This window comes from Antedon mediterranea, chromosome 5 (genome assembly GCF_964355755.1).
Source record: "Antedon mediterranea chromosome 5, ecAntMedi1.1, whole genome shotgun sequence".
In the NCBI taxonomy this organism is placed as follows: Eukaryota; Metazoa; Echinodermata; class Crinoidea; order Comatulida; family Antedonidae; genus Antedon; species Antedon mediterranea.
Window position 1 is genome coordinate 10526560 of NC_092674.1, and position 116801 is coordinate 10643360.

General features: G+C 33.4%; 5 protein-coding genes across 8 annotated transcripts; 2 read left to right on the plus strand and 3 right to left on the minus strand.

The window, feature by feature from the left end:
* Nucleotides 1-19593: 19593 nt before the first annotated feature.
* LOC140049674 (uncharacterized) lies at nt 19594-20280 on the minus strand. The gene has a single exon (XM_072094622.1). The coding sequence runs from the start codon at nt 20278-20280 to the stop codon at nt 19594-19596; it is 687 nt and encodes a 228-aa protein (XP_071950723.1).
* Nucleotides 20281-42847: 22567 nt separating this feature from the next.
* Nucleotides 42848-79336, minus strand: LOC140049675 (uncharacterized). The gene is made up of 10 exons (XM_072094623.1): nt 78879-79336; nt 72988-74033; nt 69701-70969; nt 69012-69330; nt 58945-60182; nt 55146-55856; nt 53286-53448; nt 49827-51022; nt 44441-45013; nt 42848-43057 (listed from the first exon to the last, which is right to left on the minus strand). Exons 2-10 carry the CDS (start codon nt 73999-74001, stop codon nt 42902-42904), a joined length of 6639 nt encoding a protein of 2212 aa, XP_071950724.1. The 5' UTR covers nt 74002-74033; nt 78879-79336; the 3' UTR covers nt 42848-42901.
* A 2831-nt stretch (nt 79337-82167) lies between these two features.
* LOC140049994 (uncharacterized) lies at nt 82168-94949 on the minus strand. The gene is made up of 5 exons (XM_072094973.1): nt 94839-94949; nt 86482-86637; nt 86100-86228; nt 85308-85445; nt 82168-84349 (listed from the first exon to the last, which is right to left on the minus strand). The coding sequence occupies exons 1-5, from the start codon at nt 94845-94847 to the stop codon at nt 84260-84262; spliced, it is 522 nt and encodes a 173-aa protein (XP_071951074.1). The 5' UTR covers nt 94848-94949; the 3' UTR covers nt 82168-84259.
* Nucleotides 87758-101062, plus strand: LOC140049993 (sterol-4-alpha-carboxylate 3-dehydrogenase, decarboxylating-like). 2 transcript variants are annotated; one of them, XM_072094970.1, is made up of 8 exons: nt 87758-88408; nt 96225-96380; nt 96714-96787; nt 97972-98044; nt 98757-98885; nt 99562-99704; nt 99922-100024; nt 100411-101062. In XM_072094970.1, the coding sequence occupies exons 1-8, from the start codon at nt 88328-88330 to the stop codon at nt 100744-100746; spliced, it is 1095 nt and encodes a 364-aa protein (XP_071951071.1). In that variant the 5' UTR covers nt 87758-88327; the 3' UTR covers nt 100747-101062. The 2 variants fall into 2 exon arrangements, with proteins under 2 accessions (XP_071951071.1, XP_071951073.1); XM_072094972.1 differs by lacking the exon at nt 87758-88408 and adding an exon at nt 95306-95392.
* Nucleotides 101063-103834: 2772 nt separating this feature from the next.
* Nucleotides 103835-116600, plus strand: LOC140048716 (fibroblast growth factor 20-like). Of its 3 annotated transcripts, none has more exons than XM_072093489.1 (4): nt 103835-103895; nt 104733-104894; nt 113832-113935; nt 114673-116600. In XM_072093489.1, exons 2-4 carry the CDS (start codon nt 104771-104773, stop codon nt 114859-114861), a joined length of 417 nt encoding a protein of 138 aa, XP_071949590.1. In that variant the 5' UTR covers nt 103835-103895; nt 104733-104770; the 3' UTR covers nt 114862-116600. The 3 variants fall into 3 exon arrangements, with proteins under 3 accessions (XP_071949590.1, XP_071949589.1, XP_071949591.1); XM_072093488.1 differs by having other exon boundaries at nt 103843-103891; XM_072093490.1 differs by lacking the exon at nt 103835-103895 and adding an exon at nt 104195-104409.
* The last annotated feature ends 201 nt before the right edge of the window (nt 116601-116801 follow it).

A 116801-nucleotide genomic window follows, 5' to 3' on the forward strand; every position in this document is an offset into this window, starting at 1 on the left:
GTGCGTTTTAAAATTGCCCCTTACTTTAAATTTCTTACCACAGTGCTGACATGGGACTTACATTTTATAATGTGTCCCTCCTGTGTGTACTTTCAAGTGCGTTTTCAAATGGCTAATCCGTTTAAATTAAATAAAGTGCTTCTTCAAATTCCCTCTTTCTTTAAATTTCTTCCCGCAATGTTCACATTCATATTGTGTCTCTCTTGTGTGTACTTTCAAATGTCTTTTGAAATTCTCATTTCGTTTAAATTTCTTCCCACAATGTTCACATTCATAAGGTGTCTCTTCTGTGTGTACTTTCAAGTGCTTTTTCAAATGCCCACTCTGTTTGAATTTCTTCCCACAATGTTCACATTCATAAGGTGTCTCTCCTGTGTGTATTCTAAAGTGCCTTTTCAAACTCCCATTTTGTTTAAATTTCTTTCCACAATGTTCACATTCATAAGGTTTCTCTCCTGTGTCTATTCTCAAATGATCTTTCAAATGCCCACTTGTCTCTCCTGTGGGTGTTTTCAAATTCTTCCCGCAATGTTCATTTTCGTTTGTTGGGTCTTCTTCTTTGTCTATTCTCACTACATTTGTTTTAAAATCATCTTCACATAATCTTGTCTCGTTGTAGTTTTCACACTCTTTTGTATGTATTCCTAAATGCACCTTCAAATAAATTATCTCAAATTTATCTCCACAATGTTCACATTTGTATTCCATGATGTTTTTCGTTCAATCTTGTAAAAACGTATAACTGCATTTAACAGTATCTTTATTATTAATTTTGTGTGAAGAGCTGCTCACAGTTATATATACTGCTGTATACAGTTCTACTGCTGCTGGCTGTAAAGGCGGTAATCCTCCCGGGTCCGCAAAATACAATCACTTAGCGGACGTGCGCATGCATTCCTTTGTATTCATTTGGGGAGCGGAAAATTATAGTGTAACTACCTCTTTTTGACGGATATATTGCGGCGTTCTGAAAATGGATTTCAAAAAGGAATATTATTTTCTTTTCCCAATTTTTGCCCTATAATCCATGCCTCGGTCTTTTTTAAGGAGTCCTTGTATACTTGAAAAAGTAATGTAGGGGATAGATAGGTTGATTGTAAAATACAGTACTTCCTTGGTTGTTTGATAGGTTGGCCTAGAATAAAAATATTCTAGTCCCATTGACAACGCAAAGTTGTATTTTTGTTTGAAGTTTAATCAAAAAGACTGAATATGTCATTATTCTACTTTTGTAAAAAGACAAAATATACCGTTAAATTCAACTTTTTGCTTTAAATTATATTTTTCAGGTACTATAAGTTTTTTCAGCTCAATCTCTCTTAACGACCACACCTCTCGTAAGTGACGACCTCTTTTAAAAGAGCCACCATCTCTATTAAAGGATCGCTTCTCATAATCGACCATCTCCCGTCACAATGACCTCTCGAAAATGACCACCTTTAATCATCGTCTCTGTTAATGGACCGCTTCTCATCATTAACCACATCACGTAAGCGACCTCCTCTCTTAACGACCACACCTCTCGTCAATGACGACTCTTTTAAAGGACCGCTTCTCTTAACGACCAGTTTAAGTTTCAGATTTATTTCACACATAAATATAACACAATAGATACATTTTTTTTTTCTCTCTTCTTTTAAAAAAAAATATAAATGATTAAAAAATGTGTGTGGAGATTGCATTAAGCCAATTCGTATTTAGGTCTGTGTACTTTCAAGTACCTTTTCAAACTCCCACTTGTTTGAAATTTCTTTCCGCACAATTCACATTCATAAGGTGTCTCTCCTGTATGTATTCTCAAATGCCTCTTTAAACTCCCATTGTGTTTAAATTTCTTTCCGCACAATTCACATTCATAAGGTGTCTCTCCTGTGTGTACTCTCAAATGCATCTTTAAATTCCCATTGTGTTTAAATTTCTTTCCGCACTGTTCACATTCATAAGGTGTCTCTCCTGTGTGTACTCTCAAATGCATCTTCAAATTCCCATTGTGTTTAAATTTCTTTCCGCACAATTCACATTCATAAGGTGTCTCTCCTGTATGTACTCTAAAATGCATCTTTAAATTCCCATTGTGTTTAAATTTCTTTCCACACTGTTCACATTCATCACTGTTAATCATGAAATCTTACTGCATAAATTATCAAACTATGGAATTAGAGGGGTGGCTCAAAAATGGTTTAGAAGTTACCTTTCTGATAGGCAACAATTTGTATCATTAAATAATTTGGAATCAAGCTGCAGACCTGTTACAAGTGGTGTCCCCAAGGGTTCGATTCTGAGCCCACTTCTCTTCATAATTTATGCAAATGATTTCAATAATATATCTAATGTCATGTCGTCAATACTGTTTGCGGATGATTCAAGTCTGTTTTATTCACATGATGATCCAGATAGTCTCTGTGACATCGTTAATCAAGAACTAAAAAAGGTTACTACTTGGATACATGCAAACAAGCTATCACTAAATATGCTAAAAACCAATTTTATGTTGTTTAGTAACAAATATAGTATGTTACCAAAAGATATTATTTTCAACAATGTTCCTATTAATCAAATAACCAACACAAAATTTCTTGGTATATTTATTGACGACAGACTTGACTGGAAAGCCCATGTTAATTACCTTTGCAAATTATTATCAAAAAATGTTGGCATGATGTATAAATTGAAATCAATATTTCCTCAAAAAGTATTAAATATTTTATATTCTACTCTTATTTTATCGTACTTAAATTATGGTGTTCTTGCTTGGGGAAATGCTTCAAAATCAATTATTACTAAAATTTTATTAATCCAGAAACGAGCTGTCAGAATTATCTCTGGGGTAACTTTTCGTGCTCACACCCAATATCTCTTTCAAAAAAATTAAATATTAAAAATTGAGGATCTCTATAGATTTAATGTTGGTGTCATCATGTTTCAATTAACCGCCGGACACTTACCACCTATAATATCCAGTAAATTCACTCAAAATAAACAATACCACACTCACCAAACAATACAAAAAGATCAGTATCACCTGCCATTTACTCGAACTAGACTTAAAATGAATACCCTTGTATATACTGGACCTAAACTCTGGAATTCTCTTCCTTTATCTCTTAAAAAATCTCATAACTGTGCTTTATTTAAACGTCAATTTAAACTATTATTGGCTGAAAGTTCTTTGTAAATTCTTTTATTATTGATATATTTGATATTTCTTAAATAATTTATATAATCTATTTTTTACTTGTTTTTTTAGTTTTAAACGTGTTAAACTTATGTGTTAGAGAAAAGATATTAGTTTAATTGTTGTTTTTTTGGAGTTTCTAATTGTGTTAGTATATTATTTATATTTTATTTGTTTTGTTTTGAGGAGCCAATTCACCACAAGCTTTGCTTTCTTTTAGGCTCCTCCACTTTATATTTATATATTTGTAAAGTGAAATAAATAAATGAAATGAATAAGGTGTCTCTCCTGTATGTACTCTCAAATGCATCTTCAAATTCCCATTTTGTTTAATTTTTTTTCCACAATGTTCACATTCATAAGTTTTCTCTCCTGTGTGTATTCTCAAATGACCTTTCAAATGTCCACTTGTCTCTCCTGTGAGTGTTTTCAAATTCTTCCCGCAATGTTTATTTTTGTTTGTTGAGTCTCCTTCTTTGTCTATTCTCACTAAATTTGTTTTTAAATTTTAAAATCATCTTCACATAATCTTGTCTCGTTATAGTTTTCACACTCTTTTGTATGTATTCCTAAATGCACCTTCAAATAAATTAACTCAAATTTATCTCCACAATGTTCACATTTGTATTCCATGAAATATTATTTTCTTTTCCCCATTGTGCCTAATAACCCATGCCTCGGTCTTTTTAAAGAAGTCCTTGTATAAGGTTATTAAAAGACTTTGAATAGGTCATTATTCTACTTTCGTAGAAAAAAATAACTGTTAGAAATCAATTTGTGGACTATAAAAAGACAAAAAAAACCCGTTAAATTCAACCAAAACTCATCAATATGAGTATTTTTTGCTATAAGTTTTTTTAGCTAAAATTGTTGGTCAAAGTAAATCCACTATTATGTGACAGTAAAATGGCATAGGACCTATTATAAAAAAAAGTATAAAACATTATTTTTCAGGGGGGCGGGGGAAAATATATCTTTAATATCAAAACCACTTATTGAATAAACTATTATTGTTGAAGGTTTATTTTATTAAAATAAACTTGTAGTGGCAGCAAAAGCTGAATTGTAACAATATTTATCAAATATATAAAATGAATTAAAATATTAAAAGTTACAACAAACATCAAAAACATACTTAAACATAAAAAATAACAACAATTAAAAGCTGGTTTTCATTAGAACGTACAGTCAGCCTATTGCACGCAAGTTGTATAACATGAATGGAACATAAAAACGGTAACAAGAACATCATAGACATTGTATTCCTAAAAAAAGTGATTTAAAAGGTAGACGAGAAAGTACTATGACTCTTATATTGTATTGCACACTAATTATGTCTCATTAATTAAGTAACGGATAGGACTGTCTCTCAATTTGTTGGTCCTGTATTTATTTTTCAGATAGGTTACATTTTCCTCATATTACACAAGCTTTCATGCTACAAGGTAAGTAAGAAATAATGGCATGGGGTAAAGGGTTATAAGTCATAGCATTATCTTTGGCCGTCGTTAAGTCAGGGACATTGTCTCTTGGTAATTGAAAATACACTATGTGCCAGTGGTGCTAAAACCTTGACCGCTGGACTTATTGTAGTTTACCAAGGAATATACAATGTTGGGGATTCTCAACATATCGTCATTCACGTGAAGTTGTGCAACTAATTTTTATGACGTTTACAATTGCGCAACGTGACTCTTAAACCTTAAAAGAATCGGGTATATTCGACTTTACTTCCAGAGAGGACAAAACAAGTTAGACGCATTGGATTGAAACTATTATTATTACTATTAATAATACTTACTATTATTCTGTATAGGAAACTTACTAGCATATTATTAAATAAAACCAATAGTAACTATTACTTAATATCTATAACATATCATACATACTACGGTAACTAGTGAAAACAAGAACCATTACTTCTGCAAAAAGAAAGCATATACATGTTGGTTTGATAAATGTGTACAGTACAGTATTCTAAATCTCTTCTGTGTGTACTCTCAAGTGCCTTTTCAAAATGCTATTCTGATTAAATTTCTTTCCACAATGTTCACATTCAAAATGTGTTTCTTCTGTGTGTACTCTCAAATGCCTCTTCAAATTCCCACTTTCTTTAAATTTCTTCCCACAATGTTCACATTCATATGGTGTCTCTCCTGTGTGTACTCTCAAATGCGTCTTCAAACTCCCATTTTGTTTAAATTTCTTCCCACAATGTTCGCATTCATATGGTGTCTCTCGTGTGTGTATTCTCAAATGCATCTTCAAATTCCCATTTAGTTTAAATTTCTTCCCACAATGTTCGCATTCATATGGTGTCTCTCGTGTGTGTATTCTCAAATGCATCTTCAAATTTCCATTTTGTTTAAATTTCTTTCCACAATGTTCACATTCATAAAGTGTCTCTCTTGTGTCTATTCTCAAATGATCTTTCAAATGTCCACTTGTCTCTCCTTTGGGTGTTTTCAAATTCTTCCCGCAATGTTCATTTTCGTTTGTTGGGTCTTCTTCTTTGTCTATTCTCACTAAATTTGTTTTAAAATCATCTTCACATAATCTTGTCTCGTTGTAGTTTTCACACTCTTTTGTATGTATTCCTAAATGCACCTTCAAATAAATTAACTCAAATTTATCTCCACAATGTTCACATTTGTATTCCATGATGTTTTTCGTTCTTGTAAAAACGTATAACTGCATTAACAGTATCTTTATTATTTTGTGTGAAGAGCTCAGTTATATACTGCAGTTTAACTGCTGGCTGGTTGTAAAGGCGGTAATCCTCCCGGGTCCGCAAAATGCGATCCACTTCGCGAACGTGCGCATTCCTTTGTATTTTTGGGGAGCGGAAAATTATAGTGTAACTACCTCTTTATGACGGATAATTCGCGGCGTTCTAAAAATGGACCTCAAAAAGGAATATTATTTTCATTTCCCAATTGTGCACAATAGGCCTAATCCATGCCTCGGTCTTTCTTAAGGAGTACTTGTATACTTGAAAAAGTAATGTAGGAGATAGATAGGCTGATTGTAATCAATAAAAAATACTCTAGTCCGATTGACAACGCAAAGTTGTATTTTTGTTTGAAGGTTAATAAAAAAGACTTTGAATATGTCAATATTCTACTTTCGTAGAAAAAAACTGTTTAAAAATCAATTTGTGACTTATAAAAAGACAAAATAAACCGTTAAATTCAACCAAAACCCATCAATTTGAGTATTTTTTGCTTTAAATTTCAAGGTACTTTAAGTGTTTTCAGCTCAAATTGTTGGTCAAAGTGAATCCATTATTATGTGACATTAAAATTATTATAAAAAAGAGGGACAATATATCTTTAATATCAAAAATACATTATTATTATTTAAATTTATTTATTAAAACAAACTTGTAGTGGCAGTAAAAGCTAAATTGTTACAATATTTATACAAAATATAAAATGAATTAAAAGTTATAACAAACATATTTAAACATCAAGAATAAAAAAAAAATAAAAGCTGGTTTTCATTAGAACGTACAGTCAGCCTATTGCACGCAAATTGTATAACATGAATGGAACATAAAAAAGGTAACAAGAACATCATAGACATTCTTTAAAAAAAAGGTAGACGAGAAAGTACTATGACTCTTATATTGTATTGCACACTAATTATGTCCCATTAATTAAGTAACGGATTTGACAGTCTCAATCCGGGTATTTATTTTTCAGCTGGGTTACATTTTCCTCATATTACACAACCTTTCATGCGGCGGGGTTGGTAAGAGATAATGACATGGTGCCAACGGGTTATTTAATTTACTTGCAAAGTGTCATAGCATTAGTAAGGAGTAATTATTACCCCATGATTGGTGTGATAGAAATTGCCTGAACATAAATGGCCATAGATAAAAATTGTCATAGAATACTAACACCGACATGGTGTAAGCGAAAGCCAACCAAAGACTGTACATTTTTTATATAAAAATTAACTGTGTTACTTTGATTAAATATTAGGAGGCAAACATACATTAGGCAGTGATGCTAAAACCTTTGACCACTGGACTTATTGTAGTTTACCAAGGAATATATCGTGGGCTTAGAGTCAGAACTGTCTATGTCCAAAATTGACGTTTTGAGAAAAAGAGGTTTTAAAGTTTGATCATGTCTTACAAATCAAAAAATCTAGGCTAAACAATAATACTCAAGCAATATGTTACTAATACTCAGTCAAAGTTGATGTTTGGACCTCATACTCGTTCTTCACTTGGGTGGGCCAAAAATCATAAAAAATGGACATAACCAGTTCTGGTCGGAAAAAAAAATAACACAATGGACATAATCAAAGTCAGACATAGTACTATTTTGGTTCAATTATCAACAATGTATTTTATTAAAGTAACACAGGGGCAGCATTGACTCGAATGCATTATCCCTACAAGACCATGTTGTGATTCCAACCTTCTGATTGGTCACGTGGGATTTAATTATTCGTTTCATTGAAGAAAAAAAGTACTATTGCACGGCTGACGTCACTTTCCGTTTATTGTTTTCATTTCGCAATGCAATAGTGTTTTCTGTTAAAAGAACTGAGAAACGTGCCTGACACGTACATGTTGATGACAGAAGAACACTAGCTTAAACAAGTTAAACAACATACATGTTTCTATTGTACAATTTTCATATAGCAGATAAACACCTAAATTTTTAAAAACTTTTTTTGCTAACACTTTAGACAATGACATCATCATCGTCGTCTTCTCCAGAATCTTCTACCGCTGGTTCTGGTAAGCAGTCTTTGGCTCGGTTACATGTATCCAATGTTTTATACCAGCCGTGGAACTCTTCCGGAATGGCTAGCTGGGTGCACAGTTTGACCAGGTCATTCTTCTTCAACACACTGATGGCATGTCTGTTCTTATAGGCTTGTGGTAGAACATCAGTTGGAACAACATTTCGGCCACGCCCATAAACACATAACCGCTTGAAATCATCTGTGTAATTGTATCTATAAAAAATAATTCCTGGCTCATCCTTCTTGTATCTGAAGCTCTTGACAAGAAGCCAGTTGACGACATTGCCATCCTCATCACGTCGTTTGTTTTTCACAAGCTGTTGTGCAATTTTCTGGAGGTCATAGAAGTCATGATGTTTTAAGTTTACCACGTTGTATGGACGTCGGCGTCTAGCTCGGCGGAAGGTAGAGAGCCAGTCGTGCATAGTAAAGATGTCAACGTGTTTCTGTTCACTTTCAATCGCTGAGTGCATACTGTCACATTCCATATGGGAATGTCCACTCTCCAGGAAATTGTGTGTGATAATCTGAAGATGTGTATTCTTCACAGCATACAAAAACATTGCTGCGACATTCTGGTTTCGATTCTGACCTCCGCATGTATCTGAGAATAAGGATACCTCAGTTATTACTTCTGGCAATTGGCTTATCCATTTATAAAGGCATGTTCCAATGTCATTGCTTCCACGTTTGCCCTCGACCTCTGACCAGCAGTAACAGCATGCATCATTAGGTGGGGCATGACTGTAAACACAAAGGTTAAACACGCATATTTTACGGCTGTAATACATTAAGGAGTGTGCACTTTTTGGAAGCTGCAGAACACTTTGAAGGTCAAAAGAGGCGGTTGCAAAATTGTCTTCAGCAACTGCTCTGGCTTTGTCAACCTTTTTTGCCTCCTGAGCCTCTTTTTTTCTTTTAAGGTGGCCATCATACTCCTCTTGGAATTTCAATTTATCTTCTCCTGACATCTGTTTGTATTTGATACATTGTCCACACTGGTCTTTTTTGGGATGAAAGAAAGACAGGTTGTATTCCTCACAAAATATCTTGCGATATATGCCTTGTTTGACAGGAATGACAGGAGGAACAGCCATCTCACACTGTTCATTGTACAAGCTGTACATTTTTGAAATGTTCAACGTTTGATTCAGATAAAGTCGGCGTGTGTTACTTCGCGTGTAATGCGATTCAATTACCGGAAAGCTCTCGATGTGTCTTCTAACTATTGATGCGGCTTCACCAGTAGTTTTGTTGATGGGAACATGTTTACCACGCTTGTCCTCACCAATAAAGGTCCCAGCATCTCCTAGATCCTGAAAAGCAGAGTGCAGCGGGCCATGGCTAATATGAAGAGTTTTAAGAAAAAAACATTTGCAGACGCGTGTCTGGTCACCATTTTTCAAGAAAGAGTATGTATAGGTTTTACTCTTCCTTACACGTCTACGTTCTGCTCTAGGACGTTTACGCTGTATGTCGTGCCCTTTTATGTTTGACAACAAGAAATCCCTCTGACGTGTGTAGTCACCTAGCTGCCAATATTCCTTGCATATGGCCAACCTGTCTATCTCAGCAAAGTTATCTGAACACTTGAACTTACAGTTCGCACAATCCACTGGCTGTGGACTCTTTGCCGATTTCTGTCGTCCTCTTGTGTCGGTATAGGCATGACCATTGATGCGTGCCTGTTTTCTGATGTTTTTAACCCAAGAATCTGGGTCAGACTTTCTCTTTCTTGTACCTCTTTCAACTGGAACGTGTGGTAGTTCCGCCTCTTGACCTTCTTCATGAATTACAGGCTGTCGCTGCTCCTCATTGACTGGATGTCTGTCTTCTGGTGGTGGTGGTGGTGGTAGTGGCTCCTCTTCAGGAGTAACTTCTTTTTTTTGAGATTGGCGCCGGAATATAATCCGGGTCATTATCCGAGTCTTCAATTTCCTCATCACTGTCATCAATGTCTAACATTGCTATGACCTGAGACGCATTGTAGGCATTATCTGAAACGAAAAATATATGTGTATTATAGCTACAATAATATGCCTACTTAGAGTAGGGCACATTCATTTGAGTGAATCAATTATTTTAAAATAATAATAATGGGTCTTCTTCTTTGTCTTTTCTCACTAAATTTGTTTTAAAATCATCTTCACATAATCTTGTCTCGTTGTAGTTTTCACACTCTTTTGTATGTATTCCTAAATGCACCTTCAAATAAATTAACTAAAATTTATCTCCACAATGTTCACATTTGTATTCCATGATGTTTTTCGTTCTTGTAAAAACGTATAACTGCATTAACAGTATCTTTGTTATTTTGTGTGAAGAGCTCAGTTATATACTGCAGTTTAACTGCTGGCTGGTTGTAAAGGCGGTAATCCTCCCGGGTCCGCAAAATGCGATCCACTTCGCGGACGTGCGCATTCCCTTGTATTTTTGTGGAGCGGAAAATTATAGTGTAACTACCTCTTTATGACGGATAATTCGCGGCGTTCTAAAAATGGACCTCAAAAAGAATATTATTTTCATTTCCCAATTGTGCACAATAGGCCTAATCCATGCCTCGGTCTTTCTTAAGGAGTACTTGTATACTTGAAAAAGTAATGTAGGAGATAGATAGGCTGATTGTAATCAATAAAAAATACTCTAGTCCGATTGACAACGCAAAGTTGTATTTTTGTTTGAAGGTTAATAAAAAAGACTTTGAATATGTCATTATTCTACTTTCGTAGAAAAAAACTGTTTAAAAATCAATTTGTGACTTATAAAAAGACAAAATAAACCGTTAAATTCAACCAAAACCCATCAATTTGAGTATTTTTTGCTTTAAATTTCAAGGTACTATAAGTGTTTTCAGCTCAAATTGTTGGTCAAAGTGAATCCATTATTATGTGACATTAAAATTATTATAAAAAAGAGGGACAATATATCTTTAATATCAAAAATACATTATTATTATTTAAATTTATTTATTAAAACAAACTTGCAGTAAAAGCTAAATTGTTACAATATTTATACAAAATATAAAATGAATTAAAAGTTATAACAAACATATTTAAACATCAAGAATAAAAAAAAATTAAAAGCAGGTTTTCATTTGAACGTACAGTCAGCCTATTGCACGCAAGTTGTATAACATGAATGGAACATAAAAAAGGTAACAAGAACATCATAGTCATTGTATTCATACAAAAGTGACGGTAGTTCGCGGTTCAGCTGGGTTACATTTTCCTCATATTACACAACCTTTCATGCGGCAGGGTAAGTAAGATATAATGACATGGTGCCAACGGGTTATTTAATTTACTTGCAAAGTGTCATAGCATTAGTAATATATTGAAAAGACACTAATTCCCTCAAATAGTTAAATTTGCTGATGACATTCACACAAGTGTCATAGGCACAATCCCTAACAATTATGAGAGCACTTACAGGATTGACAATCACAATTTAATTAATTGGTACGGTGCAAGGAGTAATTATTACCTCATGATTGGTGTGATAGAAATTGTCTGAACATAAATGGCCATAGATAAAAATTGTCATAGAATACTAACACCGACATGGTGTATGCGAAAGCCAACCAAAGACTGTACATTTTTTATATACAAATTAACTGTGTAACTTTTATTAAATATTAGGAGGCAAACATACATTAGGCAGTGATGCTAAAACCTTTGACCACTGGACTTAATGTAGTTTACCAAGGAATATATGATGTTGAGGATTCTCAACATATCGTCATTCACGTGAAGTTGTGCAACTAATTTCCATGACGTTTACAATTGCGCAACGTGACTCTTATTAAACTGTTAAACCTTAAATGAATCGGGTATATTCTACTTTACTTCCAGAGAGGACAAACAAGTGAGATGTATTGGATAAGTTAAACAAAAGTTAAATAAAACCAAGAGTAACTATTACTTAATATCTAAAACATATCCGATGTAAAACTAATTACAATAGTGAAACAGTAACAATTACTTCTGCAAAAAGAAATCATATACATGTTTGTTTGATAAAGGGGGTCTTAAGGTTTGATTTTAAAAAGAATTTGCAGATTTAAGTTTAGAAGTTGGTTACAAAAAATTGAACAGCAAGCATATTATGTGAGGTACAAGTAATGGTATGTAGAGGCTCAGCTGTATTCTAAATGTATGTACACAGTTTTAATGAAAGTACATTATTATAAATGAAAATACAGTATTTCTAGTGCAAGTAATGTACAGTGTTCTAAATGTATGCATAGTACTGTATTCTAAATGTATTTACAGTACAGTATTCGAAATTTCTTTAAATTCTTTCCCACAATGTTCACAATGCTTACATTTTCATAAGGTCTCTCCCGTGTGTATTCTCAAACGATTTTCAAATTGTTATTCGGTTAAATTTCTTTCCACAATGTTCACATTCAACTAAAGGTGTCTCTCCTGTATGTATTTTTAAGTGCATCTTTAAACTCTCACTTTGGTTAAATTTCTTCCCGCAATGTTCACATTCATTATGGTGTCTCTCCAGTGTGTATTCTCAAATGCATCTTTAAATTCTCTCTTTCTTTAAATTTCTTTCCACACTCATATGGTGTCTCTCCTGTGTGTACTCTCAAGTGCATCTTCAAACTCCCACTTGTTCTGAATTTCTTTCCACAATGTTCACATTGTCTCTCCTGTGTGTATTCTCAAGTGCGCTTTCAAATGGCTATTCTGATTAAATGTCATCTCACAATGTTCACATTCATAAGGTGTCTCTCCTGTATGTACTCTTAAGTGCGTTTTCAAATGGCTATTCTGATTAAATTTCTTTCCACAATGTTCACATTCATAAGGTGTCTCTCCTGTGTGTACTCTTAAGTGCGTTTTCAAATGGCTATTCTGATTAAATTTCTTTCCACAATGTTCACATTCAAAAGGTGTTTCTCCTGTATGTATTCTCAAATGCATTTTCAAACTCCCACCTTGATTAAATTTCTTTCCACAATGTTCACATTCAAAAGGTGTCTCTACTGTGTGTACTCTTATGTGCGTTTTCAAATGGCTATTCTTATAAAATTTCTTTCCACAATGTTCACATTCAAAAGGTGTTTCTCCTGTATGTATTCTCAAATGCATTTTCAAATTCCCATTTCGTTTAAATGTCTTTCTACAATGTTCACATTCATAAGGTTTCTCTCCTGTATGTATTCTCAAATGATCTTTCAAATGCCCACTTGTCTCTCCTGTGGGTGTTTTCAATTTCTTCCCGCAATGTTCATTTTCGTTTGTTGGGTCTTCTTCTTTGTCTATTCTCACTACATTTGTTTTAAAATCATCTTCACATAATCTTGTCTCGTTGTAGTTTTCACACTCTTTTGTATGTATTCCTAAATGCACCTTCAAATAAACTAACTCAAATTTATCTCCACAATGTTCACATTTGTATTCCATGATGTTTTTTGTTCAATCTTGTAAAAATGTATAACTGAATTAACAGTATCTTTATTATTTTGTATGAAGAGCTCAGTTATATATACTGCAGTTCTACTGCACCGGTAATCCTCCCGGGTCCGCAAAATGCAATCACTTAGCGGACGTGCGGCATTCCTTTGTATTTTTGGGGAGCGGAAAATTATAGTGTAACTACCTCTTTATGACGGATAATTCGCGGCGTTCTAAAAATGGATTTCAAAAAGGAATATTATTTTCTTTTCCCAATTCTTCCCAATAATCCATGCCTCGGTCTTTTTTAAGGAGTCCTTGTATACTCGAAAAAGTAATGTAGGGGATAGATATTGTAGGTAGGTAGGTATTGTAATCAATAAAAATTCTTTAGTCCGATTGACAACGCAAAGTTGTATTTTTGTTTGAAGGTTAATAAAAAAGACTTTGAATAGGTCACTATTCTACTTTCGTAAAAACAAAATGTAAAAAATCAATTTGTGACTTATAACAAAAACAAATAAACCGTTACATTCAACCAAAAACCCAAGCCCATCAATTTGAGTATTTTTTTGCTTTAAATTATAGTTTTTTTTCAGGTACTATAAGTTTTTTCAGCTCAAATTTTTGGTCAAAGTGAATCCACTATTATGTGACATTAAAAGGGCATACGCCCTATTAAATATAAAAAAAAGTATAGGCTAAAACATTATTTTTAAGGACAATATATCTTTAATACAAAAAATACAATATTATTATTGAAAGTTCATTTATTAAAACAAACTTGTAGTGGCAGCAAAAGCTAAATTGTTACAATATTTATAAAATATATAAAATGAATTAAAAATATTAAAAGTTATAACAAACATCAAAAACATATTTAAACATTAAGAATAACAAAAATTAAAAGCTGGTTTTCATTAGAACGTACAGTCAGCCTATTGCACGCAAGTTGTATAACATGAATGGAACATCAAAAAGGAAACAAGAACATCATAGACATTGTATTCCTACAAAAGTGACGGTAGTTCGCGGTGCAGCTGGGTTACATTTTCCTCATATTACACAACCTTTCATGCGGCGGGGTTGGTAAGAGATAATGACATGGGGTCAACGGGTTATTTAATTTACTTGCAAAGTGTCATAGCATTAGTAATATATTGAAAAGACACTAATTCCCTCAAATAGTTAAATTTGCTGATGACATTCACACAAGTGTCATAGGCACAATCCCTAACAATTATGAGAGCACTTACAGGATTGACAATCACAATTTAATTAATTGGTACGGTGCAAGGAGTAATTATTACCCCATGATTGGTGTGATAGAAATTGTCTGAACATAAATGGCCATAGATAAAAATTGTCATAGAATACTAACACCGACATGGTGTATGCGAAAGCCAACCAAAGACTGTACATTTTTTATATACAAATTAACTGTGTAACTTTTATTAAATATTAGGAGGCAAACATACATTAGGCAGTGATGCTAAAACCTTTGACCACTGGACTTAATGTAGTTTACCAAGGAATATATGATGTTGAGGATTCTCAACATATCGTCATTCACGTGAAGTTGTGCAACTAATTTCCATGACGTTTACAATTGCGCAACGTGACTCTTATTAAACTGTTAAACCTTAAATGAATCGGGTATATTCTACTTTACTTCCAGAGAGGACAAACAAGTGAGATGTATTGGATAAGTTAAACAAAAGTTAAATAAAACCAAGAGTAACTATTACTTAATATCTAAAACATATCCGATGTAAAACTAATTACAATAGTGAAACAGTAACAATTACTTCTGCAAAAAGAAATCATATACATGTTTGTTTGATAAAGGGGGTCTTAAGGTTTGATTTTAAAAAGAATTTGCAGATTTAAGTTTAGAAGTTGGTTACAAAAAATTGAACAGCAAGCATATTATGTGAGGTACAAGTAATGGTATGTAGAGGCTCAGCTGTATTCTAAATGTATGTACACAGTTTTAATGAAAGTACATTATTATAAATGAAAATACAGTATTTCTAGTGCAAGTAATGTACAGTGTTCTAAATGTATGCATAGTACTGTATTCTAAATGTATTTACAGTACAGTATTCGAAATTTCTTTAAATTCTTTCCCACAATGTTCACAATGCTTACATTTTCATAAGGTCTCTCCCGTGTGTATTCTCAAACGATTTTCAAATTGTTATTCGGTTAAATTTCTTTCCACAATGTTCACATTCAACTAAAGGTGTCTCTCCTGTATGTATTTTTAAGTGCATCTTTAAACTCTCACTTTGGTTAAATTTCTTCCCGCAATGTTCACATTCATTATGGTGTCTCTCCAGTGTGTATTCTCAAATGCATCTTTAAATTCTCTCTTTCTTTAAATTTCTTTCCACACTCATATGGTGTCTCTCCTGTGTGTACTCTCAAGTGCATCTTCAAACTCCCACTTGTTCTGAATTTCTTTCCACAATGTTCACATTGTCTCTCCTGTGTGTATTCTCAAGTGCGCTTTCAAATGGCTATTCTGATTAAATGTCATCTCACAATGTTCACATTCATAAGGTGTCTCTCCTGTATGTACTCTTAAGTGCGTTTTCAAATGGCTATTCTGATTAAATTTCTTTCCACAATGTTCACATTCATAAGGTGTCTCTCCTGTGTGTACTCTTAAGTGCGTTTTCAAATGGCTATTCTGATTAAATTTCTTTCCACAATGTTCACATTCAAAAGGTGTTTCTCCTGTATGTATTCTCAAATGCATTTTCAAACTCCCACCTTGATTAAATTTCTTTCCACAATGTTCACATTCAAAAGGTGTCTCTACTGTGTGTACTCTTATGTGCGTTTTCAAATGGCTATTCTTATAAAATTTCTTTCCACAATGTTCACATTCAAAAGGTGTTTCTCCTGTATGTATTCTCAAATGCATTTTCAAATTCCCATTTCGTTTAAATGTCTTTCTACAATGTTCACATTCATAAGGTTTCTCTCCTGTATGTATTCTCAAATGATCTTTCAAATGCCCACTTGTCTCTCCTGTGGGTGTTTTCAATTTCTTCCCGCAATGTTCATTTTCGTTTGTTGGGTCTTCTTCTTTGTCTATTCTCACTACATTTGTTTTAAAATCATCTTCACATAATCTTGTCTCGTTGTAGTTTTCACACTCTTTTGTATGTATTCCTAAATGCACCTTCAAATAAACTAACTCAAATTTATCTCCACAATGTTCACATTTGTATTCCATGATGTTTTTTGTTCAATCTTGTAAAAATGTATAACTGAATTAACAGTATCTTTATTATTTTGTATGAAGAGCTCAGTTATATATACTGCAGTTCTACTGCACCGGTAATCCTCCCGGGTCCGCAAAATGCAATCACTTAGCGGACGTGCGGCATTCCTTTGTATTTTTGGGGAGCGGAAAATTATAGTGTAACTACCTCTTTATGACGGATAATTCGCGGCGTTCTAAAAATGGATTTCAAAAAGGAATATTATTTTCTTTTCCCAATTCTTCCCAATAATCCATGCCTCGGTCTTTTTTAAGGAGTCCTTGTATACTCGAAAAAGTAATGTAGGGGATAGATATTGTAGGTAGGTAGGTATTGTAATCAATAAAAATTCTTTAGTCCGATTGACAACGCAAAGTTGTATTTTTGTTTGAAGGTTAATAAAAAAGACTTTGAATAGGTCACTATTCTACTTTCGTAAAAACAAAATGTAAAAAATCAATTTGTGACTTATAACAAAAACAAATAAACCGTTACATTCAACCAAAAACCCAAGCCCATCAATTTGAGTATTTTTTTGCTTTAAATTATAGTTTTTTTTCAGGTACTATAAGTTTTTTCAGCTCAAATTTTTGGTCAAAGTGAATCCACTATTATGTGACATTAAAAGGGCATACGCCCTATTAAATATAAAAAAAAGTATAGGCTAAAACATTATTTTTAAGGACAATATATCTTTAATACAAAAAATACAATATTATTATTGAAAGTTCATTTATTAAAACAAACTTGTAGTGGCAGCAAAAGCTAAATTGTTACAATATTTATAAAATATATAAAATGAATTAAAAATATTAAAAGTTATAACAAACATCAAAAACATATTTAAACATTAAGAATAACAAAAATTAAAAGCTGGTTTTCATTAGAACGTACAGTCAGCCTATTGCACGCAAGTTGTATAACATGAATGGAACATCAAAAAGGAAACAAGAACATCATAGACATTGTATTCCTACAAAAGTGACGGTAGTTCGCGGTGCAGCTGGGTTACATTTTCCTCATATTACACAACCTTTCATGCGGCGGGGTTGGTAAGAGATAATGACATGGGGTCAACGGGTTATTTAATTTACTTGCAAAGTGTCATAGCATTAGTAATATATTGAAAAGACACTAATTCCCTCAAATAGTTAAATTTGCTGATGACATTCACACAAGTGTCATAGGCACAATCCCTAACAATTATGAGAGCACTTACAGGATTGACAATCACAATTTAATTAATTGGTACGGTGCAAGGAGTAATTATTACCCCATGATTGGTGTGATAGAAATTGTCTGAACATAAATGGCCATAGATAAAAATTGTCATAGAATACTAACACCGACATGGTGTATGCGAAAGCCAACCAAAGACTGTACATTTTTTATATACAAATTAACTGTGTAACTTTTATTAAATATTAGGAGGCAAACATACATTAGGCAGTGATGCTAAAACCTTTGACCACTGGACTTAATGTAGTTTACCAAGGAATATATGATGTTGAGGATTCTCAACATATCGTCATTCACGTGAAGTTGTGCAACTAATTTCCATGACGTTTACAATTGCGCAACGTGACTCTTATTAAACTGTTAAACCTTAAATGAATCGGGTATATTCTACTTTACTTCCAGAGAGGACAAACAAGTGAGATGTATTGGATAAGTTAAACAAAAGTTAAATAAAACCAAGAGTAACTATTACTTAATATCTAAAACATATCCGATGTAAAACTAATTACAATAGTGAAACAGTAACAATTACTTCTGCAAAAAGAAATCATATACATGTTTGTTTGATAAAGGGGGTCTTAAGGTTTGATTTTAAAAAGAATTTGCAGATTTAAGTTTAGAAGTTGGTTACAAAAAATTGAACAGCAAGCATATTATGTGAGGTACAAGTAATGGTATGTAGAGGCTCAGCTGTATTCTAAATGTATGTACACAGTTTTAATGAAAGTACATTATTATAAATGAAAATACAGTATTTCTAGTGCAAGTAATGTACAGTGTTCTAAATGTATGCATAGTACTGTATTCTAAATGTATTTACAGTACAGTATTCGAAATTTCTTTAAATTCTTTCCCACAATGTTCACAATGCTTACATTTTCATAAGGTCTCTCCCGTGTGTATTCTCAAACGATTTTCAAATTGTTATTCGGTTAAATTTCTTTCCACAATGTTCACATTCAACTAAAGGTGTCTCTCCTGTATGTATTTTTAAGTGCATCTTTAAACTCTCACTTTGGTTAAATTTCTTCCCGCAATGTTCACATTCATTATGGTGTCTCTCCAGTGTGTATTCTCAAATGCATCTTTAAATTCTCTCTTTCTTTAAATTTCTTTCCACACTCATATGGTGTCTCTCCTGTGTGTACTCTCAAGTGCATCTACAATAAAAATATTCTAGTCCCATTGACAACGCAAAGTTGTATTTTTGTTTGAAGTTTAATCAAAAAGACTGAATATGTCATTATTCTACTTTTGTAAAAAGACAAAATATACAGTTAAATTCAACTTTTTGCTTTAAATTATATTTTTTCAGGTACTATAAGTTTTTTCAGCTCAATCTCTCTTAACGACCACACCTCTCGTAAGTGACGACCTCTTTTAAAAGAGCCACCATCTCTATTAAAGGATCGCTTCTCATAATCGACCATCTCCCGTCACAATGACCTCTCGAAAATGACCACCTTTAACGATCATCGTCTCTGTTAATGGACCGCTTCTCATCATTAACCACATCACGTAAGCGACCTCCTCTCTTAACGACCACACCTCTCGTCAATGACGACTCTTTTAAAGGACCGCTTCTCTTAACGACCAGTTTAAGTTTTAGATTTATTTCACACATAAATATAACACAATAGATACATTTTTCTTTTCTCTCTTCTTTAAAAAAAATATATAAATGATTAAAAAATGTGTGTGGAGATTGCATTAAGCCAATTTGGATTTAGGTCTGTGTACTTTTCAAACTCCCACTAGTTTGAAATTTCTTTCCGCACAATTCACATTCATAAGGTGTCTCTCCTGTATGTATTCTCAAATGCCTCTTTAAATTCCCATTGTGTTTAAATTTCTTTCCGCACAATTCACATTCATAAGGTGTCTCTCCTGTATGTACTCTCAAATGCATCTTTAAATTCCCATTGTGTTTAAATTTCTTTCCGCACTGTTCACATTCATAAGGTGTCTCTCCTGTATGTACTCTCAAATGCATCTTTAAATTCCAATTGTGTTTAAATTTCTTTCCGCACTGTTCACATTCATAAGGTGTCTCTCCTGTATGTACTCTCAAATGCATCGTTAAATTCCCATTGTGTTTAAATTTCTTTCCGCACTGTTCACATTCATAAGGTGTCTCTCCTGTATGTACTCTCAAATGCATCTTTAAATTCCCATTGTGTTTAAATTTCTTTCCGCACTGTTCACATTCATAAGGTGTCTCTCCTGTATGTACTCTCAAATGCATCTTTAAATTCCCATTGTGTTTAAATTTCTTTCCGCACTGTTCACATTCATAAGGTGTCTCTCCTGTATGTACTCTCAAATGCATCTTCAAATTCCCATTTTGTTTAAATTTCTTTCCGCACAATTCACATTCATAAGGTGTCTCTCCTGTATGTACTCTCAAATGCATCTTCAAATTCCCATTTTGTTTAATTTTTTTTCCACAATGTTCACATTCATAAGTTTTCTCTCCTGTGAGTAGAGAGCATGTTAGTCTAGTCAGTCGTGATTATAACAATGGTTAACAATGGGGGTAGTATAATACAATAGAGTATATCATTTCACTAGAATTGTTATATAGATTTGTTATATATTAATATACATTGTAATATAAAACTAGAAAGCCACTCCGAGAGGGCATACCTCCGCCTACTGTAAAATTCTCCTACATAAGATTTCTCCGGTAAAAAAAAAAATATATATATATTTGTGTGTGTCTTAATGCTGTTTGTGATTTAGGCTAATTTCATTACAAGCATGTGTATGCGAGTTTGGTGTAATGGTTAAGTAACAAGCCTTTCAATTAACAATATAGCTTCAGTTGACTAACAATAGAACAGCAACGCGAAAATCAAACGAGTGAATTTGAAAAGAAATAGGTTTTTTAAACTACTAGCATAAAAAAACGTGCACATTAAATCAAATTATGTTTTAAAATTACAAATCACAAATTATAACTCTTGCCTCTTGTTAAAAAATGAAGTGATCGAGGAGTGTCTTGAAGCTGTACCGATTTGCGGCGCCTCTGCCTTAACCCATGTAGTAATATATCAATTTACCTGAAAATCAATAGGCATGTTCTGTAAGTATATACCTGATGAAATAAGGAAGGACACACGCTGGTGCTAACAAAACTACTTATCAACTTACAATAGTTTAATTTGAATAACAATAGAACAGCAACGCCAAAAACAAACGGGTGAATTTGAAAAGAAATAGGTTTTTTTAAACTACTCGTATAAAAAAGCTGCTACACTGAATCAACTTTTGTTTTAAAATTAAAAATCACAATTTATAACTCTTGCCTCTTGTACAAAAATGATGTTTTTTGGACAAGTAGTTCTCGAGAAAATGCAATTTCAGTACACTTGTTACTTTAAGACTGCTCGCCGGCTTTTGAAAATTGTCTCCTATCTTTTAACACTAGCCGGTCTGAAAATAATATCATTTTTGTTATTTGTGAAGTTATTAATAAACCAATTTTGTTGATTTTCAATAGGCATGGTCTGACAATATATTCCTATCTACACCCAAAAATTCAGAACGATAACTTGAAAACTGTAGGCGCTATCGTGCTAACAAACAAACAAACAAACATACAAACATACAAACATACATACAAACAAAGTGAATACTATACTTGGCAAAATTCTTTTTGCCAAGTAACAAACTAGCCTTCGCGCATAGCGCGATACTTGGCCAAATCAAAATTGGCCTCCCGACATTGACCCAATTTTCACCAAAAGTGTGTGTCTTATGCTGTGTGTGATTTACGCTAATTTCACTACAATCATGTGTATACGAGTTTGGTGTACAGGTTATGTAACCAGCCTTTCAACGAACAATAGCTTCAGTCGGCTAACAATAGAACAGCAACGCGAAAAACACACGGGTGAATTTGAAAAGAAATAGGTTTTGTAAACTACTCGCATCAAAAAACCTCTATATTAAATCTAATTCAGTTTTAAAATTACAAATCACAAATTATAACTCTTGCCTCTTGTACAAAAATGAAGTTTTTTGGACAAGTAGTTCCCGAGAAAATGCAATTTAAGTTTACTTGTTAATTTAAGACTGCTCACCGGCTTTTGATAATTCTGTCCTATCTTTTAACACTAGCAGGTCTGAAAATAATTTTTAAAAGTGGTCCAGAATTGGGACCGTGGTCCGGATTTTAACCAAAATTCGACAGTGTCGTCCTTGCCCCAGGTGACATGTATGGTAGTAATTTGGAGTCATTCGAATCAAAATTGTGAGCGCTAGAGTGATGACAAACAAACAAACTAGCCTTCGCGCATAGCGCGATACTTGGCCAAATCAAAATTGGCCTCCTAAACAAACTTGACCTTGACCGATTTTAACCCGATCAAAGTTCAGTATATGTCATAAACCTCCCATGTAACATGAAAATAGAGACATAATTTCTCTAGATTTACTTATAAATCAGCCGTATAATTTATATACTAAGAAATATACTTGAACAAACAATAAAAAAAAAATCTGATTTCGTTTCATTTCCCAAGGTGAGACTCGATCTCGGTAACTTAAATGCTGTAGACACCAGCACAGACCACCGAGCTATACACAACTGACTAACATTTGAAGAAAGATTCCTATGTGTATTTACCATTGTGAGCGATAGAGCGATGACAAACACACACAAACCGAACCGAACAATAGAACAGCACGCGGGAGAAACACACGGGTGAATTTGAAAAGAAATAGGTTTTGTAAACTACTCGCATCAAAAAACCTGTATATTAAATCAATTTATGTTTTAAAATTACAAATCACCAATTATAACTCTTGGCTCTTGTACAAAAATGAAGTTTTTTGGACAAGTAGTTCTCGAGAAAATGCAATTTTAGTTTACTTGTTAATTTAAGACTGCTCACCGGCTTTTTATAATTCTGTCCTATCTTTTAACACTAGCAGGTCTGAACATAATTTTTAAAAGTGGCCCAGAATTGGAACCGTGGTCCGGATTTTAACCAAAATTGGGCGGTGTCTTCCTTGCACCAGGTGACATGTCTGGTAGTAATTTGGAGTCATTCGAATCAAAACTGTGAGCGCTAGAGTGATGACAAACAAACAAACAAACAAACAAACAGTTAAAAAATGTCCATGGTTAATGTTCACTGCGGAGTTAGAAGATATAATCAATTGTGAGTTTTTAATAAATAAAGAAAAGGCAAAAAAAATGTGGTCAGATATGGACCGTAACAATTTAGCAAGGTATAAAATTAACGTTTATAAAATTGATATTTAGGTAAAGTAAAATATAACTTGCCTGAAAGAGATAAAAAGAGTTATAAAATTAAGAATTCTGTGGTAAATTATACGTACATTGTTAAGGATTGAAAAACGTGTAAAGAGTGTATAACATAGAGGAATTTTTTTGTACTGAAAGTTAGTTAATGTCAATTATATTGTATTGTATCATTACATTACTCATGTGCTCAATGTACTCATTGTAAACGAACATTTTATTGATGAAGAAATAAAAGTGGGTCGATCCTACATAAGACAAAAAAAACAAACAAACAGATCAACATACTTGGCCAATTTTCAATTTGGCCAAGTAACAAACACACACACACAATCAACACGCTACCGATTACATATACCTCCTTGGCGGAGGTAAATTATTAAATAATAAATACAAAATATTTGGTGATGATTTAGTCGTTTGTGATGAGAACAAATGGTTTACAATGGTTGAAGTCAATAGGTGTTATGTTTCGGATATAATAATACAATGGTTAAGGAAGTAAAAGATTGTTGTAAGATTTGAATTAGTCATGTAGTTGGCGGTATTTTTAAAAAGGGGTACAATAAAAGATGCACCTGGTTTAATTAAAACAACGTAACAACATAAGTTATTTGATCCGGATATTATAACAATGACTAAAACAAAAAGATTAGAATGAATGAAGTTAAATAATAAGTATGTCTTGATTGAACTATACCAACAGCTACCATCTCCAGGCGGTCTAGCCCGGTGAGGGTGCTCGAGGAAGTGACGTCAAATAACGGGTATTTTTTCTCCGGATATTATAAAAATGACAAATACAAAAAGATAAAAATGAATGAAGTGAAATTGGACGCTTCTGATGTCATGCATAAATAAATTTGTTATGTTTAAATATCGGGGGGGGGGGGGGGGTATTATTTGAAATTCTATGTCAGTGTTATCAATTACATCGAAGTCACTCAAACTCTATAGTAGAGCAGTTAACGCCATAAAAATAGCCAAGTTGTGCACTTTATTACCAAAGCATGAAACTTTCCACAAAGTTTCTTTGATGTATATAGATTAAAAATATCGGGGGGTGCCAAGTGTCCAACGTCCGGTATGGCGGCCATCTTGATTTCAAAATGGCCACCATAAAAACAAAAAGTGTTCATATCTTGGCAACTATAAACAGTGGAGACTTGATTCTGGTGTTAAATTGTTCACAAACCACATATTTCTATTTGTTCTAATGTAAAGTTTCGTCCAAAAAATGACCGGAAATGACGTTTCTTCCAGTTTGACCTTTGACCTCTTATTTGTATATCTCAATAACTACTAATCATTTTCAATCGATTTTGGTGTCATTTTGTTCAGAGAGACATTTATATTTGTAGTAATGAAACATTTTAACATAAAATGACTGGAAATACAATTTATAACCTTTGACATATATAATTATGTGAACATACTGTATGTGGTTTACATTGGTATAAATGCACCTAATTTTTATACCGAAATAAATGACACATAACGCAAAAATGACCAGGAATTATTATTCTGAATTTTTGACGTTTGATGTGATAGGATAGGCATAAAGTATGACAGATCACTGAGCTCATCTATGCCGACTTGTTTGATGTGTCAATCGTTAGATAACAGTTTTGGTCCTCTCTCCTTTATCTTTTCTTTTCTTTTTTTTAAATGTATTATACCATATGTTGAATTGAATTGTTAGATGCCATTTGGAAAACTTTTGATGTAAAGTAGCATTCTTTCGTTGGCCTCTTTGATGTTGCATATGAGACAAGTTCGGAAAGTTCTCATTTTCGTGAGTTAAGAGAAGAGAACACCATCTTTCAAAGTACTTACTACAAACTTATCCTGCATTTGTGCAGTAGACCTACTTTCATTAGTCAAAAACTCAGATAATTCTTGTTCATTTTCGTTGCATCTAAAAAAATGTACTCCATTTTTATGGTATTGCTGTAAACCTTTCATCTGAATCATTTTCTCTAGTCATTGATTTTTTAGCAAAATCCGAACCAAATCAATTCGTAAAAGACATCTCATTATAATTATTCAAATAATCCTCAAATTAGTGACATGGACCTACAATATACTGTTCTGTACAAGACCTTTTTAGGCATCCACCTGTGGACTTTCACTTTGAAGGTCTTGGTCTCCTATCATACAAGAAACAATGTCTGATTTAATCAATCAAAGCAGTGGGTCCAGACAAAGAAGGGGGTGTAAGACCATCCACATACAAAGAAGGGGGTGTAAGACCATCCATATACAAAGGAGTGGGTATAAGACCATCCACAGACAAAGAAGGGGATATAAGACCATCCACAGACAAACAAAGAAGGGGTGTAAGACCATCCACAGACAAAGAAGGGGGTATAAGACCATCCACAGACAAAGAAAGGGGTATAAGGCCATCTACAGACAAAGAAGGGGTGTAGGACCGTCCACAGACAAAGAAGGGGTTGTAAGACCATCCACTGACAAAGAAAGGGTATAGGACCATCCACAGACAAAGAAGGGGGTGTAGGACCGTCCACAGACAAAGAAAGGGGTGTAAGACCATCCACTGACAAAGAAATGTGTATAGGACTACTTACAGACAAAGAAGGGGGTATAAGACCATCCACAGACAAAGAAGGGGTGTAGGACCATTCACAGACAAGGAAGGAGGTGTAGGACCATCCACAGACAAAGAAGGGGGTATAAGACCATCCACAGACAAAGAAGGGGGTGTAAGACCATCCACAGACAAAGAAGGGGGTGTAGGACCATCCATAGACAAAGAAGGGGTGTAGGACCATTCACAGACAAGGAAGGAGGTGTAGGACCATCCACAGACAAAGAAGGGGTATAAGACCATCCACAGACAAAGAAGGGGGTGTAAGACCATCCACAGACAAAGAAGGGGTGTAGGACCATTCACAGACAAGGAAGGAGGTGTAGGACCATCCACAAACAAAGAAGGGGGTGTAAGACCATCCACAGACAAAGAAGGGGGTGTAAGACCATCCACAGACAAAGAAGGGGTGTAGGACCATTCACAGACAAGGAAGGAGGTGTAGGACCATCCACAAACAAAGAAGGGGGTATAAGACCATCCACAGACAAAGAAGGGGGTGTAAGACCATCCACAGACAAAGAAGGGGGTGTAGGACCGTCCACAGACAAAGAAGGGGTGTAAGACCATCCACTGACAAAGAAATGTGTATAGGACTACTTACAGACAAAGAAGGGGGTATAAGACCATCCACAGACAAAGAAGGGGGTGTAGGACCATCCACAGACAAAGAAGGGGTGTCGGACCATCTACAAACAAAGAAAGGGATGTAAGACCACCCACAGACAAAGAAGGGGTACAAGACCATCCACACACAAAGAAGGGATTATAAGACCACCAATAGACAAAGAAGGGGTGTAAGACCATCCACTGACAAAGAAAGTGGTATAGGACCACTTACAGATCAAGAAGAGGGTATAAGACCATCCACAGACAAAGAAGGGGGTGTAGGACCATCCACAGACAAAGAAGGGGTGTCGGACCATCTACAAACAAAGAAAGGGATGTAAGACCACCCACAGACAAAGAAGGGGTACAAGACCATCCACACACAAAGAAGGGATTATAAGACCACCAACAGACAAAGAAGGGGGTGTAGGACCATCGACAGACAAAGAAGGGGGTATAGGACCATCGACAGATAAAGAAGGGGTGTTAGACCATCTACAAACAAAGAAGGGGGTGTAGGACCATCGACAGACAAAGAAGGGGGTGTAGGACCACCCACAGACAAAGAAGGGGGTGTAGGACCACCCACAGACAAAGAAGGGGTACAAGACCATCCACACACAAAGAAGGGATTATAAGACCACCGACAGACAAAGAAGGGGGTATAGGACCATCGACAGACAAAGAAGGGGGTATAGGACCATCCACAGACAAAGAAGGGGTGTTAGACCATCTACAGACAAAGAAAGGGGTGTAAGACCATCCACACACAAAGAAAGGGGTTTAATACCATCAACAGACAAAGAAAGGGGTGTAATACCATCAACAGACAAAGAAGGGGGTATAAGACCATCCACAGACACAGAAGGGGGTGTAATACCATCCACAGATCAAGAAAGGGGGTGTAATACCATCTACAGACAAAGAAAGGGGTGTAAGACCATCCACACACAAAGAAAGGGGTGTAATACCATCCACTGACAAAGAAAGGGGTGTAATACCATCAACAGACAAAGAAAGGGTGTAATACCATCACCAGACAAAGAAGGGGGTAGGCCTATAAGACCATCCACAGACACAGAAGGGGGTATAAGACCATCCACAGATCAAGAAAGGGGTGTAAGACCATCTACAGACAAAGAAGGAGGGTTAGGACCATATTAACCCAGGAAGCATACAAAAAGAAGATGCAATCAAAATAGGCCTACCACTTCGAAAACAATAAATTGTAGAATAACTGAGGCTTAATTGTTGAAATATAAAGGGTTCTTTGTAAGTTCATTAATAATATATTGATATAAACACGATCATCATACTAATTATTTGAAATTCAAATACAGTCTATATCGAAAAGAGGCTCATACTATCACCTTTTTGAGGTTTTACGGTATTCCATACATGTATGTTATTTCCTCTGTCAAACTATTAAAACTTTTAGCGAATCAGAAGGTGCCAACATCGTTGAACTAATGGTACCACCAAGCACAATGTTTACCAATTTTATGTAGGCTACTATATACAATTCATTAATCATTTAATATAATTACGCCTATCAGGTAAAATTTCAAAATTAGGTGCATTTAAGACCAACAAAAACCACATACAGTATATTCACATAATTAAAAATCAATAAATAAATGTCAAAGGTCATAAATTGTTTTTTCGGTCATTTTATGTGAAAATGTTCCATTACTACAAATATAAATGTACTGTATTTATTCTGAACAAAATGACACCAAAATCGATTGAAAATGACCAGTAGTTACAAAGATATACAAAGACAAGGTCAAAGGTCAAACTGTAAGAAACGTCATTTCCGGTCATTTGTGGACGAAACTTTTCATTAGAGCAAATAGAAATATATAGTTTGTGAACAATTTGAGACCAGAATTAAGTCTCTAATGTGTATAGTTGCCAAGATATGAACATTTTTTGATTTTATGGTGGCCATTTTGAAATCAAGATGGCCGCCATACCGGACGTTGGACACTTGGCACCCCCCGATATTTTGAATCTATATACATCAAAGACACTTTGTGGAAAGTTTCATGCTTTGGTAATAAAGTGCACAGCTCATGTCATTAACTGCTCTACTACTAGTACTAGTTCCAAAGTATTACCGTTACACGAGGTTAAAAGATGAATTCTAACGTGCATACCGGTAATGAACAAGAATTTGAAAACAGCAGTCTTAGCGGTAACGAGGAATTTTTGTTAGAAATTCTTGATGACAACGATGAAATGGTAAGTTGAATCAATTTGTACAAGAAAAAAAAAAGAAATTTACGTATATTATTTTCCAAATGTTATTAAGATTTAATTTGTTCTGTCTGTTACATGGGGTCTTGTTATTTAATTTTCAGATTCGATGTATAGAAGAGTTAATTGATGATCAGAACGAATTATGTAATGAAATGGTAAGTTACTATTTCTATAAATTTATTTTTAAAATGGTAATAATATATGATTATCATATTATTTATGTTCTGATTCCCTGTGTTTAGATAAGGATGCTTTAGACCAGGTCCGCCTAATATTATTAGCCAATCAAAATCGTATAATTTTTGGAGGGAAAATGTTATCCTCCTCTGAAGCCTAAAATTTGCATGTCCAGTATAAAAGTAGAATGTAATAGATATTAAGAAGAAGAGAGAATAAGATCAAAGTAGATAAACGGAAAGATGATAAAGAAAATAAGGCTTGACTGGTAGAAAGATGTATTAATCGAGTTACAAGGAATAAAAGTTCTAGTTGAGTTAAATATACTTTTTGTATGAGTTTATCATTCAGTGACAGTGTACGTCGCGTGGAGTTATATACGCCTGAGAAAGCTCGGAACCAACTAAAATATTCACTACAATGATATTTAGTCTAATATAAAAATTTTGTATTACAGTACGGTATTTTGATTGAAAGTAGTAATAACGAAAGGGAAGAAACACTTCAATTAGAGAATGACATGGCAGTTGCAGAAATTTGCCGCATTGCAAGAAACAAAAGAGGTAATTTAGACGAAGAAGAATTTGATTGCACTTCGACCAATGTTCCGACAGGAAATACAACAATGACAATTGGCTGAAACAAATTTAGTAAATGCCGAATGTAATCCTTTGACTGTATATAACTCTCGATTATTTTGTAATCTTTACCTCATTCCACAACGCTACAGAGTCTGACAGACTTAGCATATTCAATCAAAAACCAACAACTAGTTATTATGGGTTCCGTGATTGAAATCATTGATCTTACTATGGACTCTGATGTCGAAGAAGAAATTATAGATACAACCAGTGATTCAGAATTTGAAGACGAAGACATACTAGCTATGGCTGGTGCCTATTTTACAGCAGAGGAGGAGGAAGAGATAGGGGATATGACGTGTTTACTGGCGATTCAACCCCCACATCCAATGAACGTTGATTTAAATAATGTATCTAATATGTATATACTGAAGAGGAGAGGATTGTATACGGTGACATGTCATCGGTAAGTGACTACCACATATTTCTAGCAAGAATAGCCGATGTAGAAGCTGAGGTAGAAGATGAGGTGTTTATGGAAGAGTACCTGAACCCTGTGATGGAGGCGGAAATTAAGAAAGAAACTACCGAACTTGAGTACAAAGAAATAATGAGAACAATTGAGAAGGTTTTTCATAGAAGAATTTATATTCATTCTGAATGACATGGTTGAACGTTATAACTTTCACGGCTCAAGATATGAGCAAATCCTAACATTTTTTCGACCAATTCTGGCATTGAAACTTGTGGACATTAGCGCTACCCATTTTGAATGGGCGCTAAACTACTTTCATTTACGTTGTATCAATGTTGATGCGTTCGATAAAGCCATAAAGTTGATTACAAATGATTCAGAACTGTTTAATAAGATTCTTAACCAAATATAATTTGTACAAATTTAAATATTATCTTAACACTTTTAATTAATGTTATATATTTTTATAATTCTTATTTCTTTTCGGTAAATTTATTATTATTATTATGGTTGTTAAATATATTGAAATAGAATGTGTGTTAAAAATAAAGGTTGTGTTTTTTTTTTAAAGCAACAACGAAAATGAAATTTGATCTTTGCGTGTTATTTAAGTATTTGATTTATTTTGTAAGTTTTCATTTGGGTGAATGAGTGTAATGAGTATGGATGAGTACTTAAGAAAAGTATATTACGATCCTAAGTATCCTGATAGTTTTGGTGGTGTGGACCGACTTTATCAAAATGTAAAAGACGATTTAAATATTACCAAGAGACAAGTTCAAGACTGACTGAGCAAGCAAGATACATATACATTACACAAATCCAACAAAATAACCCGTAAACCAAAATCTCGCTTTTAATATTTATTTTATATTATAAATTTGTAAAAGTAGTTACCCTATTTTAATTCATGGTAAATTTATTTTTTGAATTAATTTAATTTGTTTTCTTTTCTGTTGAATTTTTATTATTATTGTGTTTGTAAAGTGTATTGCAATAGATTTGTTTAATGAAATAAATGAATTATGTTTTGACTTAATTTATGTCAGTGTAAATTTGTAAAAGTAGTTTCCCTATTTTTGTTCATGGTAAACGCGTTATTGTATTTCTAAATTTATTCTTTGAAGATTACGTCAATGACGTATTTAATATCTGCACCGAAAATCTAGGGATGGTGGAGACAACTCTACCATTCAAAAACAACATTTTTGATGTAGCGATTTTTTCAAGCGGTATTGTCATGAACGTATTGAAAAGAAAATTTCAATTACTGTTGTATTGTATTTAGTTTTACCCGTTCATGTTGGCATGATCAATATTTGCTCAAATTCCATTTTATCGTTATGTTTGTAGTATTTTAGAGATTCCCGATCATCGTAATAATGATATAACTAGAATTCGTAACCGTGTGTTAGATTCCACGCGTATTATATACATATTGTCTTACTTTAATTCATTCTCTCGTTATTCACCCGATGTAGTTTGATCAAACAATTGTACCTGAGCCTGAAAGGTTAGTTGTTATGGTACAAGGAATCGGCCCGGAAAATAATTTGTTTTCTTTTCTGTTAAATTATTATTATGTTTGTGAAGTGTATTGCAATAGATTTGTTTAATGAAATTAAATTAATTAGGCCTATGTTTTGACTTAATTTACTGTCAGTGTAAATTTGTAAAAGTAGTTTTCCTACTTTAATTCATGGTAAATTTATTTATCGACTTAATTTAATTTGTTTTCTTTTCTGTTGTTGTTAAATGTAATTGCAAACACACATAATAAATGATTGTGATTAGAAATATTCTGTTTACTTCTTTTTATTTTAAACAGTACAGTAGATCTGTAATGTAAAGTTATATTTTATATATAATAAGTAATATTACAAAAATAAACATACAAAATGTATAAAGCATAGATTTATTAAATTTAAATACAATTTCTTTATTTCAAAATGAATTTCATTTTCTACGTGTTTTCAATTTTAAATCTTTTAAGAAAGACACAATACGTACTGCTAAAAAAATAAAACGCACACAAAAGAAAACAAATTTGAGACGCACGATATGTAACGACGGTTTCAATAAAAAGGCATATTATAAATGTATTTTTACCAAATTTATAAAGTAAAGGGTTATTATTGAGAAATATACATTTTAGATAAATGATAACACATCTAAAATTAATTAGAGAGATCAATACAATATGGTGTTCATAATAATTTGTTTTGATGACTAGAGGAAACATCTGAAGACATTCAACAAAAAACAAGCGTTAACACCATACCAGTCACTAAGAATGCTACTACTCTGAAAAAACATCTCCCTTCCTACACAGAAACAAATTCTGAACGAACATAGAAAATAAAAATAATTAGTAAACGAAACACGCGCATTATAAATAAAATGAATAATTTAAGAATATTTGTTAAAATACCCACGAACAAAAAAAAAAGAAACATACTAACCGATTCATCGTCATTACAAAGTTCAAATAACGAAAACTTTTCCTTGAAAAATCCACAAGAGACACGTTTTACATTTTCTAACTGCATTTCAGTGTCACATTGTTTCGCAACACATGTACATACAACGAGTCCTGTCACAAGTCTGCCGAAATTTATTTTTTTATCGCTCATCATTTGTTCTAATACATAATACAGCGCTTCCGAAGAAATATCTTTACACAATTCTAACACATTAAAATTGTTTTCCAACTCTTTACAAGCACGAATAGTACTCTGGAGGATGGGTGAATCCAAAACAACTAAGCCCGTCAATTTATATTCAATGTATGCTAAAACTACTTCCTCTAAATCAACCGTAACGCTCGACAAAACAAATGATAATGGATGTAATTACCAAGAAAGTTACAACTTAAAACATTTATTTTTGTTTTTAAAAAGAAGTTGTAACATAGAAACTAATTTTGTCAGGAAATGTGTTTTTATTATTTATGTGATGTATTTGTGTTTAGAAAGTTACAACATTAACATTTACTTTTGTCAAAAAATGTGAATATACGGAGCCGAATGTAATTTTTAATCCTTAGTATAGTGAAGAGATTTTATAAACAAAAAAGAGCGAACGGAAACTAATGATTGCAGATTAGCCATATAGAAATGGATTGAAATTGGAAATCCACATGATCAAAGAAAAGAAACCATCGTTCCGACAGAAGCTAATGACAATTACAAAGGATGACACAGTTTGAATATAGTAATTACCGTAAAACATAATTAAATGTTGTCAAGATAGTTGTCAAAAATAAATAAAATATATTATACTGAATTTACTTTGTACATTTATTTAATTTAGGCCGTAATTAGGGTTGTTGTTCATTTATGATTGTGAAAAATGTACATACGAATAAAACAGCTATATATATAAAAAATAAAATAATGATTCAGTGTTATAATTTTATTTACCTGTCATTATGTTAAATAAAACATATTCTAAATTAAATTTATATCATGTTAGATATATTTTCAAGAACATTTGTTACATAAAAATAAATTTGTAAAGAAATTTGTTACATAAGATAAATTTGTTAAGAAGTTTGTTTCATAAAAATATTTGTGTAGATAAATTTGTTACATGAAAATAAATTTTTAAAAATATTTGTTACATTAAAATAAATTTGTAAAGAAATTCGTTACATAAATTTATTTTTTACAAGAAGTTTGTAACAGAAAATTATTTTGCAAAGAATTAGTTGCATCAATTGATTTTATCAACCGTATGTAACATAAAGAATTATTTTGTTGAAAAAAATATTTTGTAATTCAGTCCATTTGTTCAGTAGGCCTAGTTCGTTTACGTTTTTAAGTATTATGTGTAATATTCTTGTAAATAAGAGAATTTATTTTTAACCTTTGTAATTATTTTGTAAATATCATTTATGCAATATTTTTGTGTGTAAATAATTGAATTTATTTATAGTTTTTGTATGGAAATATTAAATATCATTATTTGTTTATAAATTTAATTGTGATTATAGATTTATTCTTTATAAGTATGTCGATTAATTTCAGAATCAAAAACTTGTTACATAAGAAACAAAAATTGTCATGAAATTCGTTAAATAAAAAATATTTTATCAAGAATCTTTTTACATAAATTTTATTTTATCATTAAATTTGTTACATAAAAATAATTTGTCAAGAATCTTTTTGCATAAAATTTATTTTGTCATTACGTTTGTTACACAAAAAAAATAATTGTTTCATGAATCTTGTTACATTTAAAAAAAATTTTTTTTCAACTACTTATATGAAAATTCAAGTTAAGAACGCAGTATAATGACAATGACTGGGCGTTTAGTAACACCTTTCACCGCGGTGATTAGCGGACAGACTTCCTCCGGTAACTCGGTATTTGTTAACAATCTTTTAGAAAATAATTACTTTAAAAAAATAAAACAAGTCGTTTGATGATATGACATAGTGTTATGGCGAATATCAAACTTAGTTAGAGAAGTAAATGCATAGCATTAGTAATATATTGAAAAGACACTAATTCCCTCAAATAGTTAAATTTGCTGATGACATTCACACAAGTGACATAGGCACAATCCCTAACAATTATGAGAGCACTTACAGGATTAACAATCACAATTTAATTAATTGGTGCAAGGAGTAATTATTACCCCATGATTGGTGTGATAGAAATTGTCTGAACATAAATGGCCATAGATAAAAATTGTCATAGAATACTAACACCGACATGGTGTATGCGAAAGCCAACCAAAGACTGTACATTTTTTATATACAAATTAACTGTGTAACTTTTATTAAATATTAGGAGGCAAACATACATTAGGCAGTGATGCTAAAACCTTTGACCACTGGACTTATTGTAGTTTACCAAGGAATATATGATGTTGAGGATTCTCAACATATCGTCATTCACGTGAAGTTGTGCAACTAATTTCCATGACTTTTACAATTGCGCAACGTGACTCTTATTAAACTGTTAAACATTAAATGAATCTTCCAGAGAGGACAAACAAGTGAGATGTATTGGATAAGTTAAACAAAAGTTAAATAACACCAAGAGTAACTATTACTTATATCTAAAACATATCCGATGTAAAACTAATTACAATAGTGAAACAAGAACAATTACTTCTGCAAAAAGAAATCATATACATGTTTGTTTGATAAAGCTCTGGAATGAAATCCCAGATGATTTAAGGGTTCTAACAAAAAGCAAATTCAAAAAAGAAATGAAAACATACTATTTGTTTGTATAGTGATATTTATTTATTTTATAAGAGAATTATATTGTATATATTTGAGAGAAAGTGTATTTAAAAAAAAAAAAAAAATGTTTATGTATATTAATTTTATTTTAGACAAGTTGCCCTAATTTATTTATATAACTATTTATACTTCAATGTTTAGGGGCTGAACTTGATTAGTTTTAACTATTTTTTAGCCCTTCCCTTGATATAATTATTATTATTTGTATTACAATGTTTATAATTTATATTTATGGGTAAATAAAGAAAGAAAGAAAGAAAGGTTTGATTTTAAAAAGAATTTGCAGATTTAAGTTTAGAAGTTGGTTACAAAGAAATTGAACAGCAAGCATATTATGTGAGGTACAAGTAATGGTATGTAGAGGCTGTATTCTAAATGTATGTACAGTTTTAATGAATGTAAAAGGTGAGTCCCGTGTTCTCTGAACGTAGGGGAATGAGCTGTTAGGAGCTCATTGTACTAAGCCTCGGCATTATGTGGTAGGGTGGCCAGTTCCTTTCCACGCCGCCTTTTTTCTCCCTAGTATTTTCAACCAGGTACTCATTTACAGCTGAGTGGACTGGGAGTTGTCGGGAATTGAACCCGGGTCTATCTTAATGAATGTACATTATTATAAATGAAAATACAGTATTTCTAGTGCAAGTAATGTACAGTGTTCTAAATGTATGCATAGTACTGTATTCTAAATGTATTTACAGTACAGTATTCTAAATTTCTTTAAATTCTTTCCCACAATGTTCACAATGCTTACATTTTCATAAGGTCTCTCCCGTGTGTATTCTCAAACGATTTTCAAATTGTTATTCGGTTAAATTTCTTTCCACAATGTTCACATTCAACTAAAGGTGTCTCTCCTGTATGTATTTTTAAGTGCATCTTTAAACTCTCACTTTGGTTAAATTTCTTTCTTTAAATTTTTTTGCTTTAAATTATAGTTTTTTTTCAGGTACTATAAGTTTTGTCAGCTCAAATTTTTGGTCAAAGTGAATCCACTATTATGTGACATTAAAAGGGCATACGCCCTATTATATATAAAAAAAAGTATAGGCTAAAACATTATTTTTCAGGACAATATATCTTTAATACAAAAAATACATTATTATTATTTAAAGTTCATTTATTAAAACAAACTTGTAGTGGCAGCAAAAGCTAAATTGTTACAATATTTATAAAATATATAAAATGAATTAAAAATATTAAAAATTATAACAAACATCAAAAACATATTTAAACATTAAGAATAACAAAAATTAAAAGCTGGTTTTCATTAGAATGTATAGTCAGCCTATTGCACGCAAGTTGTATAACATGAATGGAACATAAAAACGGTAACAAGAACATCATAGACATTGTATTCATACAAAAGTGACGGTAGTTCGCGGTTCAGCTGGGTTACATTTTCCTCATATTACACAACCTTTCATGCTGCAGGGTAAGTAAGATATAATGGCATGGGGTCAAGGGGTTATTTAATTTACTTGCAAAGTCATAGCATTAGCTTTGGCCGTCGTTAAGCCAGGGACATGGTAATATATTGAAAAGACACTAATTATGTGCATGAATTAGCCAGTGGTGCTAAAACCTTTGACCGCTGGACTTATTGTAGTTTACCAAGGAATATACAATGTTGGGGATTCTCAACATATCGTCATTCACGTGAAGTTGTGCAACTAATTTTTATGACGTTTACAATTGCGCAACGTGACTCTTAAACCTTAAAAGAATCGGGTATATTCGACTTTACTTCCAGAGAGGACAAAACAAGTTAGACGCATTCGATTGAAACTATTATTATTACTATTAATAATACTTACTATTATTCTGTATAGGAAACTTACTAGCATATTATTAAATAAAACCAATAGTAACTATTACTTAATATCTATAACATATCATACATACTACGGTAACTAGTGAAAACAAGAACCATTACTTCTGCAAAAAGAAAGCATATACAACATGTTGGTTTGATAAATGTGTACAGTACAGTATTCTAAATCTCTTCTGTGTGTACTCTCAAGTGCCTTTTCAAATTGCTATTCTGATTAAATTTCTTTCCACAATGTTCACATTCATATGGTGTCTCTCCTGTGTGTACTCTCAAATGCCTCTTCAAACTCCCACTTGTTCTGAATTTCTTTCCACAATGTTCACATTCATATGGTGTCTCTCCTGTGTGTATTCTCAAGTGCGCTTTCAAATGGCTATTCTGATTAAATTTCTTTCCACAATGTGCACATTCAAAAGGTGTTTCTCCTGTATGTATTCTCAAATGCATCTTCAAATTCCCATTTTGTTTACATTTCTTTCCACAATGTTCACATTCATATGGTGTCTCCTCTGTATGTACTCTCAAATGCACCTTCAAATTCCCTCTTTCTTTAAATTTCTTCCCGCAATGTTCACATTCATATGGTGTCTCTCCTGTGTGGATTCTCAGATGGTTTCTCAAATTCCCAATTTCTGGAAATTTCTTTTCACATTGTCCACATTCATAAGGTGTCACTTCCGTGTGTACTTTCAAGTGCGTTTTCAAATGGCTATTCTCTCCTGTGTCTATTCTCAAATGATCTTTCAAATGGCCACTTGTCTCTCCTGTGGGTGTTTTCAAATTCTTCCCGCAATTTTCATTTTCGTTTGCTGGGTCTTCTTCTTTGTCTATTCTCACTAAATTTGTTTTAAAATCATCTTCACATAATCTTGTCTCGTTGTAGTTTTCACACTCTTTTGTATGTATTCCTAAATGCACCTTCAAATAAATTAACTCAAATTTATCTCCACAATGTTCACATTTGTATTCCATGATGTTGGTTTTCGTTCAATCTTACAATTGTAAAAACGTATAACTGCATTAACAGTATCTTTATTATTTTGTGTGAAGAGCTCAGTTATATACTGCAGTTTAACTGCTGGCTGGTTGTAAAGGCGGTAATCCTCCCGGGTCCGCAAAATGCAATCACTTCGCGGACGTGCGGCATTCCTTTGTATTTTTGGGGAGCGGAAAATTATAGTGTGACTACCTCTTTATGAGGCGTTCTAAAAATGTATTTCAAAAAGAAATATTATTTTCTTTTCCCAATTGTGCCCAATAATCCATGCCTCCGTCTTCTTTTAAGGAGTCCTTGTATTCTCGAAAAAGTAATGTAGGGGATAGGTAGGCTGACTGTAACAGTACTTCCTTGGTTGTTTGATAGGTACAATAAAAAAAAAAAAATACTCTAGTCTGATTGACAACGCAATGTTGTATTTTTGTTTAAAGGTTAATAAAAGACGATCGATCAAGATAGGAAGCGTTTTCGAGATATAAACGATCAAAGTTCAAAATTGACCAATTACAACAATGTATATGTAAATTTATTGAAGTACAATTTGGTTTTTTATTACATTTTTATGATTATAGGTATCTATTCAATCACCTTATGAAAAAAAATCCCTTTGTGATTGAGGGTCAAATGTCAATATTGACCAATCATAGGCCTAAAAACTATTTAACAAAAATTGGATGTTTTCTCATTCTGTTAATCAATCATATACGCAATGTAAAAGAGCGAATACATCATTTCATCAGTTGACATAAGGTAAATTTCATCAGTAGACATAAGGTCAAATCAATATAATTATAATACTGTAATTAATCAAATCAGATATAAAATGTTACCCTGACCTTAAATAAAATAAACGGTTAAAGCGCAACTTATAAAATTCACTTTGCAGAACATGGTTGCAGGCTTGCAATATTCATTTTGAGGCAATAAACTATATGATTTCATCTGCTTTGTTTATGAACAACAAATAGTACAACTAGTACGTCCAGAATATGTACATACCAACCCCAGTAAATAGATAAATCCAGAACCCATGTACATGTAATGATTTTCTGGACTATTCAAACACCAGCCGGTGCACCAAAAGGGCATATTCTTGTATTGCTATCATTAAAATGATTCTTTTTTGCTACAGATTTCATAATAATAAGTTTAAATATAATAAATCCAACAAACAAGAGTCAACTTTACACAAGAAAATACTAATCTTATTAAATATAGGCCTATATATTTGTTGATGACAGTCTGTGTAAACAAAATGCTCTGTGAGCAGCGCATTCATTTATGTACAAAATCTAATTCATATTCCGGTGTGTTTGGTTTTTGTTTTCAAACTTCCCTGCTTCCACTCTCTTTAAATTTCTTCCCACAATATTGACATTCATTGGTGTCTCAACTCATCATCTCAAGTGCGTTTTTTCCCACTTTTTTCTTATGCAGGTAGATACTGCAGTGCAACAATACTTTACGAAAGGGGGAAGAAATTCAGCCCTGTTTCTGATGGAAATAATAGGAAATAAAGAATTGGACGGCGCCGTCTTATACAGCCAAGGCTGAGGAGGTTTTAAAGGGTGCTAAACTAACAACTTTAGCTGAAAGTGATAAATTAAAAATAGAAGGGAAACTCACATTTGAAGAAGTTAGTAAAGTCTTCAAACAAATGAAACATAACAAAAGTCCTGGCACAGATGGTTTTTCAGTAGAGTTTTTTAAAGTTTTTTTGAAAAGTCTGGGACAATTTGTTGTTAACTCATTAAATTATGCATTCGATACAGGTCATCTCTCAATTCAAACACAGGGTTTAATAACACTATTACCTAAATCTGATAAACCACGTGAATTGATTCAAAACTGGAGACCTATTTCACTTCAATTCCTTTCAATTCAGATAATATTTATTTAGATAATAATGAATGAATATATACAAAATAGAAAAAAGATATGAAAGTGAACATAGATAAAGCAGTAATTGGTAGTCATTATTATCATGGATCGCTTCTAGAAGTTAAAAACTTGTCTCGTAGGGACCCACAACAAAACACATTACTAAAAAAATAAAAATAAACCTAGAATATATAATTATATAATTTAGGATAAAAATAACTAACATCTTCTTTATAAAAATTATTTAAATTATATTTCAATAAGTTCATATAAATGAAATAAATACCGATATTGGTAAATGAAAAAAATATGTATACATAAATTATAATTTATGTATATATAGTATATACTATATAAATGTTGTATATAAGATTGCCTCATCATGTATAGCCGAAAGAATAAAATGTGTTTTAAATCTTCTAATTAATGAGGACCAACAAGGTTTCATGAAGGGTAGATATATAGGTGAGTGTACTAGAACAATGTACGACATCCTAGTTTACACCAAATGACGTAATATTCCTGGTCTTGTGTTAATTATTGATTTTGAAAAGGCTTTTGACACGGTTTCCCACACTTTTATGAAAAAAGTCCTTTTAAACTATAATTTTGGTGATGATATTTTAAGGTGGATTGACATTTTTTATAACGAATGTAAATCAAGTGTTCTTGTAAATGGTTACCCAACACCTTTTTTTAATATACAAAGAGGATGTCGTCAAGGTGACCCTCTTTCACCATATTTATTTATTTTATGTATTAAGGTGTTAGCACAATATATCAGATCAAATGAGTACATGAAAGGTTTTAATGTAGAAGGCACCGAGTTTAAAATCAGTATGTACGCTGACGATGCCACTATATACATTGATGGCTCAGAAAATAGTATGCTAGAAGCATTTAAAGAGTTAGATAGTTTTTACAACATATCTGGTTAAAGGTTAACTACCAACAAAAATGTGCTATGTGGATTGGGAGCAAAACGCATTGTAAAGAAAGAATTTGTAAAGAAAAAGATTTCCATTGGCCAGATGATGGACACTTTAACCTTCTTGGCATCATGTATTGTGTTGACTACACTCAAATGCCAGAACTAAATTATATTAAATGTATGACATCTATACCAAAATCACTAGCCCAATGGTCAAAAAGATATCTCACGCCTCTTGGAAGGCTTACTATTGTAAAATCTCTAATTATTCCAAAAATAAATCACATAATTCTAACCATACCAAACCCCAATACAAATTTTGTTGCAAAGCTCAATACATTACTTTTTTAATTTATTTGGAAATCTAGTGAGAAAATAAGTAGAAAACAAATTTGTAAAGATCACAGTCAAGGCGGTTTTAATATGGTTCGAATAGAAGATTTTTTTCAGTCCTTAAAGTTAACTTGGATCCGGAGATACATGTTTTCTTCGGGTAAATGGAAATCTCTTTCTAATTTTTTTGTTCATCTTATGAGTGGTATAATATCGGGAAAAAGTGTTTTTTTAACTTCTGAAAGGAATGCCTTTTGGAATGATGTTGTAACTGCTTGGAATAATCTGAATCAAAGTAATTACCCAGAAACAATTATAGATATCCCAAGAATATTTTTGTAGGGAAATAATGAAATAAAAGTTGCCAATAGGCCAGTGTTTTTTAAAAACTGGTATGAAAGGGGAATAGTTTATATTAACGATGTATTACGTTCAGAAAAAAAATCTTTTATGTCATGGGACCATTTCAAAAAAACATTATAATATTCAATGTCATTTTTTACAGTACCAAGGTATAATTAATTCAATAAAACATAGTTACAATATAAATAATTTTGACTAAACTGCAAACACCAATAATTCCTTTTCATTTAGATATTTTTATTAAAAATCCAACAGGGTGTAAAGCTTTTTACAACAAATTTAAAGAAAATGTTTTTGTCAGACCGAAAAGTATGAGAAAATGGGAAGAAAAAATTAATGCCAATAAAACAGATGAGGAACTGAAAGAAATGTACAAACTTCCTTTTAAATGTGTCAGACAAACAAACCTACAATGGTTCCAATATAGAATAAATAATAGAATAATTGCAACAAATGTTTTTTTGACAAGAATTGGTATTCGACAAAATGAAGCATGTACTTTCTGTGAAAATGTACCGGAAACACTTCCTCATCTGTTTGTAAGCTGCAAATATGTAAGACCACTATGGTCAAATATAGAACACAAAATTAGTATTTCCTTTAAAAAAATAACTTTTACAATTGATTCAATTTTGTTTGGAGATATTTCACAATGTTTTTCTGTTATTACAATTATTATTCGTACAAAGTATTTAATTTATAAATGTAGAATTGGTAAAACTCTGTCAAGTATTAAGGCTCTAAATATTTATATACGAAATTATTTAATGATGTTAAGGTATATTGCAAGGCAAAATGGAGAATCAAATGATTTTGAGAAACAATGGGTAGACTTTATTAATTTATTGTAATATTAATCTTTTTTACTGCTGGTATAGACACGTCTTTTTGTTTATTTTGTCCTTTTTTTATTTTTTTTCTCTGTGTGAAATATGAATAATAAAAAAAAAAATAATAATAATTATCTATAACTTACGAGTTAATATGAGTATAGCGAGGCATTTAACGAATAGGTTTTCGAGAAACAATCCTCATCAGAAGAAGAAAGAAAACAACGCCTAGCAGTTTGCATATTCGTTAAATGCCTCGCTATACTCATATTAACTCGTAAGTTCGGTGGAAGCATTCATGATTTTTCTATAACTCAATTTAATTAGTAAACAGGCTTAATACATCGGCTGGTTAAAATCAGTACCGAATGTACGAACCAAATTTACTATCGAGTAAACGCGATTTACCGATATTTGCCCTTACGTAAAATTTATAATATAGATTCGTACATTTCAATGTAGGCGTACATGATATACAAAATAACTTATTATAAAACTTGGTTTACAAAATATATTTCTTGGTAATAGTGAAGTTTGTCTCCTGTATGTAAGCCTATTGTTCACATTCATATGGTGTCTCTCCAGTGTATACTCTCAAGTGCTTCTTCAAATTCCCTCTTTCTTTAAATTAATTTCTTTCCACAATGTTCACATTCATAAGGTGTCTCTTCTGTGTGTACTTTCAAGTGGTTTTTCAAATGCCCACTCTGTTTAAATTTCTTTCCACAATGTTCACATTCATAAGGTGTTTCCCCTGTGTGTACTCTCAAGTGCTTTTTCAAATTCCCATTTCGTTAAAATTTCTCTCCACAATGTTCACAGTCATAAAGTGTCTCCCCTGTGTGTACTCTCAAGTGCTTTTCAAATTCCCATTTCGTTTAAATTTCTCTCCACAATGTTCACATTCATAAGGTATCTCACCTGTGTGTACTATCAAGCGCATCTTCAAACTCCCATTTTGGTTAAATTTCTGCTAGCTGGTTTTAAGGGCCGCTAATCCTCTCGGGTCCGCAAAATGCGATCCACTTTGCGGACGTGCGAAACGTTACTTTGTATTTTTGGGGAGGGGAAAATATAGCGTGCTTATCTCGCCCAGTTATGACGATAATTCTAAAAATTTAGAATTTGCACCTCAAAAAGAAATTTCCCAATTGTGCCCAATAATTCATGCCTCGGTTTTTTTTAAGGAGTCCTTGTATAGGCCTACTCGAAAAAGTAATGTAGGGGATAGATACGTACTTGGTTGTAACATACAATACTTCCTTGGATGTTTGATAGGTACAATAAGAAATACTCTAGTCCGATTGACACCGCAAAATTGTATTTTTGTTCGAAGATTAATAAAAAAGAATTTGAATACGTCTACGTTATTAGAAAAAAAACTGTTAAAAAAACTTGTATTGATTAGGAGGCAAACAATGTGCATACATTAGCCAGTGGTGCTAAAACTTATAACCACTGGACTTATCGTAGTTTAGCAAGGAATATATGATGCTTAGGATTCTCAACATATCGTCATTCAAGTGAAGTACATTCAATGTACAGTAATTTCAACATCAGCTGACAAGAATATAGGCAACTTACAAGCATATTAAATTGTATTGCACACTAATTATGTCCCATTAATTACGTAAGGGATAGGACATATTATCGTAATTTACCAAGGAATGATGTTGAGGACTCTCAACATATCATCATCCACGTGAAGTTGTGCAGCTAACATTTTCATTCTAAATCTTACAGTGTTCTAATATTTAAAGTATTCTAAATGTATGTACACAGTTTTAATGAATGTACATTATTATAAATGAATATACAGTGTTTCTAGTGCTAGTATATACAGAATTCTAAATGTATGCATAGTATGGTATTCTTTAATGTAATTTAAAGTACAGTATTCTAAATCTCTTTAAATTTCTTCCCACATTGCTTACATTTTCATAAGGTCTCTCCTGTGTGTATTCTCAAATGCATTTTCAAATTGTTAGCCTATTCGGTTAAATGGCTTCCCACAATGTTCACATTCATAAGGTGTCTCTGCTGTGTTTACTTTCAAATGCATCTTTAAATTCCCACTTTGGTTAAATTTCTTTCCACAATGTTCACATTGATAAGGTGTCTCCTGTGTGTATTCTCAAGTGCGTCTTCAAATTCCCTCTTACATTAAATTTCTTTCCACAATGTTCACATTCATAAGGTTTCTCTCCTGTGTGTATTCTCAAATGATCTTTTAAAGTTCCATTTTGTTTAAATTTCTTTCCACAATGTTCACATTCATAAGGTGTCTCTCCTGTGTGTACTCTCAAATGCATCTTTAAATTCCCATTGTGTTTAAATTTCTTTCCGCACAATTCACATTCATATGGTGTCTCTCCTGTATGTACTCTCAAGTGCATCTTCAAACTCCCACTTTGGTTAAATTTCTTTCCACAATGTTCACATTGATAAGGTGTCTCTCCAGTGTGTATTCTCAAGTGCGTCTTCAAATTCCCTTTTACATTAAATTTCTTCCCACAATGTTCACATTTATATGGTGTCTCTCCTGTGTGTATTCTCAAATGACCTTTCAAATGTCCACTTGTCTCTCCTGTGGGTGTTTTCAAATTCTTCCCGCAATGTTCGTTTGTTGGGTCTCCTTCTTTGTCTATTTTTACTAAATTTGTTTTAAAATCATCTTCACATAATCTTGTCTCGTTATAGTTTTCAAACTCTTTTGTATGTATTCCTAAATGCACCTTCAAATAAATTAACTCAAATTTATCTCCACAATGTTCACATTTGTATTCCATGATGTTTTTCGTTCAATCTTGTAAAAACGTATAACTGCATTAACAGTATCTTTATTATTTTGTGTGAAGAGCTCAGTTATATACTGCAGTTTAACTGCTGGCTGGTTGTAAAGGCGGTAATCCTCCCGGGTCCGCAAAATGCGATCCACTTCGCGGACGTGCGCATTCCTTTGTATTTTTGGGGAGCGGAAAATTATAGTGTAACTACCTCTTTATGACGGATAATTCGCGGCGTTCTAAAAATGGACATCAAAAAGAAATATTATTTTCTTTTCCCAATTATGCCCAATAATCCATGCCTCGGTCTTTTTTAAGGAGTCCTTGTATACTCGAAAAAGTAATGTTGGGGATAGATATTGTAGGTAGGTAGGTAATCAATACAAATTCTCTAGTCCGATTGACAACGCAAAGTTGTATTTTTGTTTGAAGGTTAATAAAAAAGACTTTGAATAGGTCATTATTCTACTTTCGTAGAAAAAACTGTTTAAAAATCAATTTGTGACCTATAAAAAGACAAAATAAACCGTTAAATTCAACCAAAACCCATCAATTTGAGTATTTTTTGCTTTAAATTTCAAGGTACTATAAGTTTTTTCAGCTCAAATTGTTGGTCAAAGTGAATCCACTATTATGTGACATTAAAATTATTATAAAAAAAGGGGACAATCTATCTTTAATATCAAAAATACATTATTATTATTTAAATTTATTTATTAAAACAAACTTGTAGTGGCAGTAAAAGCTAAATTGTTACAATATTTATACAAAATATAAAATGAATTAAAAGTTAAAACAAACATATTTAAACATCAAGAATAAAAAAAAAATAAAAGCAGGTTTTCATTAGAACGTACAGTCAGCCTATTGCACGCAAGTTGTATAACATGAATGGAACATAAAAAAGGTAACAAGAACATCATATACATTGTATTCATACAAAAGTGACGGTAGTTCGCGGTGCAGCTGGGTTACATTTTCCTCATATTACACAACCTTTCATTTTTTTTTTGTCTTGTGTGAGTTCTTCTCACGTTTATTTAAATTCTCATTGATGAATATATTATATACATATAAGTACATTTTGTGACAATTAAAAGTAAGTGTTTAGAGTAGTTAAAATACCGGTATATTTACATAATAAGATGCCAGAATTCATTATTAACCATATATTTTCTCATTTAAAATTTTAGATACGATGTTAATTAAAATGTAGAAATGAAAAATGGCGGTAAAATACATGATTAAAATTGTCTTGTTAAACTATCTTATTCGTGATCTTATTTGTGTTCAAGTTTGTGTTCGAGTAGAGAGGCTATAAACTCAGGGGAGGAAAATGTAGTATCCTCCCTTTTCACCAAGATAAGATGGATGGTATGAAAAAAAGAGGAATGCAGTAGGTTGAAAGTTAGTTATTTAGAATGATAGCATGAAATGGTATATTTAATGGAAACCGTAAGGTTAGAGTCCATACACGGTGCAAGTCCAAGATGCAATTTTGGCTCTGTGTGTATGTGAGACGCTTCATACCCGATGTCATCTTAGTACAACTACTACTTACAATTTGTATTTACGGTAAAACATATTATAGTAGTATAGAAGTATATATATTGAACAAATACACATACCTATAGATTAAATTGACATGTATACGATATAAAATAATGCAAATATAGAAAGATATATATGTTAAACAAATACCAATACATACAGATTATATTGACATGCTACATGTATTTGAACTATTGTCATCTTAAAAAGGTTTACTGTATGTGATGCTTATAAACAGATTTTACGTTGATATGCAGGATTTGTGTCCATTATGATAAGGTAAGAAAGAAAAAGGAATCGATAAAATAATTAAATTATTAACATCAAGTCTTTAGACAGTTTTAATAATTTATCTTTTAGGTTATTCGTCCATTTCTTCTGAGCCTTATGTAAATTATTCATAAATTCATTTGTTAATAAATGCTTTAATTCATAGTAAAATAATCTCCAAATTATTTTGATTCCTGATTTTGTTTCTTTTCTTTTCTTATTACTAAACACGATTTATAGATGCAAAAAGTAAATATTGAAATAAGTTCATTTACAGTTTTCGTTTCCGATCCTTTAACAATATTACGCCAGGTTATATCAATTTTTTGTACAAAACAGTTTGAGATCAAAAACTTAAATACAATCCATATAGTCCGGTGGCAGGAGGGGGGATATCACCACCCGAAAGGGGACAAATTGCCATCCAACTTTTCTAGACCAGAATTTTCCGTAGATTACGAATATGGAAGGTAATCGATCAGGATAGGAAGCGTTTCGAGATATAAGGGGTCAAAGTTCAAAATTGACCAATATAAAAACATGCTATATCTCTGGAAATTCTGGGCGTAGTGAGATAATTTTGGTGTCAAATTGTTCACAATGTATATGTTTATATTAGCTCTAACAGAAATTTCTTTGAAAAATTGACCGGAAACCCCATTGTTAGCAATTTTGACCTTTGACCTCTTTTTGCTATATCCAAGTAACGGCAGGTCGGAGAGAATTAAAAATAGGAGCAAATTGTTCCCAAGATATACATTTATATTCAGTATAACAGATGATAATGCTTGAAAATGACCGGAAGTGTGGTTATTAACCTTTGACATAATTGAATAAAAACATAAATTAATAAATATTTGTCGTAAGGAGCCAATTGTGGTGTCAAATTGTTCACAATATATATGTTTATACTTGCCATAATGAAACTCTTTTTCAAAAAGTGACTGAAACAGTAATTTTAACCTTTGACCTGTTTTTCTCATCTAAATAACGACATGGCACAGAGATTTCTAACGGCAAATTGTTTATAATAGATATTTTTATTCAATCTAATAGATTATACTGTTTGAAAAATACAAGTGTGATTATTGCCTTTAAATCCTGTACCTAAGAGCCTATCAGGGCGGATTTAATTCAAAGATGTGTGGAAGGGGAATAATACTATTACTATACAGTACAATGTCTTTCAGAAATATTTGAGCAATTTCAATCAGGTATCCACGAATCTCCAATAAACGGAATGTACGGCTCATAGAGAATTCAGAAGTTACACTTGGTTCATTTTGGCAAATCCATATGGGTTCCTTTTAAAAGGATTGAGAGTGCACAGACAGGCTTTTCCCATGGCTTAATATTGGAACCTACAGTTTTAGTTACCCGATATATTTCTAACACAGTAACTTATGTAGCCAAATGCATTGATCCGATACAGGAGCCAAATGTAGAACTGAACATACAGTAGAGAACCACAGAAGGGTTTAAATAGATGACCTGCTGTTGTTTCATTTTAGGCAAAATCCAAATCGGTTCCTTAAGGATCGAGAGTGCACAGGCAGCTTTATTCCATGTGCCTGTCTATATAAACCCACATTGTCATCCCTTATATTTCCATTATGAGGCTTAATGTCCATGGATGACCGTCCCTTGGGTTAACTTGGGATAAAACATAACATTTTGTCTTAAATGTAAGTTTTTATTTGGTTTTAAATGCAAATTGTGTGATTGGTTAATATTGACATTTGACCTTTAATTGCAAAGTATTTGTTTTATAAGGCGACTGAATAACACCATACAATACCTATAACCATACAAATATATTAAAAGACCAAATTGAACTTTAATAAACTGGTTATAATACATATGTATATAATACATTGTTATAATTGGTCAATTTTAAACTTTGACCCCTTATCTCTTCCTATTCGCTTCCTATCCTGATCGAAGTCTGATTTGATTAAATACAGTATTATAATTATATTAATCAAAATTATAATGAAATAACATAACTTTACTAATCAAATAATTTGATTACTTGTAAAACCATCAATATCATAGTTTGGACAACTTTGCATTTATTTGTTAACTAATACGCGTATTAAAATGTTGACCTTTGACCTTATGTCAACTGATGAAATTGACCTTATGTCAACTGATGAAATGATGTATTCGCTCTTTTACATTGCGTATGATTGATTAACAGAATGAGAAAACATCCAATTTTGATTAAATATTAGTTTTTATTTGGTTTTATAGGTACGTTCTATGATTGGTCAATATTGACATTTGACCCTTAATCACAAAGGATTTTTTTTTTCATAAGGTGATTGAATAGACACTTATAATCATAAAAATGTAATAAAAGACCAAATTGTGCTTCAATAAATTTGTTATAATACATATACATAATACATTGTTGTAATTGGTCAATTTTGAACTTTGACCCCTTATATCTCGAAAACGCTTCCTATCCTGATCGATTACCTTCCATATTCGTAATCTACGGAAAATTCTAGTCTAGAAAAGTTGGATGGCAATTTGTCCCCTTTCGGGTGGTGATTCCCCCCTCCTGCCACCGGACTAATATGGGTTTAATCTTATTACATGAAAATAACAAATGTTTTTCATTTTCAATTTCACTATTACATCTTTCACATATGTCATTTATTGAAAGTTTCCAAATTTTTAACTTACTTTTACACGCAAGAATACGATGTAGTAGTTTGAAATTGAATTGCGCGACTTTTGTGATATGTGTCATAGAAAACACCTTGTTATACCATACGGTATCCCATGCAAAAGTGTAATTTTGAAATTCTATCTCCCATTTTTCTTGTGTTATAGGAGTTGATATTATATTTTCCACAAATAAATTATAAAATAGTTTTGCATTAAGTTGTTTTGTATGAAGCTAAAAGCAATCGGTGTTTGTTTGATTATTTACATGTTCACCATTCAAAATAATTTCCTTCCATGATTGTGGTATAGCATTCATTAGCCCTATATATTCAATTAATCCATTTTGTTTCTGTGATAGTAATGGTAACACTTCATTCATTGGTAATAATATATTCTCCTTAATTATGTCATTCATTGTTCTAAAGCCTGCATCAAGCCAAACTTTGAAATAGATTGACTTTCCATTTAACTGTATACATTTATTTTCCCACAATTGTTGGTTTTTAACGTCTTCAATGTTTTGTGGGTCAGACCAGTTAAAGTTGTTAATATTAACTATAGCAATTATCATTTCTCTATAGAAAACAGGCAATAGTTTTAGATCAGAATGCTCTTCATTGTTAATTTGAGTGATATTAACAGTATACTTAATAGGGTGCATAAAATAACTCGGTATACATTTCCATTTTCCTGGATCTGGGCTAAGGAGTCGCTTAACCCAGTTTAACTTCAATGCTTTGACTTTTGCATTCAAATTAATCATATTTAAACCACCTTTATCTGTTTTTCTATTGAGTGTGGTTCTTTTAATCTTTTCTCGTCTACCACTCCACATAAAACTATATATTATCTTTTCCACCTTGGGCAAGATATATTTTGGTACGGTTATAATGCTAGCATTGTATATTAGTTTAGATATGGCTAGGGTTTTAATTATAATAATTTTTCCAAAGAACGTAAGATTTCTTCTTTTCCATAATCTTAAGATATTTTCTAAAGAAATAATCTTATCGTCCCAGTTTTTCTTTTCACATAATTTGTTATCGTATCCAACATAAATTCCTAGAAACTTTACAGGTTTCTTTGTCCATGCAATATTACATGGTTCTGACATATTATGTTTACTCGCACCAATCCACATACCATTTGTTTTTCCTTTGTTCAATCTTAAACCTGATATTCTACAGAATAGCTCAATCTCATGTAAAAAGCAGATTAACGATTCTTTATCTTTTGTAAAGATGATAGTATCGTCTGCAAGCTGAGCTATCTTAACAGTACATTCTTCATCATTTATTTTTGGCAATTCAATTCCTTTACATAGGGGATTGTTCCGTATGTTACAGGCCATCAATTCAACTACCAATATAAATAACAAGGCCGATAAAGGACACCCTTGTCTTATTCCACGTTCCATATTAATGCTTTCCGACATCCAACCATTATTTACCATTATACTTTCTGTATCAGTATATATTACTTTAATCCATTTAATAAAAGAAGGACCAAATCCAAATTTTGTTAGCGTTTTTAACATTAAATTTCTGTTTACCGAATCAAACGCTTTTGCAAAATCCAGGAAAATTAAGGCGCCGGGTTTGTTTTTGATATTAGTAAAATAAAGTATATCTTCTACAAGTCTTATGTTTTCACCACCAAATCTTCCAGTAATGTAACCTTTTTGATCAGAATGTATAATAGTTGATATTACTTTTTGTAATCTGATTGATAGAACATGAGCTAATATCTTATAATCTACATTAATGAGTGTGATAGGTCGCCAGTTTTCTAACTTCTCTCTTTGTCCACTTTTGAAAAGTAATTGAATTATACCTCTCCTTTGTGAATTTGAAAGTATGTTGTTGTGATAATTATAGTTCAGAGCTGTACACAGCATTTCTTTTATATGGTCCCAAAACTTTCTGTAAAATTCAACACTCAAGCCATCAGATCCTGGGCTTTTATTAAGGTGCATTTTTAAAACAGCATTTGTGCATTCATCAACTGATAATAATCCCTCACATTTAGTATAGTCATCAATTGAAAGTTTGCTTACATTTGATCTGTGTAAGTACTTTCATGCTGCAGGGTAAGTAAGATATAATGGCATGGGGTCAACGGGTTATTTAATTTACTTGCAAAGTCATAGCATTAGCTTTGGCCGTCGTTAAGCCAGGGACATGGTAATACATTGAAAAGACACTAATTATGTGCATGAATTAGCCAGTGGTGCTAAAACCTTTGACCGCTGGACTTATTGTAGTTTACCAAGGAATATACAATGTTGGGGATTCTCAACATATCGTCATTCACGTGAAGTTGTGCAACTAATTTCCATGACGTTTACAATTGCGCAACGTGACTCTTATTAAACTGTTAAACCTTAAATGAATCGGGTATATTCTACTTTACTTCCAGAGAGGACAAACAAGTGAGATGTATTGGATAAGTTAAACAAAAGTTAAATAAAACCAAGAGTAACTATTACTTATATCTAAAACATATCCGATGTAAAACTAATTACAATAGTGAAACAGTAACAATTACTTCTGCAAAAAGAAATCATATACATGTTTGTTTGATAAAGGGGGTCTTAAGGTTTGATTTTAAAAAGAATTTGCAGATTTAAGTTTAGAAGTTGGTTACAAAGAAATTGAACAGCAAGCATATTATGTGAGGTACAAGTAATGGTATGTAGAGGCTGTATTCTAAATATAGGTACACAGTTTTAATGAATGTAAAAGGTGAGTCCCGTGTTCTCTGAACGTAGGGGAATGAGCTGTTAGGAGCTCATTGTACTAAGCCTCGGCATTATGTGGTAGGGTGGCCAGTTCCTTTCCACGCCGCCTTTTTTCTCCCTAGTATTTTCAACCAGGTACTCATTTACAGCTGAGTGGACTGGGAGTTGTCGGGAATTGAACCCGGGTCTATCTTAATGAATGTACATTATTATAAATGAAAATACAGTATTTCTAGTGCAGTGTTCTAAATGTATGCATAGTACTGTATCTAAATGTATTTACAGTACAGTATTCTAAATTTCTTTAAATTCTTTCCCACAATGTTCACAATGCTTACATTTTCATAAGGTCTCTCCCGTGTGTATTCTCAAACGATTTTCAAATTGTTATTCGGTTAAATTTCTTTCCACAATGTTCACATTCAACTAAAGGTGTCTCTCCAGTATGTATTTTTAAGTGCATCTTTAAACTCTCACTTTGGTTAAATTTCTTTCCACACTTTTCACATTCATATGGTGTCTCTCCTGTGTGTACTCTTAAGTGCGTTTTCAAATGGCTATTCTTATAAAATTTCTTTCCACAATGTTCCCATTCATATGGTGTCTTTCCTGTGTGTACTCTCAAATGCGTCTTCAAACTCCCATTTTGTTTAAATTTCTTCCCACAATGTTCGCATTTCATATGGTGTCTCTCGTGTGTGTATTCTCAAATGCATCTTCAAATTCCCATTTAGTTTAAATTTCTTCCCACAATGTTCGCATTCATATGGTGTCTCTCGTGTGTGTATTCTCAAATGCATCTTCAAATTCCCATTTAGTTTAAATTTCTTCCCACAATGTTCGCATTCATATGGTGTCTCTCGTGTGTGTATATTCTCAAATGCATCTTCAAATTCCCATTTAGTTTAAATTTCTTTCCACAATGTTCACATTCATAAGGTGTCTCTCTTGTGTTTATTCTCAAATGATCTTTCAAATGCCTACTTGTCTCTCCTGTGGGTGTTTTCAAATTCTTCCCGCAATGTTCATTTTCGTTTGTTGGGTCTTCTTCTTTGTCTATTCTCACTAAATTTGTTTTAAAATCATCTTCACATAATCTTGTCTCGTTGTAGTTTTCACACTCTTTTGTATGTATTCCTAAATGCACCTTCAAATAAAATAACTCAAATTTATCTCCACAATGTTCACATTTGTATTCCATGATGTTTTTCGTTCTTGTAAAAACGTATAACTGCATTAACAGTATCTTTATTATTTTGTGTGAAGAGCTCAGTTATTTACTGCAGTTTAACTGCTGGCTGGTTGTAAAGGCGGTAATCCTCCCGGGTCCGCAAAATGCGATCCACTTCGCGGATGTGCGCATTCCTTTGTATTTTTGGGGAGCGGAAAATTATAGTGTAACTACCTCTTTATGACGGATAATTCGCGGCGTTCTAAAAATGGACATCAAAAAGGAATATTATTTTCTTTTCCCAATTATGCCCAATAATCCATGCCTCGGTCTTTTTTAAGGAGTCCTTGTATACTCGAAAAAGTAATGTTGGGGATAGATATTGTAGGTAGGTAGGTATTGTAATCAATAAAAATTCTCTAGTCCGATTGACAACGCAAAGTTCTATTTTTGTTTGAAGGTTAATAAAAAAGATTTTGAATAGGTCACTATTCTACTTTCGTTAAAAAAAAATGTAAAAAATCAATTTGTGACTTATAACAAAAACAAATAAACCGTTACATTCAACCAAAAACCCAAGCCCATCAATTTGAGTATTTTTTTGCTTTAAATTATAGTTTTTATTCAGGTACTATAAGTTTTTTCAGCTCACATTTTTGGTCAAACTGAATCCACTATTATGTGACATTAAAAGGGCATACGCCCTATTAAATATAAAAAAAAGTATAGGCTAAAACATTATTTTTCAGGACAATATATCTTTAATACAAAAAATACATTATTATTATTTAAAGTTCATTTATTAAAACAAACTTGTAGTGGCAGCAAAAGCTAAATTGTTACAATATTTATAAAATATATAAAATGAATTAAAAATATTAAAAGTTATAACAAACATCAAAAACATATTTAAACATTAAGAATAACAAAAATTAAAGGCTGGTTTTAATTAGAATGTACAGTCAGCCTATTGCACGCAAGTTGTATAACATGAATGGAACATAAAAAAGGTAACAAGAACATCATAGACATTGTATTCCTACAAAAGTGACGGTAGTTCGCGGTGCAGCTGGGTTACATTTTCCTCATATTACACAACCTTTCATGCTGCAGGGTAAGTAAGATATAATGGCATGAGGTCAAGGGGTTATTTAATTTACTTGCAAAATCATAGCATTAGCTTTGGCCGTCGTTAAGCCAGGGACATGGTAATATATTGAAAAGACACTAATTATGTGCATGAATTAGCCAATGGTGCTAAAACCTTTGACCGCTTGACTTATTGTAGTTTACCAAGGAATATACAATGTTGGGGATTCTCAACATATCGTCATTCACGTGAAGTTGTGCAACTAATTTTTATGACGTTTACAATTGCACAACGTGACTCTTAAACCTTAAAAGAATCGGGTATATTCAACTTTACTTCCAGAGAGGACAAAACAAGTTAGACGCATGGATTGAAACTATTATTATTACTATTAATAATACTTACTGTTATTCTGTATAGAAAACTTACTAGCATATTATTAAATAAAACCAATAGTAACTATTACTTATATCTATAACATATCATACATACTACGGTAACTAGCGAAAACAAGAACAATTACTTCTGCAAAAAGAAAGCATATACATGTTGGTTTGATAAATGTGTACAGTACAGTATTCTAAATCTCTTCTGTGTGTACTCTCAAGTGCCTTTTCAAACTCCCATTTTGTTTAAATTTCTTCCCACAATGTTCGCATTCATATGGTGTCTCTCGTGTGTGTATTCTCAAATGCATCTTCAAATTCCCATTTAGTTTAAATTTCTTCCCACAATGTTCGCATTCATATGGTGTCTCTCGTGTGTGTATTCTCAAATGCATCTTCAAATTCCCATTTTGTTTAAATTTCTTTCCACAATGTTCACATTCAAAAGGTGTCTCTCCTGTATGTACTCTTAAGTGCCTTTTCAAATGGCTATTCTTATAAAATTTCTTTCCACAATGTTCACATTCAAAAGGTGTTTCTCCTGTATGTATTCTCAAATGCATTTTCAAATGCCCATTTCGTTTAAATTTCTTTCCACAATGTTCGCATTCATATGGTGTCTCTCGTGTGTGTATTCTCAAATGCATCTTCAAATTCCCATTTTGTTTAAATTTCTTTCCACAATGTTCACATTCATAAGGTGTCTCTCTTGTGTCTATTCTCAAATGATCTTTCAAATGCTTACTTGTCTCTCCTGTGGGTGTTTTCAAATTCTTCCCGCAATGTTCATTTTCGTTTGTTGAGTCTTCTTCTTTGTATATTCTCACTACATTTGTTTTAAAATCATCTTCACATAATCTTGTCTCGTTGTAGTTTTCACACTCTTTTGTATGTATTCCTAAATGCACCTTCAAATAAATTAACTCAAATTTATCTCCACAATGTTCACATTTGTATTCCATGATGTTTTTCGTTCAATCTTGTAAAAACGTATAACTGCATTAACAGTATCTTTATTATTTTGTGTGAAGAGCTCAGTTATATAGGCCTACTGCAGTTTAACTGATGGCTGGTTGTAAAGGCGGGAATCCTCCTGGGTCCGCAAAATACAATCCCCTTCGCGGACGTGCGGCATTCCTCCCTTTGTATTTTTGTGGTGCGGAAAAATATAGCGTGACTATCTCTTCATGACGGATAATTCGCAGCGTTCGATTGACAACACAAGGTTGTATTTTTGTTTGAAGGTTAATAAAAAAAATACTTGGAATAGGTAATTATTCTACTTTCGTAGAAAAAAAAACTGTTAAAAATAAATTTGTGACTTTTAAAAAGACAAAATAAACCGTTAAATTCAACCAAAAACCCATCTATTTTAGTATTTTGTTGCTTTAAACTATAGTTTTTTTCAGGTACTAGGCCTATAACATTTTTCAGCTCAAATTTTTGGTCAAAGTGAATCCACTATTATGTGACATTAAAATGGCATAAGCCTTATTATAAAAAAAGTAGACAAGAAAGTGCTATGACTCTTATATTGTATTGAACACTAATTATGTCACATTAAGTAGGGATAGGACTGTCTCACAATTTGTTGGTCCTGTATTTATTTTTCAGCTGGGTTAATTTTTTCTCATATTATACAACGTTTCATGCGGTGGGGTTTGTAAGAGATAATGGCATGGGGACAACAGGTTATTTAATTTACTTGCAAAGTCATAGCATTAGCTTTGGCCGTCGTTAGGCCAGGGACATTGTTTCTTGGTAATATATTGAAAAGACACTAATTCCCCACCCCGTCCTAATGTTGGGTCTTATCTCAAATATTTAAATTTGTTGATGACATTCACACATGTATCACAGGCACAATCTCAAATAATTATGAGAGCACTTACAGGATTGGTGATCACAACTTAATTAATTGGTGCATGGAGTAATAATTATTACTCCATGATTGCTGTGATAGAAATTGTCTGAAGATAAATGGATAGATGAGAAAATGTCATAGCATACTAACATGTATGCGAAAGCCAACCAAAGACTGTACTTTTTTAAATATAAAATTAACTGTGCAACTTTTATTAATTAGGAGGCAAACAATGTGCATACATTAGCCAGTGGTGCTAAAACCTGACTACTGGACTTATCGCAGTTTACCAAACAGTAACGATGTTGAGGGTTCTTAACATATCGTCATTCACGTGAGGTTGCTAACATTTTCATGACGTTTACAATTGCGCAACGTGACTATTTGAGTATATTCTACTTTACTTCCGGAGAGGACAAAACAAGTGAGACGCATTGGATTGAAACTATTAACAACATTTTCATTTAATATCAAATTATAAAATAATGTACAGTAGTTTCAACATCATCTGACATGTATAGGAAACTTACTAGCATATTCTATTTAAAAATTAAATAAAAGATAAAAAAACCAAGAGTAACTATTACTTAATATCTATAACATATCCGATGGAAAACTAATTACAATAGTGAAACAAGAACAATAACTTCTGCAATTAAGATTTGATTTTAAAAAGAATTTGCAGATTTAAGTTTAGAAGTTGGTTAAAAATAAATTGAACAGCAAGCATAATATGTAAGGTACAACAAATGTATGTACAGGCTGTATTCTAAATGTAAACACAACATTCTAACTTTCACAGCGTTCTAATATTTACAGTATTCTAAATACATATACACAGTTTTAATGAATGTACATTATTATAAAGAAATGTACAGTATTTCTAGTACAAGTAATGTACAGTGTTCTAAATGTATGCATAGTACTGTATTCTAAATGTATTTACAGTACAGTATTCGAAATCTCTTTAAATTTTCTTCCACAATGTTCACATTCATAACTTAAGGTGTCTCTCTTGTGTGTATTATCAAATGATCTTTCAAATTCACACTTGTTTTAAATTCCTTCCCAAAATGTTCACATTCAGAAAGTGTCTCTCCTGTGTGTACTTTCAAGTGCTTTTTCAATTTCCCACTTTCTTTAAATTTCTTTCCACAATGTTCACATTCATACTTGGTTTCTCTCCTGTATGTATTCTCAAATGATCTTTCAAACGGCTATTCTGTTTAAATTTCTTCCCGCAATGTTCACATTCATATAGTGTCTCTCCTGTGTGTATTCTCAAGTGCTTTTTCAATTTCCCACTTTCTTTAAATTTCTTTCCACAATGTTCATTTTCGTTTGTTGGGTCTTCATCTTTGTCTATTCTCACTAAATTTGTTTTAAAATAATCTTCACATAATCTTGTCTCGTTGTAGGTTTCACACTCTTTTGTACGATAATTAACAGACATTTGTGTATCAACTTTAAAAAAAATTCACATGGACTCACTCTGGAGAAACCCCCAGCTGGAATTCAGTTGGTTTTGATCAAAAAAAGAAAATTTTAAAATGTATTCTACAGAAGGTACCTATGCTGAGCACCGACTGGTAATGAGGTACAAGTATGCCCATTTACATTCCTAGAGGACATTGGGTTATCCAATTTCCTGTAAAGGGTTATCACTGTGAAAGAATCCCCTTGTCACATATGTATTCCTAAATGCACCTTCAAATAAATTAACTCAAATTTATCTCTACAATGTTCACATTAGTATTCCAGGATGTTTTTCGCACAAGCAGCATTTCTTTGTATCTTTGGGGTTAAACAGGGTTATATCGGGTGGTTAAAATCAGTAACGAAAGTATGAACCAACTTTATATACCATCGAGTAAACATTGTAGAAGTAACGCCAATTTACCGAATTTTGCTCTTACGTAAATTTATATATAGATTCGTACATTTCAATGTACATAATATACAAAATATAACCACAACAACTTATTATACAACTTGTTTACAAATATCAAAAATATATTTCTTGGTGATAGTGAGTTGTTTCTCCTGTATGTAGGCCTATTGTCAGATGCGTTATCAAATCGCCTTTTTGTTTAAATTGCTTTCCACAATGTTCACATTCAAAAGGTGTCTCTCGTGTGTACTTTCAAGTGCGTTTTCAAATTCCCACTTTGGTTAAATTTCTTTCCACAATGTTCACATTCATATGGTGTCTCTCCTGTGTGTACTCTCAAGTGCATCTTCAAATTCCCATTTTGTTTAAATTTCTTTCCACAATGTTCACATTCATATGGTGTCTCTCCTGTGTGTACTCCTCTCAAGTGCATCTTCAAACCCCAATTTTGTTTAAATTTCTTTCCACAGTGTTCACATTCATATGGTGTCTCTCCGGTGTGTATTCTCAGATGGTTTCTCAAATTTCCCATTTCTTTAAATTTCTTCCCACAATGTTCACATTCATATGGTGTCTCTTCTGTGTGTACTTTCAAGTGCATTTTCAAATTCCCACTTTCTTTAAATTTTTTCCCACAATGTTCACATTCATATGGTGTCTCTCCTGTGTGTATTCTCAAGTGATTTTTCAAATTCCCACTTTGGTTAAATTTCTTTCCACAATGTTCACATTCATATGGTGTCTCTCCTGTGTGTACTCTCAAGTGCATCTTCAAATTCCCATTTTGTTTAAATTTCTTTCCACAATGTTCACATTCATATGGTGTCTCTCCTGTGTGTACTCCTCTCAAATGCATCTTCAAACTCCAATTTTGTTTAAATTTCTTTCCACAATGTTCACATTCATATGGTGTCTCTCCGGTGTGTATTCTCAGATGGTTTCTTAAATTCCCAACTTCTCTAAATTTCTTCCCGCAATGGGCACATTCATATGGTGTCTCTCCTGTGTGTACTTTTATGTGAGTTTTCAAATGCCCACTGTGCTTAAATTTCTTACCACAATGTTCACATTCATATGGTGTCTCTCCTGTATGTATTCTCAAATGTCTTTTAAGATTGCTATTATGGTTAAATTTCTTCCCACAATGTTCACATTCATATGGTGTCTCTCCTGTGTGTATTCTCAAATGTCTTTTAAGATTGCTATTATGGTTAAATTTCTTTCCACAATGTTCACATTCATAAGGTGTCTTTCCTGTATGTATTCTCAAGTGATCTTTCAAATGTCCACTTGTCTCTCCTGTTTTAAAATTCTTCCCGCAATGTTCATTTTCGTTTGTTTTAAAATCATCTTCATATGAAGTTGTCTCGTTGTAGTTTTCACACTCTTTTGTATGTATTCCTAAATGCACCTTCAAATAAATTAACTCAAATTTATCACCACAATGTTCACATTTGTATTCCATGATGTTTTTCGTTCAATCTTGTAAAAACGTAGGGCCTATAACTGCATTAACAGTGTCTTTATTAGTATTTTGTGTGAAGAGCTCACAGTTATATTATATTAGCCTAGGTATGGCATCACAAAACCGGCGTAGGCCTCTAGGAGGAGGCTAGGCCTAGTAGTGTCGGAAATAATCATTTTTTAGATTTTTATTTATTCGTAATCTATATTTAATAAACTTTAAAATAAGCCGTTGTTTATTAAAATTTGTTTATTATATGAAGAGTTATTAATGAAAACATACCAGTCACTTTCTAGCTCAGGAATTCTTCATTTTGAAAAAAATCAACAATGAAGTAGCAACGCTCCCTCCGATTACCTGCCTGGGCCTCCTCCTACTAGCTAGCCTAGGCCTAGGCCTATAGGCCTAGCCCGCCGATCAAGGCGACAAGACTCTTTGTTAAAACTCGCTATTCTTCTCAATAACGGCAAACTAGTCGAAAATATATCACTGTGTGGTACATAATATTACAATAATTATGAATAAAAATAACGATTAAATTCCTAAATATTCACAAAATGTTGAAAAGTTCATTCCAGAAACTACTACGGTGGAAGCCAAGCTGTTTTCATCGTCAACAAAAGCGTCAGCCAATCAGAGAGCGTAATTTATCTCTATAGCCAATCATCCAAGGATTCAGCATTTCTTGTTAACAATTTCAACAACCTAACACCTTTTTATTTATTTTTTTATATCGGTGGCACACATTATCAGTTAATGGTGCATCCATTTTACAGACAAAATACAAATAACATAAGCTACAAAGTTCTAAATACTAACACATAACACCTTAATAAAACCAATTTCCATTGGCTAGATTTTAAAAAATCCCTTAGGTTGTTACAAATTATGGCAGGGCAGCAGTAACTGTACTTAGCAGTTTCTAATTTAAACAAGAAATATTTCTTACAAAAAACGCTGCTCGCTTATTGGACGGAACAGTTTTAAGAGCAGTTGTCTATAAATATCGACCTAAAGGTGGCCAAGTAAAAAAAATAGATTTTCTTTAAAATTTGCACAATGAAAGTTGGTTGAAACATGCACAGATAAAAATATTGTTGATATCTGTATCTTGTTGCCATAGTAACGGCCATTTTAAAAATTACAGCATTTTCGAAATGTAGAGTAGACATTACGCTATACATTGATATAAAGAATTAAATGTTTGAACAAGAAAAACTGTACTTATGGCTATTTTTTATCATACCCTACCCAAAATTGTTTAATAATCTAGAACTCAGTGTTTTGTTAACTTGTGTCCGTACATACAATTCATAGCTGTAAACATGTGCATAACGATGCTTAAATGAATCAGAGTATAGGCTTCATATATTATATATGAGAATTGTAGGCCCATAGTCCGGTGGCAGGAGGTGCGAAAGGGGACAACATTTTCCATCCAACTTTTCTACACCAGAATTTTTCGTCGGTTATGAATATGGAAGGTAATCGATCAGGATAGGAAGCGTTTTCCAGATATAAGCGGTCAAAGTTCAAAATTGACCAATTACAACAATGTATATGTATTATAACAAATTTATTGAAGCACAATTTGGTCTTTTATTTGCATTTTTATGATTATAGGTATCTATTCAATTACCTTATGAAAAAAATCCCTTTGTGATTGAGGGTCAAATGTCAAAATGCCAAAAACTACTATTAAACAAAAATTGGATGTTTTCTCATTCTGTTAATCAATCATACGCAATGTAAAAGAGTGAATACATCATTTCATCAGTTGACATAAGGTCAATTTCATCAGTGGACATAAGGTCAGAGGTCAAATCAATATAATTATAATACTGTAATTAATCAAATCAGAGATAAAATGTTACCCTGACCTTAAATAAAATAAACGGTTAAAGCGCAACTTATAAAATTCATTTTGCAGAACATGGTTGCAGGCTTGCAATATTCATTTTGAGGCAATATAAATAATAAACTATATGATTTGATCTGCTTTGTTTATGAACAACAAATAGTACAACTAGTACGTCCAGAATATGTACATACCAACCTCAGTAAATAGATTAATCCAGAACCCATGTACATGTAATGATTTTCTGGACTATCCAAACACCAGCCGGTGCACCAAAAGGGCATATTCTTGTATTGCTATCATTAAAATGATTCTAAAAGAGGTGATTAATGATGTTTTGAATTCTTTGAATAATATGTACGGTTTCAAATGGAAATATTACAATAATAAGCAGTGTCCTACTAAACATTAAAATTTCTAGTGTCTTTTACAAAATATAAACATTTTCAAAAACATTGACCCAATTTATTTTTCGTCAGCGATAAAGCATTACAGCTTCGTATAATATAAGCATTTTTGGCTACAGATTTCATAATAATAAGTTTAAATATAATAAATCGAACGAACAAGAGTCAACTTTACACAAGAAAATACTAATCTTATTTAATATAATATATATTTTTTTATGAAAGTCTGTGTAAACAAAATGCTCTGTAAGCAGCGCATTCATTCATGTACAAATTCATTGGTGTCTCAACTCATCATCTCAAGTGCGTTTTTTTCCACTTTTTTCTTATGCAGGTAGATACTGCAGTACAACAATTGTTATGCCTGTGCCCAATAATACTTTACGAAAGGAGGAAGAAATCCGGCCCTATTTTTGATGGATATAATAGAAAATAAAGAATTGGACGCCGCCATCTTAAAAGAATGGTACGAATGTAAAGGGGATTTGTGTTTTGTATGTAACATTAGGGTTGAGGGATGGTGAAGAGAGTGGGTGCAAAGAGGAACAATTTTTAAATATATTCTTTATCCATTCAGTAACGAAATATTAATTGTGTTCATGTTTTACAAATAATAGGCCTAACACTAAACACAGTAAAACATTGCGATTTAATACTTTGATTGAAATATAGTACATTGCATGTAACGATACACCACTACACCCCTGTTCGGGGAAAATCGTAAATTCCCTTTAATCGTCAATAAATAATTATCTAACTCAACTTAATTAGTAGGCCTATTGGTTATCAATTGTTTCTTAGAGCCAATTCATACTTAAAAGTTGGTTCCTACCACCAAAGTTGTTCTGCCTTTAGGGCATTTGATCCTTCGTAGTGTAGGCCTTTCCTGCTGATCCTATATATACTGGCTTTACAACGCTACTCATGCCATAAAAGGGGTGGGGGAGGGGGGGGGGGAGGCTGGTGGTGGTTTAACTGCAATAAAAAAGTTGATCATATTATTGTGTGCGGGTATTTTTTCAAGATGCACATCCATTAGACAGTGTATACCACGATCGGAAAACACCCATATTTGGGGAAAATTGAACCTAAATTCGTTTTAAATGTCATAACTAATTACCTAACTCAATTTCATTAGTAAACAGGGTTACATCGGGTGGTTAAAATCAGTAACGAAAGTACGAACCAATATATATATATTTATATATCATCGAGTAAACATTCTAGAAGTAACGCGCGATTTACCGAATTTGCTCTTACGTAAATTTATATATAGATTCATACAATTCAATGTACATGATATACAAAATATTACCACAACAACTTATTATATAACTTGCTTACAAATATCAAAAATCTATTTCTTGGTGATAGTGAGTTGTTTCTCCTGTATGTAGGCCTATTGTCAGGTGCATTTTCAAATCGCCTTTTTGTTTAAATTTCTTTCCACAATGTTCACATTCATAATGTGTCTCTCGTGTGTACTTTCAAGTGCGTTTTCAAATTCCTACTTTCTTTAAATTTTATCCCACAATGTTCACATTCATATGGTGTCTCTCCTGTGTGTATTCTTATGTGATTTTTCAAATTCCCACTTTGGTTAAATTTCTTTCCACAATGTTGACATTCATATGGTGTCTCTCCTGTGTGTATTCTCAAATGCACCTTTACATTCCCACTTTCATTAAATTTCTTCCCACAATGTTCACATTCATAAGGTGTCTCTCCAGTGTGTACTCTCAAGTGCGTTTTCCACATTTCTTTCCTGTGTGTACTCTCACGTGTGTTTTCAAATGGCTATTCTTATTAAATTTCTTTCCACAATGTTCACATTCATATGGTTTCTCTCCTGTGTACTCTCAAGTGCATCTTCAAACTCCCACTTTGATTAAATTTATTTCCACAATGTTGACATTCATATGGTGTCTCTCCTGTGTGTATTCTCAAATGCACCTTTACATTCCCACTTTCATTAAATTTCTTCCCACAATGTTCACATTCATAAGGTGTCTCTCCTGTGTGTACTCTCAAGTGTGTTTTCAAATGGCTATTCTGATTAAATGTCTTTCCACAATGTTCACATTCAAAAGGTGTCTCTCCTGTATGTATTCTCAAATGCATCTTCAAATTCCCATTTCGTTTAAATTTCTTTCCACAATGTTCACATTCATAAGTAACAGTATCTTTATTATTTTGTGTGAAGAACTCACAGACTGCAGTTTAATGCTAGCTGGTTGTTGTAAAAGGCGGTAATCCTCCCGGGTCCGCAAAATGCGATCCACTCGCGGACGTGCGCGAGCGACATTCCATTGTAATTTTGGGGAGGGGAAAAATATAGCGTGAATCTTTAATGGAGATTTTGCACCTAAAAAAAAGGAATATTATTTTCTTTTCCCAATTTTGCACAATAACATAAAATACTTCCTTCCTTAAAAAATACTCTTGTCCGATTGACAACGCAAAGTTGTATTTTTCTTTGAAGACTTTGAATAGGTCATTATTCTACTTTCGTAGAAAAGACCTGTTAAAAATTAATTTGTGACTTATAAAAAGACAAAATAAACCGTTAAATTCAACCAAAAGCCCAACTCCATCAATTTGAGTATTTTTTGTTTTAAATTATAGTTTTTTCCAGGGAATAAAAGTTTTTTCAGCTCAAATTGTTTGTCAAAGTGAATCCACTATTATGTGACATTAAAATGGCATAGGCCCTATTATAAAACAAGAAATATTTCTTACAAAATACGCTGCTCGCTTATTGAAAAATATTTTTTATTTCAAATGTTTTTGAATGTGTCATTTTATTGTCACATAGGCCTAATAGTTATTTTACCTGAAAAAATGTAATTTAAAACAACACATACTTAAAGACCCCTTCCCTGCAATTTTGGACGTTTTTTGGAAAATAATACATATATATCACTTTAAAAACATTAAACCATGTCATTCCTTGTCTTAAATGTACGTTTTATGGTAAATTATGATAAAAAGTGAGAAACAATGCACTACCTAGTAGCTCGCGGCGATCGACCTCTCGTTGGACGGTCTTAGGCCTAGCCTAGTTAGGCTTAGTTTTGTAGGCCTAGCTGGTAAACATCGGTAACGTACGAACATCGTACACTAGCTATATACCTAGCCTGACGTTGTATAGTTGCTGCATTAATTGTCTTTCTATTTTTGCCAGACTCCGTTGATACAAATTGGGGAAAACCCGGTATTTTCGCTGAAAAGTTAGGAGTCTTCCATTTGTTTTGGCCTCACGATCAATCGAAAAGTGGGCGAATTACAGGTGAAAAACAAAAATATCAATCCGCGCGCAATGCATTTTGGGATTTATAGCGGGCCGCTATAATTATTAGAATCGACTTATTTTTCACATTTTTAACCGTTTAAAGACGAAAAAAGTTATCGCAATAGGACCATATAGTATTATTTTTACATTAAATATAGTTTGTGATCTTAAATTAGATCTAAAAAACGTAGGGAAGGGGGCTTTAAATTGTCTGTCAGACAATGGTTTTTGGGGTTCTTTTCTCTTTTTATATGTGAATAAATATTATTTTTTTGTTACAGAAGTGAATACTCAATTTCTGTCACTTTAGTTAATTTATTGCTAAGGTCAAGTCTGGGGGTCACTTCATCACCCTAGATATTTCAAGTTTGAAGTATCCTATTACAAACAGACTGTTTAGATAATAATTCAATGAATATCTGACAGTGAATTACAGTCAAAAGTCAGTATTACAGTCAAATGGGACTCATAAATACCAGAAATGCTTTGGGATTTGTAATTTTAGCATGACATGTCCTAATAGACTCTTTTTCCAGACGTTTTTGGGTCTAGCACCTGGAAATCTATAAATTATAGTGGAGTTTCCATTTTCGCAAAACTGACAACTGATTGAGTAGTCCTAATGGGACGTAGCAGGCTAGAGCAGCCATGTAAAACATTATTTTCAGGGGTAAAATATCTTTAATATAAAAAATATTATTATTATTGAAGGTTTATTTATTTAAAATCATAGCATTAGCTTTGGCTGTTGTTAAGCCAGGGACATTGTTTCTTGGTAATATATTGAAAAGACACCAATTCCCCAACCCCCGCCCTAATGTTGGGTCTTATATAAAATAGTTAAATTCGCAGATGACATTCACACATGTATCACAGGCACAATCTCTAACAATTATGAGAGCACTTACAGGATTGACGATCACAATTTAATTAATTGGTGCATGGAGTAATTATTACTCCATGATTGCTGTGATAGAAGTTGTCTGAACATAAATGGATAGATGACAAAATGTCATAGAATACTAACACCGACATGGTGTATGCGAAAGCCACCCAAAGACTGTACTTATTTTTATAAACTTAACTGTAACGTTTATTAATTAGGAGGCAAACAAGGTGCATACATTAGCCAGTGGTGCTAAAACCTTTGAACACTGGATTTATCGTACAACGAATAACGATTCACATCAAGTTGTGCAGTTAACATTTTCAAGACGTTTACAATTGCGCAACGTGACTCTTTCGGGTATATTCTACTTTACTTCTGGAGAGGACAAAACAAGTGAGACGCATTGGATTGAAACTATTAACAACGTTTTCATTTAATATCAAATTATAAAATAATGTACAGTACTGTAGTTTCAACATCAGTTGACATGTTTATAGCAAACTTACTAGCATATTCTATTTAAAAATTAAATAAAAGTTAAGTAGAACCAAGAGTAACCATTACTTAATATCTATAACATATCCAATGCAAAACTAATGATACAATGATAAAACAAGAACATTAACAATTACTTCTGCAAAAGAAATCATATGTTTGTTTGATTTGATTTTAAAAAGAATTTGCAGATTTAAGTTTAGAAGTTGGTGACAAAGAAATTGAACAGCAAGCATAATATGTGAGGTACAACTAATGGTATGTACAGGCTCAGCTGTATTATAAATGTATGTACACAGTTTTAATGAATGTACATTATTATAAAGGAATGTACATTCTAGTGCAAGTAATGTACAGTGTTCTAAATGTCTGCATAGTACTGTATTCTAAATGTATTTAGAGTAAATCTCTTTAAATGTCCTCCCACAATGTTCACAATGCTTAATACATGGGGCTTACATTTTCATAAGGTCTCTCCTGTATGTATTCTCAAATACATTTTTGAATTGTTATTCGGTTAAATTTCTTTCCAAAATGTATTTTCAAACTCCCACTTTCTTTAAATTTCTTTCCACAATGTTCACATTCATATGGTGTCTCTCCTGTGTGTATTCTCAAGTGCGTCTTCAAACTCCCACTTTGTTTAAATTTCTTCCCACAATGTTCACATTCATATGGTGTCTCTCCTGTGTGTATTCTCAAGTGCACATTCAAACTCCCACTTTGGTTAAATTTCTTTCCACAATGTTCACATTCATATGGTGTCTCTCCTGTGTGTATTCTCTAGTGCGTTTTCAAATCACTATTCCGTTTAAATTTCTTCTCACAATGTAAATAGGCCTATTGTTAATTAAAAATTTAAAAGTGTAGCTTCCAAATTAATTATTATTACATTAAGTATTCACTATCTAAGAGCCTATTAAACATGTGCGTCACCCAATGTGTAGCCAAAACATTATTTACACCCCTAAATATACAATCGCGTATTCTGTAATTTTACTGATGCTATTCAATTGTTGTTTGACATTCATCGCGGAGGCGAAATACATTCGCCAATTTGGTTCAACAAATTACACAAGAAACTCAATTCGTGAAAATAAAAGGTCAAGAAATAGTTACAATTTTTGACTTTACAGTAAGTATGTGTTTAAAATCTCAATTGTCACATTGTCTCGCCTGTGTGTAGTCTCAAATGTGCTTTTTCGAATTCGCACTTTCTTTAAATTTCTTTCCACAATATTTCTTATGGTACTGTCTCTCCCGTGTGTGTTCTCAAATGGTTGTTTAAATGGTCATTTCGTTTAAATTTGTTTCCACAATTTTCACATTCATTAGTGTCTCTCCTGTGTGTACTCTAAAGTAATTTTTGAATTTTCCACTTGTTTTCAGTTTCTTTGCACAATGTTTACATTCATATCACTTCAATTTCTTTTTATTTCGGAAATATCATCCATATTAATAAACGTATAAACAGAAAAAAATAAATAAAAAATCGTAAACTCTAAACTTAAGTATATAGAATGCTTCTCCATCTACAATACATTTTGAAGTTATGGAGCATATTTTTGTAAACACAAGCAACAAGGATGTTACCACTATTCAACATACGTTGCATAAAACCATAGGTAGATTTTTGCATGTACTCATTAAAAGAAGGGACACCATGTTCAATAAACATTGCACTGGCACTACTACTTCTAGAGACATTAAGTATACGGCGCAGAGCATTATTGTAACATACATTAAGAGATCTAATATTCTTCATACGATAGTTACACCAAAGGGCTGCACAATACATATTAATACAGTAAGATCTAAAGAGACAACATTTAACATTGGTAGAGCATTTCATAAATTTGCGATTGAGTGAGTTGCTTCTAATACATAAAGATCTGTACTGACTTTGAATGTCAGCCTCATCACTGTAATCACACATAAGAATATGACCAAGGTAGGTACCTTTCTCAACATAAGCAAGTTTGTTACCAAAAAGTTTAGTAATAGAATTACCTTCAAATTTGCAAGTACGAGGACAGAAACGCATACAAAAAGATTTCTTATCATTAAATAAAACATCATTCTCTTTCGAAAACTCTTCACAAACATGTACCAATTTCTGGAGACCAGCAACTGAGGGGGCAAGTAGAACAAGATCATCCGCATAACTAAGATGATTCAAGATAATGTTTCTACATTGGCAACCGTGGCACAAACCACTTGTCTACAATTAAGAGTACTAATATATAAGTTATAAAGGAGAGGGGACATAACCCCACCCTGTCTAACTCCATTAGATACTGTAAATGCATTTGAAACAGAGTTTCCCCAACGTATCACAAAACTCTGTTTCTCATACCAACATTTGAGCAATTTAATAATACAAAGATTAATACCATTGTTAATGAGCTTATATCACATATGGTATCTCTCCTCTGTGTATTCATAAATGCATTTTCAAATTCACATTTTGTTTAAATTTCTTCGAAGAATATTCACATTCATAAGGACGTGTCTCTCCTGTATGTATTCTCAAATGTCTTTTTAAAAGCTCAGTTTGTTTAAATTTCTTTCTATAATGTTCACATTCATAAGGTTTCTCCCGTGTGTACTCTCAAATGCGTTTTCAAAGTCCCACTTTGTTTAAATTTCTTCCCACAATGTTCACATTCATAAGGTGTCTCTCCTGTGTGTATTCTCAAGTGCCTCTTCAAACTCCTATTTTGTTTAAATTTTATCCCACAATGTTCACATATATAAGGTGTCTCTCCTGTGTGTATTCTTAAATGTCTTTTCAAACCCCCACTTTCTTTAAATTTCTTCCCACAATGTTCACATTCATATGGTGTCTCTCCTGTGTGTATTCTCAAGTGATTTTTCAATTTCCCACTTTCTCTAAATTTCTTTCCACAATGTTCACATTCATATGGTGTCTCTCCTGTGTGTAGTCTCAAGTGCATCTTTAAAGTCGCACTTTGGTTAAATTTCTTCCCACAATGTTCACATTCATAAGGTGTCTCTCCTGTATGTATTCTCAAATGTCTTTTAAAATCCTCAGTTTGTTTAAATTTCTTCCCACAATGTTCACAGTCATATTGTATTTCTCCTGCATGTACTCTCAAGTGCGTGTCCAAACTCCCACTTTCTTTAAATTTCTTCCCACAATGTCCACATTCATATGGTGTCTCTCCTGTATGTATTCTCAAATTGCTATTTAGTTTAAATTTTTTCCCACAGTGTTCAAATTCATTTGGTTTCTCTCCTTTGTGCATTCTCAAATGTCTTTTTAAATGCCCATTTTGTTTAAATTTCTTCCCGCAATGTTCACATTCAAATGGTGTCTCTCCTGTGTGTACTCTCGAGTGCATTTTTAAACTCCCACTTTGGTTAAATTTCTTGCCACAATGTTCACATTCATATGGTGTCTCTCCTGTATGTATTCTCAAATGTCTTTTGAAATTCTCATTTCGTTTAAATTTCTTCCCACAATTTTCACATTCATATGGTATCTCTCCTGTGTGTACTCTCAAGTGTATTTCCAAACTCCCACTTTCTTTAAATTTCTTCCCACAATGTCCACATTCATATGGTGTCTCTCCTGTATGTATTCTCAAATTTTTTTTACAATGTCCAGTTTTGTTTCTTGGGTCTTCTTTGTCTACAATCACTAATTGTGTTTTAAAATCATCCTCGTGTAACATAGTATCTTGGTAGTATTCACATTTTAACTCGTCTCTCCGGTTATGTATTCCTAAATGTACCTTCAAATCACTGAACTCAAATTTATCTCCACAATGTTCACATTTATATTTCATGATGTTGGTTTTTTTGTTCAATCCTTCAAAACTGTAAAGCAATAAAAACTAACATTTCACTAGATTGAAATTTAACCTATAATTTAATACTGCAGTAGTAACCTTGAAAAGAAGCCAATGGTCTTCTTCTTTTAGGGCTATTAATATGGGCTTCTTTTCAAGGTTACTTTTGCAAATAAAGAAGGTTGGCGGAGGAGGGTGCTTAATTTTTTTCGAAAAGTATTCCTGCTGCCATCCAATCAACAAAAATGGTTGTATCATTCCTATTCATCGTCAGACAACAAAATACCATACGGTGTGTGTGAGTTAGAAGCACATAGGTAATGCCAGTCAAAATGGCAATGAGAAGCAAATACCCACGGACATACTGGTACAGGCAATACCTCAAGGTAAATGCATTTGTCTGGCACAGCCTCAGCAACGTGCTGCAGCAAACTCCCTTTGTACATTAGCAGTAATTTTTCCTCTTTTTAAAATAAATATACCGTAAAACCTTGACAAAAAAGTCTCCTGGGATTCAATTTTGGGATTCTTTTCAAGATAGACTATTTGAATATCAAAGTAACAACATGATTTAATGCATAATAACTTGTGATAGAGATAATGTAATTGAGTTATATTGTACTAATGGCCATAACAGTAATAAAATGATAAACAGTGGGGTAGAATTCCTGACCTAATTGTCCATGTCCAACTCGGGCAGGTAAAGCCTATCTCGAAGTACACCTAAGAGCACTAAAAAAGAAGTCCATTGACTTCTTTACGAGGTTTTTACGGTATATGGTATATATGGTATAAATGCCATGTACTGTTCAAAATCATATTTACATTATGTTTAAGTTTGTCAAACTGGGTACAACATAATATGTCTATCAAGAATCTCAATGTGAATTTTGGTATATAATTATGAACAACTGACACGCCTTCGGTTTTTATTTCAAAACCTATTAAAAAAACCTAAAATAATTACAATAGATACAGGACGACCCAATTAATCCCTTCACAGAAGAAATTAGTTTCCATTGGCTTTAGCTCTGGATGTCATATTTGAAAGAAGTAAGGGAAATCGAATCTTTGTGAACAGGTTTTAAAGGGTTCCCACCAAAATTAATTTTCCTCGAAGTAGTCCAAAATCATATTGCCATATATAGAACAATTGTTAGTCCTTTTGCCATTCTCTACCGGTAGACATAAAAAAGAAAAGATGAAAAAGCTTTTTAACATCTAAAATCTCTTATTATTATGATTTTAGTTACTGCAATATAAATTATGTCACAGTGGTAGTAGAATAATTAATCAAACTATACATTTGTCATAGATGTTGGCATAACATTATTGTAATAATTATTGCAAAACACCTGTGTTGAACTAAACAACAGCTCTGAATTGATCAACAATAAAGCCTGTTTAGCCCATGCCTGCTGCCGTTTCCTACATTAGTTGTTGAAAACATGCTTTTTCAAATTCCCACTTTCTTTTTAAATTTTCTCCCACTATTCATAATTTAGATTCTCCTGTGTGTAACTGTAATCTATCTGTGTTTTCAAATGGCCATTTTGTTTCAATTTCTTTCCACAATGTTTACACATTCATAATATCTTTCCTGTGTGTGTACTCTCAATTGCTTCTTCAAACTCCCAACTTTCTTTAAATTCCTTACCAAAATGTTCACATTCATAAGGTGTCTCTCCTGTGTATACTCTCAAGTGCGTCTTCAAATTTCCACTTTCTTTACATTTTTTGCCACAATGTTCACATTATTCATATGGTGTCTCTCCTGTTTTATTCTTATATGTGTTTTCAAATGGCAATTTTGTTTAAATTTCTTTCCACAATGTTCACATTCATATGGTGTTTCTCCTGTGTGTATTCTCAAGTGGTTTTTCAGATTTCCACTTTCTTTACATTTTTTGCCACAATGTTCACATTCATATGGTGTCTCTCCTTTGTGTGTACTCTCAAATGCATTTTAAAATTCCAATTATGTTTAAATTTCTCTCCACAATGTTCACATTCATATGGTGTTTCTCCTGTGTGTATTCTCAAGTGGTTTTTCAAATTTCCACTTTCTTTACATTTTTTGCCACAATGTTCACATTCATATGGTGTCTCTCCTGTGTGTGTACTCTCAAATGCATTTTAAAATTCCAATTATGTTTAAATTTCTTCCCACAATGTTCACATTCATATGGTTTCTCTCCTGTGTGTACTCTCAAGTGCCTTCTCAAATCGCTATTCCGTTTAAATTTCTTCCCACAATGTTCACATTCATAAGGTGTCTCACCTGTGTGTACTCTCATGTGTATCTTCAAACTCCCATTTTGGTTAAATTTCTTTCCACAATGTTCACATTGATAAGGTGTCTCTCCTGTGTGTATTCTTAAGTGCGTTTTCAAATCGCTATTCCGTTTAAATTTCTTTCCACAATGTTCACATTCAAAAGGTGTCTCTCCTGTGTGTACTCTCAAATGCATCTTCAAATTCCAATTTCGTTTAAATTTCTTCCCACAATGTTCACATTGATATGGTGTCTCTCCTGTATGTATTCTCAAATGTCTTTTGAAATTCTCATTTCGTTTAAATTTCTTCCCACAATTTTCACATTCATATGGTATCTCTCCTGTGTGTACTCTCAAGTGCATCTTCAAACTCCCACTTTTATTAAATTTCATCCCACAATGTTCACATTCATAAGGTGTCTCTCCTGTATGTATTTTCAAATGCATCTTCAAATTCCCATTTCGTTTAAATTTCTTTCCACAATGTTCACATTCATAAGGTCCTGTATGTACTTTCAAATGATCTTTCAAATGCCCACTTTCTTTAAATCTCTTCCCACAATGTGCACATTCATAAACTGTTTCTCCTGTGTTTGTTTTTAAGTTCTTCCCACAATGTTCAATTTCATTTCTTGGGGTTTCTTTGTCTATTCTCACTAAATGCGTTTTAAAATATTCATATAATATCGTCTCTTGGTAGTGTTCACACTTTAACTCGTCTGTCTGTGTATGTATTCCTAAATGCACCTTCAAATCACTGAATTCAAATTTATCTCCACAATGTTCACATTTATACTTCATGATGTTGGTTTTTTTCGTCCATTCTTAGAAAACTATAAAGCAATAAAGCAATGAGATATTACCCCTATAGATTAATACCGTAGTAGTAACCTTGAAAAGAAGCTCATGGGCTTCTTTTGTTAGAGCTCTTAGGTAGCTTTTTAAGATGGGCTTCTTTTCGAAGTTACTTTTGCAACTTAAAAAGAAAAGGGAAGGGGGTGGGGACATTGCAAATATCTTTCACCTCCAGCTAAATTTGCCCTTTATACCTCATTAATTACTCCATCCTTAGACATCTGTTCTGTTATCTACAACTCAATATTCCAAATTCATGCCACAAGAATCGATTTGATTCATACTAAATTCATAAAGTTCCTCGGCTCAGCAGCCGGTTCTCTCAACACCAGCACACGAACCGACATGATTTTTCTTTTTAAATGCCTAAATTCAAAGTTTCATTGTAAATTTGTCTCTCAATTTCATTTTTTTGTCCCTGTGCGTAAACTTCGTATTAATAATCTTTTAAAAGTGCAGTTTTCTCGTGTTAATGTATGAAAAACGGTATATTTTGTTGGGTTGCTCATTCATATAATAGTCTATAGTTCAAATGTTTCCTTACATCGATGTTTTTAGTTGTAATACTTCTGCTTTTAATATCATTTTTAATAATTTATATAAATCTGTTTGTTCCTTGTTTATGTAAATCTAATGTATATTTTATGGCGATCCTGTTTTGGTGGTTTTTCTTTACACTGTTGGATCTTGAATAAATAAATAAATTAATTCTTTTCAAATGAATCCTGTCATGCAAGAAATACGGCTGTCTTCACGTTTCTCTTCATCATCAAACATAGAAATACCAGACAGCGTGCGTGAATTAGAAACAAAAAAGTAACAACAGTTGTCGCGAAATGACTGAGAAACAAATATCCACAGACATAATGGTACAGGCAATATCGAGGTAAGTGCATTACCGCGAATCTTTTAAATTTGTAACCCTGGGTTATTATTCTTTGATTGTTTTTGCGCTGCGGCTCTAGCCAGCTATGTCCCATGAGAATATATTCATTAATAAGCTGTTTCATAGCGGTAGCTTTAGTATCTAAGGGTATGTTCAGACCTACGGAGTTATGCTTTCGTATCACAGCCAAGGTCATATTTTAATGAGCGTCGTAAGAGCAAAGTGTTCAGATTCATTGCAACGAAGTTGCGTTACAAACTGATATGATGTCACTCGCTGGCGATTAACCAAACTCTAACGTACGCATAGACCTACCTTCGTTGTTATTAAAAGTAGTAGTGGTTGGTTTAGGAGTTACAGGCCTAGACCGAACACTTGAGCTCGGCATTATCGATTGGTTGTCAGGCATACCAACCAGCCGATCGTTTTGGGGTTTGGGTTTATATTTTTTTATATTGACCTAAAATATTATTTATGGCAGAAAAATGTTCAAATCCCGTACTTGCACCGGCTCCAGATTTATTTACTTTCTTTCGCCGCTTTATACGACGACCCCTTCAATTTCGTTTGGATATTAAATCCTTCTTTATGAGGATGGCCCATCTGCTAACGTGTCCGCCATGTCGTTGAACACAGACATCTTGTTGCCGCCGGTGCTTTTACGCCAGTTTTTCACTTCCAACCGATCTCTGAACTCAGGGCTTCCCCACAATGAAATAAGGTATTTTACTGCGGTTTCTCGCCAATGCGCGCGCTTTGATGACATTTTAAATTAATTAATATAATAATACAGTAATAATACTGTATAGTGTAACAACAAAAGGTATGATTTTTTCGCACGTTCACCGATCACAACAAATGGATCAGCTTGGCTATACGATGAGGAGCACATGTCACGATGTGATGTGGCGAATATTGTAATTTGATTGGCTAGATATCTAACCTAGGTCATATTCATCGATGCGTGACTTTCGTATTGTAAGCGACGTCCACTAAACTCATACCTTGAGCTTTCGTAGCATACGAAATATCAGTGTCGTACGAGGTGGCTTCCACTTATCTTTTCCTGGTTCAGACCTATGGACTTGTACGCCGCATACAATACGAAAGCATAACTCCGTAGGTCTGAACAGGCCCTGAGGCCAAGCCATGTCCCATGAGGATATATTCATTAATAAGCTGTTTCATAGCGGTAGCTTTAGTATCTAAGGCCGACAGTTTGGCAAATTTGCAAACTCAACTATAATTTATAGGTCCCAGCTTTTGGACCCAAAAGACATCTGGGTAAAGAGAGTCTATGAGGGGTCACGGTTGAACGATTTTGGATTCTTGCCCTTTGATTGGTTGACGCGAATCAACAAATTGTGGAAGAATTTGTTGTCTCTAGAGGGTATTCAGTTGCATGCCTACATTTCAGGTTGAGGTCACACACAAACAGGCCACAGCACATTAAAGTTCAAAATTACCATTTTTAAATGCCCTTTTTGAATTAGATTAATATTTGTTGGCAAATAATACATTGTAGGAAAGGTACACATGTCTTTTTTCAAATGCTGTGTATACAATTAACTAGTGAAAAAATGGGCATGTGATTCATAATTAAAGAATCTGTGATTTGTATGTATCTTTGCGATTAAAGGACATCTTTTTAATAATTAATCATAAATTATTAATTAAAAGAACAATGATTAATTTTAAAATGTCGAGCAGCGTTTTTTGTAAGAAATATTTCTTGTTTAGGGTGGGTAATTTATTACTATTAAAAGGGGGGTTACTATTAGAGTACAATATTCACATTCATAAGGTGTCTCTCCTGTATGTATTTTCAAATGTTTTTAAATGCCCAATTTACATTCATATGGTGTCTCCTGTGTGTTTTTCAACTTTCCACTTTCTATAAATTTTTTTTAATTTAAAACCAAACAAGCATCGCGCGCGGATTGATATTTTCATATTGTGATGTGATGCACCCAATTTGATCATCATGTGAAAGGATAAACAAATAAAAGCGAAAATACCAATTTGTATTAACTGATTCTGCCCGAAAATGAAAGACAATTAATTAAGCTATGAGACAACGTCAGGCTACGCCTATAGCTAGCGTACGATGTACGTTACCACTTTTTACCAGCTAGGCCTACAAAACTACGGTAAGCCTAATTAAGCTTGGCTAGAAACATCTACGAGAGAACTTTCGACTCGAGCTACTTAGGTAGTGCATTGTTTTCTTTTTTTTTTCTGTAATTAACCTTTGAACGCACATTTAAGACAAGAAATGACCTGGTTTAATGTTTTTATGCATTCTTTTTAGTTTAGTGTCTTTAATTTTAAGCAGCAACTACCTTGATAAAATCTACAGGTAAGACATTAACAAAACTTAAAGATGTTATTGTTATTGGGCCCTTCTGCCCCCTAAAAAAAACATGAAAAATTATCAGCCTTTGATTTTGTCAAGATTAAAAACTAAAAAAACTGTTTCACAGTCATAAACAACATATTGCCTTTTTATTTATTCACTTTTTTTTTTTTTTTTTTGCAATGCAAAGACTTAAGATATCTTAGGTCTTAGTTTTCTAGACACCTCCCGCCAAACCCTGTATTGTTCTATTGACAATTTAAAGTATATTATTTTTATGCACCAAGGGGAATATTATATTAGTGGCCTTAATGGTAGTTAGACAAAAAAAATATACAATATGTATTAATTCAAAAATATATTATAACTGGTGGTGGAAGGAAGGTATTAATCAGTAGTACATACAGTATGCATTCTCAAATGACTTTTTAATTGCCCACTTCCTTTATATTTATTTCCACATTCATAAGGTATCTCTCATGTATGTATGTTCAAATGTGTTTTTAAATGCCCAATTTGGTTAAATTTCTTCTCATAATGTTCACATTCATATGGTGTCTCTCCTGTATGTACTCTTACTACGCCTTTTCAAACTCCCATTTTATTTAAATTTCTTTCCACAATGTTCACATTGATAAGGTTTCTCTCCTGTATGTACTCTCAAGTGCTTTTTAAAACACTAATTATGTTTAAATTTCTTTCCACAATGTTCACTTTCATATGGTGTCTCTCCTGTGTGTACAGTATGCATACATTACTCTCAAGTGCTTTTTCAAGTTCCCATTTTCTTTAAATTTCTTTCCACAATGTTCACTTTCATATGGTGTCTCTCCTGTGTGTACAGTACACTCAAATGCATTTTAAAATTCCCATTAACTTTAAATTTCTTTTCACAAAATGTAATCAAATTAATTTACCTGTTAATTACGTAAACTTGTTGTTTTTGGTTCGAATTTTCAACTTAAAGTGAATAACTTTAATACGTATTACTTTAATATGGCCAATTTAAATTTAGAATATTTTGACCTTAATTTTTTGTGTTTCAAGGGACAATACATCTTTAAACAGAACAAAGTCAAAGTTCGAAGTTAGCGAGGTACCTTTTCTGGGTCACATTGTGTCCAAAGATGATCTCCAGCCAGATTCAACGAAAATCGATTGATTTCTATACATGTTTGACAAATTAATATAAAAAAAAATAAATAAAAAAAAAAGACAATGATTACAGACTTAGTACAAGTCTAGGTAACTACCTAAATTCATTCCTACCAAAACAATCGAACATATAAATGGAACCAATATCAGCACTAACTGGTACAGGTACAGTTTGGTCCTAATAACTATTACAAACAATGCCTAGTTAGGTCTACCAGCAGAAAGCAGTAATCTGCTAGTCTTGGAAATGATAACCTCTTTCTAGCCTATGTAATACGAATCCGGGACGATTCGGCCGGCCCACTTTTCGCGGGACTATTCTGCCCACTTTTGGGGCGAAACGACCCACTTTCTTTGTGGGCCGAAACAACATCTCACTTTGTCCAAGCCAATAATTGTTAATTTGTTCTCATACTCACAACATACCATGTTGGGCCGTTAGTAACACGTTTACATAATTTAGCCACCGATAAAGTACCCTTTTGACAACAAAAAATGCCTTTCAAATCAACACCTTTTCTCAAATATTTCGCTCGAGGTAACTATACCAAAGTGAACCAATTCCGCAAGATGGCCAGACAGCAGGTCTATCGACGACGATCAAGTGAATTAACTGTACTGCTAGCTAGCTGGAGTAAATCATTTTTTACTTTCTGAACCTCGCAACGTCTGTTTTTTTTTTGCTGACTTATTAAATCCCACGATCGGGTTTTTTCTTCCGTTTTCCAAAGGGACACTGTATTGATTGATGGAAAGTGCCTGTTTCCAGTTACCTTTAGGGTCACCATACCAACAACATACTTTATTAGGGTCAAATCTATTTTATTACTGCTCTCTTGTGTATAAAAGAGAGAAAATAGTGACTTATAAGTTTTAGTGCATGTCCTATTATTAATGAAACTGACACCAGTTTTTTACACCAATAGCCAATCAGATGGGCAGGAATTTGGCTTGGTAGGGATCAACATCTGAATATTGTAGATATCTCTATTAATAGAGATATCTCTATTAAAAACTAAGATATCTTAGTTTTAAATAGAGATATCTTAGTTTTTAATAGAGATATCTTAGTTAATAGAGATATCTCTATTAATAGAGATATCTCTATTAAAAACTAAGATATCTCTATTAATAGAGATATCTCTATTAAAAACTAAGATATCTTAGTTTTAAATAGAGATATCTTAGTTTTTAATAGAGATATCTCTATTAATAGAGATATCTTAGTTTTAAACTAAGATATCTTAGTTTTAAACTAAGATATCTTTATTTCCGAATAAATGACAGCTTGGCACGCCATATAGCAGAGAGATATAATATAGTTCACTATATATCTTTTGATTATAGATACCTGAAATAACTTTAGTTAGGAGTTGAATGGAATACAAAGATTATAAAGTGTTATTAAAAGTCATAATATATTATATATTTATATATAATTATAGATAAACAGGTTGTTTATTTATTATTATTAATCGCATTGGGGCTACTAGTGACCTACATGGGGTACTGTACAGTACAGACAGGACAATTAACATTCTTGGTATGGTGACCAGTGAATACACTTGCTTTTAGCACAGTTCAGATATGGCAAAATTAAAATTGTCTACAGAACTAATTGATTATTATCGGGAAGAAGAAGTGTTATGGAATATTCTGATGCCAGAATATAAGGACAGAGATAAACGAAAAGCGGCGTTAAATAAGATTGCTGTCAAGCTTGGAGTAACTGGTAGGTATATTTGCACTTGTCATTTTATATACTATATACTATAATAGGATATATACAGTATATTATAAATAGTGAAGGCATAAAAAGATTGTAGACATGCAATAGATCATATTTGATTTTATTAGTTAAATTGCATACAACTAAAACTACGTATTATATATTATATATATTATCCTATGACGTTAATTTACATTGTCTGTCTATTTTTATTTACAGCATCTGATCTACAGACAAAAATAAACAGAATAGCAAAGCAGAGAGCAGAGAAAGTATTTACACAATGGTTGACAAGGTCAATCCTTGAATACCTACAATATACAAAGATTGTCCCTAAATTGCAAGCTTATGACATTCTATTCAAAAAGTAGGTAATTAGTGACCAAGTGAAGAAATGACTGTGGGATTGCAACACTCTTCTCCTGACGTCCTATCAATCAATACAAGTCCCTTTGGAAGACGGAAGAAAAAACCCGATCGTGGGACTGCAGCTCTGTGTCATACCTAACACACACACGTCACACACAACCTCACAGACTACTAGAACATGGGCTTTAGAGACTAATAATTAGGCCTAATTAATAGTATTAATAGAAACTATAATTTTAACACGTAATTCTTTAGTAATAAATTATATTAAAAACACTATTATAAACTAAAGGCTGATCTTCAACAATCCACAAAAAACGCCGCTATTCTTTTATGAAATCGCATGCCCGCAACCACACAGCGGAGATAGGCCTAGAATCGTATCGAAGTTGTGTAATCACTTCTTGTTGCTATAAGTTTTGGGTGCACACGGAACAAGAAAATTTAACTGATGAATTATTCATGTTTATTTTGTGACGTTTCAAAACTTATGTACGAAAAAAAAAATCGCGCCCGGGCAGCACTGCATCACAGGAAAAAGTTGACGCCGCCCGTTTTGTCGACAGGGCATTTCACCGACAGGGCATTTTGCCGACATGACATTTCGCCTACAGGACATTTTCGTCGATGAACAAAACGCCCTGGCGTATTCAAGTGTTCATTGAGAGTTTTTAGGAGGCATTTATTCAAGGGGGGCATTTTTTTGTGGTGTAATGTTAAGATAATTAAATAAATTCCCTCTAGATATGAAAAAATGTATTACTTGTGAGGTTTTCCAATTACATTTACAGAACTGGCATACTTTATGGTAGGTATAGTCCGATCATTACCATAAAAATAACCATAGTAGATTTGATGTAAACAATACGGTCGGAATACGGTATACCTTTCACATTTTATAAGTTATAGACCTACATCAGACACTGATCTATAATTTTCACCTACTGCGGTCGCCATTTCCTTGTTTTGTATTCTTTTGCCTGTGATTAAAACATTTGATTTCTAATAATTAAATGAACGTTTCCATTTTTGTGAAAATTCAGTCACCGTTTCTAATAATAGTGAATTAAGATTCATTTTATGTAATTAATGAATGAATTTTAATTTTTAAGAAATAATGTTTATTTGAATTGATCTATTACCATGTCATCTGCCCAATATTTATTTAAAAAATAATTTAAAATTGAAAATGTTTGTGGTTGGTCGCTTTCTTGTAGATGCTTTAATTGTAGAATGTAATTATTTTGTTTATTTCTGTGCTCTGTTCTGGGTTGACCAACTAGCATAGGTGTTTAGCACCTCTTTGGTCTTTTCTTGCGTTTTATATTTGTTTTGTTTTCTTTGTGTTGTTGAATAAAATAAAATTGAATTAAAAAAAAGGCTACCTATATTGTATTAAATATACTTGCACCTAAGTTCTTACATTCAATCATTTTATATACAGTTTGTTAAAAAATATTGATGATGAATGCGAGAAAAATAATAAGGTGGACACGATAGTCACACAAAGCTAACCTGTAATAAATAACATATAGATCCATTATTATTATATTTTATTAATTTAAACAAATAAACTTTTATTATCGTCAAAATCTGTTTCAAATTTCTCAAAAGTTGGTGATAATATTATTAGTGTTTTTCTTTTGATATTTTCCTGATTCCCATCATTCCCAGCTTGTCAATAAAGAAGTATAATAACAGAGAATTACAGGAATTGTACAACGCAAAGTTTCATTTATTTTATTTCGTACATTTTAATGTATAGTATATACAGTGTATACACAATCAATCTAACAACAATTTATATAAAATACAACTTGTCTACTATAATATTACAAACACAGAATACAGAATAACAATGAAATTATGAATGGATTCGGAAAATTCAATCTTCATTTTAAGTTTCAATAAACTCGCCATATAAATCATTATACCATTAGTTTTATTAAGAATATTATTTTTAGAAAAATAAAGAACATTAAGAATTTGGAGGTGAAACAATTTAAATATATAAGGATTGTCTATTAAATGTTATTGGAGCTTATGGAATCAGGTGATTAATTTTACTCCTGGTGTATTTTTCTTTATACCTGGAGGATGGAGAGGATCAAATGAGAAAAAAACATGTCCATTTAAGATTAACATTTAAATTATATTTATATATAAAGTTTGCGGTACACCACATATATTTAGTTCTGAAAAGAACTGTTGAGTTTTCGTCGTTTCGACCAATATACTTTGATCGGCCTCACTCCAGAGTATATTGATTGAAACGTCAATAAACTCAACAGTTTATTTTAGAACTAAATATATCCTACGTGGTGTACGGAAAACAGTACATCAACACACTGATTTCGCCATGCAAACCTTCAAACAATAACATTTAAAGTAGTTTTAATTGGAATTACAGAACAATGTAGTTCAGCACCAGCTGGTATTGTATGGAAATCAGTCATTAGCCACCCAGACTGCCATTGTTAGGTTGGGAGTGGCCGACAATATTGGGGTGTTGGCTTGCTCAGCTTAAGTTACATTGTATACTTCGTATTTATACCCTTTTATTCTTATAAAAATGTTTAATTTAATTGATTTTGAATATCTAAATGGAAAAGATTACGTGTACACTATATTATTTATTTAATTGATTAAACCAGGTTTGGCGCTACATAAAAACACCCAAGATTTTTATTCACCCCAATCTAACAATGCTAAGTCCAAAATAGGTGGTTATTTTATGGTTGGTTATTTTCCGGGTGGTTAATGTGCCATCTATTAATCTTACTAACAATCTATTGCATAAAACGATCAACAGAATATATTCATTGCTCTTCATATTTCAGTGAAACCAAACTTGAATCTGATACTCATTTTGTGATGGCAAGTTGTACAAGAAAACAATGGTTTTAAAAGATATCAAAGTACAGAATAATTATGGACTAGGCATTTTGGTATTGAATTCACATATGTGGTACATAAATACATGTATATTCCATTTCAACTAATGTACTTCCAATTTTTCTATTTTTGTGCAAATTATTGATATTCACACAATGTCGATTAAATAGGACATTCATTACTCACATACATCTTATAAATAAAGTAAATCAAACATACAAAACTATAAATAGAAAGGCAAATTTCGCCGATATTTTAACCTAGTAGAAAATTTAATTCTACACCTGTGTTCAACTTCTCTAACTATTAGGAAGCTTTCGATTTGACGACCTGCCTAGATCAGGTCAAGTGATGTGTCGTCTACAAATCATCAACACTGTATCAAGCTAGAAAGCAAGGAAACGCATCCTACTATCACAAATCGAAAGCTCTCTATTATTATAAAAAAGGACCAGACCCTACCAGGACAACTATCCTTCCTATTAAAACCACTGGTAGGCCAACTATCCAACTAAAACTAATCTTTTAAGGGTTATTTTATTTTCTTTATCTTAGGTGGGTTGCTAGACGAGATTATTTTAGGGAGGAAGCTGGGCTGGGGCAATGTTATCTTCAGAGGAAGGGGTGGTGGCCTGGAGATGATTTTATTCCAGAGAGGTTGCTGGTCTAGGAAAGGGGGCCCTGACTTAGAGAGATGATAACATAGGAAGCTTACTAGTCTTAGGAGAAGGGAGGTGTGTGAGGAGTTAATTTAAGACAGACAATTCACTAGCTTTAACTTGTACAAGAAAACACAAAATATGTAAACTGGTGGTTAATATAAACTCGTCTTCTTCATGATACGCAAAAATTCACTTTCATTAATCTCACCATCATTATCTCGGTCCGCCTCATCAATCATTTCCTGTAGAAAAAACAGTACATATATGTATTAGTATAATCATTATACTAAATAGTAGTCTCTATTTCTTTTATATGCATATCTTAAGAAACTGAATGTTCTTCCAATCCATTATTTTTTTTTTTAATTGATGTAAGCACCGAAAAAGTTTAGAAAAATGTTGTTTCATATAAAAAAAGGGTGGTTCTCAAAAAAAGGTCCTTCCGTAACATAGCCCGATCGGTTTTAAAAAATGTTGCAATTGGGTATGGTTAAACCTTAGGAATGACCCAAACATGTAATTACTGACCCACACATGTAATTACTGACTAATACACGTAATTATTGACCAATACATGTAATTACTGACCTGATTACTCAGTTTTCTAGTTCCAAAATGGAACTAGAAAACCCAGATCATCAAATGGATTGTTCCATTATTATTAGAGGGTAGCATATTTGGAATACTACATAGTTTTATACGTTTTCTTACTAATAAAATAATAATAATTATTGTAACTTGTAGTAGTAGCCTACGACTTAAATCATAAAGAAATACAGTATACACCTTTTAAAATGTAGGCTTAGCATTTAGGCCTAGCTTAGCAAACTCAATTAAAGGCTCAACGTGTGGGCGCTATCGAGATGTATCGCGAAGAGTAGGTCTGGTCTTACAGTACTAGACAAGAAGTGGTCAACTCGTACCCAAAATAACTCGTACCTATTCCCAACTTGGCTAACTCGTACCTCAACCAACTCGTACATGCCTCATTTTTAAGTCTATTTTAATTACTAACCCATACATGTAATTACTAACCCATACAGTACATGTAATTACTGACTTATACAGTACATGTAATTAATAAGTCATACATGTAATTACTGCCCAGTCACAAATACATATAACATGTCATTACTGACCCGTACCCCAATACATGTAATTACTGACCCATACATGTATTTACGTTATTAGTTATATTACCTGTAACTCCTCATCTGTCAGATTTTCACCAAGCTCCTTCGCTACACGCTTCAAATTCTTGAAGGATATCTTGCCGGTTTCATCATCGTCAAACAAACGAAATGCTTTCAAAATTTCTTCTTTTGAGTCTTTTTCACTCTAAATAAACCAATTAGTAAATTTAAAGTAAAATATACTCAATAATAATAAAAAACATATTAGGACAAAATAAAAATATAGCTTGTTTCTGGTCAAGCGCCCAGGTGGAAAAAAAAATCCCACCCGCTAACATTTTTTGGGGGATTTCCCAATTCATCAGATACGGTAAGAGGAGGACTAGATCTACGTCTTTTTGTATATTTTCATTTATTACATGCATTTACGATCCATATAAATAATAAGGCATGATGGGTTTACAGTTTACCCTTCTGTATTGAAGTTTTCCTTTAGTTTAAAATAATGCGATCAAAAAGCATGTTAGCAAGCCAATCATCAAGGCCCAACAGCTAAAGAACGTGCTGTTCAAATAACTAGCAAACGGAATAAGGCCTAGACATAGCTTGCACATTTGTTTTTCAACAAATTACAAACTATTTAGCCTGTTTAGGTAATTTTGGGTGTTACTACTATATGTACTGTACTACTGTACTATATCATGATTTATCACTCACAGCGACTGGGACAATATTGTTATGGTCGATGTATTGTTTTTGTCTAGGAGGGTAGGGCTTATTAATTTAATCGGGCTAGCCTAGTAATTTAATAATTACTGTTGAAATATGCCTATCCTACAGTAGGCTCTATTTTACTCACCATTTTAGTTGTCATCATTGTTAGAAAGTCATTGAAATCAATTGTGCCTGTTCCCTCTTTGTCAATATCTTGAATCATTTTTCTAATCTCTTCTTTTTTGGGTTCAAATCCAAGTGCTCGCATGGCAACCTATAACAATATTGAAAAAAAAAATACAAGTTGCTGTACTTACAGTACATACATACAATATTTATTTTTCTTAGTTGGAGAGAGTGAGAGATGATCCAAATATATTGGGAGACTGCATATCGTGCATGGAGGTGAGATTGCTGCAAAATTACGTACATTTCTTTGTAAATTATTATCAGTACAGTATGTATTTTTATTCATCCATGATTAACAAAAGAAAGAGATGGATTAAATATTCTTACAATAACGTTACCTTTAATTCTTTTGAATCAATTGTACCAGTTCCTTCTGTATCAAAAAGGTCAAAAGCTTCTCGAATTTCCTGCTTTTGTTCTTCTGTCAGTTCTGGTTTAGGCCCTGTTCGTTTCTTCTGTGATCCGCCAGCAGCAGATTTGTTATATCTCGAAGCCTGTATTTAATTATTAAAAACTTGTTAGGATTGTTAATTTAATAAAACATAATAAAATAGAGAAACTTACTATTGACATAAAAATATACATTTGTTAAATAACTATTTGGCTTTGGTAGGATTAAATTAATAATTGAAATGGGCCTAGGTCTAGGTGTCGCTACTGTACTTTTTCCCAATTTAAAAACGCAGCGCAGCGGTGAGTGATGATGAGTGACTGTGAAGTGAGTTTTGTTTTTTTCTCACGCCCACATCATAAAATTTTGGGCCATTATGTAACATGTTCCCATGATTTAGCCACCGTTATATTACCTTTATCACAATAAAAAATGCCTTTCAAAACAGCTCATTTTCCGCGAATACTTCGATCGAACTGTGGCCATTTTAGAATCAGGAAATTGCCAGAAATCAATGCATGTTTTATTTCTGTTTTTATTTTTAAACTGCAAAGAGTGGTGGTTTTAATAAAGAACCAGCTGAACATATCAAAATGGCGACGATACAAGTCCGTACATAAAACATTGATAGGACCTATTAATAATATGAATAATAATACTCATAATAAGATATTAATTTAACCTCTATTTCGCCAGCTGAAAACATTTCTTGCCTTTCAAAACTAAATAGGCCTATATATGTGTAATCGGATTTTATAACACTGCCCTCTGTAGTTTCTACATTTTTGGGAGAAAATGAAGCATATATTCTGGCAATTAAGTGATAAATAACATAAGATGGCGAACATTTTGCAGTGTGTTGACAGCGAGTTCAGTATTGTTTTGATGTTTTGAAAAGTATTGTTATTTAAAAAAAATTAAGTGTGAAAAAGGAAAGTTTAGGTGAGAAATCGAAGATATAACTGTGTGGTGCGAAACTGCAGTAGCGCCGTTTTGTTAGAGTACTCTACTGAACTGTGTAAGCCATTGTTTTCTTGTACCAATCGATTACGGCAGTACTGACTGGAGACAATATGATATTAAACGTGTGTAAATTTTCGCTCAATCAGAGGCTGTTTTGTACGTAACGACCCTGCCTGGCGGGATGAATAAGCAAATAAAAATATAGGAGGCCTACCTAGGCCTACATAATAATTAATATATAAGAAGAAAGGCACTGTGATAATAACTCATGCTAAAGAGGTTATTATCCAGTAACCTTTAGTTACTCCTCTTACAGTTACACATATCATATGGTACCATGTGGCCTAGAAAAAAGCCCCAGACAAAGTTAACGGTAATTTTGTCTCAATTTTTGAAAAAGGCTAACTTATCAAACTACTTGGAATATTGTTGGCCAATCAGAAGTCAGAGTGGGGTTTTTAAATAGTTAAGATGATATGTTTTAAGTTTAGTTTTAGTTTTGGTATGAAGGTGAACAGACACAGGTCAGCAAGAGGGCCTGTTCATTAAAGAAATATACTTATTTTAACTTTAATGCATTTTTGATGTTCATCTTTGTCTGATAACTTTAAATATTAAGCCGCTCGGACGTTTCTCCTATATGACTACATAAGTAAACCGCTCGGACTCATGCGAAGCCCGTAACATGGTGGCAGCGGTGCTGGAAACGTTTTTAACCCGTTACTATTAACATTAGACGAACTGTGCTGTGGTGGACCACTTCACAATTTTTTTTGATGGATTGTTTGACTTGAATTTTGATCTGAAACAAGACTTTACCAACATTGTGGATGACATTGTTTTCATGCCAGAAACATAAAGGGAAGGAAAACTTTCTGTCAATATCATCAATGTCGAGTTCCAAGTTAAAGGTACATTTTTCATTTTGTGGTAAAAGTTTGTGATGCACTATAGTTTAAGTTTTGTTATATATATCTTACTACGTCTTAAGTCATAGTCATTATATATTGTATAAGTACATTAATGCCTAAACATAAGTCAAGTAGGATCTTAAGATCTCAACAAAGTTCCATAATGAATACCGATGAAGCACAAACTTCTCAGGCTGCTTCTCAAAATAGTACTGTTGTACCAGATATACCCGAAACCACTCAAAATACTGGTAACGAGACCGACATTCCGGATATGGTACTTGATAAAATTTCTGTAGAAATTGGGGGTCAAATGATTTTGATGCACATGCATGATTGGTTGGCCTATCAAAAAATCGAAATGGAAAAAGAAAAGTTAGAATTAGAACGGAAAAAGATTGAATATGATAGAGAGATTGCAAATAAGACATTAGCACGAGACGAAAATGTTGAAACTATAAGAGCTCAAATACAACGAGAGAGTAATGATGGTCATAGCACCACAAGTTCATATGCCTCCACAAAAATAGATCGATATAAACAAAAACTAACTAATAATATCGATGCTGACGCTTATTTTACGGCATTCGAAAGTTATGCTAAAAGGGAACAATGGGAGGAATCCACTTGGGTTCGACGCATCTCCCAATGCATTGAGGGAAAGGCTCGAGACGCCATGAATACCATCATGGACGTAAATTTTGATTACGAAACCCTAAAATGTACGATACTGGAAGTGTTTCAACTGACCCCAGAACATTACAGACAAAAATTTAGGAACTTAAAGCGAAATGACAATGAAAGCATACGTTCCTACATTACAAAGGTTGGGCATAATTTTGATTGTTGGGTGAGATACTCTGGCATTGCGGCTGATGATGCGGCAGGTATTTCGCAATTAATAATACGCGAACAGGTTTTAGAGAACATTCCCAATGATATGCGCCAGCATTTACTTCAAAAGAAAGTATTAAATACAGCTGACTTTGCCAGAGAGGCGGAGGAGTATGCCAGCATAATACCTAATTATTGGCAACGCCATAAGCTAAATAATAAGCAAATAGGCACAAATAGTCATTACAGACCGCAGCCCTACAATAGCAAACCACCAAGGTTTGACAGACCGACTTACAACAGGCCAAGGTTTAACCCGCCTCCTTCTGCACCAAATCACAGTGCACTTAACAGGCCGGCTACAAATCCACCAAATCAGCATCAATTCAGACCAAACTTTAATGCTAGCTATCAGCAAGATCTGAATTCATTAAACAGGCCATTTATTCCTCAACAACCTCCCCGATTTAGCAACACACAAGGTCGGCAAAATCAAAATCAAAGACAAAAAAATCAACGACCGCACGATTCCTTAAAGTGCATCACGGTGCATAGTGGCTCATCAAAGACTGAGCCTTTGAACAAAGCTTTCTTAATTAATGGTATACTTGAGGGTAAAGCCATAACATTTTTGAGAGACACAGGATCGTCAATTACATTGATTGATAAACAGTTTATTCCCCAAAAGAGTCTCACAGGTTCGTATACCTTAGTCCGAGGCATAGGCCGCACTAACATAGAAATTCCTACCGCTGAGGTACATATTACCACAGAAAAAATACCTACTACCAAAGTTATCGTTGGTGTAATAGAAGGCCTTGGTAGCGATGGTCTATTGGGCAATGATCTAGACCCAGAAAATAAATGGGACAAACCAAAAGATGTACTAGTAGTTACTAGAGCACAAACTCGTGTATTGCCCGAAATAAAAGCTCAGGATTGTATTAGACAATATCTTGAACAAAATCAAACAACATCAGAAAATGTGGCACTTAATTTCAAAGAATCACTTGATTACAATTTGCCAAACACACCAGAGGCAAAATCCTTGTTGCACAGCGACATTAAAGACTTGATAAAACTACAAGAAAAAGATGAAACATTGAAATTCATTCGAAGTGAGGTAAAAGATAAATCATGCACAAAAGATCAAGATGTCTGTTTTATAAAGAAAATGGAATTATAATGAGAAAATGCCAACCACAGACACGTTTCCGCAAACAAATCGATGACCAAATAGTTGTACCACAGGAGTACAGAGAACACATTATAAATATAGCTCATGACAAAACTGGACATCTAGGTGTCCAAAAGACACAGGATAGGATAACCCAACATTTTTATTGGCCTGGAATAAACCATCAAGTTAGAGAACATTGTAAAACATGTCCTCAATGTCAGTATTTGACAAAAACAAAGAAACAAAAACAACTATTGCGACCATTACCAATCATTGATATTCCGTTTAAAAGAATTGGAATAGATATTGCAGGTCCATTTTGTGTTACAGAGGATGGAAATAGATATCTTTTAGTATTGTGCGACTATGCAACTAGATATCCAGAAGCCATTGCAATACCCGATCAAACCGCGGTAACTGTAGCACAGAGTTTAATCACTGTATTTTCGAGAGTGGGTTTACCTAGTCAAATTATTCATGACCAAGGTACCAACTTCATGTCTCAAATTATCGTAGAACTATGCAAAAAATTGGGAATTGAGAAAATTCCTACTACGCCTTATCACCAACAGACTAACGGACTTACGGAGCGTTTTATAGGTACACTGAAACTTATGATAAATTCGCTGTCTCATGTCCAACGAGAAAACTGGGATAGGTATATTCCATTGCTGTTATTCTCTTATAGAGAAGTACCGTGTGAATTCACAGGATATTCACCATTTCACTTACTATATGGTAGACAAATAAGGGGTCCCTTAAGCTTAATTAAGCAAGGATTCCTTGGCGAGAACACTCAAACAGACATACCTTCACACTTGTTAGGGATAGCTCACAACTTAACTAAATGGATGGCTAGTGCAAATCACACTAAACAGAAAAAGCAACAGAAAATGAAATCTTATTACGACAGAACTGCAAAAGATATACACTATAAAGTCGGTGAAGAGGTCTTAATTTTCCTCCCAGAAGGCGCGGGAAAGTTGGATTCGAAATGGCAAGGTCCATATAAAATCACTAAAAAGGTTGGTGAGGTGGATTATGAAATACATATGCCTGATAAACGTAAATCTCATAGAATTATACATGCTAACTTAATCAAAAAATGGTACACACAAGAAGACGCTCGGCAAATATCTCAATGTTACTGTGTAACTGGGGTAATTCAAGAAATAGGCAATGAATCACTTGTTCAGCCTGTTGATTATGATCTCGAAACACAATTTCTTGATGACAGTATAGGTCCATCCTATAAACAAACACAAACATGGAAAGATGTAAAAATTGCAGACTCCATTTCTACAAAACAAAAACGGGAACTAACCAATACACTTAAGAAACATACTAAGGCATTTTCTGATGTGCCTGGAAAAACTAATGTACTTACACATACAGTAAAAACTACTCATGAAACACCAATCAGACAACGTGCTTACAGGACACCACATTCAATGATGACAAAAGTCAAAGAAGAGGTGGACAGTATGTTGAGTCTAGGGGTCATTGAGAGGTCAACTAGTGCATATGCATCTCCTATTGTCGTTGTACCAAAACCTAACGGTGATATTCGCGTGTGCACTGATTACCGTGCATTGAACAAGATAACTGAATTTGATCCTTATCCTATTCCTAGGATAGATCAGATACTTGATGAAGTAGCTAAAGCTAAATATATCTCAACCCTAGATTTGACTAAGGGATTTTATCAGGTACCTCTAGATCCGCAAGCAAAAGCAAAATCAGCATTTGTGACACCTTTTGGGCAGTTTGCATATAGGGTCATGCCGTTCGGTATGATGAATTCTAGTGCGACATTTCAAAAGCTAGTTGATACTGTGTTGATGGGATGTTCCGCATTTTGCAGACAATATATTGACGATATTGCGATTTTCTCTAATACGTGGCAAGATCATTTAAATCATTTAGATATTGTATTAAGTAAAATTTCAGAAGCTGGTCTTACTATTAAGCCATCTAAATCGAAATTTGCTAACAGCACTGTAAACTACCTTGGACATACCATAGGGGATGGCCAAATAAAGCCTATGTTAGATAAGATAGAGTCGGTAGAGAAATTCCCTACCCCTCAAACTAAGAAAAATGTCAGGTCATTTTTGGGATTGACAGGGTATTATAGGAAGTTTATTCTACACTATGATGACATAGCAAGACCCTTGATAAACTTGACTAAAAAAGCCGAACCTAAGAGAGTAAATTGGACGCCTGAGTGTGATAAAGCATTCACAGATTTAAAATCTCAGCTTATTGCCCACCCCATTTTAAGAGCACCAAGCTTTGATAAACCATTTTTACTACAAACTGATGCATCGAAAACAGGAATTGTCCAGAGCTGTTTTAAGCCAGTTAGATACTGATTGTAATGAACATCCTATTGTTTACCTTAGTAGAAGGATGTTGCCCAATGAGTTAAATTATTCAGTTGCTGAACAAGAATGTTTAGCTATAGTATGGTCAATTAACAAGTTACGATATTACTTACAAGGGCACAAATTTACAGTTATAACTGACCACAAGGCGTTGAAATGGCTTGACAATACCCGCCATTCAAATAATAGACTAATGAGATGGTCAATGACTCTACAACAATTTACTTTTGATATACAATATCGCAAAGGTATAACAAACACCAATGCTGACAGTTTGTCACGTCGATGTTAGTAATTCAGGGAACATACGGTACATCGCATTATTTTAATTTATAGTTAAGTGAGTACACAAGCTTCATCAGACCAAAATGTGTATGTTATAAGGATTATCACAAATAATCCCACTTTATATAGTAAAATTAAGTATTAAGATACAAACGAAATGATTCTCACAAAGAATCTATATATATTGTGACCATTATAAAAATTGTGTAAAATTGGTTAAAAAAAAAAAAAAAAAAAAAAAAAAAAAAAAATTATAATATCTGTATTGTCAGTAAAGATTATATTTAGCATCACCAACTAACAATTGGCCAGAGCACTTCACAATATTGAAGGTTATATGTACTACCAACTTACACTTGGTATTAGACACTTTACTGTATTGTAGTACAGCTTTATTATGATATTATATTATTTAAGATGTAGAATTAAGCATAAAGTGCATCTCGAACTGTTGCCATAGAATGTTATGAATGTGACCATTAACCCCATCATCTTCTTTTATACAAACTTTGAACACTGTGACCTGTTTATGAACTCTTACATTTATGATTGACAGCAGTGCAACAGTGAAATGAGGAGCATTGAAGAAAAACTTTTATGTAATTAATTTGATTGATATTTTACTTTTGACAGCGTGATTTTTGCAGAACTGCAGAACACTTTATGATTTTGAAGTTAAATTTAACACAGTGGACACCATACCATTGATGAACAATAACTTGAACAATGAACTTTACATTTTTGATGATGTAGCAGTAAAAATTATAAACAATGCATTTTTAATTTTAATACTGCAAGCTAAACATTTGAAACTACTTTGAACATTTCAGTTTTATATTCTCATATTATATTGGTTTAGTTATTAAGTACTGTAGTTAAGGACATACTATTTTTAGAAGAGTGACACACTCTTTTATTCAGTAGGGGGGTGTGATAATAACTCATGCTAAAGAGGTTATTATCCAGTAACCTTTATTAGTTACTCCTCTTACAGTTACACATATCATATGGTACCATGTGGCCTAGAAAAAAGCCCCAGACAAAGTTAACGGTAATTTTGTCTCAATTTTTGAAAAAGGCTAACTTATCAAACTACTTGGAATATTGTTGGCCAATCAGAAGTCAGAGTGGGGTTTTTAAATAGTTAAGATGATATGTTTTAAGTTTAGTTTTAGTTTTGGTATGAAGGTGAACAGACACAGGTCAGCAAGAGGGCCTGTTCATTAAAGAAATATACTTATTTTAACTTTAATGCATTTTTGATGTTCATCTTTGTCTGATAACTTTAAATATTAAGCCGCTCGGACGTTTCTCCTATATGACTACATAAGTAAACCGCTCGGACTCATGCGAAGCCCGTAACAGGCACATTCATTTGTTGGCATGCCAGAACCAGATATACGCGACAGATTCGAAACGCGACCGATTTCAAACCCTACCGAAATGATCTATTTTCCCTAGGCCCTAGCAGGCCTAACCTAGCTACCTCCTAGCTAGTAGGCCTAGGCTAGGCCTACTACTAGTACTAAGTAGTAGTAGTGAGGCCTAGCCTAGCTAGGCCTACTAGGGCTAGGCAGCATTTTGCAAGGCTTGGCTAGCCTAGGCCTAAGTAAGCCTAGGCTAGGCTAGTAGTAGTAGTAGGCTAGCCTTCTTATTATTAGCCTAAAACCTAAGGCCTTGATATATTGGAATATAAAGATAAACGCTTAGATTTTACTTGTTAAAAACAAATTATATTACTTACCATGTTCATATAATTATTCTAACAAAATTAACTGTTTTAAAAATATGTTTAGTCTTTCTCTCTTGTTTGTTGTGCTTCGAAACGGGTGATCGCGGGATATTTAATTAAAATTACCTCGAAAATGTAAGCGATTGAACATGTCTTACTATTGGTCCATACGAACAAAAAATTGGTTGTGTTCAGAAATTGGCCAACCAAACTGAATTTCTCAAGCAGTTTGTTACTTTAATATTAGAATAAAACTTTAATATTATCATTTGTATACTTACACATATTTATACTTAAATCAACAACTTATATAACTAAAATAATTTGTTATATATTTAAGTTTTTAAATAACTTATTATACAAATACATGTATATATATTTTAATTATAAGTGTATTGTATTAAATAATGTTAATTAATTTCTATTCTTATAATAGTTGGTGGCGCTAAACACAAAAACACATTTTCCACAGTTTAGTTTCTTGTATTCATCAATTATATCTGCGCTACTTTTGCAGAGTAGAGGGTGTTTGTGGGTCGAGTTTAAAGGTTGCTCTTTTTAGAATGGTACTAGTATTACTTCATTAATATTAAATTAGTTAAAATATCGTTAATTGTTGGTATTTTCACGCTGCTGCTCTAGCCAGTTACGTCCCATGAGGACTACTCATTCAGATATAAAACAAGCAGCAGTTATAGTATCTAAGGCCGACAGTTTTGCGACTTTGTAAACTCGTCTATAATTCATAGATCCCAGCTGCTGGACCCAAAAAACGTCTGGGAAAAGAGAATCTATGAGGGCTCACGGTTGAACGATTTTGGATTCTCTCCCTTTGATTGGTTGACGCGAATCAACAGATTGTGAAAGAATTTTGTCACTTGTACCACCGTGAAGTCACTTAATGGGTATTCAGTTGCATGCCTAATATAGGTTGAGGTCACACATACACAGAAAATTAAAGTTCAAAATTGATCATTTTTAAATGGGCATGTGATTCATAATTAAAGAACTATCTTTGATTTGTATGTATTTTTGGGATTAAAGGACATCTTTTTAATAATTAATCATAAATATATCTGAAGAAAGAACAATGATTAATTTTAAAATGTCAAGCAGCGTTTTTGTAAGAAATATTTCTTGTTATTAAGCAATTATTAAGTTAATAATGGTGCACCAAAAGTGTAATTTAACTTTATGACTGTGCAGTATAGGATGTGATTCTGATATGTGGTAAAAATTAAAAATGCAGAAATGGTTGTTGTGTGTCCAGCCTGTTCCCCATTTCTGGTCTTTTTGTTGGCAGCCAATTACAACGATTCTAGTCAACTTTATATTGACTAGGTTACAATCCATCTTTCACATGCGACTAATAATAATATATATATATATTTACTATAGGTTGTATGTACTGTGATAGGAGGAAGTGGATTCCTTGGGCAGCATCTAGTTGAGAGACTTGTGGCTGATGGTTATATTGTCAAAGTATTTGATGTCAAACAAACTTTTGATAATGAAGCTGTTCAATTTTATGTTGGGGATTTGTGTCAATCAGAGGTGCTAATTTGTTGTTTGATATTTGTTTGAGACTGATTAATAAAGAATAAAAAAATTATGGCACACATAATTATATCGTGGATTTATAAACTATGATTGCTTATAAACCCAAACTGAAGAACGCTAACATGTTTCAGTCATCCCAAAGGAAGAAAAAAATGCACAAAATCTACTATAAACACAAAAACATAACCTAAAGTGTATGCTACTGTGAACATATTTAAATATTATTAAGTATCTTGACAAATATTAAGAATAAACATATTTTCGAAATTGCCCTACAGTATGTGGGATGAATAAAGAATTTAACTTGACTTTTTTTTTTTAATTCAGGAGTTGCTCCCAGCCTTAGAAGGTGTTGATCTTGTCTTTCATTGTGCATCTCCATCATCAGCATGCCAAAACAAGTAAGACTGCTGCACACTAAGTTTTTATCTGATATACATATTTTATAGCCATAGTGCCGATAAACTTAAAATTTATTATCGCATAATTATACTATCAATTAAACTGTATCACACAAGCAAACTAGAAAGCCACTCCGAGAGTGCATACTTCCGCCTACTGTAAAATTCTCCTACATAAGATTTCTCCCCGATTAAAAAAAATATATATATATTTGTGTGTCTTAATACTGTTTGTGATTTATGCTAATTTCACTACAAGCATGTGTATGCGAGTTTGGTGTAATCGGGTTATGTAACAAGCCTTTCAATTAACAATAGCTTCAGTTGACTAACAATAGAACAGCAACGCAAAAATCGAACGAGTGAATTTGAAAAGAAATAGGGTTTTTAAACTACTCGCATAAAAAAAAACGTGCACATTAAATAAAAATATGTTTTAAAATTACAAATCACAAATTATAACTCTTGGGTCTTGTACAAAAATGAAGTTTTTTGGACAAGTAGCTCTCGAGAAAATGCAATATGAAAATAAAAACATTGCCCTCTAAGGTAAGGTACACACAGATGTACAGTCATTGATAAATTTAAATACACTAGATATTTTATGATTAGGTATTTTATGAGCGAGTGAGGGCCAAGCAATAATTGTCATTACAAAGCCATAACACTCACTTGCTCCATGGTTCTGGTGTTATCTCGGATAGAGACTAAAACCATATGTCCACTTTACACATCTAGCTCATTTGCACTTTTGAGACGAGTAGGAGGTTAGTTACCACGGTGTACTAGTACGCACACAGCCACTGATCATAACTGCTTGGCTCATTTGGGATGGGACCGTTTTAGGTGTTTACCACCTGTTGGTCCCATCCTTCACTAAATGTGTGTTACTGTATGTCTTTTTCTTTGGATGTACATCTTAGTGAGAAGTTGAATAAAAAAAAAAAACAATTAAAAGATACAAAAAGAAGACGACCATTTGCTTCTTTTTGATGTTTTACGGTATTGATTGTGTGATAAACTGTCTTGGAGCGCTCACTAACAGGGAGAATGTCTTAACCATTGAATCACTGAGGTATCATGATTAAACAGGTTTAAATAATCATGTTATTGTTACTGTACATTGTATCGGAATAATTATCTAGGGGTCATTCTAATCTCTGCATTTAATTACTTCTTTTCAGAGAACTTTTCTACAAGGTGAATGTGGAAGGCACTAGAAATGTTGTTAAATCGTGCAAAACAGCATCTGTCAAGGTACTTAGTGTCTTATAACAAAATATTTTAAATTACGGTACCATGTTACTTTGTATGCACACCAACATGCAGTCATTATTTTCTTTGGTGAAAAAAAATTGCTAGCTAGCTAACCTGTACCCTAAATATAACATATGCCCGCTGTAAAATAAAAACATATCGTTGGGTTTCAAACCCTTGTCTTCCGAGTAAAAGGCAACCAAAACACCGACCATTTCAGTCCCACACGGCTTGTAAAAAATAGATTTGATTGTGTCTATGCTTACATAGTCGCCCTCTATCTCTAAGGTCTTACTTTATGCCATAATTAAATTTCATGCATTATTCAAATTGAAATTGAAATATATATTTATACTGGGTAACCTCTTCAGTCAAAGACTGGTCTCCCAGAGGGCCCAGTTGGTGATCAGTGGCTATGATGTACTAATACACCGGGATAACCCCTACTCGTCTCGAAAGATGTACTAGGTTCTTTGAAGTGCACACGAGCTAGATGTGTACACTGGACCTACGGTTTATAGTCCTTATCCGAGAAGACTCGTTCTACCACCAGAACCATGGAGTGAGTGAGCCTCGAACCCCTGCCGATGTTATGGCTACGTAATTACGGTTCCACTGTCTTAACCGCTCGGCCACTCACTCGCTCATCATTTCTGCCTTAAAATTTTGGGAAAAATATGACTTTAATGATTTGTTATACTGATGATTGTAGAGGCTAGTGTTGACAAGTTCAGGTAGTGTTTTGTTTGAGGGCGTTGACCTAAAGGCTGCAACAGAGGATTTGCCATATGCAAGAAAACCAATGGATTATTATACGGAAACAAAAATAATGCAAGAACAAGTATGTAACAAATTGTTTTATACTATTTTATACTAAATGTGATTAGGTATTGAAAAGAAAAAAGTCAATTGTATGACCCACCATACGACCCCCGGGAGAGGTGCGTCATTTGTCCGATGTGCGTCATACCTTATGAATACCATGACTAACCCGTGCGTAAAAAATATTACTTATCTTTAGGTGACCACGACGCACCCGTTTTGACACACTTTGACCATGTTGTTCATGATATGGTGGGTGGTAAAGTAACTGACATTGACACATCATTGTTCATTGATGTGACAGACCATCTAGGTTTTTTTATGTACTCATGTGTCAATAATTATTTGTAAATGATGAACCCATGACGCACCTCTCTCGGGGGTCATATAGTTGGTCATACAATTAACAACTGCATTAGGGTTTCTGGGCCATTGCATTTCAGTGTTGGTTCAAGCGCCGAACTTGAGGCGATTCAAGATAGTTAAAGTAACTCCACTCGGCTCAACATAAGAATCGTGTGGAAATAAAAATGTATAAGTTTCCAATAGGTACACAGATGTTATGCATTCAAAAATACAAGATCTACACACTGTAGGCCAGCCCAATAATTAAGTATGTTTGTTATTGGGAGAGTTGACTGTTCAATTCAATTTCAGTTATTCTTATTAGTGTCATAATTTTCATTATTTTTCAGATTGTTTTAGAGGCCAGTGATCCGAGCAATGATTTTTTGACCATTGCCATTCGTCCACATGGCATTTTTGGACCTAGAGATCCGTTATTGGTTCCAACTATAGTAAAAACAGCTAAGCAGGGAAAACTAAAATTTGCAATAGGGTAAATGGCCGCTAATAAAAATAAATGTGTTTATCTGTACAAAGTGAACAAAGCATTGAACATATATATGGACACGCCTATATCTTGCAAACATTTTGTCAATGAATTTGAAACTGAATGGGAACTAGATAGTAGTTTTATCAAGCAATTATTGTTATATTTAAAAAGTTTACTTTTTGGAATAAAATTTATACGAGCATAGCATTGTTCTTTACAGAAATGGCAAGAACCTTGTGGATTTTACTTATGTTGAAAATGTTGTACATGGTCACATACTGGCTGCTAAGAATTTGGACAAGAGTAACAAAAATAGTGGAAAGGTAACAATAATTTTATTGTGGGTTCCATACAAACATACAATTAACCCCTTGACCTCATCCAACCATTCCTCTCAACCCACCCACTCCCCCTCGAAATTAGATCTTTAACTGGCATGTTTGACACAAAGATAAAGAACACTCCCCAAATATGAGACATTTTTAACCTGTGAAATCTTTGGGTCCAGGTTTTTAGATTGTGAAGGTTGGTTTCCACTAGGCAACCAAAGATTTAAGAGCAACACAAGCTAGTTGACCAATCACAAGCAACTTGTACCTGCATTGAATTATAGTGGGAACCAAGCTTTACAGTATTGATTGAATTGTATTCAATTTGTTCTTAAACTTATTTTGATTGATTTTTTTAATGTTTTTACAATTTTATTTAGGCATACCATATCACAAACGATGAACCAATAGGATTCTGGGATTTCATGTCACAAATTCTGATTGCGTTAAACTACGAACCTCCAAAATATCACATTCCGTACTTCTTCCTCTACTACCTTGCGATGCTCGTCCAGTTTTTAAGCTTCATATTACGACCAGTAATGGACCTCAAGCTTACGTTCACACCAGTACGGATAGCATATGCGGGTACGCATCATTTCTATAGCTGTGAACGTGCAAAAAAAGAATTGGATTATGCTCCATTGATTTCAATGAAAGATGCTTTGAAAACAACAGTAGCATATTATGAACACCTAAGAAACAAGAATATATGAACACGCACAGTTTTGCATCATTCATTCTCTAATAAAGTACAACCTGTATTAAGGTGACACTTTCAGGTTTGGCCATAGTGTTAAAACATATATTTCCTCTTGTTTGTTTCAGAAAGTGTCCCCTTAATAGAGGTTTCCCGAAAAATTGATTCCAATTTAAACTATGTACTACAGTACTACAATACAGTATATTAAATTAATTATGCAAATTAATTATTTTACAATTAATTATTGTGATTGGTTGCATGTATATCGAACAAACATGTTTGTGTTCGTGTGTACAACAGCATTTTTTCCTATTCGTAATTAGTGAAGTTTAGGCCTATATATATTTTTTTAACAATTGTAATTAAATGTAATCTAAAATGAAATATATATGTATTACTGTAAAATAGTATATTAGATTAATTGTTTCGATTATTTAATTCTTGATATTTATTACATATTTTAAACAATCTTATCTAAAATGAAATACAAATGTATTATGTATTCCTGCAAGATATATAATTTATAATAATTTATTTTTAAAATAAAGTAATTTTTTTGTCGAACAGTATTTTATTAATATTCAATGCCAACAGTACTTGATTAAACAAACTTACATATTATATATTGTTGTTCTATTTTAATAAGCGAGAATTGTTTTATTTGCATCTACTGTACAATAAGGGCCTGTTTCTACTAAAAAAAAACCACTAAAATAACGCTTTTCTTTCAAAGATCTCGTTACAGATCAAAATTGCTCCAAGAGTTTTTTAACCGGTTTTTGGCGACACAGAGACTAGAATCAGTTTTTAAAACCACTTTTAAAAATCGGTTCTTATTGGCTTGTTTCTGATTTAAAATACCGTATTTTGCAATAACGGTATTTGTTTTGCCAGCAGAAACGTGTCCACAACGAGGAACATATTCTTTCAACTCAGTTCAAATACTAAGTATGTTAGTATTTATTTTACATCAATCTTAAATTAAAGATTTATTCCACACTCTTTCAACAAGCTTTATATTCCCTGGAAATCGACGCGAATTGTGTTAATTAACTATTTGTTTGCGTAGGCTAACGCTATAATTAATAGTCTTCCCATCTTCTACAAAGTTCAATCTAAAGTTAGCCTGAAGATTAAATGATCACTCATATATTTCCAATTGAGCCAACATAATCGTCAGATTGACGACAAATTTATAGATAGCCAGTGCCTATTAAAATACTTCTATATAGAAATATATACGACATAAATACAGAATATAGATACAGATTCATAAAAGACCATAACTCCTTATTTTGTGATATAAAAAAAGTAGAGAGCGCCACAACTCACTGCAGTACTATTAAAATAGGTCAGAAAAGGGGAAAGTCCCAATTACGTCATCATTTCAAGCGATATAATATGAAGCGACTATTGCTCCATTGGTTACATTATTCACATTTTATTGTCGTTTTATTACACGGTGAAAGGGTAAAATTAACGATAGTAGATGTATGTAAGTTCGTAGAAATATCGAACGTTACATTCGAGGAATGTTGTTAGCCCCCAGTGCTGTAAATCAAATATATTCAAGCTAAATAAGGATACGTAGGACTACGTCGTAAAGCTACAATAGATTTGTCTTTCTCCTTTTAAAATACCCCAATAAATTTACTCAAACTTAATTTTGTGTTGAGAAATTGTTGAGGCAAACAGTGTACCAGGTACTGTTAACCATACCAGAAAAACCTAAACCAACAACACGCATCGGATCACCAATAGGCCCATCACCACGTACGCGTAACACACCAACGCAACACAAAACCGATTGAGGAAAACTAACAACATTCCGTCATATTTAGGCTTATTAATAAACTTGTAATTCATTTACTAATACTTTTTTCCTTTTTATACTTTGCGGTTTAAGCTAGAGACGCAACGCAAGACGTAACGCAACGTAAGTGATTTGACCAATCACAAGCGTTACCAATACCAGTCCAGAAAAGATCATTGGTTCAAATCTGACATTTCCACGTTATGCTTGGTTCCCACTCGAAACGTAACACAAGGACGTTACGCAAGCGATGGATTATTCGAACTGTCGCTTGTCATTGGTCAACTCGCTTGCGTTACGTTCTTGCGTTGCGTCATAGTGGGAACCAAGCATAAAATGTCAATGCATTGCGCATACGCCGCCCATGCTTTGTGGAAAAGTTGGTAGTCCATAGGCCATAAAGGCTGAATTTTATTTGATTTACACTGACAGAACAATCAGAATACATTCCATACAAATTGAAGGATACGTAGCAAAGCCATAAAGCCTTGTTCCCACTAGGTAGCAACGCAAGGACGTAAACTCAAAGCGTGTTGACCAATGACAAACGACAGTTCGAATAATCCATCGCTTGTGATTGGTCAACTTTACGTTGCGTAACGTCCTTGTGTTACGTTTCGAGTGGGAACCAAGCATAACGTGGAAATGTCAGATTTGAACCAATGATCTTTTCTGGATTGGTATTGGTAACGACTCATCTCTGCCACGTATTAACACGTCCATTATGCAGTAGGCCTACAGTAGTTATCAAATTATATCATATTATAAATAAGGATTTTAATGCCTGGTTCTCACTAAAGGCGCAACGCATAGATGTGATTGGTCAACTCGCTTGCGTTGCGTCCACGTCCTTGCCTTGCCTCTCTAGTGGGAACCAGGCTTTAGAGTGACCTACTTGTTACACAATAGTTTGATATACGAAACATAAGGTATGTTATCACAAACAGGATAATATTAATAATTACAGGTCAAAAGTGGAATAAGCTATCAATACACAATGAGTGGGTGTACAAAGCCTTCAGCTAAATATAAAGATAACAAATTATTACATTGTTTGCACATTGTCATCAGTACAAACTCTTACGATACTTATAACTAAAGATAAAGGTTTATACAGCAAAAACAGCTTTAAACAATAATCTTAAATTATGTTACTGTTAGTAAAATTGTATTTAAAAAAAATTAAATAATTATGTTTCATGTTGGAACATGAAGGTATGACGTCACTATACTGACTGGATACAATATCAAAACGTACATCCGCATAAAAAATACATTTCAATCTGGACGCTGTGAAGTATGGACGCGAATAAACGATGTTGGATATTAATACTATACGCTGCGTGTAAGTGAGTATACCCAGGCTATAATTAGCAAACGGGATCGAAGTAGTAGGGACGACATACCTAATTTTAGTCGGGGCTTAGATGCTCTAATATCGATAGGCAATTTAGGGCTGTCTTTAGACCTACACCAATAGAAACATGTTGGTGAACCATGTAAGCATAAAAGAATCTGATTAGACATGTGGACAATTCCTTAAGTCATGTAACTGCGCTCGTTGCAAATACGGCTACTTTTTTTCGAGTGGGAACCAAACTAGATTGGTATAGTCAACGTACATTGTAACCAAGGTGATAACAAGTTCATGTTATCCCAGTCTCATTAGCCATCTGTTCCGTAGTTATGGAATGTATAGAAATATGCACATTGGCATACCTCAACTGGTTATAAGTACATAAGCACTTTCAATCAGCTGTCAGAATAGGATCTTCGCTGGCAGACAACGGTGTGTCCCGACGTGAGCATAAATCAGGGTGTAGTTTATACAATACAACGCACTTTTCTAATTTACAGAGTACGGTAAGAAGGGTGTTATAGAGGTTTCGCGAGCGACTAAGCACATATTAAGAAATTGCGTAGTGCGTAGACAAGCGCTGCATCTTCGTGCGCTTGAATTTCTGCCAAGTAAACCAATGTACTTGTGACTGTGTAGTCAGAGTTCGGTCGTCAAACGATTGGATTATACGTGTATACGTATATCATAGCCGATTTCATAGATCTGCAAATACATTGCAACATAGATAACTTTTAGGTTATGTTCGGCGCTTGTTTGTCCTTCAGTCCCCCACTCCACAATTCTAGATCTTTAGTAAGGCCTAATTGCACCGTTTCCTTTTTTGCAGTCTTCTCTTTGGAGTTACGTGACACTGCTGCAGCACCAATGGAAACCAAGAAAGAAGCAAAACTGATTACAAAACAACTGTATGCTCGAACACGATTTCATCTAGCAATTTCAGAGGACGGAACTGTTACATCGAACGAACACGAGAAAAACAAAATATACAGTAAGTGGCTTATTAGGTCATAAAACTACCTTCTTATGTTTCACTTAAGGAGTAATTAAATATAAACTGTGGGTAATGACTGTATATAGGAATATTCCTAGATAGATACCAATAATAACAGTCTGTTAGGGTGTATTGATAAAATCATAAACTAGAGACACACCATGTTCAATAGATCATTAATTAACCCAGTAGGCCGTAACATGTGCTATCACTGAATTCATGATCATCACTGAAATATTTCTTTTGAACCTGTTACGGTAGCTAGTGTCAAATGTAGCCTACCAAACGTGCTTAGCAAGAGAAATCATCGTGATTTTGTTTAATTCAACGATTTTGCTTACGTCAGTTTTCAAATATTCCAATCTATTCTTAAAAGAACCGATTTGATAAAAAAAAATCGGTTTTCACTTAAATACTATTTTTACTTATGCAATAACGATTGATAATGCCAGCCCTGATCATCATATCAGCATGCATAGATGTTCTATTGTGTTGTCTAAACTACGTGGAACAAATGGAAGACGGTAACAGCTTTAAAAAAAGGTTTTACAGACGCACATAAGCCCTATATTGTTTTCCTATATAAAGCTATTATATATATTATATATGTGTACACTATCAAACTAGTTTGACAGAAAAAGTGTGATATGCCTAAATATGGTATAGTGATATGCTTAAATATGAACATAAAGTTTGATAATGTAGACAGAGCTTAAGTATAATCTGTAACATTAGCCTGCTTATTGCCCATTGCAAACCCTATTATAGCAATATTCAACCCCATGACCTGTGGGAATGGTTGTTGTTGTTATCAAATTGGCATATAAGTACCTTTATCGCGTATGATTATTTATCCAATTGGCCTATTTAAATAATTGATATCAGTGATTTCAAAACATTACGGTATCGAACTTTACCCACAACCCCCGAAAGAATTCGTAAAATGTATAACACAAATAAAAGTTAGACAACTTGACTATACTACAATGACTATCAATAATAATGACAGTTTTCAATGTATTGGCGAAGACACTCCAGAATGTCTGTACTGTATCACCACATACATCATCAACTGTCTAGGCACATTCATGTGGCGCCTACATTACTACCGTACAGTATCAAATTAAGGTTAGAGTTAGCTTAGGGCCTATATGCAACATATTATTATTACACAATTTGTATTTCATAAATAATTATCGATAATGTATATATAATTTGTTCAGTAACATTATCAATAATTGGCTGAAGACCCCGAGTCAGAATGAGTACATCTGCGTAGGCCTACTAGTACTGTTGTAAAGGATGTATGTCAATGTTATTACCCCTGCACAGCCTCCAGAGTCAATCTGTGTATCATTCGCTGCATTGATCCCCTATTCTTAACCTTATTTGCAACGATCCTACCCCGCATGATTAATGTCATTTCCTACTCTAGGAGTATTCGCATCTATCAGAAGTCATGTAATCTTCTTAGTCAATGGCTGTAAAAGCAATATTTGCAATACCACTAATAATTTGAGTTTTTAACTATCTAACAGTACCGTAATTTAGCCCCGTGCAACAACTCCACCAGCTGCAGCGCGAAAACCAAACTGATCATAACAGGTTTTGGTTCATTAGACAACCCCATTAACAGAAATAATATGAAACAGACAATAAATGTTGAAAAAGTACATATAAAAGCTTACACTTTGCGTACTATGTTTAAATTGGCATTTATATCAGGAAACAGATCCGTTCTAGTGGAACATTAATCGTAGGCCTACTACATGACGCACAGCGTCGAAATAATGTAAGTGCATGTATTTTTCCTTGGTGACAAGTATGATGTGTCTGTTTGGCAGTAATTAATAATGTTTTAATCTATTTTATCAAATGATTACCATTCAACTTAATTACTGTCAATCATTGGAAATGTTCACGCTCCAATAGATAATATTAACATTAAATCTTACGGATAATAAATATTAACCATAACCTAGGCCAACTCCGGAAACCCCAAATCCTACTGTTATTCTACGCGATGCAATATCCGATTGGACTCGGATATGAGCCTGTACTTGTTTTTGTCAGTAACCACGCGTAAGTTCACATAACGACTCTTTCGTGGAAAGTATACATTTATGTGCCTGTTATTTGCCTGGGTAAGTTGATCCCTATCCACCAGATAACTTTCCTAATAAAACCATGATTCCCGGCTGAAATATCGGGATTAAGTATAAGTTAATGGTGATAAAAGTAGACCTAAAACTTACGACTGGTCATTGAAAAAGTGAAATTGCAGTGAAATATAGTTTGTCGTCACGTAACTTTATATTGCCGGAATCTCGGCAAAATGCATGGTAGGCCCCCTGTCAATCTATTATTATTACCCAGAAAGATGGATAATGTACCGTATTCCTATATCATACTGTTACCATACCATATAGCCTAACATATTTTTACCGGGCGCCGTTTGGGACATTGCTAATTATGTTGAAACAATACATTTATGTTACATATAAATAATAATAAACAAGTTTCAACAATCAAGACGTGATAGCTTTGGTAAGACGCACTTTGTGTTTTAAGTATCTATATAATTAGATCCTTTTCCATGACCACACCGTTTATTGTCGTACCTGTGTGGTATTATTGTGGTTTGACACTAACCGGCGTGGAAGTGGGAAGTTGCAGAGCAGAATCAATAACAATAATAAGTTGTGAACTACCATAGTTAAATATACATTATCAATGAATTTGACTTTAAATTATTAAAGATGTATTGTTCCCTAAATGGAAAATGAAGATTAATGTAATTAAACTTTGAATAGGTCGTTTTTAGTTTTTTTTTAATCAAATTCAAATTGACTAAATTGAAAGGTCTCCGGTCACATTTTCCATTATGCTCTGTCCGCGATATGGTTCTTCATGTACAATCGGTCAAATTTCTTTTGAATTCATGTTCAGCATGATCCTAGCCACCTGATTGATATATGGGAACAAACAAAATAGACCATCCAAACCTGAAAGAAACAAAGCATAAATGATGATTAGGCTAGACGTCACGATAACAACTTGAAAATAGGCATTGTCTACCTAAATTTTAATTAGACCATGCCGTTAGAGCCTTTCAGACCACAGTGCCGTGCAATTTAAAACAAAAATGCGAAATAATAACTAGAATGAAAATTTTCATAAGATTGAGCAGTAACTGTGACTGAATCAAACATTCAAAATTAGGGCTTATATAGGTATAATAAATGAACATTAAGAAATCAGCTGGGGGACTTTCCCAACATTCTACCAATTTAAGCAAACGCATAAATTCATTGATACTTTCCTACTAGGTCGTTTAAACTGGAAAAATTAACTAGGCTAGTTTTTTTCGGTTTAATCGACTCTTTTCTCCACCGGATTTACCGAACCCGAGTGGCCCGGCCTTTGGTTCTCATTCCTGCCTTCCACACCACTGCATGGCACCCTTAAACTCCTCTGTTACGTAATAAGCAACAAACAGAGGTATAAGTTAATGGCACTCATGGTTTCCCCATTAATTAACGCCTGTATGATTTTCCCAGTAAGCAGTAAGCATGCCGGATAATAACCTTTGCAAATCAAAATATCGACAAAATGTGTCATCAAAGAAAACAATATTATTTTCGGCAGAAGAAAACAGAAGCCAAGATTGGTTGTTGGACGATGTCTCACTTGGATCGGTCGTTTGTCATACGTTAGTAATCCTTCCGGGTCATTATTATTTTCTTAAGGCTTAACTTTAGGCAGATGAGTCAGAATTAAATCAAATGTAATAGTAATAATAATCTGCCTTGACCTAGTGTCGGCAACCTCAAGTAATAACAATTCGCGTGTTTTTAGTCGTGTGCAACGCGAATCTACAGCTCACTATGTCGGTCGGTCGGTCGGTTGGTCGGTAAACCTTAACTTGAGGGTAAATAAGTTTTAACACATAAGGCCTATACCTTATATTCATGGGGGTGGGGACACTCCTAAGGGGACACTTTGTTGCCTTGAACGTTTTTACTGTATTTTCCAAAAACGTGGGAAAAACATTATTAACCCAATCCCGTCATTTTGAATTTCAAGGCTTGAACTCTGTCCTGTTAATAAATACCGGCGTGAGCATTCAGTTTAATATATGTTTTCATGGGCATAATGCTGTGCTAGATGAAATAATTTCAACTATACAAAATTATGTGCAAGATCCTAAGTAATTTTACTTTTAATTTTTGGAAAGAAATAAAATTTAGGGACCACATTGGAAATAAGTTGTTTTACTTTAAACGACTTTATGTGTTTTCCCGTGCATCGTCAGACCTCATTAATCCCGCCATTTTTATTTGCTTTTTTGATGTATTTTAATATTTAAGGTGATTATATATTATTGACGTATTTTTAATGTTATGTATTGAGATGCCAAATAAATGAAAGAAAGAAAAATTGCAATTGGTTACAACAGGAGCTATTCATCAGTTGTTATACCTCCATGGTTAAAAATTGTATTTTTGCATGAAATGTACAACATTAAAAAATTTAAATTCTAAAAAAATTGTATATTGCGCTAGTTATTTTACATTGATTATCACGTGGTAGAAATATTTTACTAAGCATCTTGTATTTATATTATCTTCGTACTCGATGCAACTCGGTACTGACGTATCTCGTGATAAATCGTAACATGTGAAATTTGTATCAGAACAATGTGATTTACCCTAACTTTAAAAATTATATGATTCATGTTATGTTTATGACGTGTAATGAAAGTAGAACCCCTTCATACAGGAGGCATCTCTATCAAGTGGACACTTTCCCGTGAAAGGAACGGGGTGGAGGAGGGCGGGGGAGCACTTCGTTAGATCCCGAGGGTGTCCCATAATAAGGGTACTGTAAAATATAGTGAATAGTTCTGAAGCGAGAGTAGATAATGGAGTTAGTCAGTCAGTTAGTTCTCAATACGATTGGGACGCGTCGTTATTTATAGGCCTCATATTATCATCTTAATTAAGATTCGTCACCTTTTACCAATCAATATGCGGCTTGTATCGATGTACAATTTTCAAAGAAACCTGTACTTTACGATACACAAATGTCCATATTTAGCCTAGGTTCTCTGTATGTCGACTGACCGACTTATTCATCAAATCGCGTGAGCAATCTTAAATGTCATTGATGTTATTGTGTCGTCATCATTTTGACCGTCTTAATTCAGAAATAAACATCTATCAGTCTGTTTTGAAGTAATCAATTAATTGTCACGGCTTGTTTAACTATTGACGCAAGTTAATAAATACATTTTATGCGATGATGGAGAAATAATCAAGTTAAAACGGAAATACGAAGCTTTAAATGCAACAACAAAAAAAGTGCCCCGTGGTCATCCTTTTTAATACGCGCAAATTTGACGATGACACGTCAATGTTTACAGCCATTCATTTTTAACTGATCGTCAATTAGCAGAAGTAACTGATTCTGTAAATGGAATAAATGCGTTTCTGGGCTAACGAAGTAATCTCTCAGCACTTAGTACCCATTCTTAAAATTGATTTACGAATCGACAAACAAATAAGTGACTCACTCTACGAAATCGTATAATTGTCCTTTTCCTCGAAATAGAATGCCTTCGGGATGTGTCTGTTATGCAGTATTAATTAAAATTGAATAATAACTTCTCAGGGTAATACATTTGAAAATCACTTGATAGCAATTTATTGACAATCTTTCATCAATTTACGGATTGAACTTTGTGCACAAGGCGTGAATATATTCAGATGCATTCATCTGGTAAAGCGTGGTTCCCACTAGAACGCAACGCAGCGACGTATTGACGCAAAGTGCTGTATTGCGTAATCACAAGTGGGAACCGACGACGCAATTAGTACTGCAAACATCGCAAGTTGGTTTTCACGCAGGCGGGGCCAAACACAATTATTAGAAGGGCATTTTCTTACGTTGCGTAGATTTCGTTACGTTGCGTCGCTAGTGGGAACCAAGCTTTAGGTCTATTTGCATACGTAGGCCTACCACTATCTCAAACTATAGCGGTAACCTCCGACAACTAATTAAGCGTTTAAGCTTAGATCCCAGTAGAGACGCAACGCAAGGACGTAACGCAACCTAAGTGAGTTGACCAATCACAAGCGATTGGTTATTTGAACTGTTGCTTGTCATTGGTCAAGATTCACGAGTTGCGTTTGCGTCCTTTTTGCGTCGCGCCCTAGTGGGAACCAAGCTTAAGTATACATGACACAACGCAAGGACGTAAGCCGCAACGCAAGCGAATTGACCAAGCAACAAACATCGCTTATGATTGGTCAAATCAAGTTCTTGCGTTACGTCTCTTGGGAACCAATCAAAAGTGATGCTTGAACCTGTCGCTTGTCATTGGTCAATTCCTTTGCGTTGAGGCTTACGTCCCTGCGTTGCGTCCTAGTGGGTAATAGAAAAGTATTGTCTTGCGTTGCGCCGGTTACGTGGCGGCAAGATTTTTTTTTTTTTTCTAGTGGGAACCACGTTTAAAAATAAACCAGGAACAAGGGTTTAGCGCCGACCGGTTAGTTACCTCACATCTGCTTTTCTCATTAATATATCAAACAATAACAGCTATTTAAAAAAATGACCGTACCTTACATTTATTCTAACAAACAAGAAGCAATACTTGGATTGTATACTAATATTTTATGACATATTATTCCGGTGTGTTAATTCATCTTACACTCACTTTTTGGTTTATATTATTATTTCCCATTAAATTTGACTTTGGAGCTATATCGGCATATGTATTTTACTGTGGTTTTGTGGTTTTAATACTTCATACAATAAATCTATCAAAACAATGTGGTGTATACAATGTTTACTTAAATTTGAAAAAGAAAAACTACGATCGTGATACAGTACATTAGTAATGATTGGTTCCCATGCACAAGGACGTAACGCAACGTAAGTGATTTGACCAATCACAAACGATGGATTATTCGAAATGTCGCTTGTCATTGGTCAACTCGATTGCGTTGCGTCTACGTCCTTATGTTGTATTTTCTCGAAAAAAAACATGACAAATGAAGATAAAAAAGACTTTGAATAGGCCATTTTGCAGTTTTAATCAACTTTAATAAATCACTTAAAAAGACCAAATAAACGGTTCAACCAAAAACCCATTGACTTCCAGCATGGAGTAAATTTTTTACTCCATGCTTCCAGTTAATTGGACTACTTTTTGCTTTAAATTAAAGTAAATTTTTTCCGGTCCAATTTGTTGTCAAAGTAAATAATTATTGTGACATTAAAATGGTATATTCAACAAAAATATTTGTCATGGGGACAATATATCATTAAACAGCGAGTTGTGTACCTTTACAAGGCGATTCAATTCGGAGCTTACGTCAATGAATCGAATGATCGTAAAGTAAACTCGTAAATGAATTTTTGAGTACTATATTTAGTTACAAACCTTGAAGATGAGTCAAATTGCGGGGAATCTTATAGTAAACATCACTATAAGGAATTGCACATGACCGTATGATTAATCACATTAATTCACATAGTATAGCTTGAATATATTAGAATTCGACAGTGATGGAAAGCATTCCGAGAGTTCGCCAAAAGCATAAGCATTTTAAGCGAGTACTGTATCATGTTATAATGCACTGTGCATGTCCTGTCCGCAACAAAAGTATGTGCATAAAGGTAAATTGTAGACTTCCCCTGTATTGTCTTTTTTATGTTAGTCCACACACCGGCGTTTCGATTTTTGTCTGGAAAGTAAGTTTGAGCTCAAGTACCATACGTATGAAACACCGTATGTGGCGATATTTATCTTTTTTTCTATAATTATATTACGCTACGGTCTAGCTAGAACCTAGTATGGGCTCCAGACGGAGTTTTGTCTTAATATTAGTAAAAATATAAATATTTTTGCACATATGGCGTTTCATACGTGTATTATTTGAGTTTGGATACTCAGACAAAAATCAAAACGACGACGTGTGGAATGACATACTAAGACAATAAATACAGACTTCATTTCATTATTTCATTTATTTCGTCTCACATAAACTTGGAGCAAGTCTAGCTAGAACCTAGACTAGGTAGATTGTGGCGTTTCCACATTGACTGAAAGCGTTCTAAGAGTTTGTCAAAAACACAATACGGTACATTTTAAGCTATTACTGTATTAAAATAGCCCCTGCTGTATCAGGGATCTGGACAGTGATTAATTCACTATTGGTAATCCTTGGCCACATTGCCTAAAGACATAAAATAAAATTTAAAAAAATAAATAAAATCATACTATAACGTTAACAAAACGTTGTGCTCAATCCACAACTAAAGACATTTACGTAATCATGCCTACACATGCGCACTTTAAAAGAAGGCTATGCAAATTAGATAACGTAACGTTCGCTGTAGTTCCGAGAATCACATCAATAAAATGATGTACTTCATTATTAAAATCGATAACAACTCAAGCATATTGATATATTTGCACATGAGCGGTAGTTTCATTACAATTTGGCATAATAAACGTACTAACTACGTTACCATTAGTTCCGGCGGCCGGACAAAAGAATGGTCTGCGTTACGTTTTATTGGGCACTATTTCCTATCATCCATCCGTATACATACGGTACTTCAGGCAATGCAATATATAATAACAGGATGCTGAGCCCCGCAGATCAAATGGTTTTTATGTGGCTGCGACATCAGTTCCACTGCCCTTAACCGGGCCCTTAACGGACACCTGACACCGCGGAGGATATTATATACATAGTACATTATTTGCAGCCAGACTTTAAGAAAAGACTGTTATGAGTTCATACATCTTGGAAAGGAGAGCTCAGTTTCCTGTTGTTAGATTGCCCTGCTTCAGCTGATATGCTTGATTTGAACATGGAACATTGCATGAACACACAGTAACATATTATTTTTCTTTTGTAGCTCACCTGAATATAGATTCTCCTGCTACGGGTATTGTGACGATTAGAGGCGAGAAAACGGGTTATTACGTAGCCATGAACGACACGGGTGTAATATACAGCTCTGTGAGTTTAGTTGTTGAAACGGTTTAATTTGTTAGTGTCCCCTTAATAGGAGTGTCCCCTTAATAGGAGTGTCCCCTTAATAGGAGTGTCCCCTTAATAGGAGTGTCCCCTTAATAGGAGTGTCCCCTTAATAAGAGTGACTGTTATTGCATAGTATTCCCCCTCGTTCGTTTCACGGGAAAATAAGTTCCCCCCTTCAAATTGGTCCCTCCTAAAAGAAAGGTTAGGAAGACTCAAACAATCTAATGGAAATGATCATAGTTACACATACTTCCAAAATCTAGATGTCACATGCTACACTGTATCATAGGATTTGCCTATGTATAAATTGGTGGGCGTGTCCACAGGAATCATAAGGCTATGGTCCCCGCATTAGTAGGCCTATTAAGAATTGAACTTCGACTATGTTAATAGCTTTATATATTGGTATCTTATTTAGCCATACAGTTAGATAGCCCGAGTGGTTAGGACACTTGACTGTCATACAGATAGACCCGGGTTCAATTCCCGATAACTCCCAGCTCACTCAGCTGTAAATGAGTACCTGGTTAAAAATACTAGGGAGAAAAAAGGCGGCGTGGAAAGGAACAGGCCACTCTACCACATAATGCCGAGGCTTAGTACAATGAGATCCTAACCGCTCATTCCCCTACGTTCAGAGAACACGGGACTCACCTCACCATCTTATTTAGAAATATGTATTCTGCATTATATATTCTTGTTACGTCTATTTTCAGACACAAATGACGAAGGATTGTGAATTCAAAGAAAATCACCTCAACTCATATCTCCACTACAGTCGTGATTTAGACATCGACGGTGATCCACAAACACGCTATCTAGCAATTAGCAATCACGGAAATGTTAAATCCGTAATTCACTGTAGAAGTTCCGTGAGGTTTATAAAGGATACTGTGAAATCATAGAATGAATGACCAGTGATGGGAGCCTGTAACGTTCCGGCGACGATGATTAAACCTCTGACAATCATAGAACATCTAACAGGGGTGATTTAAGTGTGATATCATCAACGCGTAGGCTATGCGAACACGATGCCTAATTTGCATACAAGTGATCAAAACATGTGTAGTAAATAACAAATTGTATTTCCATGCTGCACCAGTGTTACATCTAAAATTAAGTCTGTGTGTACATACAATTTAAACCGTTTAATATTTTGTGTTCATAGTACGGTAGTAAATCGTCGTTAAATATCATTATTTATTATAATATGCAATATTATATTTTTATATAAAAAAGCACGTGGCGTTAGAAAAAAAGGCGCGAATTTGATTAGGGATGGGGTTGTTTTGAAATTATTTGCATGGAAGAATTAGTTAAAAACTAAACTTTCATGGTCTGAGGAAATGTTTGTGAAATGGAGATGTGTGTGAGGTGGGTTTTGGGTGATAGTTCAAGCTGTGCGAACGAAGGGTGGCTGCGACTGCGCAGTGTCGGATCGTCAGATGGTGGCACAAGAGTTAATGGGAATTAAACCACTGTTGAATTCACCGGATTCTTATAGTGTATTTAAACGTTCCGCCACTGTAGCATATTCACATTGGCAATCAGATCCAGACGGCTTTCTGTATTTAAATTGAGTTAAAAGTAGTGATAAACACAATAATAATGTTTATGCATCTATATAATATTTATTTGACCTTTGGCTTGGTTATTTACACGGGTAGGTTAGCGATAACATTGACCATGAACCAACTTAAACGGGTAAATAACTAAGCCTGAACCCTATGAAAGACAATTCAACAGTTATGGTATATAAGGACTTTCCACTGAGTAATACAACTGCGTTAAAATGGCCCGTTTAATTCAGGCTTTACCCGAGTAAGTTGGCTTCACAGGCCAAAGGCGCTAACTTTGGTGGGTTGAGGTCACCAACTTTCCCGGCTAAATAACTAAGTCTGAACAGGCCTTAAGTGAGCACCAAAGTTCATCCATGTCTGTGGTATGTTTTATCTATGTAGTTATACGGATTGTGCAATTTTGTAAATTTACTGTAATATTAGCAATTCTAGATTCACGTAATAGGATATTTTGTCTAATTTATAAATAAAACATGGACTGTAATATAATTATTAACAATAATTACAATATACCCAATTGTATAAATGTTTAGTGATTTACTGATGTTAATGTATGGGTCTTCAAGAGCGGATATTCAATAGAAACGACCTCTAGTAATGTTATCAATACAAACGAACTTTCTAACCTAGGCCTGAATGTTCTTGTAACCAATCTCAGGGTAGACAGGGGTGGATTCAACGAGGGTTAAATGTGGTTGGGGTGGGGGTATAGTGGTTGTTGATGATTAAGCACGAGCAATGTAAAGCTATTTAAAGGGTCATCAAATCAGTTACAGAAAAAAAGGTGAATTTGATGTAAGGGAACGACCCTGGTTTTTAGCATTAGGATCCGCCCCTGATAGAAATACTCAGGAATTATTCATAACAGTAAAAATGTTAACAACAAAGTCCAGCTTTTAATGTTTTTTATTTTGGTTGATTGTTCTAAATTTGAATGCTGGGCGTTCAAAATGCGATTGGTATTATTGTATATAGTTTATAGCCTTTATTTTTCAAAAGTGTCGTGTGTTTATTATAATTATTTATTAAAAGTATGAGTATAAAAAACCTATTGTTTCTTTGTTGTATTATCTTTTCGATCGAAAAAATCATAGTATATTGTTGTTTCACGTTGCTTGCCTAAAGGTAGGCCTAAAAGCAGAAACGGACCTATTACTTTAGAGATAGCACACTTAATTACAGCTATATGAGATGCATAATGGTATGACGATTAAGCCTACTAATAGGCCTACTTCATATTACCTTTACCAGTTCCAAATGAGACA

Excerpts from the sequence above, each read along its gene's own strand:
- LOC140049674 (XM_072094622.1), bottom strand. The coding sequence starts at position 20,280 with ATGCATTTGAGAGTACATACAGGAGAGACACCTTATGAATGTGAATTG.
- LOC140049675 (XM_072094623.1), bottom strand. The coding sequence starts at position 74,001 with ATGAAGTATAAATGTGAACATTGTGGAGATAAATTTGAATTCAGTGAT. Across the intron at positions 60,183-69,011 it reads TGATGAGGCTGACATTCAAA|GAACGAAAAACATCATGGAA; the intron begins GTCAGTACAGAT and ends TTTTACAAGATT. Across the intron at positions 43,058-44,440 it reads ATTGTGGAAAGAAATTTAAT|AAAAAGCACTTGAGAGTACA; the intron begins GTAAGAGGGAAT and ends AATGGGAATTTG.
- LOC140049993 (XM_072094970.1), top strand. The coding sequence starts at position 88,328 with ATGACATTGTTTTCATGCCAGAAACATAAAGGGAAGGAAAACTTTCTG. Across the intron at positions 98,045-98,756 it reads GCAAAACAGCATCTGTCAAG|AGGCTAGTGTTGACAAGTTC; the intron begins GTACTTAGTGTC and ends TGATGATTGTAG. Across the intron at positions 98,886-99,561 it reads CAAAAATAATGCAAGAACAA|ATTGTTTTAGAGGCCAGTGA; the intron begins GTATGTAACAAA and ends ATTATTTTTCAG.
- LOC140049994 (XM_072094973.1), bottom strand. Across the intron at positions 86,229-86,481 it reads TTGATTCAAAAGAATTAAAG|GTTGCCATGCGAGCACTTGG; the intron begins GTAACGTTATTG and ends ATATTGTTATAG. Across the intron at positions 85,446-86,099 it reads CAATGATGACAACTAAAATG|AGTGAAAAAGACTCAAAAGA; the intron begins GTGAGTAAAATA and ends TGGTTTATTTAG.
- LOC140048716 (XM_072093488.1), top strand. The coding sequence starts at position 103,846 with ATGGACGCGAATAAACGATGTTGGATATTAATACTATACGCTGCGT. Across the intron at positions 103,892-104,732 it reads ATTAATACTATACGCTGCGT|TCTTCTCTTTGGAGTTACGT; the intron begins GTAAGTGAGTAT and ends CCTTTTTTGCAG. Across the intron at positions 113,936-114,672 it reads CGGGTGTAATATACAGCTCT|ACACAAATGACGAAGGATTG; the intron begins GTGAGTTTAGTT and ends GTCTATTTTCAG.